This window comes from Hesperophylax consimilis, unplaced genomic scaffold (assembly GCF_061612785.1).
Source record: "Hesperophylax consimilis isolate HC1 unplaced genomic scaffold, BYU_Hcon_1.0 scaffold_33, whole genome shotgun sequence".
NCBI lineage: Eukaryota > Metazoa > Arthropoda > Insecta > Trichoptera > Limnephilidae > Hesperophylax > Hesperophylax consimilis.
In genome coordinates this window covers 202,554-346,732 of record NW_028301263.1, presented here as the reverse complement: position 1 = coordinate 346,732, position 144,179 = coordinate 202,554, and the positions used below count along the sequence as shown (strand labels likewise).

At 36.4% G+C, this 144,179-nt stretch overlaps 1 protein-coding gene and 2 long non-coding RNA genes across 3 annotated transcripts; all 3 read right to left on the bottom strand.

Moving 5' to 3' along the window:
- Nucleotides 1–50,231: 50,231 nt before the first annotated feature.
- On the bottom strand, nt 50,232–51,584 carry LOC149409199 (uncharacterized). The gene is made up of 3 exons (XR_016305242.1): nt 51,469–51,584; nt 50,610–50,750; nt 50,232–50,364 (listed from the first exon to the last, which is right to left on the bottom strand). It is a non-coding gene; the product is annotated as an uncharacterized LOC149409199 (long non-coding RNA).
- Nucleotides 51,585–70,855: 19,271 nt separating this feature from the next.
- Nucleotides 70,856–142,084, bottom strand: LOC149409197 (uncharacterized). Its single transcript, XM_089650035.1, has 4 exons — nt 140,653–142,084; nt 140,244–140,360; nt 92,068–92,070; nt 70,856–72,067 (listed from the first exon to the last, which is right to left on the bottom strand). Exons 1-4 carry the CDS (start codon nt 141,214–141,216, stop codon nt 70,856–70,858), a joined length of 1,896 nt encoding a protein of 631 aa, XP_089506161.1. The 5' UTR covers nt 141,217–142,084.
- LOC149409198 (uncharacterized) lies at nt 100,011–102,627 on the bottom strand. Its single transcript, XR_016305241.1, has 3 exons — nt 102,034–102,627; nt 100,677–100,762; nt 100,011–100,347 (listed from the first exon to the last, which is right to left on the bottom strand). It is a non-coding gene; the product is annotated as an uncharacterized LOC149409198 (long non-coding RNA).
- Nucleotides 142,085–144,179: the final 2,095 nt, after the last annotated feature.

The window sequence follows — 144,179 nt, the reverse complement described above, 5'->3', positions numbered from 1 at the left end:
TCTCGCACAGCGAAAGATAGATTTGTCCAACACCATCTCGATATCCTCTAGGATTCCGGAAGTCCCAAAACATACCCGAAATGGTATTGCAGCAAACCACCTTGAAAAAAAATTTTTTTTTTTTTTTTATAAACAAATTAACATACTTATATTACATCAGAATTACCAAGTACACAACATATATATCATGGCTTTAATAGTTTAAAAAATTGTTTCCTTTTTTTAATGGAAATAGAAAAGTTCAACATTTTTCGTGGACATAGGTACACTTTAAGACCTAATCAGTTCATGATATAAATCACTGCACCAGTCACTTCACTTATACTCAAATTGTAAATGTTCGGAGAATATTGCCCACATAAAGAATTCCTCCCTAATGCCCATTGAAGTAAATCTAATGCTGCAGCTAGAAATGTTATACATTAATGCTTCTGATGTTAAAGTAATAAGGAGTTTAATATTATACAGTCTTAATTCAATAATACTTCGTGATATTTAACAACTATAAGGAACAGAAAACTCGTTTAGGAGTTTAATAGTAAACGATAATGATATAAATTAACCTATATTTATTTAAGCAGTAATCTGCCCATCACTCGGAAATCAGAGTGTTGAATCAATATAGCACTAAAGCTAAGCAATTATCATTAAAATTATACAACTCTATTTTAATTTAGTAAAATTATCATATAAAATTATGCTACACATGTGAAAACGCTATATAAACATAAAAAAAACAATCGCGTAGACATAATTTATTTATGTATTTTTTTTTTTTTAAAGACACTTTTTCTCGATGCAATCACGGAGAATTGTTTATTTTAATTTTTTTTTATTTTATTATATATTTACCTTATATTTACCTTGTATTTAAGTTTACTTTATATTATTTCTTATACTAATTTGTAACTTGAGGCAGGAATTTACTTTTTACATAAAATTAAAGAAAAGACAATTCTCTTTACATCAATTTTGCGATGCACTGAAGCAAATGTCTTTGTTAACCTAACACATAGAAATATCCTAAAATTTATTAGTTTTAGCAATCCATCAATCCAATCATCCATGTTTTATTTATTGATATAAAAGAACCCACGACCAAAACAATAAATAAACCGAGAGTCATCTATACCCCACATATAGAGGATAGCTACTTCTCTACGTGCTAGGTTAGATGTCTTCCATTTAATTTGACTTAACTATGTCTTTTACATGGAAATCACCAACGATTTTCCCGTTCAAATCTGCTAGTTTATATACTAAATCAGAAATTTTCTTTACAACAACGTTACATACGAATCGAGGCGCGAGCTTCTGCACAAAATAATTAATCGCGCTAGACTGTACGAAATTTCGTCTCCAAACTATATCGCCCTCTGCATAAACTACAGACTTCCTACGCAGATTGTAGTGATTGGCACCTTTTTTATATGCTTTAAATAGAGAATCAGTAACTTGTTCATATATTGGGATTAGTTCTTCTAATTTTTTCCCATACGTTTGTCTTGTATCCTGCGCCGCAGTATTAGAAGACTCTATAAGTTTGTGTAAGTTTCCATCTATGATTTGTTCTCTACCATGCATGAGAAAATATGGCGTAAAGTTTGTAGAAAAATTTACGCAATTATTTAAAGCTGTTTGTACCCGTGGTAAAACTTTCGCCCATTTACGATGATCATCTTCTACCAGAATTGAGAGAGCGGTACCTATTGTCTGGTTGTAACGCTCCACGACATTATTTTGTGGCGTATACAAAGTGTTATAAAAAGGAGCTGGTACATTGTATTCAGCAAGTAAGTTTTTAAAGTTTTTGCTAACAAATACTTTTCCATTATCGCACACTAAAGAATGCGGAACTCCGTGCACCAAGAAAATGTTTTCTTCAATATTTTTAACAATACTAGGAGCGGTACCGTTCCTCAGTGGAAACAGCCAACAGTATTTAGAAAACACATCAACGCAACTCAAAATATAATTATGACCAGAATATGAACGAGGTAACGGACCTACCAAGTCAACCGATAGCATCTGCATTGGTTTTGTAACCACTTTATGATTAGTTGATAAACCTAATTGGGGAGACGTACTAATTTTATGTGCCTTGCAAACGGAGCAGTTATTCACGAAGGACTTAACGTTTTGATATAAATTTGGCCAATAATAACGCAGTTGTACTTTTTTGTACGTTCTAAATACACCAGGATGACAGGCTAAATCAGATTCATGTTGATTTACTAAAATTTCCTTACGTTTCTCCTCTGGAACAACAAGTTTCCACGCCGTGTCCTCACATAAGCTATAACGTGTTTTACTATGTCTGTACAACTCATTGTCACGTATTTGAAAATTTAAATAGCGCTGAGGGAATTTTTTACAACCGGACCATAAGTCTATGTACCATTTATCTTTACTAATGGGTACTAACGTATCATTAACTAAAGCCACCTCTACACGTGATAGAACATCGGGAACCGTATTTAAAGATCCCTTCTTATGGACAACGTCAAATGAATATTGGGATAACCGTGTCGACCATCTCGCAAGTCTCCCACTCGGATTACTCAGAGTAGTTAACCATTGTAGACATGAATGATCTGTGACTATTTTAAAATGTGAACCTTTTATATATGAACGAAAATGCGTAACTGAATCTAAAACCGCTAACAGTTCTCTTTCTGTGATTCCATAATTACGTTCATGTACATTAAGGCTACGTGAAAAATATGCTATAGGATGTTCCTCTTCGCCGAACACCTGCGTTAAAACACTTCCAATTGCCACCCCAGAGGCATCACAATGTATTGCAAATGGCAATTTAAAATCTGGACAAGATAAAACAGGAGCAGATATCAACGCATTTTTTAGCAAGTTAAACGCATTCTCTGCTTCCGGCGACCAAATAAATTTACTTATACCGTTCTTTGATCCAGAAAGTTTTGTAAGCGGAGCTGCTATAGTAGAAAAATCTTTTATAAATCTTCTGTAGTATCCACTCAGACCCAGAAAAGATTTGAGTTGTTTAGAATTTTTTGGCACCGGATAATTCTTAATACACTCGATTTTTGAAGGATCAGTTTTCAAGCCTTTCGAGTCCACAATATAACCTAAGTACTTAAGTTCATGCTTACAAAACTCGCATTTCTTTAGATTTACTGTTAAACCAGCTTCTTTTAATCTAAGAAATACCTTTTCTAACAGGTTAAAGTGAGAGTTTAAATCTTCAGAAATAAAGATTAGATCGTCTAGGTAACAGAACACATTCTCGTCAAATTCCGGACCGAATAAAATATCTGCCAGGCGCTGCATTTCACTAGCTGCGTTTTTTATGCCAAAAGGCATACGTACAAACTCAAATAGACCACGACCCGGGACTACGAAGGCCGTCTTTTCACAAGAATCCTTATCTAAAGGTATCTGCCAAAACGCGCGTGAGAGGTCAATTGAAGAGATGAACCTTGCTCCCCTTAATTTATCCAGAATGCGTGATATATAAGGTAAGGGATAAGCGAAAGGTAATGTATTCTTATTTAAAGCGCGACTGTCTAAACATAATCTCCCCGAACCATCCTTTTTAGTAACAATTACAACAGGGTTTGACCACGGCGACCGGGACGGTCTGACAACTCCTAATTTTAACATTTCATCCAACTCAGCTTCAAGCTGTCTTTGCCGTGCCGGTGAAAGAGGATAATATCTTTGTTTAATTGGATTACAATTGGTCTCAATCTTATGTTGGACCAGATGCGTTACGCCTAAACCTTTTTCTTCAAACGAAATACTACGAAATTTATCAATAATATGAATTAATCTAGAATTTTCTTTTGACGATAACTTAGAAGCAGGCGTTATAGAACGTACATCATCTATTTCACTATAAACTACTGTATTAGACAAAGTATCGGAATTAATTGATGTAAACAATTCTGGAGCAATTTTGAATTGTTTCCAGAAATTAATTCCCAGTATAAACTTTTGCGTAAACGCTGGAATTATATAAAATAAAACTAATTTTGATGTTCCCTGATACACAACGGGAAGCAACATGGTACCCAGGACCGTCTGACGCTTACCGTCAGCCGTCGTAACGAATGTTTTGGATTCTTTAAATTTAATACCTAACTTAACAAAGTTTTTATACATAGTATCACCTATACAACTTAAGGAAGCACCCGAGTCTAACAAACCGCAAAACTCCTTATTTAATACAGTAAAACTGGCATAAGGACGATTATCCTTTGGTTGTTCCAACTTTCGAGGCAGGCCATTACCTTCGAAGTCAGGAACAACTTCAGGAGAATTCACCAAGGGCAGCCAACCAGAACAGACATCATTCCGCTGATCAGACGGAAGACGCTGCGCAGATCGACTGCTTCTTAGTTTTTTGACTTGTTCGAGTTTATAAAAAAATTATTTTTATTATTGGAATTATTTTTATTACCTTCATTCGATGAAGCAGAAGAATTTCTTTCATTAAATTTACGTTTCCAGCATCTCTCAGAACTGTGCCCTGGTTTGTTACAAACAGAACAAGATACTGTGGTTGTGGTGTTTTGATTATTATTATTATTTGAATTAAAATTCTTGTTACATAAGTTTTTCTCATTACTACGCACAACTCTTTCCGGACAAAATTTATAATAATGACCAGGTTTGTTACAATTATTACATTTCGGTACAAATGTCGATTTACATATTGAACTTGAATCATTGATATCCCGTGATTTGATCGATTTATATGTATGTTACTTTCATCCTTGACTGACAGTCTCTCAAAGTCAGTACAAAAACGTTCCAGTTCATCAATATCACCCACATGAACTGTCACTAAAAGTTTAGCATATTCCGTTAAAATAGCTTCCTTTGCAATCTCTAACAATTCATCCTGCGGTATAGGATTATATAACTTCAAATTTGCTATTTTGAGATCTAAAAAGAAGTCGGAGACCAATTGATTATTTTTTTGCTTCACGGAGTAAATAAATTTACGCGTTTGTAACTGTGCATCGCGAGGTTGATATCTACTAATTAATGCACACTTCAATTTTGGCCACGAAAGAGTTTCCGTGGATTGCAACAATAACATTTGGCTGTCATCAGTTGTTTTGTTTTACTCTATCTAAAATTAATTTTTTACCATTCTTTTTTGTTTTCTGGCAAAAAAAAAGTGTAGTGTGTTCTGCCTTGAGGTTTCTTCTCCCTCCTGATCTTCCAGGAGTCACTTTTCGCTGCTGATTTCCAGATATTTATAAACTTTTTTACTTCTGTCATTTTTCATACTATTATTGTAGTTGTTTACTGTTGTGAATAATGGAGGAAGATTTCCCTCCTGGACCCCCTACAAAGCCCCCAGATCCCTCTCCAGACCCCCCAGACGGGGAAAATGTAGAAATTTCTGACAGTGATTCTGTCATCTTGACTTCTACCAAAAAAGGAAATTTACTCCTTCTTCCCCAATAAAACTTGACTCGCCTTCGACTTCACTGTCCCCATCAGCACTTTCTCAACTTCCTCCAACAAACTTTTATTCTCCTCATTCCCGTGGCCCATTCATAGCATACGCCCAAAAAACTGAGCAAGGAAAAACCATCCACCCTCTTGAATTTGGCAAATTCCTATCAAATAGCAAGAACCTTTCAATCAAGCCTGGAGGTGTAAAAGCCGAGGGTCGCTTCCGAATCTCCGTCGAATTCCTCTCAGGGCCAGCTGCCAACAGTTTCATCAAAAATATCTTCATAATAAAAACACATAAATTTGTTTTTGACCACGATAGTTTTATTTTCACTCTACCGGTTTCGGAAGATCCCTTCCTTCGTCAGGAGAATATTTAAAACTAATCTACTACACAAAATATTGACACATAAATACAAAAATGTTAAGTGTTTGAGAGAGATGTCGACAAAGTGGAAGGGGTAATTACGGGAATTCCAGGAAGAACAGAGCGGTTAACTGGAAATATGTCAAGAATAGGACTATAAGACAGATTAATTTGGTTATTTATTATACTGGAGTTATTATTGATGGCTTTTCTGATTTCAAGTGCTTCTAAATTATCTAATTTTTTGCCTTTATTACTACGGTGAAGAATTTTAACCCCTGTATCTTTACTAAAAGTATGATCGGTGGAAATGAGATGATTGGCAAACTCTGATAAATTATTGTTATTTAAACATCTTAAATGTTCGGTGATTCTAATATTTATATTTCTAGTTGTCTTACCTATGTAGAACGATTGACAATCATTGCAACATAGTTGTTAAATGCCTGAGTGGCTAAATTTGTGATCTTTATCTTTAGTATTTTTAAGTAATTTTCCCAAGTTGTTATCAGTATAGAACGCGGGTTTAATGTGGGTAGGCAAATTTTTTGTACTAAGTGAAGAAAAATTGGATATGTATAAGATTTTACGCCATTGAAAGGGATTTATGATTTTATTATTAGTTTCAGGTGTACCAAATAAAAATGTATTCGTCGAAATGAGTTTAAGTTTCTTATTCAGGATTTTATCAATTAAGTGTGTCGAGTAACCATTATTTAGAGCAATTTGTTTTATTTTTGACAGTTCAATTTCGAAATTAACAGCTGATAGTGGGATTTTTACTAAGCGGTGTACCATTGAATGATAGGCAGAATGTTTGTGTGATATCGGGTGGTTTGACGTGTTATGTATAGTTATATCCGTGAATGTCGGTTTACGATAGATGTTAAATTCAATTGTATTATTTATTGAAGTTAGTGTTAAATCTAGAAAATTAATCGATGCATTACTGCCTACCTCTACAGTGAATTGAATTTTTTTATGAAATGAATTTATAAGAAGAAGGAATTTAGTTAGTTGCCGCTCTGTTCCCGTCCAGATACAAAAAATATCGTCTACATATCGTTTCCAAGTGAGAACATTATTTAAGAGTGATGACTTACAATTAAAAATCTTATTTTCTAAGTTATTCATAAAAATATCTGCCAAAAGTGGGCTAGTAGGAGCTCCCATAGGTAGCCCTTGGCTCTGTTGGAAGACGCAGTTGTTATACTGGAAATAATTTTGATTAAGGCACATATTGAATAAACGAGACAAGTCATCAATCATATCTTTATCTAAATTAGAGGATTTTAACATATCTACAATTATTTGTTTGCAATCAGTAGTTGGAACATTTGGAAATAAGTTAATTACATCAAACGAAATTAGCTTAGCATTATTGGGAATGAACAAGTCCTTAACTGAATTTATTAAATCAAATGAGTTTTTAATGGTATATTTGGGTGAAAACACATTAAAATTGTTGAAGACATTAGTGATATGAGAAGCTATTATGAAATTCGGGGAAGCACAGCATGACACGACAGGACGAATAGGTTCATTGATTTTATGTATTTTTAAAAACCCGTACAACTTGGGAATTTTAGGATTAGACTGCAAGAATTTATTCTGGTTAGGATAATCATCTTTAAAGATTTGGGATTTGCATGCATTTATTGAATTTTTTATATCTATTTGAAATTTATTAGTCGGATCTTTTTTTATAATAACGAAGTCGTCACTTTTTACGAAGTCTTCCATTTTTTCGTGGTAGGCCATTTTGTTCATTATGATCACAGTGTTTACCTACCACGCCTAGACACCTACCACAGTGTTTACCTACTTCCCCTTCCACTTTGTCGACATCTCTCTCAAACACTTAACATTTTTGTATTTATGTGTCAATATTTTGTGTAGTAGATTAGTTTTAAATATTCTCCTGACGAAGAAAGGGATCTTCCGAAACCGGTAGAGTGAAAATAAAACTATCGTGGTCAAAAACAAATTTATGTGTTTTTATTATAAATTATGATGAGCCACAAAGTGAATGCTTTTTACAATTACGAAAAATATCTTCATTTCATCTAATTCAAAGTTCAAGGCATATATCCCTACTTTCAATGTCACTCGCATGGGCCTGGTCAGAGGTATCTCGACCGATCTGTCCATCGAAGAAATTCTGTCTTCACTTTCAACCCCCCAACACATTGGCAATCCCATAAAAGCCAGGAGGCTAAATTACAAGGACTCCTCTGAGGGTATAATTACCTGGAAGCCCTCCCAATCTGTTGTTATCACCTTTGAAGGTCAATCTCTTCCCTCCCATATATATTTATTCTTCAACTCATTACCAGTTGAAATGTATACATATCCCACCACTCAATGTTTCAATTGCTGCCGTTTTGGTCATACCAAAGCTGCATGCAGATCTCAACCCAGATGTTTTAAATGTGGAGAAAACCACGCAGCTGACCAATGTCCTTCCTCCTCCTCACCTAAATGTTTTAACTGCTCAGGCTCACATACAGCTATCAACACATCTTGCCCAGAACAATCTCACCAAAAAAATATTAAAATTTTTATGGCCTCTCAGAACTTGTCTTTTCTGCAGGCTTCTAAATTATTCCCGCCTGTCAAAAAATCATTTGCTGAGGCTTTATCCAGCAACTCCTCATCCAACCCTCTTCCCTCCACTACAACAACTTCTTCTCGTTCAACTAAATTCACATACAAAAACGCTATCTCTAAACCGGCTCCTGGATACGATCAGCAACAACACAACTCACTGCTCTTAAATCCCAATGGTTCACCTCTTTCAAATGCCACAAATGGGTGTGCAAATAATTATAATCCGTCCTCAATGAACTCTCTTAAACTTTCTGAAAAACTCTCCCAAGACAATTCTTCATTTATCCAAACTCTTATTATTCTTATAATTGACCTTATTTTTTCTCAAACTAATCTACCGTCCAACGCTGCTACTATTATTTCCACATTAAAATCATTTATTCAAAATGGCTCTTCAGGATGTCAGAATACTTCAGTGGAATAGCCGAAGTGCTATTTCTAACAAATCTGATCTCCTTAACCTATTAAATTCCAACTTTATTTCTTTGGCTGCTATCTCGGAGACTTGGTTTACTCCATCCACCCACTTTAATGTGGGAGGGTATTCCTGTCTCCGCGACGACCGCCCGGAAGGTTCGGGCGGCGGTGCTGCCCTTTTTATTAAAAAATCCATATCATTTTCCCCAATAAATAATATCAAACCCCCCAATGCTGACTTCCAAATGGTTGCAGCTAAAATAAAGGACACATCCTTTATTTCAGTCTATCTTCCCCCAACAGCCCACTTCAATAAACAAACTTGGTTGCAAATTGTAAGTCAACTAAGCCCTCCTTTCTTTATATTAGGCGATTTTAATGTCCATTCCCCCGTCTGGGGTTCTGCTTTCTCCGACCGAGATGGTCGAAGTGTGATGGATTTCCTAGATCAATCCAACCTTTTCCTTTTGAATGACGGATCTCCTACTAGGATCTCACGCCCCAGCACAAACCCCAGTGCAGTGGATCTCTCGATATGTTCTACTAGTCTGGCTTCTCTCTCCTCGTGGGTGGTGTCCCCCGACCCTTGCTCCAGTGATCATTTCCCGATCATCATTACTTATCAAACTTCTTTCCAATCGGACAAGTCTCATATTTCGACAAAGATTAAAACGAAACACACCAAATGGGATGAATTTAACTCTCATATGGACAAGTTCCTACTAAATTCACCCGCCACCGATATATTTTCCGTCAAAGATGATTATAATAACTTCAAATCAATGCTCATAACTGCAATAAATAAATCAAAACTTCCCCCTAAAACTAAATCTCTCAAAAAACTCCCTCCAACTCCCTGGTGGGATGAGGAATGTTCCAAAGTAGTAAGAATTCGGAAAGCTAAATCTCTTTCCTATCGTTACAATATGACTATGGAGAACTATCTTATATACAAAAACGCTGAATCCAATGCCAAAAGGGTATTGAGGTCAAAAGAAAGATCCGGGTGGTACAACTTTTGCAGTTCAGTATCTCCGAACACTCCAATTTCGGAAGTTTGGTCTATGATCCGAAGATTTCGATCCTCCTTCAGTTCACCATCTCCTCGAGCGTCCCATTCTAAATGGATAGATGAATTCTTGGACAAAATTGCCCCCCCTTCTGTTCCTAACTTAGATGAAATAACGCCCATCTATAATACTCCCATGTCTAATCATTGGCTAGACTCTCCATTCACCTTAATTGAGCTAAAAAATGGTTTATCAACAGTCAAGGACTCATCTCCAGGCAGAGATGGTATACCTTACAGCATAATCAAAAATAGTAATGATAATGTTCTAAACCACTTCTTGAGCATCTTAAATAAAATCTTCCAGACTGGTATAATGCCTGATGACTGGAGTTCTCAAATAATCATCCCTATTTTAAAAACAAACAAATCTCCAAATTTTGGATCCAACTACAGGCCAATCGCTCTTTCATCCACCCTCAGTAAACTTTATGAAAAATTAATTAAAAACCGATTAGAATTTTTTGTCGAGAGTAAACAGCTTCTCTCTCCATCTCAATTTGGATTTAGGAAAAAAAAATCCACTCAGGATAACCTTGCCATCATCAGCACTGATATTAATTTATCAATTTCTAAACAGGAAGTTTGTCTTGCCGTCTTTATAGATATAGAAGGCGCCTTTGACAATGTTTCCATCCCAATCCTGAAAAAAAAACTTCTAGGCCTTGGCCTTCCCCCCATGTTTGTCCAATCAATTATTAATCTATTTCTAGATAGAAAAATTTTCATTGAACTTCCAGATATTTCTCCTCAAAGTAGGTCTATTTGGAAGGGTTTACCACAAGGCGATGTATTGTCCCCCTTACTGTATAATATATACACATATGATATGCATGTCACTATTCCCCCACAAATAAAAATTATCGAGTTCGCAGATGACATAGCTTTCTTCTTATCATCCAAAATCATCCCTCTTGCCGTCAAATATCTTAACGAAGCCATGAATGCCCTTTGCACATGGCTCACGTTACATGGTCTTGAACTTTCAATCCAAAAGACTCAGTGTGTCACCTTCTCAAACCGCCATAAAAACCCCCCCGTTCAAATTTTATTTAAAAATTCTCCAATCTCCAACGCTTCTGAAGTAAAATTTTTGGGAGTAACATTTTATAGGAAACTTAAATGGTCTTCCCATATTAATAATTTAGTTACTAAATGCGAAAAAAATTTAAATATCATCAGATCATTATCTGGCGTTTGGTGGGGAGCTCACCCTACTTGCATTAAGTTGCTTTACAACGCACTTATTCGAAGCCATCTCGATTATGCCTGCCCACTTTTTAGTACTGCCTCAAAAAATGTACTTGATAAATTAGACAAAATTCAATCTAAATCTTTGCGAATTATAACTGGAGCGATGCAATCGTCACCCATCAATTCCCTTCAAGTAGAATGTTCTGATCCTCCTCTTTATTTAAGGCGTCAACTATTTGCTGACAAATTTGTTCTTAAATGTTTAAATTCTAAATGTCATCAGGTTATCCCCAGCGTCTCGTTGTTCATTGACTCAAACCATTCATCTACAATCAGAGCTTCAACTAAACCTATTCCTGACATCTGTAAAAATTTTAAGTCTCTCTCAGAGCTCCACATCATCCAAAATGATCTACTTCCCTTATACAAACTAAAATATAGTCACGTCACCCTATCCCCAACAATATTAGAAGGGATCGGAATCTTTAAAAGTCATTCCAATCTCCCGGCCCGAACTGTCAATAATATGTTCAATGACATTATTTTATCTAAATGGCCCAACTTTTCTCTTTTATTTACTGATGGATCCAAATCTCCCGACTCTCCTAACTGTGGTATAGGTATTAACGTTTACCACAATAATTCTAATGATAGAATATTTCATTCAATTTCAAATCAATTTTCAATATTTTCAGCTGAGTGCATTGCAATAATAGAATCTCTCAAATATATAATCAAAAATAATTTTGAACATTCCCTCGTTCTCTCTGACTCTCTCAGTTCCCTCCAAAAACTTAAATCCAGTCCTCTTCTTCATCCTGATGATCATTTTGTATGCCTTATTCGAGTGATGATAGCATCCATTCAAAGCTCTGGTAAATCTGTAACTCTGATTTGGATTCCTGGACATGTTGGTATCATGGGTAATGATATTGCGGATGCCTTGGCAAAACAAGGAGCGTCCAACCCTGTTGTTACCCTCGTAAACCACATTCCCTTATCTGACATTTTTTCCATCATCAAAGAAAGATCCCGCAATGTTTGGTCAGAGTATTGGCACATTGCTAGTCAATCCAAGGGAGCCTGCTATGCCTCAATACAAAGGACTATACCATCAAAACCGTGGTTTCAGCAATTCCCTCATTTTTCCAAAAAAGAAATTTCTTCACTCATTCGAATGAGGATCGGTCATTGTTCCGTTCCTTCCCATCTTTTTAAAATTCACGTCCTTGACTCCCCAGATTGTACATTCTGTGGTCTAGAAGTGGGAACTTTAGATCACATATTTTTTGGTTGTCCCTCTCTAAACAAATATCCTCTCTTCTATCAAGCCTTAACTAAAATTGCCTCCCCTCCATTCAACATTTCATCTCTTTTAAGTCTGAACTCGACTCCAATTTTCATTATAATTTTGAAATTTGCCTATTTAAATAAAATTAATATTTAAATTCACCTTTCAATACACCTTTCTCAATAATTTTAAATGATGGCCAAGAACACCCTTGAAGGGTGAAAGCCAGAAATAATGGAAAAAAAAAAAAAAACAATTAGTTGCTTTGCACAAACTTAGGCAAAGTGCAACAAAACTTTAGTTAAAATTTCCCGAACTTTGGTAGATCTTTATGTCGTCGCTAGCACGCAGGTGTTCATTTACGACGCAGTTATCAGATTGCCACAGTTCGCACCATACGTGAATTGACGTTCGTTGCGCGCGTTGCGAATTTATTTTTGAATTGAATTGAATTTATGTTAACCGCTGTTCCTAGTTCCTAGTGATAATGGCAGAAAAAACCGTGGAGGATTATTTAATTTCTTGGAATCTGGAGGCTTACATAGAAACATTTAAAGGTGAGTTTTCTTTTTTAATTTTTTTATTGATTTAGAATTTAGATCATGGAACTATGATATTATATATTGTGATGATATCCATTCTATTTGATTTAGAAACTGGCACCTTCATTATTCCATGACTCAAGTACCTACGCAATAGATTTAGAAGATTTGTATTTATTATGTACCTAGTTTGAAGAGTGCGTGTTGACGCTACAACCAAGATTGTGTCAGGAGTCATGACACAAGTTACAGAGAGTGGTATATATAAAAAAATAATAATTGGATCACTTGTATAGCGCCGTTTTTGTGCAAAATCACCTCAAGGGCGCCTTTATTTCTTTGTTTGTTTCCGCCAGTATTATTTTGTATTGAACGAATGTTGTTTGAAACTGTAGTATTTTCTGTTTGAAACTGTAGTAAATTATTAATTCGGACCTGCTAACCCGGCCTTTGGGAGTATCGGGTCTCGATACTCCCAAATTCCGACTCCTCCTTGGACTACAATTTACTTAGGGCGAACCGGTTTCGTCCTATATACAATCATATACTCACGGTTGGTGTGGACTTACGGGTCGTGAATCCTCATTCCACGTTTAAGAGAGAATGCGAGAGTGGTCTACCGACCTAAATGCAAGCTGTATGCAGGTCCGCATTCTCCAGTAAACAGTACATACGAATAAATATATGTATACATACAGTTTGGGAAAGGTTTATAACTCGCAATACGAGGCTATCTACCTCGCATTCCAAGCTCGGATCTCGCACGAAGAATTCTGCACAATTCTTAGCTTGGTAACCGAATATATACGTACTAATAAGGTGATACTAATAAATACTAGTAGAATAAGGTCATATTTGATAGTTTGTTTTGGAGAGCTATCGAACTCCAGGCTTTTGTTTGTTTGGTTTTGACGTTTTTATTTAAGAGAATCGTCATCTCTATTTGGTTTGGTTAATGGTCTTGTTGTAGGAGCGACCACTGCCTCCTGTTTGATGAACTGTATTTGTTTTAAATTTTACCTCCAGGTTTCAACATTACTTTTTGTTCATCCTATCCCGTGATTTTCCAATTGTTTCAAGTGGTTGATTGCCACATTAGAGAGTACTCGACCCTTAAATATCTCAGGCAACTGATGGGGTTTTGTATGAGCACCCAATCAATAATATTCAAATGTTTCGTATAATTTTCGATATAAATCTGGCTAACCCGTGATTTTTCAATTGTCGATTGTGAATGATAAGTATTTGTAAGCACGCAGCTTCCAGCTGTTTCAGGTAACTAATAAAAACTGTGCGATTATCTAATCAATGGTATTTAAATGTTTTATGTAATTTTTTGATATAAATCTGGCTAACCCGTGATTTTTCAATTGTCGTTTGTGATTGATAAGTATTTGAGAACACGCATCTTCCAGCTGTTTCGGGTAATTAATAAAATCCTTTGTGACTAACTAATTATGGCCAAGGTCGTTTTCAAACTATGCGGTTGACCCAATTCTCCAGTGATCCTTTGTTTTGTAAACAAATAATATAAACATCTCCTGACACACTAACCTAAATGTGAGATTTGTTTATTTTAAAATTCCTTAGAAGTCATTTGTGCCTCTTAACTTTTATTGTGCACTATTAATTAAAATATTTTTAAATCCTTTATTGAAGTTAAACTATTTATTTCATTTTCCGAATTTAGTAAATTTACTAGAAGTTAGGTGAAAATAATATAAATATATATATATGTACACATATCTCGATTGTCAAAATACGTTAAATAAGATTACATATATTAATAAATAAATATAAGGTATATGATTCTACATGGTCTTGAATATTAATAAATACATATTTTCTTTTTCAATAATATAGGTATGTCCTCGGGTAGGTATTAAAAATCACTACCATTTCGATGCTTCGATTAATAAGTAAAATACATATATATAATTACATTACTCATATATATATTCTTTATATACAATATTTTATTTTATATTTATAAATATATATACAAATATACAATATACATATATTAATGTGTAATTCTTTGTTTTGTTGTTTTAATTTAATATTCAATTGATATACTTCCACTTCACAGCCCTTCTGTGTCTCCTGGGACCTGAAAATTATTTATAAAAGGAAAACTCACCCACGTCAAGGTATTTCCGGTCGGGTAGTACACAACAACCTTGATGAAGAAAACCTACCTAATTAATTGTATTTTTCAACTAATTTCAAAATAAATCTTTTCGACTATTTATTCCTATTTAATATTTTATTCTCGCTTGAATCGTATAAATTAGCTGATATTTAATTTTTCTTCCGAACGAAATCCTAATTCAGAAAACCCGTTGATTTAATAACACCTTTCTAGTTTAGGCTTTTGAATGATAGCTGTTTCAAATTCTTTTCCGAAATGATAGACTGATGATTAAAATTCCGGTTAAAACGACAAACACTTTTAACACTGTCGCTATACGCACGATGGATTTTAATTGAACAATTTATTAATTCTAAATTTCTTTTTATATAAATTGATAAGAAAATTTATTTCAAATTGTGCAAACTTTTAATTTACTCGACTATTAATAAATTAAATTTTTCCTAACTGTTAATTTTAGAACAACGATTTAAACGTTTATTATTATCGAATCCTTTTTTTTTGTTTTTGTGTTTCTTTTAACCTAAGATGAAGTATTTATTACTATTATTATTATTTTTAACCAAATTGACGTTAAATTATAATCTATTTTTAAATATCAATACGCGATCACGTTCACTTTAGATTAACGATAACAAACTCTTAAATTTAATTTGAATGTTTTCACTTTGAATGAAATAATTATTTTTAAATTTTTAATTAATTCACAATTCACTTTTTGCACTTCACTTAACACTTTTAAGCACTGAGTTTAAATTATATTTATTTTCACTGTTTAACCAAATTAAACTGACTCAACAAAACTTCACTGATGGGATTTTCAAAGGAATTTAAACTGAATTTAAAATTTCTAACACTTAGATTATTTCACTAGAATTTTACCAATAGACGTAGTACTGCCACGTAACACTTTTCAAAACCTCGGCGCGACCGTCTCCTGACTGATGTGTTCCAACTTTTTATACCCCTCTCAGGTTCCAAAAGACGTATCTGAATTTCTCTTGATGCTTAATTCTATCTCCTATCAACTCGTAAATCCAAACACCCCTTCCATCAATATCGATTGTGCTTCCATAAGATGTTCTGCTTTCCGGCTCTGGGTGGCGGTCAATTTTTATCTCACGTCGCTAACTTAATAGGGTCCGAATCGGGTAAGTCTGTGTTAATCGCCCAAGCTTCCTTTGTCCTGTGTTCATACAAAATGTAGTTAAATTCTCATGATTTTGTGTTCCTTTTTTTGCTCAATTTGCGATAGGTCCGTCCTCAATAACATATATACAGATCTCAATTTTATGCATCTCGTGCGAAAATTGTTTAAATCCATGCTGAAATCTTTACTACGCATTTTTGAATTTCGATTCGTCTGAATTCTACTCAATTTTATTGTCCCTTATATGGGCTTTTCCATTTTCACCAGTACTTTCTCTCTTAATGCCGCAGATTTGAATTTTTCCTTATCTTCTTGGATTTTCTTTTATCCGCGACGTTTTCTTGCACAATTTCTTCTTGATTCTTATGTCATTTCTCATAACTCTTATAATTACTCATTTTCCAAGTCGTATTTATTAATTTCACGGATAAATTCGAATTGTATCGCTTTTCTCCACATGGATCATTTCCTATCTCCGTTCTTTACCCTTCCTTTTATCTTTTCTCCACTTTTCCCGATGTGTGTGGTCTCCAGGAAAATTTCATACTTCATCTATTATTAATTAATATATAATTTTCCACACTTCTATGGGAGATATACCTAATTAGACTCTGGGATATCTGTCATTTTTATTGCCTGATCCAATCTCCGCCCCATCCTCCATCCCTCACTTACAAGATTTCACATAAATTATATGTCTGGACACCTGTTTACGTTTAAAATTTTGGTACTAGACTCGTAAATTTAGTTTAATTTCAAACCTATTAATTTTAATCTCTTTTGACTAATCTAAATACTTCATAAGACCAACGTTAAAGTTAATCGCTTTTCCAATCGTTTATTACCTTAACGTAAATAAAAATCATGTTCGGATTTCGATTGTTTACCCTTCAAAATATACATGAGACCGCCAACCTTTTATCTTGGTTCGATCCCTCCGTAATATTGGGTAACTCTAATATATATCTAACCTAATAATTATGTATAATGTCTACTTTTCCTGAATCTAATCTATCGCTATATGTTTAGTGTTACTGTCTTCTTCTGATACTCGATTTTCACGTCCCTAGAACCTTCGTAGCAGCTAAAATCTCTGTATTATCCTTCCATTCGGTCGCCGCAATTTTCTAAAATGTCTATTTTTTTTTGCGAGATTTTCATTCAAAATTGATTTACCAATATGTCCGTTTCATCTTAAATTGCTAACGATTAATTTCCATTGTTTCCAACACTCACTCCTCTCTTTAGTACGATTTTTATCGAACATGACACCCTCCTTCTATCATAAATAATTGCACTACAGTTGAAATTCCGCCAGTAACTTTCCTTCGCTTTTCCCGTCCCTTTTTTATACTATCACGTTTATAAATTTTCCATTGCATTTTCGTGCGTGTGTTTTTCAATTTGTAAAATCTTCAAAGCACTCGATTTCAACGGTTCGCCATCACCTAAATGTCTCGGTTATTGTAAACATTTCCTAGAGTTTGTCGCCTTGAACGTCAGTGTTTATGCCATAGTGCGTTCACCTCTAATTTTTGTGGGAACGGAAATGCAATTAATTATCTTTTTTAATGTCGGGTCCAAGGTTCAATCCTTTGTCTTTCGTAGACACACCCCCCTTCGTTCACTGATTGGTTACTCAAAATTTTTATAGCTCTTTGTTTAGATCTATTGGTTGACAACCTTCATTGTTTATTTTTAGGCCTAGAAAAGGGGAAGCCCTGTCTAGTCCTAGACGATTTTACGACCTCTCTGCTTTCGTCTTAGAACCTCGATATAATTTCAACTATTACAGGAGTCTACTGCAAGCAAGCTGGATCAATTCTTTCTCCGCCAGATGTCGTTAGTATGTCCGTTTTTCATAAATAATTTGCATATTTTTTTTTTTTTGCAGCTATGGTTTATCTGTTTTTTCCTCACTGTGATTTAAAGCCTTTCATCACAACCCGATACTCATATTCTCCTGTGCGCAGGCTAAGATGGCTTTCATCTCAGCTTGAAACACAGTGCAGTGCATTCCTAGAGGTATACTGAGTTCCCTCTTAGATCCCTGTAGACAGACCCCGGCCCCTGTTCCTTCCTCCATCTTGGACCCGTCTGTGAACCAGATTAGTTCCTGTTTGGAGTTTGGACCTGGGACCGAGTCCCATTCCTCCCTTGTGGGGTACGTCACTTTAAACAGCTGTCCGAAGAAGTATTCGGCTTGCTTGCCGTCCTGCTTCATCCCAGCCGTCGGACTAATTGCCCTCAGTCTTATTCCTATTTCCGTGTGACTGTTTCTGGGCAACTCTCCTCTCCATTGGCCATTGCAATGTAACCTGTAAGCTGCCGCCATCGCCGCCCCCTCTATTTCTATGTTTAGTGGGGGTAGGTTCAGCAGCACTCCCATGGCTAGTATTGGAGTGGTTCTCATGGCTCCTGTGATGCTTCTGCATGCAAGTCCCTGTATGTGATTGAGTGTGACCATCACTGTTTTCAGTGTTGTTCTCCTCCACCAGACCAGGGCTGCGTGCATGATCCTTGGTTTTACAACGGCTGTGTAAAGCCATTGCATCATTTTAGGTTTGAGACCCCACGTTCTGCCGCAGATTCGCCTAGTTGCCCACATCAGAGCACAGGCCTTTCTGCCTACAGTTTCCACCTGGTTTTTCCAGCTCAGTTTGGCATCTATGATGACTCCGAGGTACTTAACCGTGTCAGAGGGTTCTAATTCCTTTCCATAGAAGGTTGGATTGCTCCATCCTTCTAGTTCCCTTTTACGCGTAAAGATTACTAGTTCTGTCTTGTCTGGGTTGACTGACAGTCCTGTTTCTTCACACCATTCTTCCACTGTTGCCAGTGTTGACTGTATAAGGCCTCGGGTTGTGTCTGCATCCCAACACCTTATTATGGTTGCAATGTCATCCGCATACCCTTGCGTATATAGGCCCCTGTTGTTGAGTTTCCGGATGAAGTTGTCCACCACCAGGCTCCACAGCAAGGGTGATAAGACCCCTCCCTGTGGACACCCTCGTGTCACCAGCACTTTGATGCTTACCTCACCCCTTGTCACCGTAAGTATCCGGCCTGAGAGCATGTTCCTCAGCCACCTTCTGGTGGTTTTGTCGAGTCCATGTCTTTCTGCCGCTTCATCAATGGATTTAATAGTGGTGCAGTTAAATGCTCCCTCTATATCCAGGAATAGCCCTACCGCCAGTTCCCCAGTCGCTTGTGCCTGCTCCAGTTTGTACACCGACCTGTGCAGTGCCTCGTCGACTGACTTACCTGCTTGGTAAGCAAACTGTAACTCGTGGAGGGGCTTCTCTTTCAGTGCCCCGTCCCTTATGTGCCTGTCCATTAGCCTCTCCATTGTCTTCAAAAGAAATGAGGTGAGGCTAATTGGGCGGAATGCACCTGGTTGGTCGTAGTCAGCTCTCCCCGGTTTGGGTATGAACACTACCCTTGTCTTCCGCCATGGTATGGGGATGTATCCGAGGGCACAGCATGCCCTCAGGATCTTCGTCACCGGAAGTAGTAGTCGCAAATACCAGTCGAGCTCGTGTCGTACATCAAGAAGGTGCCACCTAAAATTTCGTCGTCGTATCATATGTGTAAATACCGAAATAAATTCATTGGTTGTTCGTCTCGTTTGTGGAGGAAAATTCACCAGTGCAAAGTGCATCGAGAACCCGTATTTTGCCCGGATTCATGGGAGTTCAGGTAGGCTGTTTTCCTTCTTCCAATTATTCCCGTGCTATTTACAAACCAATTGAATGAGCTTTAGTTATCGTTTTTTTACAGTTCACTCAAAGTGTTATAGAACACGCTACATTGTTTGCCTTTTAAAAGGGTCAAACCCTCTGATTGCCCATTTGACTCTGGAGGGAGTAACTATTTTAGCCGCAGTGTCCCAGTCCTTACCTTCCCGTGTAACTCAGGCTGGTGGTGGACCGGTATCATCTGCTTCTAACTTTTTGTAGCCGGGAAAATGTTTCCCCAGCAGTACCTCCAACTCCTCCTCCCAACTGTTGGTATATCCTCCATCAGCTTTTTTGAATGGGCCTTTTGCTGCCCCTGGGTCTTTTTCAAGAATTTTTTGGATTCTTGCAGTTTGTGGGATGGTTTCCACCTCCCCACAGTATTTCTCCCAGGAGCATGTTTTGGCTTTCTGGATTGCCACCTTGTACTCTTTCTGGTATTGCTTGTGGGTGTTTTTAGTGGGTCTTTGATATTCTTCAATAAAAGTCATTCAGATTGAATAGATAATGCTTTATTCAATGTGATACCAGATTGACATTTTAGATGTTGCGTCGCCGGCTGTCGGTAAGAGAGAGATAGTTCTTCAGCCCGGAAACGCATACATAGATAGGACAATACCATAGACATTGCATAGACATAGGCATAGATAATACAATATTACAATAGACAATACAACACTACAATAGACAATGTAACATCTTCCCTTTTTTTTTTTTTTTTTTTTTTTTTTTTTTATATAAGACAAATAGTTCACGACATTTATTCTAACACTGTGAAAATAATACAACATACATAACTTATATACCTAAAAAGTTTAATCAAATTCAGAAAATGTAAACCTTTTTGGTTTATTTATTTGTCTTCCAGACTTTGTTTGGTGTCGGATGCCTGTATCACTTGTCGCAGACACCGGGACCAAATTTTGATCTGGAGCATTGGACGAAGTTGGTAGTTGTTCGGTGTCATTATCGCCATTTTGTGTAAGAATACTTTCATAGGGTTTTATATTACATCTTAAATTATCATTACTTAATCTAGATTTATCTAACATGAGATGTTTCCTATTTCTGCGGTATGTTACACCACCTAAAGTTTTAATTACATATGAACGCGGGCAGTTAGTTAATACTTCAACAACAGTTGCTGGCATCCAATGACTTTGAGGAGTCTTTTTGAATAAAATTGGATCACCAATTTTCAATGGTGTTAACTCCTTCGTATGTGAGTTGTACGATTTTTCCATTTTATTTTGATTTTTCCTCATCCCCTGTTGGTATTTTTGGAAACTAACTGTCCTAGGTTTTAAATGACTTGACTTTATTGGAATATTTACTCTAAGTTGTCTTGACATGAGAAGTTGTGACGGTGACGGTAAATTATCTTTTGGAGTATTTCGATAATGTAACAATGCAATATATATATCAGTTTTTGACTCGTGACATTTTTTTAAAATGTTCTTTACAATTTTAACTCCACTTTCAGCTTGACCGTTGCTCTGCGGAAAGTTAGGACTAGTTGTAATATGTTCTATGTCCCATTCATATAAGAAATTTTTAAATATAGCTGAAGTGAATGGAGGACCATTATCGCTGACAAGTTGTAATGGTATCCCATGACGAGCAAATATCGCTTTTAAATGCGTGACGACAAGGTTAGCTGTATAACCTGAATGTAGAGAGACTATTTCTATATATTTAGAATAATAATCCATGACGACTAAATAAATGGTATTATTAAATTGAAGCAAATCTACACCTACCCTTTCCCAAGGAAATGAAGCTATAGAATATGGAATTAGTGGTTCTTTTCTGTTATTTGGCTTAAATTTATTGCAAATATTACATTGATCCACTTTATTCTGAATATCCGAATTCATATTTGGCCAGTAAATAATATTTCTAGCCAAATATTTAGATTTTGAGATGCCTTGGTGACTCTCATGAATTTTGTTAAGCATGACAGGACGTAATATATTCGGAATGATTAGACTAGAACCTTTGAATACTAAGTCATTGACGACGTGTATTTCACCTTGCATGTTCCAGTAAGGTTTCGTTGATGGTTCGCATTTATTTTTTGTTGCGGGCCATCCATTTACATAATATTTCTTTAAAATTCCTAAAGTAAAATCTTGTTCTGTGGCTACTTTAATTTCCTGTAATTTATTATCGGAAACGGCTAGACTCGAAATCAGTAAATTAACATGTACCTGCAGTTCTTTTTCTACTGCCGTTATCTCAGTGTCTGGCAAGGGTGCACGAGATAACGCGTCTGCTACATACATATATTTGCCTGGTACATATGCGACATTGAGGTTATATTTTTGTAACGACATCATCATTCGTTGTAATCGTATCGGTACATCCGAAAGTGATTTTTTAAAGAGACTAACTAAAGGTTTATGATCCGTTTCAACCTGCACAAGATGTCCATACAAATATTGGTGAAATTTTTGGCAACCAAAAAGAATAGCATATAATTCTTTTTCAATCTGCGCGTAATTCTGCTGACATTGCGTTAGCGATTTAGAGCCAAAAGCTAATGGTTTATTTTCCTGCATAATTACTGCTCCGACCGCTGACTGACTAGCATCAACTGACAGAACTATCGACTTGTTCATGTCATAATGAGCTAAGACTGGCGCAGTACAAATAATATTTTGTAGACGTTTGAATGCTAGGTCATGGTTTTCATCCCATGTCCAAACAGAATCCTTTTTTAAAAGGTTCCTAAAAATTTCTGACTCTGTCGACAAATTTTTTATAAAAGAACCTAAGTAATTAACCATGCCTAAGAATCTTTGCAAATCTTTGACACATCTTGGTTTAGGCATTTCTTTAATGGCTTTAATTTTTGCATTATCTGGCTTGATTCCTTTATTATTAAAAATATGACCTAAAAATTTTATTTCAGACTGACTAAAATGACATTTATCCACATTAAATTTTAAATTGACTTCCCTAGCACGTTGAAAAACTTTTTCTAGACGCTGATTGTGAATTTCCTCATTTTCTCCGAAAACAAGAAAATCGTCGACAAATATTAGGACTCCTTCTATGTCTGAAAATATTTCTGTCATGACCCTAAAAAATATTTCTGGTGCTGAGTTTATACCATATGGCAAACGTAAAAATTGATATCTCCCAAATGGAGTTTGGAATGTACAAAGATCTATGCTTTCTTTATCCAATTTCAGCATCCAAAAACCTGAATTTGCATCTAAATTAGAAAAAACATTGGCTCCGTTCAGTTTGTATCTGAGTTCTTCTAATGTAGGAAATTGAAAATGTGAGCGCATAATAGCTTGATTTAAATTTCTAGGATCTAAACATATTCTTAAACTTTTATTAGGTTTTTCAACAATTACCATAGAGTTGACCCATGACGTTGGTTTAGTGACCTTTCGAACAACCATCAACTCCTCCATGCGGTCCAGTTCTTCCTTTAGACGTGTATGTAGTTTGAACGGGACGCGTCTGCTGGCGTTGATTTTAGGCATCGCGTTTTGGTCGACGGTGATGTGACATTCGTGAGGCAGGCATCCAAGGCCCTGAAAAACATCATTATACCCTTTTAGCATATTTTTTACATAATTATTATTGACATTGGCAGTGGTACATACTCTTTGTATTAGACATAGATCTTGACATGTTTGGAGACCTATGATTGTATGACAGTTCATGGTTGTTATTACAAAATCTATATTTGACATTTCATTTTCATTGTATTGACAAGATAAAATACAATGTCCTTTTACAGGAATATTATTACCAGAAAACGACTCTAATTTTTGACAGTAATTATTGATAGTGATATTGGGTATTTTTAAATTTCTAAAAGTATTATAAGACATGACATTTACCATTGCTCCTGTATCTAGAATACAATTGACATTTTTATTGTTAATTATTAAATTAAAATTCCATACTGACAGAAGAGAATTGACATTTTGTTTTCTATGGTTTTGTGACATTTTGACAGATTCTATATTATAAACTTCATTAGAATATTTATTTTTATTTGTTTGACTGACATGTGAGACTACTGATTTATTTTTAAAACAATAACGACTGAAGTGACCTATTTTATGACAAGTGTTACACTTAACTTTGGTCGCAGGACATGAATGACGGTGAATCTGACCACATCTTTGACATATTTGGTTGCTGGGGGACGTATTTCTCCTCTGCGAAGTTGACCTGACGTGTGGTTGACTGTGGTACTGCTCTCTGCTCCTTGACGACTGTCTGCTCGGCTGACGATGGAGAGATGGACTTGAAGGCCTCCCTCGCCTTTCGAAGTGACGACTGCTGGCTGCGACGGCATGTACTTCAGCACTCATTAGCACTGCATCCTTCTGCGAAATTACCATTGTCTTGGCAATATCGACGGCTTGATCCAGATTCATTTTATCCGATTGTAATAATTTTTCTTTAATGTGATTGTATCTTGAATGCATGTTCGAAATAAATATATTCAATACCAATGACGAGCGTAATTTTTCAAACTCACAGTTATGGCTTTTATTATTTAATTCCGCTATGAAGTCTTCCATGGACATGTGTTCTCCTTGTCTCGTATTGAAAAAATTATGTCTTTCCATTGTTAGGTTTTTCTTCGGCACGCAATGATTATTGAACAGATCCACAACTTCTTTATACGTGATTGACTTAATATCAACATTAAACGAATTGTATATTTGTAATCCAGTTTTTCCCATGTTATACAATAATTTTGCTATTTTTTTGTGTTCAGCCTCTTGATCTGCTCCTGTGGCCATTAAATAAATTTCAAAACCTTGAATCCAAGACGTCCATTCTGTCGGTACGAAGGTGTTTAGTATTTTTGTACCGGAGTTTTCACGTGTTTCTGACATTTTTTTTTTCCGTTTTACAATCACTGTTTTTTGACACTTTTCTTTAGTTTATTTCTACAAATAGTTATTTCACAGCACTTCTGACACCATGTTTTTAGTGGGTCTTTGATATTCTTCAATAAAAGTCATTCAGATTGAATAGATAATGCTTTATTCAATGTGATACCAGATTTACATTTTAGATGTTGCGTCGCCGGCTGTCGGTAAGAGAGAGATAGTTCTTCAGCCCGGAAACGCATACATAGATAGGACAATACCATAGACATTGCATAGACATAGGCATAGATAATACAATATTACAATAGACAATACAACACTACAATAGACAATGTAACAGTGGGCATCCCAGTTTCCTGACTTTTTGGCCTTGTTGAAAGCTTGCCTTACTATTTTCCGTAGCTCCTGCAGTCTTCTGCTCCACCACGGTGTTTTGTCCCTGGTACTTGTCTTCAGAGGGCAGCTATTTTCGTATGCCCTTATCATTGAGTCCCTTAGTACTTCTACTGCGTCCTCAATTTCTTCGGGGCAGCCGTATTTAGCTGGGAATCTTGTCATTCCTATATTTAGTTCCTCCGAGTATCTAGTCCAGTCAGTTGCTTTTGGGTTCCTGTATGAATCGGTCCCCGTTTTGCTTGTTTCTCCCTCTAGTTTAAATTCTATGTGTCGGTGGTCCGACAGGGATGGTTCGTCCGATACTCTCCATCCTGAGACTCTTAATGTTCCTAGGGTCAGGTCTATCACCTCCTGTCTGTTACTTATAACGAAGGTGGGTTCCCTACCTCTATTAAGAATCTCAAGGTTCACTGTCATCAGGTATTCCAGGAGGTCCTGTCCTCGTTTGTTGATGTCCGTACTCCCCCACACAGTGTGGTGCGAGTTAGCATCTGCTCAGAGTATCAGTTCCCTACCCTTCTCCCTGCAGTCTTGGACGAGTCTCGTTATTTCCCTTGAGGGTGGTGGTTCCACAGAGTCATAGGGCATGTATGCTGATGCCACAACTACTTCCCTGCTTCTTTGGTCCAGCGTGACCTGTAGCTTCACAGCCACTAAGTCCCTACTGCAGTGTTCGGGTAGCAGTGTGCCAGGTATCCCTCTGATGAGAATACAGGCCCTGGGTCTGTCCCCTGACTCGTTATAATAGAGTAGACCTTGGTTCATGTTTAGTCCTCTGACCTTCCCCCTATAAGTCCAGGGTTCTTGGATCAGCGCGACGTCCACACTGTCCCGGGTGACTCTACTGCTAAGCACTGCAGTTGCTGCCGGACTGCGGTGCAAGTTTATTTGAATGAACTGTAAGTTTTTAGCCATTACTGCCTAATCCTTAAGTCATTCTTCCTCCTATTTACGCTCCTCGGTGTTAGGAGAGCGCACCGTGAAAGTGGCCTTCCTTATCCCGACATGCGCCGTCATCCCCATCTCCCTCAGCACCTTCACACTTTCCTCGTCCACACTCATGATCAGGCGATACATGTTCTTATCCCTGATCGAGTCGTGGACGATCCATTTTTTTGTGTGTAGCCGGGGAGTCTGGTTCTCCAGCAGTTGTAGCAACCTCTCGGTGCTTACTGCTCCATTTTCGGGGATTACTGCCCTAACCTTTACGTACTTTGGCAGTTCCTGCAACCCCACCACCTCCAGGTCGCAGCCCTGCCATTTCCGTATGGTCGGCACCATCTCCCTTAGCCATGTCTCTGACTCCTTGTCGGAGCAGGTCATTTTCAGGACGCCCCTCTGAGTGAAGCATTCGTCGAATCTGGGTTTGAACTGCCCCTTTGGGATGCTCAAAATCAGATCCGCGGCCGCCTCACTCACGAGGGCCTCCTGCTCTTTTGTAAATTCTTCCTCTCTGTTTCTATGGACGACAGCCACCCGAATTTTATTTCCAGCGGCTTCCGCATAGGTAGCAGAGGTGAGAATTCCTCGGGGCTTTTTCCTGGTATTTCCCGGTGAAAGCCCCAAGGGTTTAGGTTCCGGTGAGGTTCTTCTCCTCTTCCCGGCCTTCTTTTCCCCGGACGTTCCAGGTTGCTCCCGGTTACCTTGTGCGGTCCCCGTTAGCTTCCGGTCTGTCCCTGGTTTGCTGGTTCCGACCTTCGAGGTCCCTGGTTGTCCCCAGCGGACTTTTACAGTCCCTGGTTGTTCCTGGTTTCCTTCCTGCCGCCCCTGCTTCTCTCTTTTGAGTTTTCTCCTCGCAGCCCCACTGAGTTTCTTATTGATGTGAATTTTTTTCACACCGTCTGACAGGGACTTTACCTTGTCTTCCTCAGCGGTGGTTGTTGGAGTAAGTCCCTTCTTTAAGTCCCCCCCTCTCCGCTGGTTCCCCGAGGGCCCCAGTTGGAGTCGGGGGTTCTTAAAGAGGTTATTTTCCAGGTCCCCTGATGGTCCCTGCATTTCCACGTCTGGATCCCCTGGGGGATCCCGCCGTGTTGCATCCGTCGGAGGTCCTTCTTTATGGTTCGCAGAGGGCCCCTCAAGGGAAGAGTCCACCAGGGTGGTCCCATCTCTCCTTTCCACTTCCTCTTGGTTCCTCAAAGGCCCCAAGAGGGATGAGTCCACCGAGGCGGCCTCAACTCCTCTTTCCACTCCCCCTAGGTTCCTTAAAGGTCCCTCGTCAGTGTTGTTTTGGTTTTTGTTTTTACAGTCCATATTTGGTCCCACGAGTATCTAGGGAAATAAAAGGTCCACCCCAGCAGAGCCCCGAATGCCGGGGTAAGGTCTGTATACTCCGAGATGCGACCTTGTGTCTCGGAGGAACCGTTCGTGACACTGTTCCCCAGTGTCATTCAGCCCTGGGCACGGTATCTCACACCTTAGCTTGGGATGGCTATTGCAGGTCGTGTTTCCACTCCCTGAGCGATGGGTTCGCCACACTCCCTACGCTACGGGCAAGAAGTTAATACGTTACTCGGGCATTTCAAGTCTTGAAATTATTGCGAACTGCGCCTTCCAGGTACGATGTCATCTTGTCAAAATAATTATACCGCTCGGGCGAGCGATGGCTTCAAATGGATTCTCCTTGTGAATCCATTTTATCGGTAAGCAGGTAGCAATTATGAATATTATCTGAGGTTCCAGAATTAGCGGAGGGTAGGCAAATTTACATCTTACTTGAGGATTTGAAGTGTGGCTTTGTATTGCCAATCCATTGGTCTTATTAGAGTTATCCTCGCCGGGATATTTAGATTGCCATTTTAATCCATCTGCCTTTTGTAAGTTGAAAATGGCGATCAGGCTGTGATCCGTCGTTTTTATGATTCCACGGTGCTCCAAGCCGTTGAACCAAAAGATAAAGAATGACCGCTTCCTACCTTCCGATTCCAATCTTGCCACCTTGAAGAAAAGTGTTGCCAGGCGCATCCCACACAGTTCCTTTTATGTGGGGAAGGAGAAGTTCTTACTTTGTTACGATTATATACGTAACACGGGCGATGACTGTTCTTGAAGCTGCCTTAACTGTTCCCGATGTAGTGATAAAGAGTTCTGTTAAATTCTGCTTTGTTTCCCTCCGTTCTTTGGAGGTTTCAATCAGTTTCTTAATCCAGTATGCTGGGTCTATATTTGGCTGATTTCCGTTTCTCAACCTCCAACCTGACTGTTGGTATGTAGCAGAGTCTGTTTTGGATCCGAAAACTGGCCATAACGAGACCCCTTCCTCATTTATGGATAGTTTGTCTGGCGAACACTGTAACAAGGTCAGGTCATGCACTCTTCGTCCCGAAGCTAACAAAAGTAAAGTCGCTGCCCTTCTCGAGACTTCAAAGAGACTCAACTTTTTGGGTGGGTTAGCTTCTAACCAGGTCAACACCATTCTGGGATCCCAGATAGGAGGCTTAGATAGTTTAGGATGTCTTAATGCTGCGGCTTTGAGAACTTGTCTGACTAGAGGGTGTGAGCTTAGGTTTCCCTCTTAAGGGCTACTGAAAGTTGTTACTACTGATTTATGGAGTCGAATTGTGCTGGGAGAGAAATTGTCTTCTAAACTAAAATCTGTTAAAAATCTTGCCAGGTTACTTCCTGTAGGAACATTTGGGTTTACCCCGTGATTTAATGCCCACTTTTGCCACCTAAGCCATGCCGGTTTATATGTTTTAAGTGTGGATTCTCTCCAACCTGACTTTAAAAATTCTTTCTGTTTGTCCGACCAATCTGTTAATGACTGACTCCACCCCGGCACTTCCACACTTCCAAAATAAAATCCTCTACTTGTGGAGGAGGTTTCAAGGTTCTGGTGTACTATCAGCACTTCTGTCAGGTTCATTATGGTGAAAGGAGGGCTCGTCGCTCGACTTTTCAAGTCTGGTCTCCAGAATACTTTCTTCCATCTCGGGGCTACAATCAGGTATAGGCCCTTGGCCCGGTTGAGGTGTGCGAGAACTCTCGGCATGAGGCATGGAGGGGGGAACACCCAAGCTAGAGGGAAATCCCACTCTCGAGTCCAAGCGTTGACAAAACTTGCCTCTTTGTCGAATACATTTAGGGACACATAATCTTCTACAACGTGAGCTGTCTCCGATGCAAACAGGTCTATAGTTGGTCTCCCCCATTTTGCAAAAATCAATTTTGTTGCTGCTGGTAAAAGATGCCACTCCGGAGGTTCGCGTTTTCTGGAGAGTTGATCTGCCACCTCGTTGAACCTTCCTGGTAGGTAGTGGGCAGACAGTGAAATGCGATACGTGTCTGTCATCTGAAGGACTTGACGAGTCGCTTCGAGCAATGTCTTGGATCGTGTGCCGCCTTCGTTGCGAAGGTACGCTGTAGCAGTGCGTACTTCTGGACGGGCAGTTCCTACCCGATTAGAATAAACATTGGTCAACATTCTACGATTGGCAAGACTGTGGCGAGCTCTCTATGCGGAGCGCACTTCGTCGAGCTCAGTTGCTGGCTGGACTCAAGGGATTACGGTGGTTCGTGCGACACTGGAACATGAGGGTCTACTTTGCAAATCACGAAAGGTCTTTTTCACTTTTAACTTCTTAACAATGTACTTATCATTCTAATAGGGATTACTTATTTTAACTTCTTGCGTAGTTATTTTATAACTCGCTGGCGCCCGCTCTTACATTCCTTACAAGATTTAAGTGTTTTAAATTTATTAATGTTACATGTTCGTTAGTCAAAATTTTATCAAGATGGCGTTAAATTCAAGTACATTCTTGACACGCCCGGAGATAAGTTGTTTGATAGAGTCTCATGTTTATTATATTTGATCAAGTATTTTAATAATTGTTTTTAATAAATTAGCGTCTGTTCATATTTAAAACATTCTGTTATTTAATCTTCCTTATCAGTTCTCATCACTACCTACCTACATTGCGTTAGTGCGTGTGCGTAGATGACTAGATTATTGTATTTGGTAATTACCATTTAATGTCACAATCGATAGATCCATCATTAATTTATACAATTAATCTTTTCATCACCCATCCATTAGCAACAATGTTACAAATGGCAGCCCTTGTGGGTGAACCTAATTTTGACTAAATAATAATGCAGTATTTTTTTTTCTCTTTCCTTGTTTTAATCTTGTATTGGGATGTCTGATTTTTTTGTTTTTTTTTAATGAATTTCTTGTATAATCCCTGAAAAAGACCTTTCGTTTTGCATGGTAGATGTTCGGGTGTTGTTCGAAATACATCGTGTCACTGAGATTTTATTAATTCTTCATTTTACGCAGCTTTTTATCCGGCACAACTCATGACGTTTTCGTCTTATTATCGTGTTCGTTAGTACGCTGACGTCACACTTATTTTATATTATTTTTTTGTGTTTTGCGGCGATTGTGGTTGTAGTATTGTTGCTTGCATGTTCTAATGATTTTTTTCTACCTACCCTGTTAGTTAGGAATGACGGATTCGACCATTTTAACAAGAAGTCGTGCTTTAATCATGTCTAAACCAGAAGATGGCACTACTTCGGCAAATTCGGCGGTCGCGTCTAACACAGTTCCGGTTCACAAATGGAACTTAACCTTCGACGGTACTGGGAACGTGCATAATTTCATTGAACGGGTCAACGATTTGTCTATATCTCGGAACGTAAGTACAGCTTCTCTTTTTTCATCTGCGGTGGAACTTTTTACAGGTCATGCTTTAGACTGGTTTAGAGTCAACCGTTCTTCTTTTAAGTCATGGACGGATATTGTAATTGCTCTAAAGGAAGAATTTGAGCTACTGGACCATGAAAGACGTTTAGTTGCTCAGATCAGAGCCACGTACCAGCAACAAAAAGAGAACCTGGGTTCATTCATAACGCGGGTCTTGACTTTAAACTATCAATTGTCGTCAAAATTACCAGATGACGAAATTCTGGAAATATTGCAATGTAATATGTTACCGAGATACATTAAAAAATTATCGCTCTCTGTCATCTCGGACATTAATTGTCTGAAAAAATTGGGAAAAATGATTGAACTAGCAGACAGTCGGTCTGATTCCAGACCTTCCCCGCCAAATGCAAATACTGTTAATTATAATAATGTTTCTCATTCCTCCTCAAATAATGCATTTAGCAGAGGGAATAACAGAATGTCTCAAAATAATCCCAATTTCAGGAATCATCGTCAATCTTTTGAGTTCAGTAAACGTAGCCCGTCAAATATGAGTTCTAGGGAGGTGAGATGTTTCCGCTGTGGCCGTCCTGGGGTGAAGGCGCCTTCATGCAACTGCCGGCAGGCAAAAAACTAGATGTCCTGGGGGTCCTGTCTGCGAGCGGCAAGTCGACACCGTTCGCTGACATCACCGCCAGGCATCGGCTTGCTGTGCTGTCGGAAACCAGAACTTTCTTCAAGAACCTTTGGACTTCGAAGGTGGTGAGTGCGGCTAAAAGGGATGGCCGTCCACACATCATTTTCCAGGTTCTGGGTTCCAACTTTTCTGGCCTTCTTGACTCTGGTTCGCATATCTCAATTATTGGTAATAATTTTCATCGTCAATTTTTAAATCTAGGGTTAAATCTTTCTGTTCTTAAGAAAAAATTTTCACTCACTTCTGCTACGGGTCATACTGTGGAGTGCGTTCACAAAATTGCGGTTCCGGTAGTTCTTGGTAACGTTAAGAAAATTTTTCATTTTGTAGTTATGCCAGATATAAAATCTAACATCATCCTCGGTTGCGACTTTTGGAAAGTTTTTAACATTTGTCCCAAGTTAACTAAATTAATGACTAGGATCCGGAATCGCGGTGGCTTTACCAGTGCTGTACTCAAGGGAAAAATAATTACCTACTTATGAAACACTTATTTATAGACCGCTTTCCAGTTTTAGTATGCGAGGAGTCAAGTATGTTGTCAACATTGAAAAGTTTTCTCGGAGAAGCCTATTAGAAATAACTTTCACACCTCTTATTAATAATATCTTTATTTAATGCTTACCTGTTGTCAGAGGCGGATTAACTGTTGAGAGCGCCCTAGGCAAGCACCTCATCGGCGCCCCTCTAGCGACCACATATTATAAATTTTAACAAGTACCTAAAGTAGCCGAATTTGTAGTTAGGTGGGTTTTACGTGAAAATAAAAATTTCGTGGGAGGGGGGGGGGTGGCTAGAGAATTTCAAGAAAATAAAATTTGTCCCGAAAAAAAAATTCATGGGGGGGGGGGGTGGCTAGAGAATTGTTTAAAATTTATGTTTTTACGTGAAAATTATGTTTTTAACTTGACTCTGAAGTAGCCCGACCAGTCGCCTTTTAGATTTTTTCAGCGCCGATTCTCGTTCTGAGTAGCCTAAATGGCGATATATCGCCCTCGTTGGCAACACTGCCAGCTATCTTTTTTTTACATACCAAGTTTCATCACAATCGGTTCAGTAGTTTTTTTGCATGAAGAAGTAACATATACCTATACAAACACACACATATACACTTTCGCAGTTATAATATTAATAGGGATAATTAATAAAACATAAAAAAATTAAATGATCAATTATTTATGTAAAGGAATAAGTACTCACTAATAAGTACCTACCTAGAAATGCCTAGGATCCCTTTGTGTTTAAATTACGAATTTTATTTTATGCACTTTTCAAATGTCACTTATGTGTTGTCTTGGTTACACTTAAACAGCATTTATTTATGAACAGCATTGTGTACTCGCTATGTGGCTGACTGAGTGACTAATAAAAATAATGTAATTTTTTAATATAAAAAGGGACGACAAATAAACTTTAAATGTCGTTTCTTTGTACTTCAGAGCAACGCATTGTTTTATTTGTCTTATAAAACGATATTTTTAGTGAAGAAAAATGGAAAAGTTACGATTCACATTTACAGTGTTAGCAGCATTGGGTGGAAAAACCGGTGTGAACTGCATAACTTCAATCGAGTCACCCGATTAACATTTATTTGATATTCCTGATGATTTGAAACTTGCAAGAAAACACACCGCCATAACAACTACGGACGTTTTTACTAAAATTCAGAATTCTCTAAAGAAAAAACATCAAACACGTAAAATATTTATTAACCGGTATTTCAATGGAAGATGCTCCAAGGAACTAGCATCATTGATCCCCTCGGCACCGGTGCATAGTCGGGAAACACACCAAACGCGCGCCCAACATATGTACACGGTTGACATTTGTCATGTGACAAATGTCAAACGGGTTGCTTCTACGACTCGTTATTGTGTTCAACAGCTCGGCTGTGGAACGATTTGCCGGGCTCTGTGTTTCCTCCTTCCTACAACATGGGTCTCTTCAAGACCCACGTTCACTCCTTCCTCTCCTCAAAAAGACCCTCCACACAGCATCTTCGAAAATGACAGGGGCCCTGAGGGAAATTATTTTCCTCAGAGCCTCTTGTATTGGGTTAATGTAAAAAAAATATAGGAATTACCTTAACTTTTGAGTTTTAACTTTAAGTTTTAATTTTAACTAAATTTGAGGAAAATTTACTTAGATGAAGGTGGGAATTTACAATTTGGTGAACAATACCTGGACGAAATTAAACATGATACGAGACTTTCTGAAAATAATAATAGTAAGGGTAGTGAAAATAAAAATCTAGGAAAAACAGCAGAAAGATCTTTACTCGAAAAGTTTTCAGGAAAAACATCAAGTGTTAACCAATTTTTTTTTATTTTTTTTTTATTATTTTAATATACATCATATGGGTTACATTAATACATACATATTTTGCAAAATATAATATTAAGGTTCATATATGGTCATGTATACCTTATCAGAAAAGAGGAGCTCTTGTGCCTGATAAGGGAGCCACGATTCTTACTTAGATTCATAATTCATAATGAGATATAATAATAATAATATAATAATATATATTATAATAATAATATATATATATATATATATATATATATATATATATATATATATATATATTTTTATTTTTGTTTAACATAAGTTTTTTTGGAAAAAAAGTTTGATTTTATTTATTTGTTCTTGTTGGTTCGTAATACAGCGCAATTCGGAAGGGAGATTATTGTAGTTTTTTATGGCTTGGTAAATACAATGGTTTTGCATTTGAGTTGTTTTAAAGATTGGCGTAATAAATTGATTTCCATTTCTCATGAGTTTATAAAATTCTTGATATTCTGTGTTATTTTTTTCTTTACACATTTTTATAATGGAAGTTTGCTTAAATATATCATCAATATTTGGTACTGGAAACAATTTAAAAAGCAATTTTGTTGGGAAAGTAGAGTTTTTTTTAAGTATTACTTTTATAATAATTTTTTGCGAGACTTTTACAGAGTTTAGGTTGTTTTTATAAGATCCTCCCCAACCTATGATTCCGTAAATAAGCAGGGAGTGGACAAGAGCATAATATACATTTTTTAGTATTTTCACATTTAAAATATTTCTTAACCTAACAAATATATATATACATTTCCTTATTCTCTTTACTAACTCCCTAATATGGCTTTTCCATTTCAGATTTTCATCGATGATCATACCAAGATATTTGATTTCAGAAGAAGAGTTGATTACAGTACACATAGGATTAAGTAGTTGACAGTTGATATTGTCACAATTTTCATCATGGATTATGATATTTACTTCGTGTTTAGGTATTTTTTGTAGTGAAAATAATACATATGTTGTTTTTTTAGCATTAAGTGTGAGTAGGTTATTATCAAACCATGATTTTAAGATATTAATACATTCATTTGCAAGTTTGTTAACTAGTTCCCATGTTTGACCTTTTATTAATAAAACAGTATCATCAGCATAAGAGATTAATTCACCTTTGATTTTCTGTTGGAAAATGTCATTTACATACATTAAAAATAGTAATGGTCCGAGGACCGTGCCTTGAGGAATGCCAAATGTACTTGTTAGTGGTGTACTAAAAGTTTGGTTTAATTTTACAATTTGAGGTCTCTCTGTTAAGTAGCTTTCTATCCATTTAAGGGCTAAGTGGTCAATGCCATTTTGTTTTAATTTTAATATAAGTTTTTCATGGGAAATGCTGTCAAATGCTTTCTTTAAGTCAATAAAAATTCCTATACATTTATTTGATTTGTCCAGGGTACTCTGAATACTAGATGAAATTTTTGCAATGGCATCTTGGGTACTTTTTCCCTCTGTGAAACCGAATTGATTTTCATTTATAATTTTGTTTTTATTTAAGAATGCAGTTAGTCTTTTTTTAGCAATTTTTTCAAAAATTTTCGATATATTAGATAAGAGTGAAATGGGTCTATAATTAGAAATGTCCTCCGGGCTACCGGACTTAAATATTGGAGAGATTATGGTTTTCTTATACATGCTCGGGAAAACTCCTGTCTTAAAGCTATTGTTTATAATATGAGAGATTGGTGTAGAAACATAATTTTTAATGATTTTTAGTGTTTTTACGGTGAGACCGTCAAATCCCGGAGCAGAACCACCTCGCATTTTTGATATAATTTGTACAATTTCAGACGGATTGGTTGGTTCGAAGAGTTCAAGTTTAGTTTCTATATTCGGAATATTTTCAATATACATATTATTTATTTTTTTCACGGTAATTTTTTCTGCTAGACTCTTTCCTATATTTGCAAAGAAATCATTAAAAGCGTTTGCTCCTTTTTTAGGTTCTTCAATACAGTTAATTATGTTATTGTTTTTTATTACACTCTTAATAGTATTACTTTTGGTTTTTTGTTTATTTTCCATGATTTCATTGATTATATTCCAAACTTTCTTACTGTCATTTTCAGAATCATCAAGTTTGTTTTTATAATAAATTTCTTTCGTGTTTTTTATGAGCGTGGTTAATTTATTTTTGTATTCTCTAAAATGAACATTTAATTTAATGTCTAGTGGTTTTTTTTTTGTTTCTTTATAAAGCCATTCTTTGTGTCTTATGGACACAACAAGCCCATGTGTTATCCACGGTTTGATTTTACGAAATTTTGCTGTATTTCCTTTTGGAATAATTTGTTTTGAATCATTTATAAAGTTTGTTAATCTATTTTCAAATATTTTACAGCACTCGTTGACGTTTTCACTTCGGAGAATATCTAACCATAATTCCGATGACAATTTATTTTTCAAAGATTCAATATTAACAATAGATATTTCTTTCTTATTATTAGCAGTTTGTCCGCAATGTTGGTTTATCGCCTGAGGTATTATTGAATTGTAATGTAGCAAAGTCATGTAATGGTCGGTAATTGAGGTTTTTATAATTCCCGAGTTTAAATTATTTATATCCTTGATCCATTGATCAATGGATCAATGATTTATTTATTTATTGTTTGAAACACTTACAGAGTGTTGACTTATTAAATTATTACATTAATAATTACATTGCTTTCTGTGGTGGTAGTAGGAGATTTTCAAACATTGTTGGGTTATTCGTAACTCGGGAATGTTTGTCTTTCTTTTTTAAAAAAAAATAAATAAATAAAAAATAAAAAAAATATTATTGCGTGGGAATGTGCACAGATATTAACACTCCAATTAAAAATGTTCACAGCATGCGTAAACAAGGTTCAGTTGTTACTAGGCGAAGATGCTAGTAGTGAGAAAAAACAGAAATAATAATAATCAAAAAGAAATATAAAACATGAATATAAAACACGAATATAAAACATGAAATATAAAATATAGTGAGTGTACAGAGAAAGATGAGGAAGAAAAAAAGGAGAATAATAAAGCTAATAACTGTTATTAAGAGGAACGGCTGCGGTGCCTGTTTCATACAAAATTTTAATTTGGATTTACGGCTAAAATACTAGAGTAAACTGTTTTTATTTTTTTTAAGTTAAAAGACATGGTATATATAAAGTACGCATATGGATCAGATTTTCGATTTTTGCCTTAAATTATAGAATATAGGCCCCAGAAGATGACGATTTTACATGATTTTACGAGGCATCTTTGGCAATTTTTTGTGACCAAATGGAAGATATTTTTTGAAAAAATCTCACATATCCCGTCTCAGGCATATAATGAACTATACAATAAAATTTGAATCTTCACTGAAAAAAGTTTTATTTGCTTCAAAAGCCGAATTTGGTGGCCACAAATTCAACGTATATTTAACTAGCTTTTTTGTTATTGTCTCATTCGCACTTTCTTGAGTCGGGCTGGCTAGAGTAGGTGAAGCACGGGCCGGGGGGCAGGGGCCCCGGAGAGATCGCCTGCCTAACAAATACATGCATAAATACCTACGTCAATCGTCCTTCATTTTTTTATTATTATTGCTAGTGTATGTATATGTGACATTCGCAGTCAGCCCGCGCGGACATATAATTGACGAATTTGTTACTTTGTTTACGAATAATATTATTTTTAAACTCCACAGTTTGTAACCGAAGCATCCCCAAATAATTTATTTCATTCAACATGGGTAAGTAATCATTATTTGAGCATTTTTAACAATGATAATTAGATTATGAATTAGGGTACTTACGTTATTGATTTTTATAAAATGTTATTTGTGTTTTAGGTCGAAAGTGGATACGTGGTAAGCCACCCAGTATGCACCGGAAAAAGAGGAAGTGCAATGTCAAAAAGACAGAAAGAACTCGGAACAGGTGAAAATTAAATGCAATATTTATTATAAGTATTTATTTTTTACGGTAAAAATGTAATGTTTTTTTGTTGTATTCAGTTCCGTAAATGATGTTAAAGATTGTCAGGCTAAATTTGCCAACAAGGATTTTTTCGATGCTAAAACATCGATGTGAATTGTGGGATTTTGAGCAAACGGTAAGCAAATAATTTTATTTTCACAAGAACAAACTCTCGAGAATGTACACAATAACATCAAGATACCATCTTTTGGTTAGTAGTGAGAGTTTCATTTTATTGCCGTTCAGCTTTTAGTTTTGATGACAGTGTTTTTACACATTGGTACAATTCAATATTACACCGACGATCTTTAATTAAAAGTGATTAAATTTAAGAATAAAAACCGTCCTCCATTTTTGCCTATAATTGCTTGTACTATTTTGTCGAATTTGTAAGTATAATCACTACACATATTGATCATACCTTGACAGTATAATATGCGGTCTTTTGTTTTCACGGTTTGATGCCTGTTTTTTTTTCTTTTAGTACCGATGTGATTGAACCCGAAATATCGTCGCAGAAAATGTCAGACGTATCACCCGACATTATATAACATATAAGTAATGCCTTTAGTTAGAAAATTGAAATTGGAAAATTTTGTGGTTGACTGACAAATTTTATGAAATTAAATTTTTAATTAAATTTTATTTATGTAATTATTTATTTGCTTATTTATATTGGAGTCTGTTCTTACTATACAACTACTACCTGTCCGACTTTTTTTTATTTTTCACCTTGTGCACATGTATTGTGTAGATTATAAAATAGGATTTTTTTCAGTATAAAAAATCTGGGAATAACTACCATAAATGTATTCCTCACTGCCTAGAATGGACGGAAATAATTATACCGATTCATTGAACATTTTTTAATAAAATATGCTTGTTGCTATTATTCTTGCTGTTATTGTGCTGCTATTTTTATGGTTATTTTTATTTATAGTTGTATTACTTAATTTTGTTGTTGACATAATATTCTTCTTACACAACACTTAAAAATAATCTCGACCAAAATCCCAGTGATAAAGTCAGTGCGTGTTCGGAATTATATACACAGCGACACGACTTTATAACTTTCTTCCAGATAAAAAAAAAATGTGATTCACAAAAATTTCAAAGGTAATGTAAAAATTAAAAAAATAAAAGATTATGTCAAAGGTAAGGCCTTTACCGGTGCACTTACACAAATTTTAAGTAAGTGTATATTTCTATTCTCTACAATTATATTACTTACTGTTCATATATTATTTACTGCTGTTAATTCTATGTACTTATCTAATTTATAAACTTATACACCTATTATTACTATTATTATAATTTCGTCTGTGGCCACATGTACGATGCACGTGTACAATTTCCGTATCTCCTACAATAATACACGTATCTGCTAATTTAAATGAACTAAACAAAAGGGTGATTCCCCGTTTAGATGCAAATATATTCACGCACAAAAGAAAAAAAGCATTTCTCTTTTACTGGCCTTTTATGCGTGATATTGTCAGTGCCTAACGTGTACATGCGCATATACCAATACTATTAAATAATAGGTCGGAAGCCCTTGTATGTCTGTGCTGCTAATGGAATGAACTAAACGAAAGGGACATTTCACCGACTTCGTGCAAATATTCAAGCATTGAACTTAATTTCTTTTTTATTTAATCTCATATTATCTAACTTTTTTTGATCGCTTGCAACGTCAGCCGTACTAAAAGCCAGGTACTCCCTCTCCGTTCCCCGCTGCACGCTCCGTTAGAGAGGGACACAGGACAATAATTATTTTTGCGGGAGTCGAAATTTCGTCCGCGAAAACAACGCTCTTAACAAATTATAACTGTTCTCCATGACATATTATGGTAGAAGATTGTTAATTTGTTTTTCAAAATGTGCGAGACTGTTTGCGAATATATTTATAAGGTCGCATTCAACTGTGTTGTACAGACGACACATTCGAGACAGTGGATTGAAGTATGCAATATTGTTATTAATTATTTCAATATGGAATATATTTTGACTCCTTAAATTAGGTATGTCTATTAGGAACTTTAATATGTATTTATTTTTCTTACCTTACTTGACATTTCTTTGTACATATAATGTATAATAGAAAATAGTATATAATAACATAATATAAAATAACAAATTGTATGTAATAACATAATAAGAAAACGAGAAGTGAAAACCCACTAAGGCACTGCCTGAGTGTGGGTAATATTAAAACAAAATATTATATTTCCAAGTACCCAAAGTATAAAATAGACTTAAAAAAACATAGTATAAAAAGTTAGTATTACAAAGGTAGAATAAGTGAAAAGGGGATTTTTCAGCTATTATAAAAATATGACAGACAGAAAACAGACAGATTTTGAGTTTTTTTTTTTTTTTTAGTTATTATAAAAAATAAATAAACAGAAAACATATTGTACTACAGTATAGAAAGTTACAGAAAGTGAAAAAAATTTATCTTCATATATTTTCTTACTCAATGAAAAATCTGCATTTTGATTTTGATTAAATCCATTAATTGCAATGTATTCTTGTGTTTCGTTATTGATATCCCACTTGACTGGGTCATATCCCACGATAAACAGTCTATTTTGCGACTGCCTCACAACTTCTACGGCTGACGGAGTAGGCAGCATGGACAAATCGTGTTGTTTAGAACTAGTAGGAATTTCACATTGAATAGACTCGGTAGAAGACGCACTGTGAATTGCGTTAGAAAATTCCGAATCATCACTTTTTAATTTAGAAAAAAATGTCTCAATATGTTTCGTATGCTTTATAATATTTTGATTTTTTTCTTCTTTTTCCTTAGCCTTCCTTTTATAAGCTGCACCACTAGGTTTCTTCTTCAATTCACTCATTATTTGGGTAATGAACTAAAACGCAATGTACTAATTAATTCACACAAATACCGCTGCGAGTACGTAATCAATAGAAGCGCGCGTAACCGGCGACATCCAAGTTGAAAGTGATGAGTGTGACTGTCACCCCGTCATCCGTTCGGAAGTCCGGTGCCGGCCGCTTAGCCCCTGCCCCCGCTGCGCCCTTTGCCCTGCAATCTAGCAACGCCCGCGAACGAATCCACGAGCGAGCGGTCTTCTATTAAAAAATCATGCGATGGAGGCATGGAGGAATAATCAAGAAGGCGAGTATGCTTTGGAAGCTCTGCATCTCTACAGAAGTAAATAATCTTTTATATTGTGTAAGCAGGTGCATACTTACTTACAAAATTAAGTTTATACATATATATATTTTTTAATTCTAGGGGCGCCCGCCGGCGCACCTTTGTAACTGGCGCCCCTAGGCACGTGCCTACTTTGCCTTAGGGTTAATCCGCCACTGCCTGTTGTGAATTCAAACAGAATGTACATTGTACATGATGCAGGATCAATTCATTTTGATGTCAACATTATTTTTATAATACAGTATAAGAATCCGTTCCATATTTTCTGGTGATAAATTATACCTATTTTCAAAAATCCACTTATATATGGAAAATGATCGTTCAACATCGACTTCAAACATATGCGGGTTTCAATATGACACGAAATGTTCGCGGGTAAGATGCAACGATAACAACTGATAACAATACTCCTTGTCTCTGGGCCCGGATCAAGGAAAGGGGACAAGGGGCAAAGGGGGGTGAAGGGTACACATTTAAGGCTATTCAATTTTAAACCTCACGCGCAACTATCCCCCCCGCCTTGAAAGGGTGCGAAATCACCCCTTTTAAAACCGCATTGTCATGGCATTTATCATATAAACAAATTAACATAACCTACAGTTATCCTAAATTTCCTAACCTACATTGACTAAACCTAATGCTACTAGACTACTATTGAGTTGGCAAAGGGTATAGCCGTATTACTGGGCGAATATAAGATCCCAGCACTGTTCTGACACGAGCAACACGAATTACTCCATCTTTTGCGGGGAAAACTTCATCAATAATAGCTAATGGCCAATGTAATGGTGGGGCGTTTTCAGTTCCCACTATTACTACTAAACCGACCTTTACTGGATTAGTAGGAGTATTCCATTTTGGACGTACTTGCAAAGTATGCAAGTAATCTAATCTCCATCGCTTCCAGAATGATTGAATTAATTTATCGAGTAAATCATGACGCGATAGAAGGTTCAAATTATCCTTCTCGATTTCCATGACGGGCAGGTGTTTTAAGGGAGTTGTCGTCAAGAAGTGAGCTGGCGTTAACGCAAGGGGCTCGGAGGGGTCTGAAGAGAGCGTTCTACACAATGGCCTCGTATTCAGAATGGTTTCTACTTGTGCAAGTACTGTAGTTGCCTCTTCAAACGATAGAATCTGATCTCCTATTACCCGAAAAAGATGAGTCTTCATACTTTTAATATTGGATTCCCAATTTTCTCCAAAGTGGGGTGCTATTGGCGCATTCAAATGCCAGCTTATTCTATTATTGGCCAAAATACTTGCGAATTCTTCACCAAAATGTGAAGATGACGAAAATGCGTGCAATTCATTCAATTTTCTCTTGGCTCCTACAAAGTTAGTTCCGTTGTCTGAGTATAAATTTGACACAGGACCACGCCTAGAAAGAAATCGTTTGAATGCGTTCAGAAAACATTCGGTGCTCAAACTTGATGCCAATTCAAGGTGTATAGCTCTTGTTGTCAAACACACAAATAAACAAATATACGCCTTTTGAGAACGAATTCCACGTCCACGTGATACGGTTACCCTTAAAGGCCCGGCAAAGTCTAAACCCACATGCGTAAATGGTTTTATAGACTGAATGACACGACAATCTCTATGATCCGCCATTAAAGGTGCAATTGTTTTAGGGCGTAGCCGAAAACACGAATTGCATTTATGTACTCGATTTCGAATTAAACTACGGGCTGACAGTATCCAATAATTTTGCCTCAAAATAGACATTAATAATGCGGGACCCGAGTGACAATGAATTTTATGATAATGATCAACCAACAAATTTAAAACGTGATCCTTTCGCGGGAGAACTATGGGGTGCTTTTGATCATAATTTAAATCCGAATTAACTAAACGACCTCCCAACCTTATGATTCCATCATTCAAGAACGGTCTCAAACGTTGAAATACGGGTTTACACGTCTTTCCTTGTTGTAGATTTATCAATTCCCCGGGAAAGTACGCTCGTTGTATTTCGCGCAATATTTTAAGCTCAACGAACTCTAAATCTGACCCACTTATATATTTTCGATATGGCAACACCTTAAGAAAACGAAATACGTAAACCAAACATCGTAATAATTTATTCCACGAGGAAAAGCGCCTTGACAGGGTTAGAATATCATATTCTTCTAACCCAGAAGTCATTACTAACGAAATAGACTTCTGTTCGGGTGGTTCTGTGACCATGTTGACATCAAATGTGGTAATGGGCCACCGTTCAGGCCTAAATTTCATCCACGGTGGGCCATGAAACCATAGCGGGTGATATAAAATCTGATTGGGGGTAAGCCCTCGTGACAGACAATCAGCGGGATTATCTGTGCCTGCTATATGATTAAAACAGGTAGCCGATAATTCAGATTGAATTTTAGCAACTCTATTAGCCACGAATGTCCCCCAACGGTGCGGAGAAGACTGAATCCAACAAAGTGCTACAGTGGAATCAGTAAATGCGTATATATTTTCAATTTTCAAGCGTTTTTCTAAGGTTTCTACTACGTTATGCATTAATTTTGCAAGTATTAATGCAGCGCAAAGTTCTAATCGTGCGAGAGAAACAATTTTCACAGGAGAAACCTTCGATTTTGCACAAGCAACATGTACTGAAATTGCTTCATGATTTTGGACATGGAAATACACCATACCTCCATATGCCTTTTCGCTGGCATCTGCGAAACCAACAATGGTTACGATGCTACTGGACGTGATGCCAGTATGGCGCGGAATTTGTATTCTATTTAGTGAGGAAAGTTCCTCACAGAATTGCGTCCATATCCTTACAATATCGTCGGGAGGCTCATCATCCCAATCGCATTTGTGTAGCCACAATTGTTTAATTAAAAGCTTGGCATATAAAACGACAGGCGCGATGAAGCCCATAATATCCCATATTTTTGCGACACAAGACAATATATTTCGTTTTGTACAACCTGTTTTAGGTGTAGAAGTGACGAACGAGAATAAATCGGAATTTGGTGACCAGTATAAGCCCAATATTTTATGCATGCTTACTTCATCAAATTCCTTTATCGCTGATAAGCGATGCGAATCTGGAATAGATTCCAGAACATTTTGCGAATTGCTGGTCCACTTGACAAGGTCAAATTGGCCAGTCTTCAATAATGCGATTAACTGAGAGGACGTTTCCTTTGCACCCTCTTCAGTTTCCATACTATATACAAAATCATCCATATATAAAAATTCTTCAATAATTTTCTTAGCCTCAGGAAAAGCTTCTCCTTCATCGGAGGCCAATTGCCTGATAGTGCGTAAAGCTTGAAATGGGCTGGATGTAAGACCAAAACAAACGCGGTTAAACTCATAAGTTTTAATATCTTCGCTGGGCGAGAAGCGATACAAGATTCGTTGATATCTCCGATCACTATCTTTCACTCCTATACACAAAAACATTTTGCGTATATCAGCTGAAAGAGCTATTGGGAATACACGAAAATTCATAATTATATTAAATAAATTTCCCTGTAAATTTTCCCCACTATATAAAATATTATTCAATGACACGGAAGTGCTTGTTTTTGCGCTAGCGTCCAGGACTATTCTCAAACTGGTCGTGATTTTATCCTCTCGTACAACTCCATGGTGCGGAATTATGTATGAAGGCATCTCATTTCCTTCATTTGAAGTGCTGAGAGTCAAATAATCCTTCTCTAAATATTCATTGATAATATTATTATAAGCTTCTCTTAATTTTGGAGAGGCTTCCAATTTACGTTCAAGGCATAAAAAACGTTTCTTTGCCATTGCAAATGAATCCCCAAGGGTTGAAACATCCCCTTTAAATGGCAAAGTTACTATATATCTTCCATTTTCAGGGTCTCTTGTGGTTGTTCTTTGATATATTTCCTCACATTCACGATCTTCAGGACTTTTAATAGACGGTACGTTTACCTCTTCTAATTCCCAAAATCTTTTGAGACAAATATCATCTGGTTCTTCTAGCATGGCACAACAAGATACGCTAACATTATCCTCAACCCGAGTTGGTGCTGATCCCAAAATAACGTATCCTAGAACTGTTTCTAAAGCATGCAGGTTATGCCTCTGAAAAGGGTCTTGAACCCTTTTTGACAACAGGAGATGCGGGAAGAGCTGGGCTCCTAGCAACATGTCAATTTCTCCTGGTTCTCCATATGACTCATCCGCCAACGGTAAGTCATTCAAATATGACAATGAAGGTACATCAACTTTGGCGGTAGGTAAGCGCTCTGTAACTTTATTCACAATCAATGAAGTAATGTTATAATTTATTGCTCGATTGAAACGAGAGTAAATTTCGGTCTGTATGGAGCCTGTAATGGGCTTAGACGATCCTCCAATACCCTTAACGGTGGAACAAGACGGGCGTTGATATTCAAAAAATCCTAATTTTCTACAACAATCCCGAGTAATAAAATTGCTCTGAGATGCGCTGTCCAATAAACACCTAACGAGATGTTCATTTCCCTGTGCGTCTATTATTCCCACTCGTGCGGTAGCCAGCAATACAGTACAATGAGTCTTTAGATTATGAGATCGAACAGTTGAAAAAGTACACAAAGCTACATCAGAATTGGAGCAGCCCGGTTTTGGATCATTAAATTGATCAGCTTTCTGGTTTTCAATTCTTTGGGCATTTCGAGAGTCTGACTGCCCCTTGTGTGATGCACCCTGTTCTTCAAAATGTAACATTGTATGATGAAACTTGTCATTACACTTATGACAATTTTGATTTGAATTGCAAGTCCTAGCCTTATGTCTATCACTAAGGCACCTAAAACAGAATCCCTTGCTTTTGATAAAATTGAACCGTTCCCTTACAGTCAATTTTTTAAATTCTGAACATTTAAACAAATTTCCATGCAATAGATTATTGCAAAGTAAACATTTAATAGGCTGACGATTTTCCTCACTGCCAGCACTCATATAGGCTTGCGTCGATCTTTGTGACCGTTTTAACGTTTCACTTTTATTTTCCACCGATTTCCTTGAAGAACCGGTTCTTTGCAAGATCTTAACTTGTTCACGCACAAATTTCACCAAGTCTTCAAACGAGGGGAATTCATTTTCCCGATTGTATGTTTCGAATCCTCTCACCGAGTCCATATCAAGTTTTTTCAATGCAATGTGTAAGAAAATAAAGTCACACAAATTATCTAAATTTACATTTTTAACGGCTGCCACAGCTGACGCAAAATGATCAATAAAGGATTCCAGATTATTAATATTTGCAACAGCAAAGGATTTAAAATCCAAAATTTGATCGATGTATGCAGAAGATATTACTCTTTTGTCGTTATATTTATCGATCAACGAGTTAAAAATAATTTCGTAATTTTCCGGCGATAAAATGATCCCGGCGAACGTTGATTTAACACGGTTACTGATTTTTCCCAACAAATAATATAACTTTTCTGAATTCGAAAGTGTATCGTTATTGTGTACGGTGTTAATAAAACTTGAATAAAATATGGGCCAATTTTTTATTTCCCCATCGAAATATGCCAATTCAATCGGTGGGAGTTTTACACTACATTTTTTCTGTTTACTAACCACCCGCGAAGTGTTTTCCCGATTTAATGATATTTTTCTTTTGATATGTCCGTACATATCGTCGAACTTGAACCATCTTTCAAAATCAGGTTCAAAGTTTGAATCGATTTCCAAATTTAATATATTTATTTGTTGAGATATGTCCTCATACTTACTTCTAGTCAAGTCTAGAGTTTCAACTAACGAAAGAAACTCCTCTAGAATACTCAAGTCGGAAATTTTATTTGATAGTTCAAATAACTTAGTAAGACGTGCATCTAACGCATCTCGCTGAGCCGTCAGTAGTTTCAACTTTTTTTCTTTAGTAGCCATTATGTATTTAGCAATAAATAATTAACCCAAATAATTAATTATAATTTAAATAACGCTATAATTTAATTAACGCTAGCGTAATTGATCAAAGTAAACAATTCTTCTGATATGTGTTTCCAAATTAAACTCAATAACAACTGAATATTATTATTCTGTTTACTATCTATTGTTAGCGGTCGTTAATACATACCTACGTACTTAACGCTAGCGAAGTATGTACTCGTATTATTAGAATTCAGTATTGAATACAAGTACCTACTTACACAATACGATTCCTTGCGTTAAACCAGGTACCTACATACACGATTAAATTATTGTCAACCTATAATTTGCCACGAGGAATTAAATGTAATTCGTTTTTAATATAACTATTTGACGGACTAAATTTTAACCCATTTATAATGCAAATGCCATGATTTTGGTACAAATAATGATTATAGATTGCAATTGCGAACGAAAGTAATACAATATAACCCGGTTCGAAATTGGACCAATTTGATGGTTGTGCGGAACTCTTTCGTACGCAATTGTGCGGGGGGTTGCGGTATTGCGGATGCGATATAGACTAAGACAAATAAAAACGAATTGAATTGCCTTAGTGTTTGCAAGAGGAAAATGAGTGGGAAAGGCCAAAAGACTTACCCTGGTCTCGTTCTCCTTAAGCCGCTGTTTCTGTTCTCTTATCAGTTTGCATACAATTAACATTAACACTTAACACAAAACAAAAACACAGTGAAATTCACTGCGGCGGGTAAAATGTTTCACTGGACGATTGTGCTCCAAAATAATCACAGCCGACTTCAAACATATGCGGGTTTCAATATGACACGAAATGTTCGCGGGTAAGATGCAACGATAACAACTGATAACAATACTCCTTGTCTCTGGGCCCGGATCAAGGAAAGGGGACAAGGGGCAAAGGGGGGTGAAGGGTACACATTTAAGGCTATTCAATTTTAAACCTCACGCGCAACTAATTTAACTGTTCAAATCTTTTATTAACTGAAATTAATGTAGTGTCCAAGAGAGAGTTGAAAAATTCAACCTCAAATTTTTTTCTGGAGAAGTTATAGGCTCGTCGTGGGCAGTTTCACCAGCTTGACGCTTTTAACAAATCGAATTCTTGTTGTGGCTCTAAACACAGGTTCAATTTCTAGTTCTTCAGCCAATCCCTTCGCAGTTAAAATGGCGCTTTTAAAGCCAGTATTTCTATATTCTTCCAAGAAAGTGCAGCATTTTTTCAACATTTCTGTACATTTACTGATATCCATATCTGTTGATTGTAGAGATTTACTAACGACATTAATTTGAAAAAGTATGTCATACCAAACAACCAACGAAACTATAAAGCTGAAATCTTTTAACTGTTCGGCTAGAGTAGTAGCCTCATTAGAGACTTGAACATCAGTTTTCTGAGTTTCAATGGCCAAAGTAATTAAAGCGTCATGGATGGCACTAATTTGATAACGGACTGCTTTAACACTGTTTATTCTTGTGTTTGTGTTGTTTGATGTTTTTTATTGTTTTTCTCTATGGTTGCCAATTGGTTGGGGATTCCCGGTAAAATGAACTGCATGCGGTGCAATCGAAGGTTCACTGAAAGAAATGTGTAGGTACGATTTACCAAATTTTCAGTAATTATCTACTAAACAGTTTAGTTGCTGTGGTGACTGCCGAAATTTTAGCTACTGTTTGCTAAACAGCAGTTTATTTATGACAGCTTAACGATTCAGATATTCTAGCTAAACTAATCGGTTGAGACAGCTTTGTGTTTAGTTGTGTTACCTAAACTGTATTTATGACAGCTTAACGATTCAGATATTCTAGCTAAACTAATCGGTTGAGACAGCTTTGTGTTTAGTTGTGTTACCTAAACTGTATTTATGACAGCTTAACGATTCAGATATTCTAGCTAAACTAATCGGTTGAGACAGCTTTGTGTTTAGTTGTGTTACCTAAACTGTATTTATGACAGCTTAACGATTCAGATATTCTAGCTAAACTAATCGGTTGAGACAGCTTTGTGTTTAGTTGTGTTACCTAAACTGTATTTATGACAGCTTAACGATTCAGATATTCTAGCTAAACTAATCGGTTGAGACAGCTTTGTGTTTAGTTGTGTTACCTAAACTGTATTTATGACAGCTTAACGATTCAGGTATTCTAGCTAAACTAATCGGTTGAGACAGCTTTGTGTTTAGTTGTGTTACCTAAACTAAAAATTATATACCTAAACCATTTTGTAGTGTTCGGTTAGAAAAACTTAACTGTTTAGATGTAGTAACCTTATTATTTAGTTAATATTACAAAATGGTTAGGTTGATTAACTAAACTTCGGTTGGAATAGCCCTACCGATATAGGTGTTTTAGCTCTCTACTGCTAGCTAGCTTTAGGTACTGTAGCTTAGCTTTTTGGTTAGATTATCTAAATTAAATAGGAAGTGCTGCTTTGTAGTTTAGCTGAAAACAATACAGGGTGTTAATGTAACCACCATCAACTCGAAGGATTATACCCATAATTCAGAATCATGGGTTAAATACTTTGAGTTGCAGGTAGTTTATTACAACCCTTTTGAGAGATGAAACCTAAATAAATAAATATTATGTTTTGTAAGACTAGAAAGTACTTATTAAAAACCTCATTCATATAAAAGTTATTTTGTTAAGAATCGTCTCTCAAAATATTGTTTCAAGCTACCAGCAAAGCCTCAAAAAAGAAAACACGTTTGATCATACACACATTTATATTATCAATTTTTATTATAATTTTTTTTAAATATAGTAAAAGATGTTTGTGTCCTGATTTGGCAAATTCTTTTCGGCGCTGCCTGTATGTGTCTAGTAATTTACCTTTAGCAGCAATTTTTTGGGTAGGCCCAAAACACACATATGGGGTGAAATATACAGCTGCGCTTTCTTTATTAAAGACTTTGGTGATTTGAAAAGCAAATTCATAAAATCTCTTGCTTGTAATGGATCTATCTGGATTACCCTGCAATTCCTTACTTATAATAGTACTGCACAGTCTGGCAGAATTGTCCAACAGACCCTTTGACTCAAACTGCATTAAAAGTGCTTGCCCTTCATTGATTGATAGGAGATGATTGCGTAAGTCCTGGAAAACAAAATTAAATTGCATATTGATTACATAACTAATAACCACTTCTATAATCATCATAATATCAGTCACAGGATGGCTATTCTACGCTGCCACTACTAAAATACATATATCGGAATGTATAAAACAATTAACCTAAGTTACTTAGGTATCTGAAACTTACTAAAATTATTTAACTTACATTCGAACTTTGCTCTTCAAAAGCTTCTTGCGTTATTCTTTGTGATTTGTTTTCATTTTCCAACAAGGAAATGTCATTTACAAGGAAGTCATCGTGTTGATAATATATGGGCGTTGTTTGTTTGGAAGTTGAAGGTATATCTTCAATCTGAAACAAAAAGCGGGTATGTACACAAAGGGGAAAGAAAGGGTGAAGGGGTCAAGCTTTGTTTTTATCCCTTTGGAATTGCTTGACCCCCCCGGCAGTCGATTTATTCATTAATTACAGGAATTATTATTTTAAATACTATTATTTTTGTATCAAAATCGCGTCCGGTACAACTATTTCCAAATGGTTAGCCAAAAAAGGCCTAGGTATACAATATGTCATCATTACTGCTTTTAAAAACTTACACTTATGACAGGTGGATTAATAACATCCTTGAGCGCATTAATGTGTGCTGTAGGCAGTGCCCGGTGCCCTACAGTCGGAATCAATTCTTTAATATCATCTTGAGATATTATCAGGAGTGTTTTCGAGTCTATGGCTTGAGTCTGAAATAAAGAAAAAAAACGACGAAATAATACAAAAAATTTCAAAACAAGAAAATAAAAATTTATTTTTCAAAGGAATGAAAATTATTCATTAAAAAAAATGTATATTTATACAACAGCAGATACCGAACACCCTGTATCATGAATCAAGCGGAGATAAAATAGTTTTAATAATGAAATTATTTCATTTATATGAAAATTTCAAATGTAAACATTAACAATGGGTGGTCACCCTGTATTTAAAAAAAAATATCCCTCCCAAAAAAAAAACAACAGAATTCAATGTTCAAAATGTTATGTCCGAATTAATAATTTACTACAGTTTCAAACAGAAAATACTACAGTTTCAAACAACATTCGTTCAATACAAAATAATACTGGCGGAAACAAACAAAGAAATAAAGGCGCCCTTGAGGTGATTTTGCACAAAAACGGCGCTATACAAGTGATCCAATTATTATTTTTTTATATATACCACTCTCTGTAACTTGTGTCATGACTCCTGACACAATCTTGGTTGTAGCGTCAACACGCACTCTTCAAACTAGGTACATAATAAATACAAATCTTCTAAATCTATTGCGTAGGTACTTGAGTCATGGAATAATGAAGGTGCCAGTTTCTAAATCAAATAGAATGGATATCATCACAATATATAATATCATAGTTCCATGATCTAAATTCTAAATCAATAAAAAAATTAAAAAAGAAAACTCACCTTTAAATGTTTCTATGTAAGCCTCCAGATTCCAAGAAATTAAATAATCCTCCACGGTTTTTTCTGCCATTATCACTAGGAACTAGGAACAGCGGTTAACATAAATTCAATTCAATTTAAAAATAAATTCGCAACGCGCGCAACGAACGTCAATTCACGTATGGTGCGAACTGTGGCAATCTGATAACTGCGTCGTAAATGAACACCTGCGTGCTAGCGACGACATAAAGATCTACCAAAGTTCGGGAATGCCTAAGTTTGTGCAAAGCAACTAATTGTTATAATAATTAAAATAAAATAACTTTGTTTAAATACCACTTTATTGTATATATTTATAACCAACCGGTTTCAGTTCAGCCCGAACCTTCATCAGGGTTAATAAAAACATATTAAATTAATTACAGAGGTGTATGGGTACTTATAGTTAAGCTGGAAGAGGGAGAGAGAACATCAACTTTGGTGGGGGTGGAAGACTTAGGTAGGAGAGAGGGGGTAACCATAGGTGCAGGAAATGGAAATATATTTAAAATGGGGCTGTTTGTTAAATCTAATTGTTTATTTAGTAAATTGATTTTATTGACTTTAAGTGATTTTTTTATCTCGAGTGCTTCTAAATTGTTGAGGCGTAGACCTATCCCGTTTCTATGTAATACTTCTACACCTGAAGGCTTATCAAATGAGTGATCTTTATCTATTAAATGTGTTGCAAATTCCGAAAAACCTATGTTGTTTAAGCATCTCAAGTGCTCAACTACCCGCGTTTGAACATTTCTTGCAGTTTTACCAATGTAAAATGCTTCGCAGTCGTTACATTTAAGTTTATAGATGCCAGAATGACTTAAATTATTTTCTTTATCTTTTGAGTTAATTAAAAGTTTACCTAGGTTATTATTGGTATAAAAAGCGGCTTTAATTTCTGTTGGAAATTTTAAAACACATGAGGACGAGAAATTATTAATGTATAAAATTCTACGCCAACCATGGTTTTTATTTACTACGATGTTGGGGATACTATTGTACAGGAATTTATTACAAAATATGAGTCGTTGTTTTTTTGCAAGGATTTTATCAATTAAGGTATGGGTATATCCGTTATTTATGGCGATAGATTTGTAGTAAACAACATCTAAATAAATAAAAACCATGGTTGGCGTAGAATTTTATACATTAATAATTTCTCGTCCTCATGTGTTTTAAAATTTCCAACAGAAATTAAAGCCGCTTTTTATACCAATAATAACCTAGGTAAACTTTTAATTAACTCAAAAGATAAAGAAAATAATTTAAGTCATTCTGGCATCTATAAACTTAAATGTAACGACTGCGAAGCATTTTACATTGGTAAAACTGCAAGAAATGTTCAAACGCGGGTAGTTGAGCACTTGAGATGCTTAAACAACATAGGTTTTTCGGAATTTGCAACACATTTAATAGATAAAGATCACTCATTTGATAAGCCTTCAGGTGTAGAAGTATTACATAGAAACGGGATAGGTCTACGCCTCAACAATTTAGAAGCACTCGAGATAAAAAAATCCCTTAAAGTCAATAAAATCAATTTACTAAATAAACAATTAGATTTAACAAACAGCCCCATTTTAAATATATTTCCATTTCCTGCACCTATGGTTACCCCCTCTCTCCTACCTAAGTCTTCCACCCCCACCAAAGTTGATGTTCTCTCTCCCTCTTCCAGCTTAACTATAAGTACCCATACACCTCTGTAATTAATTTAATATGTTTTTATTAACCCTGATGAAGGTTCGGGCTGAACTGAAACCGGTTGGTTATAAATATATACAATAAAGTGGTATTTAAACAAAGTTATTTTATTTTAATTATTATAATTATGTATACCCACAAAGTGTTTGCTACAAGTGAAAAACTAATTGTTATGTAAAAATACCAAATTTAGATATTCCAACCTCAGTTTTGCTATATGAACAAAACATTTAACCAAACTAGATGTTTAGTTAAATTTAGCTAAATACTTTGGGAAGTAACACATAAACTTAAGTTACTTAAGTGAAATAGGTTTAGTAAATTACTTTAGCTTGATTAACCAAACCGATTATTTTGTTTAGGTAAGTATGCTTTTAGTGTGCTATTATTAAAGTTTAGTTGTAATAGCTCAAGCACATTTTACTTAACAACGACGGTATCTGCACATAAAGTATTTTAGGTAAAGTAGCTGAACTTTAGGCGATGGTTACACAACTTCAATTAGCTTAACACTTTAGCTAACTCATTTTTTTCAGTGTTCCATTCTAGATTCTAGCGTTGCAACCATAACAATTTTTTCCTTATATTTAGGGAATTTACGAGTAAGTACTTAAGTAGGCCTCGTTCAAAGAACGAGGGATATAAAGGGGCGCGCCGGGCGCCTGTGGCGCCCCTTTAAATCCGGCGCCCTGGGCGGTCGCCCAACCGCGCCCTACCCTAACGCCGCTACTGACATTAATGATTTAATTAAAACCATAAAACATTGCAAAATTAGATTATTTGCAGACGATACATTAATCTATATTTCATGTGAAGAGTACATAGATGCAATCAATAAATTAAATGAAGACCTACAAAATATAGCGAAATGGCTGAAATTAAACAAATTTAAACTGAATGTCAACAAAACAAAATATATGGAAATGGGCAACAAAACGCATAACACAGAGTTAAAATTGACAATTAATGACGAAAAAATTGAAAAATTAAATGAAATTAAGTACCTGGGTGTGATACTAGATTCAAAACTAACTTTCGCAGCAAATTTTGAATATGTGCTAAAGAAGGTATGTATCTAAAAAAGTCAATTTTCTTAGAAGATTAAGAAATAAACTAAATGGAAACACTACAGAGCTGATTTATAAAACTATAGTTGCTCCACATTTAGATTATTGCTCTACTATGTTGTATTTGGCCAATGAAGGAAACTTGAACAAGCTAGATGTTATACAGAATAGAGTGTTAGATAATGCGTTTCCACGGAATCGAACCGCGTGTTAGATAAAGAGTTTCTACGGAATCGAACCGCGTATAGAAATGTATTATATCTTCAAGAATACCTGGCTAGCTCGAGCAGGTACCGTGTTTTCAGTTCGTTGGTATTAAGAGAGAACTTACGCCTTCTAGAAGTGGGTAGAACAAAGGGTATCTTGGAAATAAAACACTATTATTGTGGTGCCTTTAAATGCCTTCAAAAAGACTATATAATTACAGCACAGGAATCTACGCGTAGGAAAAGCTTAAATCTCTTTGTGGACGGTTAAAAGAATGAAAAAATGAAGTTAAATTAGTGGGAAGAAAACAGAAACAGAAATTAATAAATAAAAGGCATGGAACGATACCGCGGTTTTCGTAGTTTTGTAGACGTCCAGGGGGCAGGCAGTAGAAAAAATGAATTGAAATATACTAGTAATCAATTGACAAACACTGTAGAAAGAATGAATCGAAATATATAAGTAATTAATTAACAAACACTGGGTAGCAAAGCAAGTCTCGAATTCAAGGCGGAGCACGTAACACCCTCACGCCACGAGAGTTAAAATCCAAGAGAGCCGGTCTCCCTTCGTTCGGAGCTCAGAACCCCCGTGCCCCGCCTCTTCCGATAATAGTTACACCCACTTTCAACGCAACCACGGGGTGGCCATATGAAAGAATTTAAAAATACAAAGTACTTGATTTTAAGAAAATATTACGGGGTTGAATGTTTTAATTTTAAGAAAGTTCGTTTCATAACACTTCCCCGAAAACACAACGAAAAAACTGCCGTGGGAATGAAAGTTTTTGACTCTAAATCGCTTAAAATCCCTTTGACAAAAGCTACAAAGGAGTCATCCACATAGAGATTCAGCATTAAAAACCTACGCCCAAAATTTACATATTATTATTTCAAATTATTATTTATATATATACATTTTTTTTTGGTAATACAGTGCACATAATCGTAAGAGCAACAGCAGCAAGTGATGGCATCGGCTCTCAAGTGATGGCATCGGCTCTCTCTGCAAAGGGCCGCAAGCAGTAGCGTAAACTCGTTCGTCATGGCGTAGATGTCTCGATCCCCGGCGGGAACGATTCAAGGAGAAGCGTTAACATGAAAGCGAAAGACAAGAAAATATTAAAAAATGCAAATAAGCAGTGGGCAATGAACAAAAAAAATCGAGTTCACATAAGGAGTGAGAAACTAATATTTAATAGTAAATATATTTGCACAGGGGAGCAGTATATAGGCCGAACTTCCCATTGTATATCGTGACGCACACACATATGTTTATATTTTATACATAAGGCGAAAAACATACTAAAATCATTAATTAGCACTAAATAATCAATATATGCTGAAAACCACACACGAGAATCAATATCCACCTTTTAATGGTACGGATTTGTTTCGGTGCAATCGGCGTCTACCTTTTAGTGTTTTTTTTTTTTTTTTTCATCAGCATATCTACCTTTTAATGGTCCAGATAGCTGTTTGAAGATTAGCTGAAAAGAAAATAACACAAAACAAACAATATAAGTCGAAAAACACACACGAAAATCAATATCCACCTTTTAATGGTACGGATTTGTTTCGGTGCAATCGGCTTCAACGTTTTAGTTTTTTTTTTTTTTAATCAGCATATCTACCTTTTAATGGTCCAGATAGCTGTTTGAAGATTAGCTGAAAAGAAATAACACAAAACAAACAATATAAGTTGAAAAACACACACGAAAATCAATATCCACCTTTTAATGGTACGGATTTGTTTCGGTGCAATCGGCTTCAACGTTTTAGTTTTTTTTTTTTTAATCAGCATATCTACCTTTTAATGGTCCAGATAGCTGTTTGAAGATTAGCTGAAAAGAAATAACACAAAACAAACAATATAAGTTGAAAAACACACACGAAAATCAATATCCACCTTTTAATGGTACGGATTTGTTTCGGTGCAATCGGCTTCAACGTTTTAGTTTTTTTTTTTTTAATCAGCATATCTACCTTTTAATGGTCCAGATAGCTGTTTGAAGAGTAGCTGAAAAGAAATAACACAAAACAAATAATATAAGTTGAAAAACACACACGAAAATCAATATCCACCTTTTAATGGTACGGATTTGTTTCGGTGCAATCGGCTTCAACGTTTTAGTTTTTTTTTTTTTTTTAATCAGCATATCTACCTTTTAATGGTCCAGATAGCTGTTTGAAGAGTAGCTGAACACACGAGTAAAATCAAAATCGTCCTCCTTTAGTGACCTACATATCGCCAGAAATCTTGTAAGAATTGCTGACATAGGTATAATACGAGACGTATCTTTCAAATACTTAGTGCTGTGGACCTTATTTATTTGTGTGGAAAATCATTGCATCCATACAAAAAACCTCCCAAAATGAACAACACAAGAACAAGAAAACAAATTAAAAATATTTTGTCGCAAGTCATTGCACTTTGAAGTTTTCGTATACAATGGATTATAATGGGTTAGAATTTATTACATAATAATATATATATACCGATATGGGCGCCATCTTGTTTATGGCTAACAAGCAACCATAGGATCGAAGTCACAAATAATTATTTTATAATTTTTTCAGTTTTTTAATAAAGTTGGTGAAGTTTGCACCAAATTAATAGCAAGTAGGAACTGGGTACGAATCAGACACAATGTGAATGTCGTACTGCGTGTAGGAATGTTCAAAGATAGTGTCGTGTATTTAGCCGCCTCCGGTTAATTACTCCGGAGTGACTGTAATGTTGGAGTCTGTATACACTGCCTTCGAAGGGGCCCCTTCGAAGACAGTGCCGTGTATTGTGTAGATGTGCATGTTCAATGAGTACTTGTACCTTATTTATCTTTCCTTGCGAATTTTAAAATAGAATATTTTTCCTTTAAAATAGAATATTTTCCCATCCGGGCAGTCAACAAAACTGGCTTTCCAATATTCATCGCATTAACCAGATTTCAAACAGATTTTTCCAAGAATCCAATTGGGGTAGGTTGCCAATTGTTGTTTTTAAATTCCTAAGGGGTCACAGTAAGGGTATAGGAGAATCGGTCTGGTTCTCCGCGGAGCTACCTAATTTAACCATATCTTTTACATGGTATCTACCCAATATTTTTCCTGACTCATCTGCCAACACATATATGACGTCGGAAACCTTTTTAATCACCTTAGTTTTCACAAAGCGCGGGGCGAGTTTGGTAGAAAAGTAAGCAGCGGAATTTGACTGAGCGAAATTTTCCTCCAAACCGTATCACCGACGGAATACGTCACGCGTTTTTTCTAAGATTGTATCTTTCGGAGCTCTATTATTTGTCAACTATCAGTATACTGTCATTAAAATTTCGAAATTTACTGAAAAATATCGATTTTTATTAAATTAGTACTTAATACTAATTTTTCTATGTAAAATTTGATAAATTATTGAGGCGTAGTATTTTTTGCTAAAAAAAATATGTATGGCGTCAAATCAAGTTCATCAAAAAATTCTCACTTTTGTTCTTGTATTGATCCCTTGTTCTTATTATTATTGTTATTGCTATTTTTTTTAACTTTTGATTCGTAGTGGAATCCCATTTTAAGATGTTTTTTGTGGAATAAATATGTTTTATATTAAAGTTCAATTTATTATTTGTGTAAAAATAAACCAATAAAATATATCTTTCTGCTGTTTAAGCAGGACGAATAGTTTCCGGGGCGGCAGTACCCAACTAAAAGCAGGCCGTTATAAATAAAATACCTAGTATCTCTAAATAGTATTAAACAAAGTCGCTATATTTTTTGATACGCCAGGAACAAGGCGTCTACCTTATTCTCGTCTATTTCCGGAGGTGATATGAAAAACTCTATTCGCCGTCGGAGTGATGATCTTCGGGGCCACGTTGAAAGATCTCCAAAAATCGGTACCAAGGATAAATTTAGGTGATAATGACGGTATGACTAAAAAATCTATAGTAGCGGTGTATCCACTGCAGGTGACGGGCAGAGATAACACACCCAACACGGTTTGGTGACTTGCATCAGCCGTGATCACCGGAGACCTATACGGTTTCATTGGTACTCCCATACTAATGAATGACGCGTACGAATTTCCTCCTAGGCAACTAACATTTGCCCCCGAGTCTAATAATCCCGTAAAGGGCACATTATTTATAGTAAACTGCGCGTAAGGGCGACCGTCTACGGCTTCAATGCATTCAATTTCCATAAGATGTGCCGTTTCTTCTAAGAATTTTTGGTCATCTAGCCACTCAATACGTCCACGGCCAGCGTCACCTTGTCGTGGAAGGGGGCTATTTGAGTGGCTGGAAATTAGTTTTTTGAATTCGGTATTCTGGGCGGTGGTCGGGTTAAATCTATTCCCGCGGGGAGAAAACTTGACTGAGGTGACGGATGGTCGGATATGTTATTACGCTTATTTTCGTAACGGCGGCCACCGCCCGCCCTCATATGTTTATATTGTTCGCGAGTATTGCGAAAACCGCTGTCTGAGCTATTTTTCCCGGGGTCTGCCGGTAGAGCTGCAGGGCTTGATGAAGCCACGCTATTGAGGTAACTATTTCCTCCCGATCTCGCCTCACGGGGCGGGCGCGATGCTTGTTTCTGGTAGCTCTCGAATATCGTGCACGCGGTTTCTAAATCTTCGATAGAGCTACTGCTATGCATGGTCAACATACTAGCGTATTGGGGGAGGAGGCCACGTTTGAGAGTTTCCACCAGCTCCTCTTCCGACATGGGCGATTCTAACATGTGGTTTTTATGACGCGTTTCGATAAAAAAATCTCTAGCCGTCTTCCCGTGCGCTTGTTTGGATACGTAAACTTCGAGTTTACGTTCCCATTTAGAATTAGGCGGTTCAAATTTGCTGAGAAGGAGCTTTTTAAGTTCGGACCAGGATAAACTCTCTCTCGGTAAGGAGAGAAACCATAGCAGCGCCATTCCCGTTAAAAGTTCGTTGAAACATTTAGCAACTTCCTCAGAATTAACACCCCGGGATATGGTTAATAACTCCACACGGCTTACGAATTCTCTGACATCGGTCGTTCCGTTAAATTTAAGGTTCCATGAAGCGAAATTCGTCACCTTTGTTTCCTTCAGAATATATCTAATCTCTACTGGCCGCTCCCGGACTTCCGTATCAGCGCACGGCATAGGATCAACCTTGTCGTTTGCGGGTTTTATTCGCCGAACGAAAGCCTTGTTAAACTGGCGGGCTTGTTTTTGTAAAGCTGGCAAATCTTTACTCCCGACAATACCACGTTTTCTCAATGCCCTCTTTAGTTGCGGAACGCTTGAAGAATCAACGTGGACGATAATGCCTTCCTTAAAGCGAATTAAGGCGTCCATTTTATTAATTTTATTTAAATTAGCCGACTTGATTTCTTAAAATTACTTGTGTACTATTGAGACAAAACTAAGTAGTGAATAGATTCCAGGTACGCCCTTTCCCTTTATTATTGTCCGCGGTTTTTCTAGTTATCATAAAAGGCTACCGGCTCAAGACGTATTTCTGGGAAGTAATTATTTTTACCAAAACCCAATTTTGCAATATTAAAATGAACACGACCTATAAAATCTGTTACTAACGTATTTTAGGTTTTTCCCAGGTATCACAAAAGGCTACCGGCCCACCTTGGACGTATTTCTGGGAAGTGATTATACTTCCAAAACCCAATTTAGCAATATTGAAATGAGAAAGAAACCTTTAAAATCTTTTGTCTTTAAATATTACACGAATATAACCGCACAAGTAGGTATCTGTATTATTACGCTTTGAGTTTATTCTATAACCTAACTTTATATTACTCGAATGAATCCGCGACAAAATATACACAGAAGTGTAGGAAGGAAATTATAAATTGTTAGGAAAACACGCGAAATTTATTTTATTTTTTTTGAACGCACACTGTCGCAAGATTTAAGTATTTGTCGAAACTCTTCTTATTTTTTTTAAAGGACACTATGATTCTATGGCGATGCGTGCCGAACACGTGTGGGCTAAACAAAACGGCGCAAGCGTTTACAAAATGGTGACTGCCAACCACATGTGGGCTTTAAACACTGACGCTATGAGTAAAAAAAATGGCGAAGAATGCAAAACACGCGTTGAATTTAAACACCAGTTCACGAACGTTTATATTAAATGGCGGTTATTACGGAAAACACGTGGCTTTTAAACACACTGACGCTATGAGTAAAAAAAATGGCGAATAATGCAAAACACGCGTTGAATTTAAACACAGGGGTACCTAGATGTAGGAAAAACAATTATTTACACACATATATGAACATCACGACAACAATAAAAAGTTACAACAGGAAAGCGATTCTCTCAAATAAAGCCCCACGTTTCTGGGTCCAGTGTTAGATAATGCGTTTCCACGGAATCGAACCGCGTGTTAGATAAAGAGTTTCTACGGAATCGAACCGCGTATAGAAATGTATTATATCTTCAAGAATACCTGGCTAGCTCGAGCAGGTACCGTGTTTTCAGTTCGTTGGTATTAAGAGAGAACTTACGCCTTCTAGAAGTGGGTAGAACAAAGGGTATCTTGGAAATAAAACACTATTATTGTGGTGCCTTTAAATGCCTTCAAAAAGACTATATAATTACAGCACAGGAATCTACGCGTAGGAAAAGCTTAAATCTCTTTGTGGACGGTTAAAAGAATGAAAAAATGAAGTTAAATTAGTGGGAAGAAAACAGAAACAGAAATTAATAAATAAAAGGCATGGAACGATACCGCGGTTTTCGTAGTTTTGTAGACGTCCAGGGGGCAGGCAGTAGAAAAAATGAATTGAAATATACTAGTAATCAATTGACAAACACTGTAGAAAGAATGAATCGAAATATATAAGTAATTAATTAACAAACACTGGGTAGCAAAGCAAGTCTCGAATTCAAGGCGGAGCACGTAACACCCTCACGCCACGAGAGTTAAAATCCAAGAGAGCCGGTCTCCCTTCGTTCGGAGCTCAGAACCCCCGTGCCCCGCCTCTTCCGATAATAGTTACACCCACTTTCAACGCAACCACGGGGTGGCCATATGAAAGAATTTAAAAATACAAAGTACTTGATTTTAAGAAAATATTACGGGGTTGAATGTTTTAATTTTAAGAAAGTTCGTTTCATAACACTAGCTATGAGATGTATACTAGGAAAAGGAAAATACGCAAGCATAGATCAAATGAGAGAACAGCTAAATTGGATTTCTATAAAAAAGAGACTATTATTTAATGTGTTAATTTTGGTACATAAAATCATGAACAACCAAATGCCAAAATATTTTAAGGATGAAATTGTTTTTTATAGAGATGTTCATAATTACGAAACCAGAAATGTAAATAGGATTAGATTGCCACATATGAAAAAAACAAAATCACAGAACTGCCTAATGTACAAAGGAATAAAAATGTATTATTGTAATGTGTTATTGTATTGTAGCGCCCTTCGTGGCAGCAGGACGCGTCCTAACGCTTCCTCCAACCGCTTTGTGTTTTTTTAGTATTTTCAAGGGAAATGAGGCAACATCCCTTTGAAATTATTTTTAAAATCAATCCATCAACATTTGAACTTAAATAAAAATAAACTTAATAATTATTAGAACTTTATAATATGTGATTTGAGTGCAGTGTTTTAAAGTGAATATTCTGAAATTTGCTCAAAAATATCGGATTTTCGAAACGAACGGCGACCGGTAAATGCACTCCAGATGTTTTCAACAAAATTCTCGGAAACTGGGTAAGCTTGGACACTGGCAAGTTTTTTACTAAGCCCAGGGCAATTTATTACCCAACCGTCGCTTTTTACTGCGGACAGAATGCACCACTTCAACAATTACCAGGAACAGGATTACATGGAGATAAATGATGGACTTGCCAAACTTCACAGCGGTGCTGCCAGGGTCTCTTATCTATGTGAGGTGTCAGCGCTTTATTAGCAGCAGATACATACCTGGACGCTGTTGTTGGACGCGGTGGACTCTCTTACTGCAGCAGCTGGTCCAGTTCCTTCACCACTTAGGATTCTTGCTGCAGAGTCTCCATCTTCTATCTTCGTAGAACGTCACAGCGGTGCTGCCAAGGTCTGGTATCTGTGAGAGGATAGTGTGTCAGCGCTTTATTAGCAGCAGACACATACCTGGATGGATGACGAACCTCGTGCTGGCACTGTTGGTGGACGCGGTGGACTCTTTTGCTGCAGCAGCTGGACCAGTTTCTTCACCACCTGGGATTCTTGCTGCAGAGTCTCCATCTTCTATCTTCGTGTCACCTGTTCCTTTACTTCATTTTACTTAACTTAACTTCATTCTATTTTTGTAATATTTATATTTTCTGTAATACCTGCATCAACTGTAAAGCGCCCCTGAGGTGATATCTCACAAAAGCGGCGCTATACAAATTATCCAATAATAAATAAATAAATAAATAAATAAAAATATGATGAAATGCCTGAAAGTCTGAAGAATGAAGGAAGAATGAATGTATTTTTTTTTTTTGTATTAGGCAATTCACCCTAAAAAGAGTGCTATGTGCCGTTAAAGTTAGGGGAGATGGTTATAATTTTATGGGAAATCTATACGGGAATAGGAAATCTCAAATATTGAAGTCATTCAAGTCTATGAACTTGTATAGAACTGAGAAAATGCGAGAATTGTTGAGAGAAAGTAAATAAGGGAATACTAAGGGGAGATTGGTGGGTGATTTTTATAAGTAAACGATAAATGCCTTTGAAAGATGAATGATTTTTACAATTAAAGAAAACATGATCAAGAGTCTCATTTTCCATGCCGCACTGGCAGAGTGGACTATCTAGGACCCGGATTTTAAACAAATGGGATGCAATGGAGCAATGACCAATTCTCATTCTCGAGATACAGGAAATAAATCTTTTGGATTTTTTCTTGCCGTGGAACCAAGGTTTACTTGGTATATGATTTTGTATTCCAGCATAAAAAGCACCAGTTCGGGTTTTCGTACTAGACCAATTTTCTTCCCAGGAGCGAATCATATTGGATTTAAGAATTGGGATGACGTCAGAGATAGGAATTCTAAAATCTAAAGGATTAGAGCCAGAAATTGTTCCAAGTTTAGCTAGAGAATCGGTTTTCTCGTTACCCTCAATTCCCAAATGGCCAGGGACCCAAACCAATATTGTCTCGAAATTTAATTCATTTAAAGATTTAAGGGTGTTTCTGATATTATAAATAATATAGTCTTCTGGTTTATGGATATTTTCAACACTGCGCTTAGTGAGTCAGTGCACAGTAAGGCTCGTCGAATATTGAAAAGCTGGATTTGGCTCAAAGCTTGTTCAATTGCGAAGCATTCTGCAGTAAATATAGAAATTTCTTTAGGCAATTTATAAGACAAATCTAAATCGAATTCGGGAATGTGTACCGCAGCTCCACAATCTTTGTTATCAGACTTAGAACCATCTGTGTAAATGAGTGAAAATTCTGGAAACTTAGAAGATGTATAATATAATAATAAATTAATTGTACAGCGCCCTTGAGGTGATTTTTCACAAAAACGGCGCTCTACAAATTATCCAATTATTATTATTATTATTATTATTATTATGTAATGTTTTTAAATTTTTCCTCAACATTTTGATTAGATGAGGTTAAAATATCAGTTCGGAAGTCTGAAGTTATAACATTGGGGATATAATTGATAGAATCAAATGGGATAATGAAAATAGGAAGGATAGGATCTTTTTGTAGATTTTGGAGGGAAGAGGACAGAGATTTGAATGAAAGAAAACTTTTTAGAAGGAGAAGAAGTCGATTTTTATCTGTCGATCTTTTTTCGTTATTTAAGTTATTGAACAAATAATCAAGGCTTTGTTCTAAAGGGTGACGCGATACAGAAAAAGATTTAATAATAATAATAATAATAATAATTGGATAATTTGTATAGCGCCGTTTTTGTGAAAAATCACCTCAAGGGCGCTGAAAAATATATTTATCAGCCAGGAATTGTCTCCTCAGAATTAAGGGAGGATCAACACATTCTACCTGGAGAGAATTAATTGGAGAAGATTTCATCGCTCCAATAATTATTCTGAGCGCTTTCGACTGAATTCTTTCAAGTTTTTTGTCCAAATATTTAGGAAGAGGATCGAAAAGAAATGTTCCATAATCCAAATGGCTTCGCACTAGAGCACCATACATCAATTTAAGAGTAGTAGGATGAGATCCCCACCACACTCTGGAAACAGCTCGCATAATATTTAGCCCCTTTTCACACTTAGCCGAAATGTTCTGAATATGCGGGAGCCAGGAAAGTTTATGATCCAAAAGTAGTCCAAGAAATTTAATTTGCTTAACGATTTGAAGAGGGACATTATCAAAGCAGACAAAAAAGGGGGGTATTTTTCTTTTGCGCGTAAAAGCCACTACTTTGGTTTTAGACGTAGCTAAATTCATCCCATTTGTCAACAACCAAACTTTAATATTATGTAAAGCCAAATTCAATTCCTTCGCAGCGCGCGATAGATTTTTGTGTGATAAATATATAAGGAAATCATCAGCAAAATAAAGTCGCTTGATAGATGAAGGAATTACATTGTCTAAATCACTTATATATATATTAAATAATAATGGACTGATTACGGACCCCTGAGGTAACCCCTTCCATAGTTTGCGATTTATTGTTTTTGAGGAAAAGTGGATAATAATGGATCTGTCTGTTAGTAAATTAATAATAAATTGAACTAGTTTTAAGGGAATTTTTATTTTAATTAATTTTTCTTTCAAAATGTTAATTAATACATCGTCGTAAGCTGACGAAAGATCAAGAAATGTGGCCAGAGTGCAAGAATTAAGGGACTGAGATATACGGATGTCTGTTGTTAATACACTTAAATTATCTATGGTTGATTTCTTTTTCCGGAAGCCATATTGATTAGGAGAGATAATTCTGTTATTTTCAACAAACCATTCCAATCTGTTCTTTATCAAGTGTTCTGCTACTTTCATTAAACACGATGAAAGAGCAATAGGACGATAGGATGAGATTTCAGATGGATTTTTGCCAGGTTTTAAAATCGGAAGAATTTTTTGAACTTTCCAGACTTCAGGAATAAATCCCGTTTCGAACATGTAATTAATTAGGGATAAAAAATATTCAACCGACATGTCTGAGAATGCTTTAATGAAACTATATAAGATTCCATCAGGGCCAGGAGAAGAGTCTGGAAGGGAATTGATTACTCGATTTAATTCACTTACTGAGAAAGGAGAGTCCAGCCAGCTAGAGTGAGATGGATAAGAAATAAAGGAAGGCATTTCCTCACATCTGGCAACTGACGGAGGAGCTATCTTGTCAGCAAAACCTATAATAATTTCTTCTGGAATATGTTTGGAACGCTGGGGAGTATATGACGAACCGAATTTTTTTAAATTGGACCATACGGATGACTGGGGAGATTCAGGAGACAAGCGTTCACAGAATTTTCGCCATCCAGACCGCTTTTTGTTTTTCAAAACGCGTTTCGCTTCTGCCTGGGCGCGTTTCACAGAAAGGTAATTTTCGAAAGACATACATTTACGGAAAATGGAAATTGCTTCTCTTCTGGATTTGACGACACTAGTGCATTCTTCATCCCACCATGGGGTGGAATGTTTTATCTTAATGTTTACATTACGCTTTTTAAGTGTTTTTTCTGCAGCTTTTATTATCATGTTAGGAAATAATTCACATTGTAAACTAGTGTTGACAAGGGAAGACTTAGATGCTTGAACAATGGAGTCTAATTCTGAAGAAAAATTTCTCCAATTCGCGTCTTTCGTTTTAAATTTTTTTTTTTTTTTTTAATGTATATTTTATTTAGTTATAAGAGTTTACATCTTATACCTAATATATTATTTTCTATGACTACTACAATATTATTTACTTCTTACATACTAAAATTTAGATTTAACAACATTGAGACATAATCCACGAAAAACTGCAAGACTTTTAGCTTCCTTAACAATTACCGGGAGTTCATTGAACATTTTAAAACCTTTATAATAAATATTGTTTTGTGTTTCTGATAAGTGTGTTTTAGGAAGCCTAAAATCGTTGCAGTTTCTCGTAGGATATAAATGAACTGCACTATTAATTCTAACATTCTTTGAGATATAGTCAGGTAACATTTTATTTTTTAGCTTATAAATAAACACTAAGGTATTATAAACTAATCGTTGCCACACACTTAAAATATTGAGTTGACGTTGCATGGTTTTTATTCTGGTGTACCTGCTACAACACAGTATTGACCTCATGCCTCTGTTCTGGATTACTTCCATTCTCTTAATTTGGGTTTTGTTACTTAGAAATATTACACTTGTACAATAATTTAGATGGGATGCTACAGTGGTATTGTAGACCAATATCCTTGTTTTAATGTCCAATTTTCCTTTTATCCTACTTAAGAAATTAACCTTTTTCGCCATTTTTTTATTTAAAATTTCAAAGTTAGTGTTAAATTTTAACTTGTTATCTATTATGATTCCCAGGTATTTAATTTCTTTTACTTCTTCCATATTTTGATTGTCTATATTTAGGACAGTATTTACGTTTAGTTTTTTCCCTAATACCATAAATTTACTTTTAGTTACATTTAATTTCAATTTATTTATGTTTAACCACTTAGATAATTCATTAAGTTCATTTTGTATTTTTGACAACGCATCTTCAATATTATTTGCTATAATATATAAAAGTGTGTCATCTGCAAAAAGTTTGATGGAACAGTACTTTAAGCACTTCACTATATCATTAATATATAAAATAAATAGGAGCGGTCCCAAAACAGATCCTTGAGGAACTCCAATGTTGATTTCTTGTTCTTCAGAGATAGTATCTCCAATTTTGGTTTTTTGTTTTCTATTTTTTAAGTAATCAATAAACCACTGCAATTCATTAGCACGGATTCCTATGTCCTTCAATTTCATTATTAGTCTTTCTCTGTCTATCGTTTCAAAAGCACGTCTAAAATCCAAGAACACTGCTATTGTGATTTTCTTCTGATCCATAGCTGTTTTCCATTCATTTATCACATAATTTATTGCTGTTTCACAGGAATATTTATTTCTAAACCCAGATTGTTCTTTTACTAGGATGTTATTTTTTTCTATAAATTTACTCATCTGTTCTTTCACAATGCATTCTAGTAATTGTTCATATTTAGGCAATCCATTTATTGGTCTGAAGTCTTCGAAATTTTTAGCATTTATTTTTTTGGGCACTGATGCCCAAAATAATAAATTTAAAATTTTAAATTTAAAACTATTGTTTATCGAAAAGGAATGCGTGGAAGATAGATGGTGGAAGGTAATTATTATAGGAAAATGGTCACTGGAAAGTGGATCTTTAAGAATGTTCCAAGAACATATGGGAATCACCGAAGATGAGCAAAGAGATAAATCGACTGCACTTTTCCGATGTTGAGGGGCAGTGAAACGAGTTGGAGATCCATCATTTAGAATACATAAATTATAGGTATCCATAAATTCTAATAGATTATGGCCAGAACGGTTTGTTAACTCACTGCCTCAAGAAGGAGAATGAGCATTGAAGTCCCCAAGTATCATATACGGGGGACGAATCTGGGATATAAATGTTGACCATTCGTTTTCAACAAAAATTGTAGAGGGAGGGATATATATTGATAGTAATGTAATATCAGATACAACAGCTGCTACTATCTGAAAATTATTGGGGAGAGTGTTGAAAATAATTTGTTTAAAAGGGATAGAATTATGTATAATAAGAGCAGTGCCACCTTTGCCATCCAGTCTATCATGTCTTAGACAATGATATCCAGGAATCTTAAATTGGTATGAGGGTTTTAACCACGTTTCGGAGATGGTAGCAACTGAAATATTATGTTCATCAAGTAACTGTACAAGATCAATTTTGTTGGCGAATAGACTTCTACTATTCCATTGAAGTATTTTGCTCAGTTGCGGATACATCGGGAAGGCTAGAGAGTAAAGATTTCATATAATCGGCAGCGTTGGACGGTACTTTATTGTTATTTGAAAGGATCGTAATTAATAGGGTAATTAAAGTTTGAATAAAAGAAGAATTTTCAATCATGACTTTAGGTAAGATATCGGAAGTGGAACAGTTTTTTAAGGCAGTCCCATTGGGAGCCTGGGATTTATTATTCCCATTCGGGTTAAGTAAAAGATCATTATGTAGTTTTTTATCGAAAGAAGGAATAAATTTTGGATTAGATTTTATCGGTTTGAAAATTGTTTCTTTGTGGGAAGATGAAAGAGGGGATTTAGGGGAAGAAAAATGAAAGATAGAAGCGTTAGGGCCCGTTCCCACTTCCGTTTTCAAATCGGAGGAGTGTCCCGTTTTAAAAACGGATGGCCAATGGCCCTGTTCACACTACCGTTTTATAAACGGACCATACTCTACGAAAAAAAATAATTGTCGATTCAACAAAAACATGTTATTTGCTCATTCTTCAGTAATGGTGCGCAATGAACGACGATGAAGCTCTTGTTGTCATGTTGTACTTATTAAAAAGAAGGAAAAAAGTGAAAAGAAAATTTTGGGTACACCCAATCATAGCCGAATGATTTTCTGTAGGAATTTTCCAAGTGTTAATTGGTGAGATGAGAAGTGATGAACTAAAGTTCTTTAATTATTTTAGAATAATAATGATTGGATTATTTATATAGCGCCGTTTTCACCATGAAAAATCACCTCAAGGGCGCTTAATGGCTTAAGAGAATGTCTATCACTTCCTTTAACCATCTACTGGAATGAGTTTCAGAGAACTTAACATATCAAAATACAAAATTGAGAAAGTGCATTTGTCCTGAAGAAAGGCTATCGATATTTTAAAGTAAGAAAACAATAACAACTCAAATATTTTTTATTATGTGTTTATTAAAATAATAAGCTCTTCCGTGCATCTCATTAAAGCTTTAAAATTTAAAAAAAGTAAACTTAAAAAAATAAAAATAAAAATTTTGATGTACAAAAGTTGTGTACACCAAGTGTTTTGTTTTTATTTGGTTAAAGATAAAATATTACCATACTCTTTCTTCGACCAGTGGTATTAAATTTTCGGGATTTATTTCCTTATCCATTATTGTAGTTTTGATAACCAAATACAAGCACGCAGCGTGCCTGCTTCCTTGCGACAGGGAGCGGGCGGGAAAGGGTCGGGGTTTGGCGGGGACTCTGCCGGAACGACTGGACGACAAGTGTGAACAGCTCCATACAACACTATGAGGAATTTGGGGGTATCGGGACTCGAGGGGAAACTTGAAGGCAGTGCATGATGACGTGGAAGGCTTTTTGGGACGCGATAACTTAGGTATCAATCAAAGAGCCGTGTCAAAGGATTGTGCGAATTTCTCGTTGACTCACGATCATCTCGTTTACTTGCAGGAGGATTTGGAGCCAAATTATGCCAGCAAATGGGCTATTCCGAGTTCGTCAAATATGCAATTAACTAATTACATTAACCTACTAAATCAATCTTTACATGTACCTTATAGCAGCAGAATCATAAAGGAGTGGTGCCAAACAGACACAAGAGTTTACCAAAATCAAATTTACTAACAATTAACCATTTGAGTTATATTTAATCACCTGTTCAAATAAACATGTATAATATCTTTTATCAGCGTTTAACTACGACTTTGTTAGGGTGCAGGGAATCAGAATAATTACAATAGGAAAGTTAGCTCATTCAGAGAATTCATTTAAGTCTAGGTTTTACAATGGAAAGACTAATTAAATTTTGAAACTCGACGCCTCGATCAGAACCAAGGGGGTTACCACAAAAATGAAGGTAATTAAAATCCTATATCATAAATCAAAAAATTACACAACGTTTGATGGAATTTAATTACAATATAAATACGGAAATATTTGCGTTCAAGTTCGTAAATAACGTATTAATTAGTTAAGTACATATGTCTATAAAGGTACGTAGTACAAGAGAGCTTTTAGTAGTTTTCTGTAGATATCAAAGAAATTAAGGGTCCAATTTTCATGGAGGCTTATGTGTTGTAGGGGAGGAATTTCCCATCCCTGCGAACACATATGCAAAGCCTTAAAAGAAAAAAAATTAAATATCGGCCATAGCCAAGAGAGAAGAAAATTTTATATTGTTTTAAACAAATAAAAGAATGGCGAAAAGATTGAAAATATCACAACCCTTACTGCGTGTTGCCGTTAAATGCACGGCGAATTTGGAGAGTATGTCCAACTTTTGGTAAAATTAATTTTAGTTCTCAATAATATCAACAGATGTAGCTAACGCAAGAAGTGAAATATATAAAATTGCTATCTTAGCGACAATCAAAACCCTATGCGCAGTTGTGAAAACTAAAAAAGGAGGGTGTTACCCAAATCGCAATTCCAAACAGCGTATGCTGAGGCTTAATTTGGCAGGTCTGTTTCGTCTTCAATATCAGTATCGATCAGTGTATCTTTGCCAGTATTGCTGGATGGTAGGTTGAAATATTCTGAATGAAATATTCTTGGGATAGCACCAGTGTCACATAGCTTTTTCAGGTCATTATATTTTGCTTTTGTGATAGGAAGCTTTGATTTATATTTTGCATAGAGTTGTTTCAGTTTTGCATAAATTTCTATGTACTCTTCTTTTACATCATCTTGCATGCTATATTTGACGACCATCACGTTTGGCGTAGACTTCTTGAATGTTGCTACACGAATCTTGCTTATTTTACCGACAAGGTTTCCCTTGAAATATTTTTCGGACAATTCCTCATAATTCTTGAAGTCTTCATGTGTAAGGCCTTCCACCTGATAGGGTCCTGGATCCTTTCTAGCTAGCTGACAAATTGTCAGCCACTGTGAAGGCGCCCATACCGTTGTGTGTCGAACAGAATTTTCTATTGTAGCGTGAATACTGTCTACTGTCATCTCTGTGTGTCCCGGCAGCAGATAATTCATCTGTATAGTTTCTAAATTTTTTGACATCAACAAAGCGTTGTGGATGGCTGCCAATACGATCTTGTTTTTATTTTGCCCAGGGCATGAATCCGAGTACAAAATTAAACTTTTAACGGTTTCACGTTCATCAACGTTGTCTATGTACTTTTGCAAAATAGTGAAAATCTCATTACCACCTCTTTTGCCTTCCGTTTCTCCCCAAACATAGCAGAAACCACTGCGGGTTACACTTTCGTAAAAACACAAGTTAAAAACTGTGTATTTTCTTGAATAAAATAGTGTCATGCCGCTTCCATATGGGGTATTCAATACCTTTTGAAGGTCAAACGAGGTACAAATAATGGAACTATTCTTTTTTGGAAGTTCTCTATGACATTCTAACCTTTTCTTTGAGGCATCTTTCTCTTCCAAATGCTCCTTCATTTCTTCATTCTCAGTTATATCTTTGCCTTCAAAACGTAAACATTTAAGACATTTGTCTTTTTTCGGAACGTGGAATCCAATATTGAACTCATCAGTAAAAATTTCACGGAAGATCCTCTCACTTACATAATCAACCCCTTTGCTGGCTTGATTTTCTTTATAAATGCGGTAGAGATTTTTTATGTTTTTAAATTCTACTGGCAGGTATAATCTCGTGCTATCCTTCTTACAGTAATGTGAAGGAAGTGCCTGTAATTATTATTTTTTTTTTTTATTAACATTCAAACCTGCTAAACTACTTATGTAGTTTGTCAGCAGGTACATAATGACAACATTTTTGCAATAACATGGTACAATGGTAAAACAGTATGTAGGTATGTATAATGTTGATGATAAATTAACAATAAATGACAAGTTGGTTAAATTACAGAATTGTATAAATATAAATATGTAAGAAGCAGTATAAGCCTCATATAACAAAAACAAGCACAAATGAAATTAATATGAACAAATGAATATATCAAGTGAAATAATCAACAAGTACTAGGTAATACAAATTTATAACGATTTTTCATTTCCCTAGAATGTGAATTCCAATTTGGAAAACAAGGTCTTCAGTAGTGCATCAATATAAATCCTCAGTATCTAATAGCCATTTCCTTAGATTATATTTGACTTTGGCTGTAAAAACTTTTATATTTTTAATTGTCATTGGTAGTTTATTAAATATTCTGGGTACAATAAAGTTTAGGGTTCTTTCACCGTATTTATTGGTACATTTCGGGACCACCAATCCTTCATTTTGGGTGAATCTGTAGCAGTCATTTCCTGCCCGCTACAGAGCATTAGCATTATTCACTGCCCATCTCTATTTACAACTCCGCATCTATGGCAACTCTGGACAACAAGGAAGGGGCTCGCGATCAAGACACGCACCTCAACAATTTAGTATTTATCTGGCCGCGATTCCGGGACCTCGTGAAACTAGGGGAAGACAAGAACCACTCCATGAGCGAACACGATTACGAACAAGGATGACGACACCGTTTTGTGGTTTTACCTTTGGTCATCCTTGTCCCTTCATTTAAATAACAGCTGTGCATAACCGCATCGCTTGGCGCCCGTTATTACATTCTTCAGGTTAGTTTATTATAAGTGCCACCCAATTGTCGCTTTCAATGCAATATTTAAAATTAGCAATCGTGCTTTCATCCTTCGGATGTAGCACACGCCTGAGATAAATGTCACTAAATAAAGAGTTCTCATGTTATTTAAAGGTTAATGAAGTGTTGTAGAAATAAATGTTGTGTCATTTTTTTTTTTTTTTTATATATTTACTCCACACAGGAGGCCCTGAAGAAAATAATTTCCCTCAGGGCCTATGTCATCTTTGGGGATGCTGTGTGGAGGGTCTTTTTGTGGAGAGGAAGGAGTGAACATGGGTCTTGAAGAGTCCCATGTTGTAGGAGGGAGGAAACACAGAGGCCGGCAGTTCGTTCCACAGCCGAGCTGTTGAACTTAAGAACGAATCGTAGAAGCGACCCGTTCTCATGTGACAAGTGTCAACTGTGTACAAATGTTGGGCGCGCGTTTGGCGTGTATCCCGACTACGCACCGGTGCCGAAGGGATCAATGACGCTAGTTCCTCAGAGCATCTTCCATTGTAATACCGATAGAACAAGGACAGCATACCTACCTGACGCCTGTGCTCTAAAGATTGCAGTCCGTTTGTTAAGATTGGGGAATCTATCAAACGGACCGCCCGTTTCTGCACAGAGTCAAGGGTTTTTTTCAGGTATTTTGGGGCTCCAGACCAGAGATAGCTGCCAAATTCGACAGTAGGGCGCACTTGCGATTTGTACAGGGTGAGCAGTTGTGTACTATTAAAGTATCTGCGGGCCCTGTACAGTACGCCCAGCTTCTGAGAGGCCAACTTTACTCTAGCTTCGATGGAGCCCCCGTACCTGAGCTGGTCACTTATAGTTACACCAAGCATATCAATGGAAGGCCTGTTCGGAAGATTGCTTCCGTTGAAGGAGACTAGATTATCATTTGGATCCCTTTTAGACGTAATCAGACAGGATTGGGTCTTTGAAACATTAAATTCGACGAGATTATTTTTACCCCAGGAGGAAATACTCTGTCATGGAATTCATTTCCCTTATCTTTTATTTAATACACTGTTGTTACATACATTCCTGAGGCACTCATGCCCTACACCTTTTATAATTTTGTTTCAACACCGCCCAATGTGGCAATAAGACTCTTACAAATCTTGTATTATGTTTATGGAAAACTCTTTCCCTATACAAGGAATCAGACGATATAAGATGTTGACTAACAATATTATAAAACAATAATCCTCTGACAGGTAAAACATTCAGAGACTTGTATATTAATTTAGTGTCGTTTCTGTGTGCATTGGTATATTTATGGATTAACAATTTTGTAAGGGAGTTTTGTAATGTTTGGATATAACTTATATTAGTTTTACAAGAATGTCCCCAAGAAGTGATTCCATAAGGGATTGTGGATTCAGCCAGAGAGAGATAGATTAATTTTAAAGTATGTACTTACAGGCACAAAATATTTTATTTTATAAATTCTACCCACAATAGACCGTAGACGTTTACAAACATTAGTAATGTGTACATCCCATTTCATGTGGCAGTCAATAGAAACACCCAAATATACATAATTTTTGACAAAATCGATGGTTTCACATGATGAAAATATATATTTTAACAATTATATAAATATATATTATAATTAAAATATATTAAAATATTATTATTATTAAATTATATGATATTATACCATATTTTTAAAAATAAAATATTAATAATATGATAATATTTTGTAATCCTGACTTTTACATTTATATATATAAATTTTTTGATAGATCTAATACGCCTAAATTTTTTATAAGAGAGCTAGGTATAATGCCAGTAGCCGAAATTACAAATGGTAATATTTTTATAGTCTGAGAATGTCAAATTCTTTTGAACTCATTTCCTAAATCTGTGTTTTTTATTATTTTTTCAAAAACAGATTTTTCGATATTACAGGAATTTGTTTTTTTTATATCAAAGTACTAAATAAGTACAAAAAGAAAAAGAGAAAAAAATCTAACCTATTAGGTGTGTGAGTTTGTGTTACTACTAACTAACTAACCATCACGCCGTTTCCCCGCAGGGGTAGGCAGAGAGGACGGACCGCCAAACAACTCGGTCTTGGCACACACTCCTTGCCTCATTCACATTCATACATCGTCTCATACATACTCTTCTATTATTCTGACTCTTGACATGGCCCGACTTGAGTATCGAGTTTGTGTTAGCATGAGTTATGCTATTCTGTACATTATACTGTAAAACTCTCGACTCGAAGTTTGCGGGATCGAATCCCGAAGTGGGCAAGTAAATTTTATTTGGTTAATTTGTGTTATTCACAATTAATGAATTAATATACGTATGGTATATTCGCGGTACGTTCCATAGTGAAAGATACTCTCAGTATCGCCTGGTGTAAGACCACCATTCAGAATTGAAACGTTGCTTGAAATGGCTTTAGCCGTGTTTGGTGACCAAATCTGAATAGCCAGGTAGATTCACTTATTCAATAAATAATACCCGTTCTACGGTCTAAATTTAAATAATGATTTTTGGTCTTTCATCAGGGCGATACTGACAGTATTTAATGCTCTGAAAAATGCCGCAAATATAATACTTATGTGCATGTTCGTTTCAAGAGACAGAAGGTCAGCGGTCCTATATCGATTTATTATTGTTTTTGTAAATTATTCTCAAAAAACATGAATGAAAAGACCAAACACAAATAACCTGACTGCCATATGTTGTGGTTAGAGTATTTTGAAGCGAGCAAGCGTAATTACTAGTGCCACGTAATTATGGTGCACGTGTGAGTCAACGCTCATAAAGGCAACTGAAATGCAATTGAAACGAAAGGAACGAAGCAACCGCAAGCAGCGTTATGCGTTGTTTGCGGTTCCTTCATTCCTTTCTCAAAGACAAATACATAGCACTATCTTTTTTTATGTCAAAACAAATATGGGATGCTAGGAAGAGGAATAATAATAATAATAATAATAATAATTGGATAATTTGTAGAGCGCCGTTTTTGTGAAAAATCACCTCAAGGGCGCTAATATGGGAAAATACCTGGCTATACAGATTCGGTCACCTAATACGGCTAAAGCCGTTTCAGGCCACATTCCGATTCTTTTTTTAAAATATATTACTTTGAAAAAGTTTATTTGTATTTATTTTTGTTCCATTTCCATAGTCCTCAATAAGTTTTATACCTGTTCTGAGGTCTACATACTACAAACTGAAACATTCGGTCGGAGCCGCAATGTTTTTTTTATTTCTGTGGGCCTTAGAAAACAATAATGTTATTTATTTATAACGGTTTTGTTGACCGAGGTAGAACGAACACAGGTTCTCTGTTTTTTGACCAGATGTAGGTATATTTTTTACAATGCCGGCCGGCGTAGTCCGGGTGGTAAGGCTTTGGACTCCCATTCCGAAGGTCGCGGGTTCGAACCCCGTGTACGCAAATAAATTTTATTTGATTGATTTGTGTTATTTCACAATTAATTAATTAAAATAATAAATACTATATATGCGGCACGTTCCAGAGTAGAAGATACTCCCAGTATCGCCTTGGTGTAAGACCACCATTCAGAATTGAAACGTTTCTCCAAATGGCTTTAGCCGTGTTTAGTGACTAGATCTAAATGGCCAGGTACTTCCCCACCTTCCTCTTCCCCATCTCCTTCCCTTACCCACTTACCTTCAGCCAAACAACATACCCCAATCGGGGATGCCATAGTCTCACTGGCTCCAGACCGGAGCAGTTGGGACTCTTGTGAGCTATTCACTATAAAAATACTATGTAAAACCAAATGCCAAAATGTTTTTAATAGAGATATACATAATTAAGAAATTGGCACATACATCATCATACATGTCATAATATGGAAAATCAGGACTAAAGATATATGAAGAAATAATAATAATATAAAATGAAATGTCAGGCTTTCTGTAAAAATATTAAAAAACATACAATTAAATTAAATGTTACCTTGTATATATTCGTTTAAATTCTAACGTAGTATAAACTAATTAAATAAATAATACAAAAAAAATAGTGCCATCTGGTAACTGAAATTCATAACTTTTATAACGAAGATTTACATTACCGCCATCTTACTGTTTTCAGGCAAACGTTTTTAAAATAAATTCTAGTTAGAAAAAATATTGTTTTGGAAATGAACAACAGAGTTCGTGTGTGTCGAAAATAGTTGATTTTGTCATGTCTACAATCGGTCTTAAGCCCACTTCTAGCGGAGATATTTATGGATCATATTGAAAATGTTTATACTATTCATAAACGATGTCACTTCCATATTCACTGATGTTAACATATTATTATTTGCCGATGACATGAAAATATATAAAATCATAAAAAATATATACGACTGCTTGTCCCTCCAATCCAATTTTATAAAATTCGTAGAATGGTGTACCATTAACAAACTTACACTTAATATAAAAAAATGTCAAATCATGAGTTTCTTTAGAATTAAAAACCCTATCAAATATAGTTACTCTTTTAACAATCACAGTTTATTGTCAGTACCTGTAATAAGGGACCTTGGAATAACCTTCGACTCTAAACTACTATTTACCAATCACATTGATATAATAACGGGTAAAGCAATGAAAATTCTGGGCTTCATTGTAAGAATTTGTAAAGATTTTAAAAATATCCAAACATTTAAAATACTATATACAACTCTGGTTAGGAGTCATTTAGAATACAATTCCCCCATATGGAACCCTTTCTACAAAAGCCATGAAAACTCCATTGAAAGAATCCAACGCAAATTTCTCAGATCAATTAATTTCAAATTAGGTATTCCTGCGGTTGACATAAACTATGAATCTTTATTACAAAAAATGAGACTCTTATCGTTAAAAGATAGAAGAATACTCAATGATCTTATTTTCTTATTTAAAATAAACAATAACTGGTTTGACTCCCCTGAATTGGTCTCATTAATAAATTACCATGTACCTAGTAGACCGACTCGACTCAAAACACCTTTTCACTGTGACAATACTATGACGAACGCAGAACAAAACTCAACCATCAATCGCTTGCATATTTTAGGCAATGAATATGCTAATATTGATCACGCTGCCGGTAATCTGTCTTCATACAAAAGATGCGTTAAACTAAATTTGTTTGCTAGTACCACGTAAATACATCATGTAAACATAATATGCCTACCAGTACTTCTAAAACTATTAATGCACTTGAAATCATAAGTACTTGTAAAATTTATCATATCGGTTAACATAATCCAGGATTTATTACTTTTATATTTAAATCATTGTCGGTACCTTGAGTACGGTATCTTATTGGTACATTTTATTGTTTTATTTCAATCTTTAAATTTTTATTTTTATTTATACTTTTTCCTAATAAATTATGGTTTGTACTTTAATACTTTATATTTTAAACTATTCACTTTACAATTTACTTTTATACATTATAGTTTTTATACACTACTTATTACCTTACTTTTTACCTATTTTCTTAAATTTTACTAACATTATACTGTTATTCTTCATGTTGTTGTACTATTATAAGTATGTCAATTATGTTAATGGCACGTGTTGTGCCGTATATGTGTAAATAAATAAATAAATAAAATATAATTCTTAAGTCTCCCTTAGCTAAATATATAATATACTATGTCAGATACTAATATAAATGACACTAAACTGCGCTATATAAATTCCATGTTATTATTATTATTATTATTGGAAGTAAAAAAAATAATTTAACCACCACTTTAGCCCTATTCAGACTGGGAAGAAAGAACAGCCGAAATCCTTTTCGAGGCCAATAACAGCCCCTGTAACCGTGACTTATTGCAGTGTTGACCGTGGCATCAATGGCACGCTTGGAGTGGTTGGAATAGGCACAAAAAGACTTCCCGGTGCTTTTTCACTTCACGTCTGAATTTTACTTCAATGTTAGTTACGCTTCTTCCATTGAGTGTTTTCATTTTGTTCTCCATTTTTTATCAACATCCTTATAGAGCTCACTTCTTTTGTAGTGAACTTTTATTCGAGTTTTATTAACATAATTAAGTTAAATCTAACCCTTGTGTACTCTGATACAACGTAAGAAGTGTTTTACGCTGGCCAAGTATTCCCATAAGGGCTTTTACCAAAGATATTACCAAGGATTACCAAGGATTCAGATTTATTTTGTGTGGTTGGTATTTCCAGCAATTGTCATATTACTTTGTAGTTGCTTTGAAATCTCGCGAACAAATGTAATATGGCGTTATGATTTTGGTTGACGACCGGTGTATTATCGTATAAATGTGAAATAATTAAAACGAAATAAAAATTTGAAGTGTATATTTTTTTAGGTTTTCCTTAACATTAAGAGTCACTTTTAGTAATAATATAACTAAATTCAAGTATCAATTCAAATAAACATTCCATATTTACCGTGAAGCGGAATTCCAAATTTACCAAATTTTACCAAATCAAATCAAATTTACCAAAGTGTGTATGTTTTGTTATGAATTAAATTATTAATAAAAATGTATTTTAATTATCGTTGAATGTGCCAACCCTTATCATAAAGCAACATTTTTTTATGGTTTTTACCCGGTTTCAGGGCAAATATCAATTCGTTTCAGAATTGTGTTATTAATTATTAACTTATTAACTGCCAACTTTATTTTCGATTTTAATAGAAGTATTGTCATGTTTTTTTTCTTTTCAATGTAACTATGTAAAAAAAGTTTTTTGAAAAGTGTAATCAATTTATTAATAAAATTGATGAGTTCAGATTCTTTTTCGAATAAAAATGGAATTTACAAAAAGTCCATATTGGATTTATTAATCCATAAGGAATTGTGGCTTTAAAAGCTCGAATCGAAAGCAGATATACGAAGCGTTATTATTTATTTATTTATTTATTGGATGATTTTTATAGCGCCGCTTTTGCGAAATATCACCTCAGGGGCGCTGTACAGTTAATGCAGATATTACAAAAAAATATATAAATATTACAAATTGAAATTAAGTTAAATAAAATGAATTACAGAAACAGGTGACACGGAGATGGAGAATCTGCTGTCAGAATCCTATGTGGTGAGGAAACTGGACCAGCTGCTGCAGCGAGAGAGTCCACCGCGTCCACCAACAGTGCCAGCACGAGGTTCGTCATCCTTCCAGGTATGTGTCTGCTGCTAATAGAGCGCTGACACAATGTCCTCTCATGGATTCCAGACCTTGGCAGCACCGCTGTGACATTCGACGAAGGTAGAGGATGGAGACTCTGCAGCAAGAATCCTAGGTGGTGAGGAAACTGGACCAGCTGCTGCAGCGAGAGAGTCCACCGCGTCCACCAACAGTGCCAGCACGAGGTTCGTCATCCTTCCAGGTATGTGTCTGCTGCTAATAGAGCGCTGACACAATGTCCTCTCATGGATTCCAGACCTTGGCAGCACCGCTGTGACATTCGACGAAGGTAGAGGATGGAGACTCTGCAGCAAGAATCCTAGGTGGTGAGGAAACTGGACCAGCTGCTGCAGCGAGAGAGTCCACCGCGTCCACCAACAGTGCCAGCACGAGGTTCGTCATCCTTCCAGGTATGTGTCTGCTGCTAATAGAGCGCTGACACAATGTCCTCTCATGGATTCCAGACCTTGGCATCACCACTGTGACATTCGGAAAGTCCATCTCCTTGTACACTTGTTTCTGGTGATTATGTTAGTGGTGCATTATTCCGAAATAAAAGGCGGCGGACGGGACAATAAATCAGCTTGGGCACTTGTTAGGGCTTACAGAGTTTCCAAGAATAACATTGAAAACATCTGGCGTACCTACAGTTACCGATTCTCGTCCCAAGTTCAACTTCATTGAATTTAGATTATTTTTAGCACAATTTTCGATTATTCATTTTTGAAACACTGCACTCTAGTCACATTACTATTAAGTTCTGATTACTAATTGGTAAGTTAATTTAAAATGATGATTCACTGATTTTTAAAATAACTTCAAAGGGATGTTGCCTCGTTTCCCTTGAAAATACTAAAAAAACACAAAGCGGTTGGAAGACGGCATGACGCGTCCAGCTGCCACAAAGGGCGCTATAAACCATGCAATTTGCCCTTTGTTAATTTTACACAGACTCTAGAAGCGGCCGTCAAACGCGTAGCGTAGTCCCGAATGGAACTAGCCCTACCCCTCCCCTTACCGCGGGCAGCGGTCAGCTATATCCCGCGCCGAACGGCTCGCTATCCCCCCGTGCGACTAGCCCCACCCCTCCCCTTACCCCGCGGGCTCCCGTTCATCCAAAAATCACGCGAAATGAGCGTGCGTTCGAAATTAATTTTAAAAAATAGGTTGCCGTTCAAAATTTTGTTGGATCTTTGCAGAAATCGTTTTTACATAGCTATCCCAACAACTTGGCGTAAAAAAATTGGACGGATGATTTTTCCGGAGCGACATTTTTGACTGATATCAAAAAAGCATGTTCCAAAAGAAAAAAATGTTGGATCTCTTGATTAAATAAAGCAAACACCAATATAAAGACACTCCGTGATCAAAAATTGGAGGGAGTAATTTTCCCGGTAACAATAGAATTAAAAAACAAATCTCTTTTAAAAAAAACACTTTCCCTACAAAAATATTGTTGGATTTCTATTTAATCAGGTGGATATTAATTAATACTAACAAATAATAATAATAATAATAATTGGATAATTTGTAGAGCGCCGTTTTTGTGAAAAATCACCTCAAGGGCGCTGTACAATTTATTTCCTAGGATCTACATTTGTTATTTAGAAATGATACCAAAACATACTTACCTGGCAAGTCACTTCCAACAAACACACTTATATTAAAAAGTTTATGCTTATAAAAGATAGAACTGCACGCAGAGGACACTATATCAAAAAACACTGATCGTCGCATGATCTTAAGTCTGCTATAGTTTTTTTTATTTTAATTTAAATGTATTTTAACTGTCTTAAAAGCCTACAAATTGTTATCATTTTTATTTATTTATTTTTAATTATTATTTTTATTTATTTTATTTTATTTTTAGTATTTTTTACATTTTGTTAATTTAAATTTAAATTGCCGTCAACTGTGAAAGTTTAGGTTTCTGAAATTATGGATACGACTGTCTGAAAAGGTGCGTTTTAAGTTTAGACCTAAATTCTGTCGAGTCTGCGATCATTCTCAAATCATGTGGCAGTCCATTCCAGGCTTTAGGTCCTGACACGGCAAAAGCACGCTCACCGAACTTAGTATCTGGTGTGCGCTTTGGTTCCTTCAACCTTCCGATAGCTGATGACGTTGCTGACCTAAGGGTTGACTGTCGGGAGTTGGAATCTTCTGGAATACACAATTCTGATAAATAAGCCGGAGCCATTCCGTTAAGTGACTTAAATACCATCCAGCATACCTTGAACTGGATTCTTTCAGGACATTTGAGCCAGTGCAGATTTTTGAGATGCTCTGAAATGTGGGAGTATTTAGATACTCCGGTGATAAGCCTTGCCGCGGCGTTGAAAACGGATTGTAATTTGTTGATTTGACATTTAGGGAGACTTGCATATATTCCGTTGCAATAATCTAGACGTGAAACAACATAGGAATTGACTAGCAATTTAGTCGCCTCTGTTGGCAGGTTTCTCCGCACTGCTTTAATTTGCCTTAATTGAAAGAACCCCGTGCTTACAGTTCTGTTCACCTGAGTTTTAAGGGAAAAATTAGCATCCAGATTGACACCCAATAATTTGATGCACGTTTTTGGAGTGATGTCACTTCCGGAAATGGTTATTGGGGAGTTTTCAATGTTATGCTGACGTCTGCTTGTAGCAGTCCACAGAAACTCAGTCTTTGTGGGATTCAGTTTCAATCTATTTGAGGTCATCCAGCGAGTAATTGCTTCTATACACTCAGTTATACGAATTTTTAGACTGTTTATTTCTTCTGGTAAGCAGTAAAAATAAACTTGCTGGTCATCAGCGTAGCAGTGAGATAGAAGGCCGAATGATTCTATTATTTTAGCGACATCATTTGTGAAGAGGATGAAGAGTAGTGGGCCCAGAACGGACCCTTGGGGTACTCCAGATGAAAGGGTTGCATAATTTGATTGGTTTTTTCCTACTTTTACGGCTTGTAAACGGTTGGCCAGGTACGATGTCAGCCAGGTCTTAACATCACAGTTTAAACCAAATGATTCATCTAATCGTTTAATAAGAAAGTCATGGTCAATCGTGTCAAATGCAGCACTCATGTCCAAGACTGAAAGAAGTGCCAGTTTACCCGACTCAATGGCAGTAGTTATGTCCGACAAAACACGTAGTAACCCGGTTTCTGTGGAGTGGAACCGTCTGTATGCAGATTGGTATTTAGCTAATAATTCATTTGAATTTAAGTGACATATGACCTGTGAGGCAGCGATTTTTTCTAATATTTTTGATATAAAAGGCAGATTTGAAACGGGTCGGTAATTTGAAAGATCTTCAGCGTCCAGTTGTGGTTTTTTTAATAATGGAGTTACGATAGCTGATTTAAGGGATTTTGGAAAGTCACCCGTGCTAAGTGACTTATTGAAAAGATGAACTAAAAAGGGAGCAATTTCATTGCAACACTTTTTCAGTAGCCACGTTGGAATAGGGTCGAGCGAACACTGCTTGTTCGGTGAAGTAAGAATTAATTTCCTTACTTCTTCTAGGGATGTAGGTTTGAAGGCAGAAAGGTTTTCTCTATTGCATTTAGTAAAATACGGTGGTGGAGCGTAGGTTGTTAGGGCTCGTATTGACTCAATTTTGTCAAGGAAAAACTTGGAGAAGATTTCCGGAGCTATGTCGATTGTATTTGGTGCATGGACATCAGCAATGACTGTCTTAACCGAGTTCCAAAGACTACGTGGATTTTGACGCTCTGAAGTGATCCTATTTGTCCAATATTCAGACCTTTTTGAACGGATTAAGATCGTGTACTCTTTTTGAGCCTGTATCCAATCGTTCCGTGATGTAACCCCCGAGTGTCTGTAGGACCTCTCCAATTTACGCATCAATCTCTTCTGGCTCCGACATTCTTCGTCAAACCAGGCATCAGATTTTCGTAGACGCCGAGTTTTTGTAGAAATTGGAGCATATGTATTTAAAAGGGTTGAAAGGATGGTGTTATAATCTGCTGCTAGTTTGGTTGGCGACTCTGTTTCCCATGCGCTATGTGTACAGAGCGGAGAAGCTTTTAGTTCTGACAGGAAGTCGTCAAAGTTAAAACCGCGCCATGCTCTTGATGTGATAGTAACGTAAGGAATTTTCGGTGGGTTAAAATCGATTTCTGCGCGAATAAGTCGATGGTCTGATAGTCCTACATCCACACTATCCGCTACCAGAAACGGACCGCTTGACTTTGAGATAAAATGTCCAAAGTTCCGCCAGCATCGTGAGTTGGGGAATTAACCCATTGACGGCATCCGAAGCAGTCTAATAAATCAGTGAATTTAAGAGTATTAGGTGATTCTAGACGCTCTAAGTGAATGTTAATGTCACCTGTTATGAAAATATTATCGGAAAGTCCCACAACCCGCTCGAGAAAACACGAAAATTCATTAAAAAAGTCCAAAGTGATTTGTTTTGAACCAGGCCGGTATAGGGTAAATAAAATGAATGATGCTCCTGCAGACGAAACTCGGCATCCCAAGTGCTCAAAGGTTCGGTATGCACCAATTGACACCCTTGTTAAACGCAAGCCCTGGCGACCTAAAATCACGATACCCCCGTGATTTACGCTAGCGATGTTGTCATCCCGAGAAATTGTTGCTTTAGGTCGGGCTTCTTCTAGCACGACATAACCTAAAGCTCGGAGTCTCTTTATTGAAAAAGAGTCACTATTTTCGTGCCAAGTCTCAGTTATGGCCAGGACATGAAGATTCTGTTCGTTGAAAACCTCCCCTACCTCCTCTATCTTGTTATTGAGAGATCTAACATTCCAGGATCCTATACCTAGTTGACGGCTCTTAAAGTTTGCATGCCGTTGTATACAAGCATTAACTGTGTTATATTCTCTCTCCGGAATCGGGAGAATTTGAGTTGCTACTTTTCCCTGTTCTTTTGTTAGCGGTGACGTAACTATTTCGATGCTGTGTTCCAGATGTTTTTTCCTACTGCGTCCAGCTCTGCAACCACGAAACCTAATTTTACGGGTAGTTGTTTTAGTAATAACGCGTCCAAGGTTATACAGCGATATCTTTGCAGCTATTGCAGGGTCCAAATAGACACTTTCACTATTAAGTCTGAGTAGTGTGGCCCGGTCATATACGACATTGTTTACAACCATCATAGCCCAAAGGATACCCTCATAAATCACTTACACGCACTTGAAACTGTTCACTAGTCTATCACCGTGCACATGTGGTAAGCATTTAAAACCGACGACCGATGTTTTGCCTTTCACTGTGCACTTTTTGGATAACGTGGCAGATTTGAACTAAAAATATGTAAATATGTAAATATGTGAAGAGTTCTCGAAAGAAATACTTTTCCAGCGAGAGTTATAATTTTTATTCAGTTTTTGCTAAAAATAACTAACTTCCCGTTAAATATTTTGTTGGATCTCTTGTCATTCGTCATCCCTAAATGATACTCCACGTGACTGCAAAAATTTCATCGACGGGGGAATTTTTGCATACCTCAAACTCTTTATTGATTGGCCTACTTGGACAAAAGCGTATGAGAAAGAAAAGGCAACGATACAAACGATCGCGGTTAATAATGGATATAACATAAATAACATTGAAAAAATTATAAAAAATAAGAAATATAAAAATAAAATTAATTTAATATATCCGGCAAATAATAAAAATATAGAAAAATTTGCATGTCTCGAATTTATCGGTCCAATATCCATAAAAATAGCAAAAGAAATAAAAAATGCGGTCTAAATATAGCTTTCAAAACCAATAATAACATAGGAACAAACCTTAAAAACTCTAAAAGTAGAAATCCTAAACTTAATAATAGTGGCATATATGAATTAAAATGTGACCACGCCGATTGCAACGCTACTTATATCGGACAGACGGGAAGGGCTTTTTCAACTAGATACAAAGAACATATAAGATGTTATAATAATAAGAGCACATTTTCAAAATTCGCAGAACATCTCTTAGTAAACAATCACGTCCCGCTTGACAACAACGAACTTAAACCCTTGCACATCGAAAGAAAGGGCCTTAGATTAAATTTACTTGAACAATTAGAAATCAATAAAAGAACCAATGACCCTAATATAACATTAATTAATAAAGTAAGGAAAATTATTTATTCCCCGCTTCTAAAGTTCTAAGTATGTTCACAAAACCTAAACAATATAACACATTTAAATAAATTAATAACTACTACATCATTATTAAACAATTAAGATAACATTAATGTGGGGAAAACAGACTTCAAAATACCCCCACAGAATATGAAATCTATTGTCACAATTATTTTTATCAATAAATTGGTTTAACCGGTAATAAATCATTTTAACTTGGGAGGGGGTAAAATAGAATCATATTTAAGTCGTCAAAAACGTGGCTTAACCACCGTTTGAAAATGGCCTTGAAAGCCGAAACAGCTGTAACAATAACAAAAACCAAAAAATACTTGCAGAACTTAATAATTATATTATTAAATTTGATTTTAATTAAATTTAAAAAAAATTGAATTGTTTAGTTTGCTAACAATGATATTAATTTCTTCGCAGGTAGCTCTTGGTAGCTTGGTAGTTGGTAGGTACATACTATGTTGAACTTCTGTCGGTCTGACGGTCGAAGCTATATAATCACATTTATGTATTGTACCGGACGTACCTCCACTGACTTATTAATTTGCATAAATCTGAATTTACGCAGAGGCAGTTCCTTTAAAAACTCACCTCTGCGCATATTCGAATTTATGCAACAAATTCTCTCTATAAAAATCTGTAATCTTATCTGCACTTGTGTAAAACTGTAAATCTTATCGGTTGATTAATAAATAAAACCACGGGGTCAAGCAGTCATCATTATAGACAACAAACAAAGGCTTGACCCCCCAACACCCTCTTATAAATTAAATACCTATCATATTAAATTTGTACAAACATGGAAGATTTGCATGAAATTTGAAATTGCGCAGACGCAGTTTCCTTTACAAAACTTGCCGTTTGCACAAAATTGAATATTGTGCAAATCTTCCCCTTTAGATACCAACTCCCATTAATTAAATTTGCATGAAAATTTGAAATTGTGCAGACGCAGTTTCCTTTACAAAACTTGCCGTTTGCACAAAATTGAATATTGTGCAAAGCTTCCCTTTTAAATATATATTTTCTCTCTTTAATATGTAAATTTGCACAAATTGAATATTGTGCAAAGCTGCCTTTTAAATATATTTTCTCTCTGTAATATGTGCAAACTCACAAAATGTATTTGAATAAAAATGACCCGGGCAAAGTGGATTGAAGAACAGTCAGGGACCTAGTCAAAATCGTCCCCTTCCAAGTTTCGCAACAACGGCGCTCTTCCCTGTGAAAATTCCGGGAACCCAAAATAAATTCTCGGAATTTCTCGCTAACAAAGGGAGAGCTAAGCCCGTTGGTCCTTTAAAAGGCAGAAAACTTGTGCAATTCGGCAGAGAGCCAGCAACCGTCGAACGATCAACATCTCTCCTGGACTGCCCTGACTGCCTTCTTCAAGCCTCTTCTGCCCTGGACCTTCACTTCAACCTGGCCTTCTTCTTTCTCCCGGCTCCCTGGTGTTCATCAAGAAGAAACTTTCACAATAGTCGAAGCGTCCCTTGTCAGGGCGCAGGTTCCCCCCTACCTTCCTCCCCCCTGCCTTATACCTTTCTCCCACATTTTCCCCATTTATCCCTTTCCTCATTTTTCCCCATTTTCCCCCATATTTCAACATTCTCCCTACTTTTTCCCGACCTTCTCTTCCAAGGCGTCGAAGCGGCCAGCCGGCCACTCCCGCTATATCGTCTGTGCGGCCGGCGACTACAGTGCCGTCCCGTACATGTATCATAGAGCTAACACTGCTCGTAAAATATTCAACAAAATTATTTGCTACGGTTTCTTCAATATGCGTGTTTAACATATATTTTGAGATTATTTCGTCACAACTACTTTTAGACTTGCGTCCTAATATTTTATTTACTTCATCCCAAGTTTTTTTGGTATTTCCGAAATAATTTTTAAATTTATTGTTAAAAAAGATAGACTTACATTTAATGATTTCTTTTGTAACCTTATTTCTGTAAGTTTTATATTCTAATTCAAAGAATTTATTGGTAGGAGTATTTTTCCACCTTCTGTACAGTAAATTTTTTTTTTTAATGTTTTCTAAAATATCAGAAGTTATCCAAGATTTTATTGCGAGGGGTCTTTTTTGGGTTTATAATACATAACGATTTTACTTTGTTCATACAAATCCTGAAAATTATTTTTAATTTTAGTGTATAACATATTGCAATCTTGTTCCTCAAGCAAGGTATGCCACTTAAAATTATAAATATTTTTGTCAATTTTGTTTTGGGATAAGATCGATATTTTTTCCCCGTGTTCTACGACTTTTGGCCTTTCAATATATTTAATATTGACTGCAGTTAAAAAATGATCCGCTATGTTAATATTATTACATACACATGAAGAAAGAGTATTGCTTTGTTGACATCCGCTATTAAAACGTACAAATATGTGGTCTAAACAGGAACGAGTAATTTTTCCTGCTAGAACCGCTTCCCTTCGAAAGGCAACAATAACATTTGGCTGTCATCAGTTGTTTTGTTTTGCTCTATCTAAAAATAATTTTTTACCATTCTTTTTTGTTTTCTGGCAAAAAAAAAGTGTAGTGTGTTGTGCCTTGAGGTTTCTTCTCCCTCCTGATCTTCCAGAAGTCACTTTTCGCTGCTGATTTCCAGATATTTATAAACTTTTTTTACTTCTGTCATTTTCCATACTATTATTGTAGTTGTTTACTGTTGTGAATAATGGAGGAAGATTTCCCTCCTGGACCCCCTACAAAGCCCCCAGATCCCTCTCCAGACCCCCCAGATGGGGAAAATGGAGAAACTTCTGACAGTGATTCTGTCATTTTGACTTCTACCAAAAAAGGAAATTTACTCCTTCTTCCCCAATAAAACTTGACTCTCCTTCGACTTCACAGTCCCCACCAGCACTTTCTCAACTTCCCCCAACAAACTTTTATTCTCATCATTCCCGTGGCCCATTCATAGCATACGCCCAAAAAACTGAGCAAGGAAAAACCATCCACCCTCTTGAATTTGGCAAATTCCTCTCAAATAGCAAGAATCTTTCAATCAAACCTGGAGGTGTAAAAGCCGAGGGTCGCTTCCGAATCTCCGTCGAATTCCTCTCAGGGCCAGCTGCCAACAGTTTCATCAAAAATATCTTCATTTCATCTAATTCAAAGTTCAAGGCATATATCCCTACTTTCAATGTCACTCGCATCTTCCCCAACGTAAGGGAAGGAAACGAGGGTGTAGAGCCGGAAGGAAGGTAAAATTAGTGAAAAATCTGCGGTTAGCTCAAACCAGAAATTTTCGTCCACCTAAGTCTCTGAATGTTGCGGCTTGGAATGCGAGATCCATTGCTAATAAACACGAAGATATTGTGGATCTGATAAGCCCAGGGCAATTTATTACCCAACCGTCGCTTTTTTTATTGCGGACAGAATGCACCACTTCAACAATTACCAGGAACAGGATTACATGGAGATAAATGATGGACTTGCCAAACTTCACAGCGGTGCTGCCAGGGTCTCTTATCTATGTGAGGTGTCAGCGCTTTATTAGCAGCAGATACATACCTGGACGCTGTTGTTGGACGCGGTGGACTCTCTTACTGCAGCAGCTGGTCCAGTTCCTTCACCACTTAGGATTCTTGCTGCAGAGTCTCCATCTTCTATCTTCGTAGAACGTCACAGCGGTGCTGCCAAGGTCTGGTATCTGTGAGAGGATAGTGTGTCAGCGCTTTATTAGCAGCAGACACATACCTGGACGGATGACGAACCTCGTGCTGGCACTGTTGGTGGACGCGGTGGACTCTTTCGCTGCAGCAGCTGGACCAGTTTCTTCACCACCTGGGATTCTTGCTGCAGAGTCTCCATCTTCTATCTTCGTGTCACCTGTTCCTTTACTTCATTTTACTTAACTTAACTTCACTCTATTTTTGTAATATTTATATTTTCTGTAATACCTGCATCAACTGTAAAGCGCCCCTGAGGTGATATCTCACAAAAGCGGCGCTATACAAATTATCCAATAATAAATAAATAAATAAGGGGCAAAGATATTCATATTTTGGCGCTATCGGAGACTTGGCATGAGAATGCAGACTCATACTCCATCAAAACACTTCGGTCAAGCGGTTTCTCGGTGTATGAAGCTGCAAGACCGATCAAAACGGACACAAGCAACGTTAATTTTACAAATCACGGGGGGGTTGCAATTGTAGCGCAAAATGGTATTCGCTTAGACAGTATAGGAATACGTCAGGTGTATACCACTTTTGAGTTTGTCGGCTGCAAGGCTTCAGCTAATGGTGCATCCCTCGTGATAATTTCCATCTATCGTCCCGGGTCATGCACACCGACTGCAATTTTTTTCAATGAATTTAGATCTCTCCTGGAGTGTACCTCCAATTACAATTGCGACGTTATTATTCTGGGAGATATAAATATTCACTTGGAAAAGAAAGCCAATCCCATGACTAAAAAATTTAATAAAATTCTGCGTGACTTCGGCTGCGACCAGTGGGTTAACTCACCTACTCATGATGCAGGAGGCACACTTGACGCAATAATTTCCCGGGTCGGTTTTCCTCCGAAAATCGTAGATGTTACGGACATTGGACTATCGGATCATCGTCTCGTCACATCCGTGTTCGCCTTCGATCCTCCAAAACTGGAGTTTAAATCTATTATCTCCAGAAATTGGAGAGAATTCGACTTCGAGACATTTTGCATCGAATTAAAAACCTCGCCTCTCTGTGATAAGGAAAAGTATTGCGAAATGCAGGTAGAAGAGTTAGTTACTCTCTATAATTCTACGCTACTGGCATTAATTGATAAAAATGCTCCTTTCACAGAAAAGATCTGCCGCATTAGAAATTGCAGTAAATGGTTCGATGCAGAATGTCTTCAAAGGAAAAGGGAAATGCGTAAATTGGAGAGGGCTTACAGACGGAACCCAACTCTCAGCAATCGGCAGCTTTGGATTGCAAAGCAAAGAGTGTATAAGGAAGAAGTGACGAAGAAAAAATCAAACTTTTGGTGTGACCAAATTGAGTCAGAAAAGGACCCTCGAAAGCTCTGGCAAAACATAAAGACTTTGTCTGGAGAGAGCAACATCAAGGTTGATTCCTCCCTTGAAGCAAACAGCCTCGCAACACACTTCAGAAATAAGGTTGAAAACATTCGGGCCCTCAGTGTAGTAGGATCGCCTCCTGTCGCAGCACCAAGTCCGCTCTCTGGTGACTTCACTACTTTCGCAGCTGTAACGGAAGAAGATGTCACGCGTGCTGTGATGTCTTGTCCTAATAAACAATGCACACAAGACCCCATACCTACCTGGCTCTTAAAGAAATGTCTTCCGGATATAACGCCTATAATTACCGCAATTATCCAGAAGTCACTAGTAAATTCACTTGTACCGGGAACACTCAAAAAATCAATTATAACTAATCTTGATACAGACAATACGGATAATTACAGGCCAATATCTAACCTACCATTTCTGTCAAAACTGCTTGAGAAAATCGTTGCCAAACAATTGGTGGGGTACTTGAACTCGGCCGGTCTATTTGCCAAAAATCAATCTGCTTATCGACAGTTTCATTCAACGGAAACTGTCCTTTAGCGGGTAATTTCAGATTTGATCATCGGGATGGAAGCAGGTAAGTTGGGTTTGGTATCTGTTCTTGATATGAGTGCGGCATTTGACACTGTAGATCATAGTATTTTATTAAATGTGCTTGAAACCGAATTTGGCGTTCGAGGTGATGTACTCCAATGGATGTCATCGTACCTGTCTGGACGAGTAGCTTCAGTAACTTTCAATAAATATACATCATCTGAAACTCCCATCGAATTTGGAGTTCCCCAGGGTTCTGTACTGGGTCCCATTCTCTTCATTCTATATACTAATCGTCTCGAACGACTCATTCACTCAGCTGGCTTTGAATCACAAGGCTACGCGGATGATCGTTTGATTTTCAAGTTTTGCTCCCCGGATGAAAAAGACGTCCTTAAAAACGAGGTGGTTAGTTTCATTGACACGGTTTCAAGTTGGATGTCTGTTAATAAACTCAAACTTAATCCGACAAAGACGGAATTTATTTGGATAGCTTCTCCTGGAAGACAAGCCCTCATCGACTCCAGTCCAATCCGTATTCAGAATACAAATATAATCCCTTCTACGGAAATAAAATTTCTAGGTTTCACTTTAGACAATTGTCTTTCTCTTGAATCGCAAATTTCAAAAACTGTAATTGCTGGCTTTTTCCATCTAAGGCAGATAAAATCAATTAGGAGATGCCTTCCCTTTGATGGAGCAAAATCACTCATTAATTCGTTCGTTGTCTCACGTATGGACTATTGTAATAGTGCATATGCTGGCCTACCTAAAAAACAATTCAACAGAATCCAGTCCGTTTTCAATGCTGCGGCGAGAATGATTTTTGGTGAATCTAAGCATTGTCGTATAACCCCGCTTCTAAGGGATCGTCTTCATTGGCTTCGATGCCCTGAAAGAATAGAGTTCAAGATCTGCCTAATGACCTTCAAAGCATTGCAGGAAATGGCGCCAGCCTATATATCGGAATTATGTGTCCGACAAAACCTAAGCGATAGACAGCTTACTCTGAGGTCAGCAGATCTAGATGTTACCAATCGTTTAATCGAACTTTCTCGGTCAAATCGAGCTGTTTACTATGATCGCTCTTTTCGTGTAGCTGGCCCACTCATTTGGAATAAACTTCCCCCAGCCCTTACCAATATACAAAATTTGGCTGAATTTAAACGGGTTTTAAAAACAAAATTATTCAAAAAATCATATTTAATAATTTAAAATCATTTATATTCTCATGAATCTAAGCTTCTTTTTTAATATACTATAAAAAGCCAGGTTTTGAAGTTTTCCGGTAATTGTTTGGTTTCGGTTTCCTCCTTATTGTACTTTTATGTTTAATGTCCACCTATTATATAATATTTTAATGTTTTCCTGTTTTATATAATATTTTAATTTTAAAGTTCTTATTTTTCGTGCACTGTCACTGTCTTTTATTGTTATCCTCTACTAAAATAGCACTGTTATTGTTAAATTTTATTCTCTGCTTTTGTGTAAACCGTTTATTCTTTATTTCATATTTATGTAATTAATTTTTTTTAAAAGGAACACAATGGGAAATTTTATTTTAAGTTTATTATAGTTAAGCGCACTTGTAGTGAAACAACACAAAACTGCGCTATATAAATGTTATGTTATTATTATTATTATTATGGGCCTGGTCAGAGGTATCTCGACCGATCTGTCCATCGAAGAAATTCTGTCTTCACTTTCAACCCCCCAACACATTGGCAATCCCATAAAAGCCAGGAGGCTAAATTACAAGGACTCCTCTGAGGGTATAATTTCCTGGAAGCCCTCCCAATCTGTAGTTATCACCTTTGAAGGTCAATCTCTTCCCTCCCATATATATTTATTCTTCAACTCATTACCAGTTGAAATGTATACTTATCCCACCACTCAGTGTTTCAATAAGGAAGTTGAGTCCATTTTTTTATTTTTTTTTATCAATGTTCGCATTCAAACTTAAATACTGGTATTTTTTTTTTTTTTAAGTTTGTTTTCATAATTAAATTAATTCTCAAAGTTTAAATTTTATCAAGCCCGCCAAAACGAGCGGAATCCGAGCGGTAAGAGGCGGGGTGTGGTGTGACGTCATTAGAACTGTGAAAACCACGTCGCATAAGCATTTTGTATCGAAAAATTTGTAATTCTTCAACAAGGAATTCCAGTAATTTTTTTACCAATGTTAACCGTCTATTAGAATTGATGTCATAAAAAAAAAAGAAAAATGATTAAGATTTCATAGTTAAATTAATATTTTAAGTTAGAATATTTGCTTTTCTCGCCCGGTACGGTACTTGTACCGTATTGCCGTCGCTACTTGTTGACGTTCCCCGCGCGAATTCAGGACCACCGCGCAGAAAAGTAAAGACCAATAGTAAAATAACGGTTTACAGCCCAGTTCACTGTTTGACTTTTCTGGGCGGCCGGCGGCCTGAAGTGTATCACATGCTATGTGACATGTATAATAATAAAAACTTCTAAGTTATGCAATAAACAACATATTATTATAAAGCACTATACGAATATGTATCTTTAGAAATCCATTTCATATAATAATAACAACAAATACGTACATATATTTGACAAACCCAAATAAACCTTTGGCCTATACACCTCTCTCATCTAAACCGACCATCTCTCATGTAATAGAAAGAGATGCACCATAGGTGATCTGTTGTACGCAGTGGCGGCCGGTGGTCAAAATATATGGGGGTTCACCGGATTACAACATTAAGTCATAAAATAAATTAAATAAAGGTACATACCTATTTATAAAGAAGTTCTATTCTCTGTTCATTTTGTTTAGCGAAGACCTCTATCAATGCAACACTGATAGTGCGTTCAGTCTGTCCTGGCTCAACGTGTTTAAAAAAGATTTTATTCTTTTTAACGTTGAGAAACATCTTTAGCTTTCAACTGAGGTCATTCCAAAGGTCATGAATGGTGCACAAAAGTTTTAGTAATTTCACAGTCTCGGGAAAGTCTTCTAATAAACAAGTACTATAAAAAATTTGTAAAATTGATAAAGGGCCGTTAGCTTTTGAAAAATCGTCGCGGGCGTAAATTCTACAGAGTTCACTTTTACTGAACTTTATTTAGGAAGTCATACGTTTTAAACGTAACATTGAAATCATGTTCTGGGAAATTTGACCTGTATCGATTTTTATTAAATAGCTCATTATGGTGTTTAACTTAGGCACGGTAGCCAGAATCCAATTGCATTCTGATGTCAACTTTTCCTAAAACCTTTAAGACGAAATAAGATCCTAAAAAAATATCAGTTATGGGCGTGAACGCGATTTAAGTGGGCGGAGCAAATTAGTTTCACACGCGCTCCGCTCGAATTAAATATTATAATATTTCGGGGTTCAGAGGAATGAAGTACGTTGCAATGGGGAACACCCGACACCACGAACTGTTCGAAGTCAGAGCAGCGATGAAATCCACTAGATGGTACCCATGAGTAAGGTTTGAACATGAAATGCTTAATAATGGGCGTCTTTCAAACTATGTGAATAGTAATATTAAGTTGAATGTGCATGTTTTAGGCAAATTTCGATAGAAACGTTACCTATTGCAGAAGGAGCTCATGATTTTATGATTCTTATCAGATTTCTGTAACCATACTGCTAGACGGTAGGCAGTAACTTATGACTCGTAACCGACGTGTTCTTCATTGACAGATGTCAAAGCAATACGGTATTCAATCACGAATCATTTTCATAATATCTGATCATAATTATATCTGAATATATTGACAAGATAAATAAAATATCAGTCATTTTCAATATTTATTATTATCGTTTACAAAAAGTTACATAAAACAAATAATTATGTAATGTAAAAAGCATAAGATGCAACTTTTTTTGTATAAAGGCCATCATTTATTATAATATAAGTTAGAAATAGTAAAAATAATTTTATATAAAAAACTAAAATAATTATTCAATAAATAGCATTTCGTCGAAATCTAAACGACGATTTCCAAATTGACGTTCTTTACATACAATATCTAAGATATGTGGAGGATCACGAACATTCATAGACCTTGTGACTCCAGGATCGATAAGCTCGACAAGAATGCAATCCATTTAAAAATTAGTTAATTTAATAAGCATTTTTTCTTCCCAGAACTTGTCATCTCGAAGTATACGCTCAACTATCTCTAAGTTAGATAATTACAATCATAAAAAGAGTCGTGCTGCGAAATTCTATTTAATACAGTTAAAGAAAAAATATGTCTTCTATTTTCCTTCCTTCCAGAATAACGGGTTTCTTCTCTTCCTGTGTAAACAAAACTTTTACTTTATTTACGTCAATTTTTTTTTTTTTTTTTAATTTTTTTTATTAAAAGTATACAATACAGAATATAGTATATTATATAAAGCATTGTACTCCCAGGAGTTAATAAACTCATTGCGGGAATGATACGCATTACATGAAACATATAGCTGTATGTATTAAATGGACATATGATGGGACATACACAACATTATTATTTCAGATAGTCATTAATAAGATGAAGTTTGAGCATGTTAGTTTGGGTCTTTTTACATTGACTTGCACATTTGATCTCGTTGGGTAGTTGATTATATTTTGTGTGAGCTATGTATTCCAGGGATCTTAGTCCATATTTTGTTGATTTGATTTTTGGTATATGTAGTTTGTTGTGATTTCTTGTGTTGTGTTGGTGTACGTCGTAATTGTAATAGAGTGTAGTGTTGGAATGTGCCGAGTGTTGAATTACTTTTAATATAGTTTTCGTTATTTCAAAAGTGGGAATGGTATTAAAATGAAGTATTTGGGTGTTTCTGTAGATGTCTTTGACATGTGTGTCCCAAGGTAAACTGAAAATATTTCGCAGGGCTCTATTTTGGACGACTTGGACTTCTGAAATCATTTTTTTTTGTAGCAAATCCCCAGATTCCGGCGAGATATATTAGATGTGAGTGAATCATAGCATGGTAAATCGATTTTAATAGAGAGGGAGGAATTAACCCGCGAAGTCTATATAAAACACCAGTTATATGAGTAATTTTGGATAGAACATGTTTAAATTGGTGATTCCATGTGAGTTGTGAATCAATGAAAAGGCCAAGATATTTTGTAACATCAGCCCTTTCAAGGCGGTTATTATCAAGACTTATATTAAGACATACATTTTTTTATTTGCAAACAGTATGTAATGTGTTTTTTTTATCTTTAGGCTAAGTTTGTTTAATCGCAGCCAGTTTGCCAGGCAAGCTACATCACTTTCCATTTCCTTTTCAAGTTCGTTTAAATCATTATTGTGATAAAGAATCACTGTATCATCTGCATAGAGTTGTATTGTACCCTTAAGTCCCCATTTAGCAATATCATTTATATATATATTAAAAATAGTAATGGTCCAAGTACGGAGCCCTGAGGCACGCCACATTTTATCGTTCCCATGCTGCTTGTCCCCTTTCCAACAAAGGTCTGACAGTGTCGGTTAGAGAGGTAGCTACACAGTAATTTCAGGGGAGTGCCTACTATGCCTAGGTGTTCTAGCTTCTTTAGTAGTATCCCATGGTCAACCGTATCGAAAGCCTTTTTTAAATCTATAAATAAGCCTGCAGCATGCTTACCCTGGTCTATATGCTTTTGGAGGGCGTGTACAAAATCGAAGGCAGCACATTTTGTGTTAGATTGGTTTCTGAATCCATACTGTTGGGATGCGAGTAAATTGTTTGATAGGAGATATTTAGTGAGCCTAAGCTTAATAACCTTTTCAAAAACTTTAGAGACGACAAAGAGGATGGATATAGGACGGTAATTAGAAGGATTTTTTTTGCAATCATCTTTGTAAATCGGAATTATTTTTGCTATCTTTAGTTGATCTGGGAAGATTCCACTATTCAGGGATTGATTAATAAGAAAAACAAGGTGGTCAGCTAATATATCTTTGCAAAAGTTCAGGTACACTGGTGTAATTCCATCTAAACCTGGAGATGCATTAGACTTTAGTTGAGAGATGATACTGAGAACTTCTGTTTTATTTGTTTTGGCTATGTATAAGGACTGGATTGCTTTTTGATCCGTGTTTATAGTGATAGAATCATCTGGATATGATGCAATTGTAGCTGCTAAGTTTTCCCCAACTGATATAAAGAAGTTGTTAAAAGTTGAAGCTATCTGTGTTGGGCATGTTATTTCTTCATTCTTAATGAGAAGACATTCAATTTCATCTTTCTGGGGTGTCGAGCTATTTGTTAGAATTGCATTTATTATTTTCCATGTCTGTCGCGGATTACGCAGGTTTTCTTTAAATATAGTCGTGTAGTATTTGGTTTTAGCATATCTTCTATAGTTGGTAACTTGATTTCTTGTTTTATTTCTCAGTGCTGTGAATATATCACTTTACTGATTTTTTTTCCAGATTTTAAACGCATTGTTGCGCTGTTTGATAAGTGCATTTAATTTTGCATCAAACCATGGAGTATTACCCCTCCGTTGGTCTCCTATGCGTAACTCAGATTTATGTTGGGATGATTTTATTGCTGTTTTGATGTATTCATTAAAATTATTACAGATTTCATTGGCATTACTGGTGGTTTCGTGTGGAAAGTTGTGGGATTCTACATATGTTTTTAACATGTTTTTATCGGTTTTGGTGTTGTTTGAAAAAGAATGTATTCTATTATTAGTGTGATGTTTCAAGCTGTTTTGGTAATCTAATATCAAAATGTTATGATCACTTAGGTAGGCATCTATATTTGCAGTAGTTGAGGAAATATTTTGTCTGTTTGAGATGATATGGTCTATTAGAGAAGTAGAGGTATCTGTTACTCGTGTAGGATAGGATGTGTTACATATGAAACAGTTGTATGAGTCTAGCGTGTTGATGTATTTAAGAGATGTATTATTTTTTTGAAGAATGTCAATGTTGAAATCACCAAAGATAAGGGTATCATCTGTACAGTTATTTAAAATAGATTCATGATACATTAAGAATTCGTTAATGTTTGAGGTAGGCTTTCTGTTTATAACATAAATATTTAACGGTTTAAAATTTCTATTACGGATATATAATTGAAAACAATATGTATGGGAAATATGTATTTGAAAATTTTTTACGACTTCAATACGTTCATAATAAAATTATATGTTTAAATCAGTTATTACTTGCTCAGAATTTTTCTCCGGTGAAATCGGTCCTTTCGGCATCGGATTATTGATATATTAAGTATTTTCGTGATTAAATAAAAACAATATTAGAAACATTATGTTAATTCACTTTTCAATCAAATTTTGGAATTATACACCCGAGCGTATAAGTACGTATAGACGGGAATATACAAGTGTATAAATTACCTGCTGTAATATAGATAGAGGTGGTATATTGCTGAGTCTAGAAGCAAGCATTAATTGCACATTTTTTCTGTGTTCTTTATTCTGCCTTTGATTTTTTTCACCCTGCTTACTAGCGGATACCTGTTCTTTTTTTCTTTGTTGCCATATGCCTTTGCCTTTGTTGTTATATGATATTGGTCGGTTTTTGTATTGATTTGTTGATGATAAACGTACCTACATGTTATCTGGGTTATAAATGTGAGAATGTTGTCGATATATTTGGGGATTCCGTATTATAGGCCAGTACACATAGCGCCAAAAAGGGGGTTGCGATCGTAATTATTCCGGTAGTCCCAATTTTTTTATATGTTTTATAAACTGATCCCATGATGTATAATCTGAATTTCCGACCATGGCGCACCTGTGCTCGCGCCACCATTTAAAAAAAACCGGCTGTAATCGCGCCAAAATCTAGTTTTTCCAAAATATCTCATTCTCAATGCAAATTTTGGCTAAATTAGCTAGATAATTAAAGTAAAACATAAAATTACCTACAACTTTTGTGAAAACAATTTTCTTCAATCTCTAATAGGTACCGAGGTAGAAAGTCGTAAAGGTGCGTATATTTTTGAAAAAAACAAGTTTTTTGCGCGACTAGCTTTGATTTTTTGTAAATATCTCGTTTCCAGTACAATTTTGTGTAAAAATTATTGATACTAATTTTGTAGAAAATAAAATTTTATAAAATAAATAGGTATATAATTTATGTGTTTTAATTCTAATACGTATCCAAGCTCTAATCCACCAAAACCAGGCCAAAAATTGAAACAGAGGTAAACTGTTTTAAATTTCATTCCTTAATTTTATTTTTCTTCAACAATTATTGTTGTGAGAACATATCAGTTGACAACAATCGTCATGCCTGCGTCAGACCTAGCTATAAGGGGCTGGAAACGGCATGCACGTTAGTGTCATAAGAACTAGAGCCAGCAAATAGTGAAAACTTTTCAGGTTCATTCATCTCTGGTCCGTACTGAAAAATAATGTCAGTTTTTGTTAATTTTTTTAGAGCGCTTATTTAATCATATAAAATTAATATTATTTACTTTATATTTACAGAAATTGTGAAAAAATTACCATGTTGAGTGTCGGTATAGTGTTTAACACAATACTCGTATTTTCTTTATTATTTGCAATATTATCTGGATGAAGTCTTGCGGAATTTTTCCTAAAATGAGAAATATTGTTAATTATTTATACTGTCTCTATTCCCTAATTATATAGAGATGTATTAAGACATGCCCGACAAACTTTCACTAACAATTCCTGAGCTTATTTGGTGTAAAAAATGCATTTCGGTAAAAATAAAAATATGTCACCGGAAATCAAAATTAATTTACTTCTTATATTCCAAATTCAATATGCTCAGAAGTTTATCGACTGCGTATATATGTATATATCTACATATATAAAATTATTTAAGCTGACATTGTACAATTATGTTCTGTAAAAAACGTATCCCAAAGATCTATTTTTATGTGTGTATTTAAGTAGTACCTTCTCCATTCCGTTAAACATTTTCCTTGGTGCCGTAATTTTGTTCGGGATAAAACTTCTTTTGTCTTCTGTTTTCCCATATTTAACTGAAACGTAAGTATATATTAGCCAAGAGATTTATTATAAATTGGTTCAATTTTACCTTAACTTTGAAAATCATTTCAACGTAAGTAAGTGCAGTAACTTGGGGAGATAATTGCACAATTCTATCTACAACAAATGATCTAACAATCTAAACTTAAAAGATTAATGACTCTTTTTAATATTCGAATGACTTTAGGTACTTTATAGGTGACATATGTCTAATTGTCTGTATGGAGAAAAACTTTCGATGTAGAGTTTTTGTTTTATGGAAAAAAAAACTTTCGAATTTCAAAAATTTGTTGTTGTGTAATTTAACTGGTTTTGGTGGATAAGAGCTTGGATACATATTAGAGTTAAAACACATAAATTAAATACCTATTTATTTTATGAAATTTTATTTTCTACAAAATTAGTATCAATAATTTTTTCACAAAATTGTACTGGAAACGAGATATTTACAAAAAACAAAAGCTAGTCGCGCAAAAAACTTGTTTTTTTCAAAAATATACGCACCTTTACGACTTTCTACCTCGGTACCTATTAGAGATTGAAGAAAATTGTTGACACAAAAGTAGTAAGTAATTTTATGTTCTACTTTAATTGTTTACCTAATTTAGCCGAAATTTGCATTGGGAATGAGATATTTTGGAAAAACTAGATTTTGGAGCGATTTCGGCCGGTTTTTTTCAAAATGGCGGCGCGAGCACAGGTGTGCCAAGGTCGGAAACTCAGATTTTACATCAGGGGACCAGTTTATAAAACATAAAAAAAAAATTGGGACTACCGGAATAATTACGATCGCGAATCGGTAATTGCCCTGGAGTATTAGTAATGAAACGAACTCTTCACAAACACTTTATTGAAATATAAGAGAATACCACTCCTTAGTAAAAAAACTCCTTTTATTTTACCATAATTTATTAGATATTCCATTGTTACAACTAACATGAATGTATAATTAGAAATTAATGTAAAAGCCCAGTAGGGCGTAAATAAATAAAACTAGGAAAACGATTCTAGTGAAGGGGCACTCTATAACATTCTGTGCCGCTGGTTGTGACAACCGGACAGACAGCCGCGTCGCGTGAAAAAAAAGATTAATAGTAAAAAAGTCTACTTGGGCTAGAAATGATACATAATAACATAACGTCAATACTTTAGTGTCATCTTTTTTCTCAAGTGCCTACACATTTACGCATTTAACAATGTATTCTTTTGTATTGGTTATTATTTATATTTATATTTATTATTTATATAAAAAACCTTTACTCACTTGAGGAAGAAGTTAAATTATAAAAAACAGAAAATTTCACTAATAGATTGCAAAGTAATTGTTTGATTAAATAAAAAAATACGTAAAAGAAATGACCGGAGCGACCGGCCGGGTGACACGACCTTACAGGCCGGAACTTTCGCGGCGTCTGAATCAATACGTAGTAACTCCTTGTCAACCCGCACACAAATATACTACGCACAATAGAGAGTTTTGAAGTACTGGCGGTCGTTTTTCGTGTATCTGGCCAGAAATTGGATTTTCGCGAGTGTTTTTATTTTAATTAATTCTTATGAATACATTAATAAAATCTCTAATCTTTTGTGAGGGAGTCGTCGGGAAGTTACTAATTCATCGTCTAGAAAAATAAAATCTGGTACTTGCCGCTTATCTTACAACATTTTACATTTAATAAAATGTACTTATCGTTTTACATAATATATTTAATTGTAAGGTCCTGTTTTTATTAATCTTAAATATAAATAACTTGCATCCCTTCGAATCCCTCTAGAAACATTTAAGAATTTAGTAATAAGCTCATCAGAAATAATTAAAATGTGAGCGTCGGGGCAAATCCCCGTTATCAGGGTATTGTGTCGCCTTAAGCTCAAAACTTTTAGTAAATGTAAATGACAAGAATTATGTTTTTTGATTTTTTAAGAAAGGTGAGTTACATCAGTAACACCGCTGATTGTCCAAACTGAATCAACATCGTAAATTTAACACGTAAAACAAAATAAACTCTTCAATTGATCACATGCACAGAGCTACGAAGCTTTGTTATACATTGTTTTGTTAAATGATTGAGTAAACTTCTTCGATCCAGATTTTCACTCTTGTTTTATTATCAGTTCAGATTTTAGGTGGACAGGCATTTTTTATTATCACTTTGTTTTCAAAACTCGACCTATTGTTCTTAATGTATTCCACATTCAAACTCATTCTTAATTTATACTTTGAACAAACACAAAAGTAATCATAAATTAGTAACCTGCAATTGATAACCCTATTAATAATTGATATACAAGATCGATATAACCTGCAATTAAACTTAAAAACTTTCGCAGAGTAAGAACATTTTTTAATTCAACAGACCGTGCCCGGCAACGGCGAGTACTGACTAAACTGATAATAAGTAATCTGACCATCACTCATCTCTTAATGACATGTTTTATCTTAAATGCTTGTATCCAAGAAGCGAAACATTCGCTGAAAATAGCAGATGGTAAATTGAAACCACGATATCGACAATAACATTAAACATACGCGTTTTAGTTTAACTTTCTACTGAATAAACCGTTCCTTCTGATGTGGTGGTAAAACCCCGAACGCCGTCCATGATATGGTATTATTTGCAAAGAATAGTATGAACTGGTATGTACCCACGCTTTCGACTGTTCCACAGAATATGCGACAAAGCAGTTAAATTTTGGATCGCAATCGAAAACGAACTGCTACGAACATAGGCACAAGTCAAAGTCGGTCTGCAAGTTAAGCGCGCTTAATAAGTAGGTACCTTTTGAATGAGATATTATAACCGAACCGAGTTTCGTATTGTGATTAGTCATGTCGGAAATCTTGTTGGTTGTTCGGCGCTCGGGAGCACATATTAGCTGGCCGCCACTGGTTGTACGTACAATCACGACACATGTGACGTCAGAATTCTTTCGACCAATCGTGGAGCGTATACACTCTATTGCTATTGAATGCTTTTTCAAGAACGTTTAACTAATTCTAAGAATAATAATATAGAAATATATTTATATATTTAGAATCGATATTTTTTGATCTACATGAACATATTTTTTATAAGTCAAAATATTTTTTACTCAACTTCCTTATTGCTGCCGTTTTGGTCATACCAAAGCTGCATGCAGATCTCAACCCAGATGTTTTAAATGTGGAGAAAACCACGCAGCTGACCAATGTCCTTCTTCCTCCTCACCCAAATGTTTTAACTGCTCGGGCTCACATACAGCTATCAACACTTCTTGCCCAGAACAATCTCGCCAAAAAAATATTAAAATTTCTATGGCCTCTCAGAACTTGTCTTTTCTGCAGGCTTCTAAACTATTCCCGCCTGTCAAAAAATCATTTGCTGAGGCTTTATCCAGCAACTCCTCATCCAACCCTCTTCCCTCTTCTACAACAACTTCTTCTCGTTCAACTAAATTCACATACAAAAACGCTATCTCTAAACCGGCTCCTGGATACGATCAGCAACAACACAACTCACTGCTCTTAAATCCCAATGGTTCACCTCTTTCAAATGCCACAAATGGGTGTGCAAATAATTATAATCCGTCCTCAATGAACTCTCTTTTTCTTCTTTTTTTTTATTTTTTTTAAATGGCTTTTCACCCCAGTGGAGTGTTCTGGCCAGTGTCAAGTAGAGAGTGTGTGGAGTATTTGTATTTGTGTATGTGTAGGTTAATATTTATTTACCAAAGAATTACAAATACACAACATAAATATATAATATACAGTTCACTAAACACACTAAATATAAATAAATAATATATATATATATATATATATTTATCCCCTCTCGTACTATGTTGATCTTGCGCGACGGTACGCCAGGTATATGTTGATCCGTCTGCATTTGTTGATCCACCTCGGATATGTTGATCCATTACCCAAGCTGGCATACATATGTAAATCCCTATAGATCAACTTGTGTCATCGAGATTTAGCTGTAAGCCACGCCCATTTTTCGGTCGCATATACATTTTACACGATTTATTTTGTTGATCTATATATTTCTGACAAACTTGACGGCTTGCATGCGTTGTAAATTGAAAACCGCAGATTTCGCGCGCGTTGTGGTACTTTTTAGATTGTGTTAGAACATCCATATTCTATGAAAATGACTTTGTACTTAAAGAGGATAGACTGCCTCACGAGTATTTATATTGAAAAACTTTCGCAAACATCAAATCCATGCTAAAAAAATCTTTTGAACTTGATTAAACAAAAATTGTAAATTTAATACATCATTTACTACGTTTCGTGACTTAGCAGGGGTGCCCGGGTTCATGGGGTGAGGTTTGTCTGGGTTATTTTATAAGAGAAATTTTGAACTTTGATTGAATAAAATTTTATTTTAATGTATCTTTTACCATCTCTCCCGACTTAAGTTTCTTGTAATGATTAAGTTGAAACAAAGCGTAATATCCATAATATGTGCCTATTAAAATTGCGGCGATTAGATTGGTGAGAATTTAATAATTTCAAATTTTAAATTAAAATTGCTATAAATTTATTTAAATTTGTTGTTTATTAAACATGGCTAAAGTCATTTCAAGCACCGATTCCAACCAACGATGTTTTAGTATATGTTCGTCAATCAACAGGAGCCATAATGTCTGTACATCAGAGCCCTCGAGAACTATTACAATTATGTGTACCGCCGCCCCGGGAACCATTTATTAGATAACCAACACCCCTACCATAGGTCACGGCCAACCTTTAGCGAGATTGTTGTTTATTTCTTATATTTTTTACATCATTTCCACACAGGAGGCCCTGAGGAAAATCGTAACCCTCAGGGCCTATGTCATCTTTGTGAATGCTGTGTTGGGGGAATTTTGAAGGAAAGGAAGGAGAGTGAGTTCTGGGAAGTAAATAGGTTTGATGGGTGGGTAGTAATCTGGGGTTCAGTGTGTTTGAGTGATATACATAAGAATCTAACTCTCCTACTGCGTTGCAAGGCGATGCGTTGAAAGAGGACTAATCGATCCGGCCCACCACGCAGTTATTAGGCAGGCGCATCCGCCGCCAAGCCCCTCACATACCTCATCCCATAAAATCGGGCACTCCTGATAAGTCACCAAACATATCAAACAACTTGGGGAGACCTATGGCAGAAGTGTGGGTTATCCAATAAATGGTTCCCGGGGCCGTGGTACACATACCCTCCTCCCAAATTGTGATAAACGTCTACTTTCAAATGTAAAACATAATTTAAAACGTACCTAAATGACGGCCTCTGTTATCGAGGGGTAAGGCTATCGACTAGCAATCCGAAGGTCGCGGGCTGAAATAAATTTTACTAAAATTAATTTGTACTATTTTACAATTAGTGTTTGGCAACCAGATCTGAATAGCCAGGTACTATCCCAACTTCCTCCTCGTCATCTCCTTCGAGGTTCACAATATCTTCAGTCTCACGACAACCCCGATTTGGGATGCCATAGTCTCACTGGCTCCAGGGACTCAGGGGACAGGGACTGGTGTGATATTCATTTTTTTTTTTTTAAATGAAAACAGAAATAGTGTCAGTGAATAACATTCATTTAACATGACCACCCAACGAGAGGCTGATTTGTTTCACAGTTTATGGATGACACGTGCAGTGCTATACTAATACCAGCTAGAGGAGAGCGTAAAACACTTCAATATTTTTTTATTTAAATTTTGATAATTCCTCGATGATTCATATTAATGTTTCATAAAAAAATACAAATGAAATCACACCACATCCAGACAAAGAAGCCGATATGTTTTTATACACTAAAAACGTTTTTTTGGATATTCTCTGTATGAAAACTAATTTTGTTAATAAAATAATACTGTATTGTGAATTTGATCAGACCTACTCTTCGTTGTTAAGATAATGCACCTGCGGACTCAGGCCTTAAAGTAATAATACTCTAAGTCTCTAGCCGCCGGCCGGGATATAACGACACCCTGATTAGAATACATTTAATTGTTTTGTCTTTGATATCATAAATATTTTTAATAAATTAAAAACGGCTATGGAATTCCACGTTTTGCCACCACGATACTATTGATTACTTAACACGGCTAAATATTTCATAACGACTTATTAACGATTCCAGAATGTATTTTATTTATTACTGTTTTAAAAATTTTTCTGTTTCTTTAGACGATTTTTTTTTTAAATGGGTATAAACTACATTTTATTATTTATCCACTGGAGCGATTTCTGCCATATTTTAGACCGGTCGGTGGCCGAGTTGACATCGCGTTTGGGTCCCACCCAGGCATAGTGTGTTCAATTCCTGGGCTGGCTAAGTCCCCCATCACAACATAAGCAACATTTTCAGCTGACTGTGGTGGTAGTAGGAGATTTTCAAATATTGCCAGGTTATTCTTAACCCGGGAATGTTTGTCTTTCTTTTCAAAAATTAGTTTATATTGTTTATGTTTTTATGTTTTCGGGGGATACCAGTACAATTGACCCAGTACTACAACTAAACGTCAGTTTTTTTTTTTAAGTTTCTGTGAATACAGCTCCCAAGTCTTGCTCAAGTGCATGTCCGTCCGTAACACTTAGTCAATGTACTTATTTGTTCGTTGTCCTCTCGTTCCTAATGTGAAGTTGCTATTTTAATTTTAATTCATAAATGAGATCCCTGAGGCGTATGTGTGGTTAAACCATGTTTGATCGTGTGAGGAATGTGGAGATCCGCAAAGAGTGCAAGGCTGATGTAAGCGTAATGAGTAAGATTAAGAAAGGGACGCTTAGATGGTTTGGGCATGTAGAGCGAATGAGCGAAGATAGGAGTGTGTAAAGAGGATATATGATGCAAATGTGAATGGTAGCAGAAGTCGGGGAAGCCCGAGGAAGACATGGCACGATCAAGTGAATCAGATACTCGAGTCGGGTCATGTCAAGAGTCAGAATAATAGAAGAGTATTATGAGACGATGTATGAATGTGAATGAGGCAAGAAGTGTGTGCCAAGACCGAGTTGTTTGGCGGTCCGTCCTCTCTGTCTACCCCTGCGGGGAAACGGCGTGATCGTTAATTAGTTAGTTAGTTAAATATACACGTTGTTTGGGGGAAAGTTTTATCTCATTCATAAAAAAAAAACTTTTTTCCTTCTTTTTTATTGAGATTAAAGCAAACTATGATATAAACATAATTTTATTTTTTATTTTATTACACTAAATAGTTACAGTTCGTGACTAGACTGATTTTCTTGATGCCAGATAGTGTATTACGTTAAACATAATTGAAATTTTGAAAAATTATTATTCAACTAATTAAAAAACTTCTTTTCCTCGTCGAAGTTATTAAAATTGGACAACTTTGGTTGAATTGGTTCAATTGGCCACATATAGAATTCATTTGGCCCACTGTAACAAAAACTTCATATAAAATATAATCGAACAAATTGATTAAATATAATTGCATTTGTAACCACCTTGTAGCTGTTTTTTAGTTTATGATTTATTTATTTCAAAGAAAGATGCCGACTTCCGGTCATATTGTTGTATAATATTAAATATGAGATGTTTCTTTTAAGAGCATTTCATTTTATTTAGAGAACTTTAAAATATAAACATTTCCGGTAAGGGTTCCATGATAACTCAACACAGTGACAATTCAACACACCTTTAAAAAGTGATGTAAAGTCATTAGAAACGATGAATAAAAAATTTAAACCTAACCTAACCTAACCTACTTAACCCAGTTAATAATGTTTTTGTTTCATCACTTTCCATGACTTTACATAACTTTTTAAAGATGTGATGAATTATCATTTTGATGATTTATCTGGTCATCTCCGGTAAGATGTAACAATCGTTTATACAGAATATTAATATTTGAAGTTGAGTTGAGTTCTGCGATTATTAAGCTTACGAGTTTTTTTAAATTCTAAAATAATGTGATAATCGATAAAAGATGGGTGGATTCATTGCTTATAATATAGATCATTTTGTATGTCTCTATATTCAAATTCGGAGGTATGACTTTTTTATGTGACACCTCTCACAAGAGTGCCCTTGTCTTTATACGTTAAATACATAGAAACTATGTCTCCACCCAGTTGGGCAGCGTTATGGGGCGGATTAAGATAGGGTCTGTAGGAATGAATTTATTAATGCGGGTCTTAAAGAGGCCCGGATTATATTGAGGAAGAAAAACAGATGCCGATAGCTCGTTCCACATACGAGCCGACTTACGATAAAACGAGTCGGAGAAACGACCCGTTCATATATGTATCGATAACATCAATCCGCTCGTGTCCGTCGAGTTGTCGAGTATCAAGCAGTTGTCGAGTATCAAGCACGTGCACGGTGCACTGGGGATCAATGCTGCTAGCTCCTTTTAACAGGCTCTAATAAAATATCTGTAGAATAGACACAGCATACGCACATTTCGTCATACATGATTTTACCGTACATATGCCTCAGGGATCTCATTTCTACAGTATTCAGTCTACTTTCAGCCTTCTTCTGCCAGTTCCATGCCTCACTTCCATATATTAGGGTAGGTACCAGCACTCCATTGTGGACTGCTAGCTTCGCTTCTTTGGACAGTTTTTTCTTAGCTCCAACCTCGTCCAATCATCCATTAATTACCCATTATAACCAAGAACCCGGCCACCCCTACTAAGTCACGAAGCGTAATCAGGAGAGATGGTAATAGATGCAAGTTCAATATTTCCCATATAACATTATGCCTTTTGCCGCCATTTTGGATTTTGATGGTCAAAAGGTATCCCTCAACCAGTCTCTTTCGATCCGGCCCGCCACGCAGTAGGTATTTTTTTAATGGATTTGATTTTTGCGAAAGTTTCGTTTCAATCTAAATACGCATACATTTCTTATAAACAATTCAAGCAACAAACAGTCGAATGAACACGTCATTTTGATTTGAAACGGTACCATCTCACAGTCATTTCATGCGATATCCGACTCTAGAGACTAATACTTTGAGTTCAATATCACAAAAGATTACGGAATCAGATAAAACCTTGTGATGAACAGTCCACCGATTGCTCTTGATTGGTTCATTTAGTAAAACCATATATAGGGACACAGATCAACTTTGTCCAATAACTTCTTACCTGGATCAACATACTACGGGAATAGATCAATATATATGAGATCAACATAAGTATGCCAATTTAGGTAGATCAACATAAATTATGCATCCGATTTCCATACAAATTTAGAAAATTTTATGAACAGTATATCAAATGGTTTTTCTGGCAAACTGGCAACATTGATAATTATTGTACCACTGTTGTCAATTCATTCAGATGTATTCCACAATAGCCAAGTTATATGGTGTTAAAGGTGGATCAACATAGTCTAACAACTTCTTACTGGATCAACATACTACGGGAAGAGGTCAATATATAAATATATATATATATATATATATATATATATATATATATATATATATATATATATATATATATATATATATATATATATATATATATTTATCCCCTCTCGTACTATGTTGATCTCGCGCGACGGTACGCCAGGTATATGTTGATCCGTTTGCATTTGTTGATCCACCCCGGATATGTTGATCCACTACCCAAGCTGGCATACATATGTAAATCCCTACAGATCAACTTGTGTCATCGAGATTTTGCTGTAAGCCACGCCCATTTTTCGGTCGCATATACATTTTACACGATTTATTTTGTTGATCTATATATTTCTGACAAACTTGACCGCTTGCATGTGTTGTAACTTGTAACCGCCAATTTCGCGCGCGTTGTGGTACTTTTTAGATTCCGTTAGAACATCCATATTCTATGAAAATGACTTAGTACTTAAAGAGGATAGACTGCCTCACGCGTATTTATATTGAAATGGAACTTTCAAAAACGACAAATCCATGCTTAAAAAATCTTTTGAACTTGATTAAACAAAAATGTAATTTTAATGCATCATTTACTACGTTTCGTGACTTAGCAGGGGTGCCCGGGTTCATGGGGTGAGATTTGTCTAAGTCATTTTATAAGAGAAATTTTGAACATTGATTGAATAAAATTTTATTTTAATGTATCTTTTACCATCTCTCGCGACGTAAGTTTCTTGTAATGATTAAGTTGAAACAAAGCGTAATATCCATAATATGTGCCTATTAAAATTGCGGTGATTAGATTGGTGAGAATTTAATTTTTCAAATTTTAAATTGAAATTGCTGAAAAATTTATTCCAATTTGTTTTTTACTAAACATGGCTAAAGTCATTTCAAGCACCGATTCCAACCAACGATGTTTTAGTATATGTTCGTCAATCAACAGGAGCCATAATGTCTGTACATCAGAGCCCTCGAGAATTATTACAATTATGTGTACCGCCGCCCCGGGAGCCATTTATTAGATAACCAATACACCTACCATTAGTCACCGCCAACGATTTAGCGAGATAGTTGTTTATTTTTTGTATTTTTTTACATCGTCTCCACACAGGAGGCCCTAAGGAAAATCGTAACCCTCAAGGCCTATGTCATCTTTGTGAATGCTGTGTTGGGGGTATTTTGAAAGAAAGGAAGGTCAGTGAGTTCTGGGAAGGAAATAGGTATGGATGGGTGGGTAGTATTCTGGGGGTCAGTGTGTTCGAGTGATAAACATAAGATTCCAACTCTCCTACTGCGTTGCAAGGCGATGCGTTGAAAGAGGATTAATCGATCCGGCCCACCACGCATTTGGTAGGCAAGCGCATCCGCCGCCAAGAACCGAACAAACCTCACCCCATAAACCCGGGCACTCCTGCTAAGTCACCAAACATATCAAACTACTTGAGGTGGCTCTCGACTAGCAATCCGTAGGTCGCGGGTTCAAATAAATTTTATTAAAATTAATTTGCACTATTTTACAATTTAGTGTTTGGTTATATCTGAATAGCCAGGTACTCTCCCACCTTCCTCCTCGTCATCTCCTTTGAGGTCTCCTTTGAGGATGCCATAGTCTCACTGGCTCCAGACGGAAGTTTTTGTAAGCCTCCATATTCAAATTCGGCGGTATGATTTTTTTATGTGACACCTCTCACTAGAGCGCCCCTGTCTTTACACGTTAAATACATAGAAACTATGTCGCCAACCGGTTGGGCAGCGTTATGAGGCGGGTTAAGGTAGGGGCTGTAGGATAGGAATTTATTAATGCGGGTCTTAAAGAGGCCCGGATTATATTGATAGCTCCGTTCCACATGCGAGCCGACTTACGATAAAACGAGTCGGAGAAACGACCCGTTCATATATGTATAGATAACATCAACTTAACTGTGAACGTGTATTCCGCTCGGTCCGTCGAGTATCAAGCACGTGCACGGTGCACCGGGGATCAATGCTGCTAGCTCCTTTTAACAGGCTCTAATAAAATATCTGTAGAATAGACACAGCATACGCACATTTTGTCATACATGATTTTACCGTACATATGCCTCAGGGATCTCATTTCTACAGTATTCAGTCTACTTTCAGCCTTCTTCTGCCAGTTCCATGCCTCATTTCCATATATTAGGGTAGGTACCAGCACTACATTGTGGACTGCTAGCTTCGCTTCTTTGGACAGTTTTTAGTTACCTCCAACCGCGTCCAATCATCCATTAATTACCCATTATAACCAAGAACCCGGCCTCCCCTACTAAGTCACGAAGCGTAATCAGGAGAGATGGTAAAAGATACAAGTTCAAAATTTTCTACATAACATTATTCCTTTTGCCGCCATTTTGGATTTTTATGGTCGAAAGGTATCCCTCAACCAGTTTCTTTCGATCCGGCCCGCCACGCAGTAGATGGGCAAACGCATCCGCCGCCAGGACCTAGACAAACCTCACCCTATGAACCCGTGTACCCCTGCTAAGTTATGATTTTTTTATGGATTTGTTTTTGCGAAATTTTCGTTTCAATCTAAATACGCATACATTTCTTATAAACAATTCAAGAAACACACGTCATTTTGATTTGAAACGGTACCATCTCACAGTCATTTCATGCGATATTCGACTCTAGAGACTAATACTTTGAGTTCAATATCACAAAAGATTACGGAATCACATAAAACCTTGTGATGAACAGTCCACCGATTGCCCCCTTGATTGGTTCATTTAGTAAAACCATATATAGGGACACAGATCAACTTTGTCTAATAACTTCTTACCTGGATCAACATACTACGGGAATAGATCAATATATATGAGATCAACAAAATCTTTTGAACTTGATTAAACAAAAATGTAACTTTAATGCATCATTTACTACGTTTCGTGACTTAGCAGGGGTGCCCGGGTTCATGGGGTGAGATTTGTCTAAGTCATTTTATAAGAGAAATTTTGAACATTGATTGAATAAAATTTTATTTTAATGTATCTTTTACCATCTCTCCCGACGTAAGTTTCTTGTAATGATTAAGTTGAAACAAAGCGTAATATCCATAATATGTGCCTATTAAAATTGCGGTGATTTGATTGGTGAGAATTTAATTTTTCAAATTTTAAATTGAAATTGCTGAAAAATTTATTCCAATTTGTTTTTTACTAAACATGGCTAAAGTCATTTCAAGCACCGATTCCAACCAACGATGTTTTAGTATATGTTCGTCAATCAACAGGAGCCATAATGTCTGTACATCAGAGCCCTCGAGAATTATTACAATTATGTGTACCGCCGCCCCGGGAGCCAATATATTAGATAACCAATACACCTACCATTAGTCACCGCCAACGTTTTAGCGAGATAGTTGTTTATTTTTTGTATTTATTACATCGTCTCCACACAGGAGGCCCTAAGGAAAATCGTAACCCTCAAGGCCTATGTCATCTTTGTGAATGCTGTGTTGGGGGTATTTTGAAAGAAAGGAAGGTCAGTGAGTTCTGGGAAGGAAATAGGTATGGATGGGTGGGTAGTATTCTGGGGGTCAGTGTGTTCGAGTGATAAACATAAGATTCCAACTCTCCTACTGCGTTGCAAGGCGATGCGTTGAAAGAGGATTAATCGATCCGGCCCACCACGCATTTGGTAGGCAAGCGCATCCGCCGCCAAGAACCGAAAAAACCTCACCCCATAAACCCGGGCACTCCTGCTAAGTCACCAAACATATCAAACTACTTGAGGTGGCTCTCGACTAGCAATCCGTAGGTCGCGGGTTCAAATAAATTTTATTAAAATTAATTTGCACTATTTTACAATTAGTGTTTGGTTATATCTGAATAGCCAGGTACTCTCCCACCTTCCTCCTCGTCATCTCCTTTGAGGTCTCCTTTGAGGATGCCATAGTCTCACTGGCTCCAGACGGAAGTTTTTGTAAGTCTCCATATTCAAATTCGGCGGTATGATTTATTTATGTGACACCTCTCACTAGAGCGCCCCTGTCTTTACACGTTAAATACATAGAAACTATGTCGCCAACCGGTTGGGCAGCGTTATGAGGCGGGTTAAGGTAGGGGCTGTAGGAATGAATTTATTAATGCGGGTCTTAAAGAGGCCCGGATTATATTGATAGCTCGTTCCACATGCGAGCCGACTTACGATAAAACGAGTCGGAGAAACGACCCGTTCATATATGTATAGATAACATCAACTTAACTGTGAACGTGTATTCTGCTCGGTCCGTCGAGTATCAAGCACGTGCACGGTGCACCGGGGATCAATGCTGCTAGCTCCTTTTAACAGGCTCTAATAAAATATCTGTAGAATAGACACAGCATACGCACATTTTGTCATACATGATTTTACCGTACATATGCCTCAGGGATCTCATTTCTACAGTATTCAGTCTACTTTCAGCCTTCTTCTGCCAGTTCCATGCCTCACTTCCGTATATTAGGGTAGGTACCAGCACTCCATTGTGGACTGCTAGCTTCGCTTCTTTGGACAGTTTTTTGTTAGCTCCAACCTCGTCCAATCATCCCTACTAAGTCACGAAGCGTAATCAGGAGAGATGGTAATAGATGCAAGTTCAAAATTTCCCATATAACATTATGCCTTTTGCTGCCATTTTGGATTTTGATGGTCAAAAGGTATCCCTCAACCAGTCTCTTTCGATCCGGCCCGCCACGCAGTAGGTATTTTTTATGGATTTGATTTTTGCGAAAGTTTCGTTTCAATCTAAATACGCATACATTTCTTATAAACAATTCAAGCAACATATATTAGGGTAGGTACCAGCACTCCATTGTGGACTGCTAGCTTCGCTTCTTTGGACAGTTTTTAGTTAGCTCCAACCGCGTCCAATCATCCATTAATTACCCATTATAACCAAGAACCCGGCCTCCCCTACTAAGTCACGAAGCGTAATCAGGAGAGATGGTAAAAGATACAGGTTCAAAATTTCCTACATAACATTATTCCTTTTTCCGCCATTTTGGATTTTTATGGTCGAAAGGTATCCCTCAACCAGTTTATTTCGATCCGGTCCGCCACGCAGTAGATGGGAAAACGCATCCGCCGCCAGGACCTAGACAAACCTCACCCTATGAACCCGTGTACCCCTGCTAAGTTATGATTTTTTTATGGATTTGTTTTTGCGAAATTTTCGTTTAGATCTAAATACGCATACATTTCTTATAAACAATTCAAGCAACACACGTCATTTTGATTTGAAACGGTACCATTTCACAGTCATTTCATGCGATATTCGACTCTAGAGACTAATACTTTGAGTTCAATATCACAAAAGATTACGGAATCACATAAAACCTTGTGATGAACAGTCCACCGATTGCCCCTTGATTGGTTCATTTAGTAAAACCATATATAGGGACACAGATCAACTTTGTCTAATAACTTCTTACCTGGATCAACATACTACGGGAATAGATCAATATATATGAGATCAACATACATAAGTATGCCAATTTGGGTAGATCAACATACTACGGGAATAGATCAATATATATGAGATCAACATAAGTATGCCAATTTGGGTAGATCAACATAAATTATGCATCCGATTTCCATACAAATTTTGAAAATTTTACTAACAGTATATCAAATGGTTTTTCTGGCAAACTGGCAACATTGATAATTATTGTACCACTGTTGTCAATTCATTCAGATGTATTCCATAATAGCCAAGTTATATGGTGTTAAAGGTGGATCAACTTAGTCTAACAACTTCTTACTGGATCAACATAATACGGGAAGAGGACAATATATATATATAAAAAACCAACACCGTGGGTGAGTTCCATAGTTGTCGTAGAAAAAAAAAATTCACAGTTACGCATTTGTCTAGATCCACGAAATTTAAATAGGGCTATTTGCAGAACGCATTATCCAACACCTTCAATGGACGAAATTAGGTTTAAAATTAAAGGAGCGAAGTTTTTTTCAAATCTAGACGCATTTTCAGGTTTTTGGATGATACGCTTAGATAGTGAAAGTTCAGATTTATGCACTTTCCAAACACCTTTCGGCAGGTATCAATTTTTAAGACTTCCGTATGGAATTAATTCAGCTCCCGAATTCTTCTCTAGAATAATGACGGAAATATTTGCTGATCTAGAAGGGGTGATAGTTTTCGTTGACGATATTTTAGTATGGGGAGAGAATCTTGAATCTCATGAAAGGAGATTAGAAAATGTTTTTAAAAGAGCCAGAGAAGTAAATTTAAAATTCAATCTAAATAAATGTCACTTTGGCTTACAGGAAGTTACTTTTCTAGGTCATATCTTTAGCAGTCAAGGGATCAGGCCAGATGAGTCAAAGATTAGAGCTATTCGAGAATTACCTACTCCCACTTGTAAGAAAGACTTACAACGGTTTTTAGGTATGATTAATTACTTGGGATCTTTTATCAAAGATTTGTCAAAAGAAACAGAACTTTTAAGGACTTTGCTAAAGAAAGACGTCAGCTGGCAATGGGATGCCAATCACGATCAGTCCTTTGTCAATTTAAAGAAAATTATAAGTTCATCTCCAGTACTTATTAATTTTGACATTAAAAAACCGTTAAAATTATCAGTAGATTCTTCGCAGAGCGCAGTGGGCGCAGTTATTTTGCAGGAAAGTAGACCGATTGCTTATGCGTCAAAAACACTAACGTCCAGTCAGCAAAATTATGCACAGATAGAGAAGGAATTATATGCAATTTTATTTGGTTGTCAAAAATTCCATCAGTATATTTATGGCCACGTAGTAAATGTTGAAACAGATCATAAACCACTAGTCACACTTTTTAAGAAATCACTTTCTGAAGTTCCCGCAAGGTTACAACGAATGATGATGTCTCTACAATGCTACCATTTAGACGTCAGATATGTACCTGGTAAATTTATGTATATTGCCGATACATTATCTAGAGCGCCGTTACCTGATACAGAAATAACAGATGCGGAAAAAGAAATTGACATACATATCAATTTACTGATGTCAAGTCTGGCAGTTTCAGAAGAAAAACTGAAATTAATCACTGAGGCGACGAAACAAGATCAGTCTTTATTAACTTTAATGAAATATTATAAAACCGGTTGGCCGTCAAATAAAAATGTAATTGAACCCTGCGTTAAACCATACTGGAATTTTCAAGCAGAAATTCATGTTGTCAATGATCTGGTATTTAAGGGACCTAGTTTAATTATACCGTCAATTTTACGTCCTGAAATTTTAAAAGATGTACATAAAGGTCACTTAGGTATGTCAAAAGCAAAAAGTCTAGTCAGAAATATGATTTTTTGGCCGAATATTAACTCTGATATTAAAAACATTGTCGATCAATGTCAGATTTGTACTAAATTTAAACCTAATAACCCGTCACAGCCTCTTTTGCCCCATGGTATCACTAATTTTCCCTGGGAAAAGGTAGGTGTAGATTTAATGCATTTCAACAACTCAAATTATCTCATTGTTACTGATTATTATTCAAAATACATCGAAAATTCAATGTTACACAATTATAACGCGGAAACTGTAGTCACACACTTAAAATCTATATTTTCACGTCATGGGATACCGTTAACGCTTGTTAGTGATAATGGACCACCATTTCAATCAGCCATTTTTAAAAACTTTTTATATGAGTGGGATATTGAACATATCACCACTAGTCCAAACTATCCTCAGTCAAATGGTCAAGCTGAGAGTTCAGTAAAAATAGTAAAGAATATTTTAAGAAAATGCCTTGAATCCAAAACTGATCCGTATCTTGCTATGTTACATTACAGAAATAGTCCAAAAAATAATTTTATATAATTTATATATATATATATATTGTCCTCTTCCCGTATTATGTTGATCCAGTAAGAAGTTGTTAGACTAAGTTGATCCACCTTAAACACCATATAACTTGGCTATTATGGAATACATCTGAATGAATTGACAACAGTGGTACAATAATTATCAATGTTGCCAGTTTGCCAGAAAAACCATTTGATATACTGTTAGTAAAATTTTCAAAATTTGTATGGAAATCGGATGCATAATTTATGTTGATCTACCCAAATTGGCATACTTATGTTGATCTCATATATATTGATCTATTCCCGTAGTATGTTGATCTACCCAAATTGGCATACTTATGTTGATCTCATATATATTGATCTATTCCCGTAGTATGTTGATCCAGGTAAGAAGTTATTAGACAAAGTTGATCTGTGTCCCTATATATGGTTTTACTAAATGAACCAATCAAGGGGCAATCGGTGGACTGTTCATCACAAGGTTTTATGTGATTCCGTAATCTTTTGTGATATTGAACTCAAAGTATTAGTCTCTAGAGTCGAATATCGCATGAAATGACTGTGAAATGGTACCGTTTCAAATCAAAATGACGTGTGTTGCTTGAATTGTTTATAAGAAATGTATGCGTATTTAGATCGAAACGAAAATTTCGCAAAAACAAATCCATAAAAAAATCATAACTTAGCAGGGGTACACGGGTTCATAGGGTGAGGTTTGTCTAGGTCCTGGCGGCGGATGCGTTTTCCCATCTACTGCGTGGCGGGCCGGATCGAAAGAAACTGGTTGAGGGATACCTTTCGACCATAAAAATCCAAAATGGCGGCAAAAGGAATAATGTTATGTAGGAAATTTTGAACCTGTATCTTTTACCATCTCTCCTGATTACGCTTCGTGACTTAGTAGGGGAGGCCGGGTTCTTGGTTATAATGGGTAATTAATGGATGATTGGACGCGGTTGGAGCTAACTAAAAACTGTCCAAAGAAGCGAAGCTAGCAGTCCACAATGGAGTGCTGGTACCTACCCTAATATATGTTGCTTGAATTGTTTATAAGAAATGTATGCGTATTTAGATTGAAACGAAACTTTCGCAAAAATCAAATCCATAAAAAATACCTACTGCGTGGCGGGCCGGATCGAAAGAGACTGGTTGAGGGATACCTTTTGACCATCAAAATCCAAAATGGCGGCAAAAGGCATAATGTTATATGGGAGATTTTGAACTTGCATCTATTACCATCTCTCCTGAGCTTCGTGACTTAGTAGGGGTGGCCGGGTTCTTGGTTATAATGGGTAATTAATGGATGATTGGACGAGGTTGGAGCTAACAAAAACTGTCCAAAGAAGCGAAGCTAGCAGTCCACGATGGAGTGCTGGTACCTACCCTAATATACGGAAGTGAGGCATGGAACTGGCAGAAGAAGGCTGAAAGTAGACTGAATACTGTAGAAATGAGATCCCTGAGGCATATGTACGGTAAAATCATGTATGACGAAATGTGCGTATGCTGTGTCTATTCTACAGATATTTTATTAGAGCCTGTTAAAAGGAGCTAGCAGCATTGATCCCCGGTGCACCGTGCACGTGCTTGATACTCGACGGACAATGACGGACGGATAAACTGTGAAACAAATCAGCCTCTCGATGGGTGGTCATGTTAAATGAATGTTATTCACTGATGTATTAATCATTATCTGATTATAATACTGAACCAATATTTCTATTTTCATTATAAAAAAAAAATGAATATCGCACCAGAGTCCCAACTGCTACCGTCTGGAGCCAGTGAGACTATGGCATCCCCAATTGGGGTTGTTGTGAGACTGAAGATATTGTGAACCTCGAAGGAGATGACGGGGAGAAAGTTGGGAGACTATTCAGATCTGGTTGCCAAACACTAATTGTAAAATAGTACAAATTTATTTTAGTAAAATTTATTTGAGCCCGCGACCTTCGGATTGCTAGTCGATAGCCTTACCCCTCGATAACGGAGGCCGTCATTTAGGTACGTTTTAAATTATGTTTTACATTTGAAAGTAGAAGTTTATCACAATTTGGGAGGAGGGTATGTGTACCGCCGCCCCGGGAACCATTTATTTGATAACCCACACTTCTGCCATAGGTCTCCCCAAGTTGTTTGATATGTTTGGTGACTTATCAGGAGTGCCCGAGTTTATGAGGTGAGGTATGTGAGGGGCTTGGCGGCGGATGCGCCTGCCTAATAACTGCGTGGTGGGCCGGATCGATTAGTCCTCTTTCAACGCATCGCCTTGCAACGCAGTAGGAGAGTTAGATTCTTATGTATATCACTCGAACACACTGAACCCCAGATTACTACCCACCCATCAAACCTATTTACTTCCCAGAACTCACTCTCCTTCCTTTCCTTCAAAATTCCCTCAGCACAGCATTCACAAAGATGACATAGGCCCTGAGGGTTACGATTTTCCTCAGGGCCTCCTGTGTGGATATGATGTAAAAAATATAAGAAATAAACAACAATCTCGCTAAACGTTGGCGGTGACCTATGGTAGGGGTGTTGGTTATCTAATAAATGGTTCCCGGGGCGGCGGTACACATAATTGTAATAGTTCTTGAGGGCTCTGATGTACAGAAATTATGGCTCCTGTTGATTGACGAACATATACTAAAACATCGTTGGTTAGAATCGTAGCTTGAAATGACTTTAGCCATGTTTAGTAATAAACAAATTAGAATAAATTTTTTAGCAATCATAATTTAAAATTTGAAAAATTTAATTCTCACCAATCTAATCGCCGCAATTTTAATAGGCACATATTATGGATATTACGCTTTGTTTCAACTTAATCATTACAAGAAACTTACGTCGGGAGAAATGGTAAAAAATACATTAAAATAAAATTTTATTCAATCAATGTTCAAAATTTCTCTTATAAAATGACTTAGACAAATCTCACCCCATGAACCCGGGTACCCCTGCTAAGTCACGAAACGTAGTAAATGATGCATTAAAGTTACATTTTTGTTTAATCAAGTTCAAAAGATTTTGTTGATCTCATATATATTGATCTATTCCCGTAGTATGTTGATCCAGGTAAGAAGTTATAAGACAAAGTTGATCTGTTTCCCTATATATGGTTTTACTAAATGAACCAATCAAGGGGGCAATCGGGGGACTGTTCATCACAAGGTTTTATGTGATTCCGTAATCTTTTGTGATATTGAACTCAAAGTATTAGTCTCTAGAGTCGAATATCGCATGAAATTACTGTGAGATGGTACCGTTTCAAATCAAAATGACGTGTGTTTCTTGAATTGTTTATAAGAAATGTATGCGTATTTAGATTGAAACGAAAATTTCGCAAAAACAAATCCATAAAAAAATCATAACTTAGCAGGGGTACACGGGTTCATAGGGTGAGGTTTGTCTAAGTCCTGGCGGCGGATGCGTTTGCCCGTCTACTGCGTGGCGGGCCGGATCGAAAGAAACTGGTTGAGGGATACCTTTCGACCATAAAAATCCAAAATGGCGGCAAAAGGAATAATGTTATGTAGGAAATTTTGAACCTGTATCTTTTACCATCTCTCCTGATTACGCTTCGTGACTTAGTAGGGGAGGCCGGGTTCTTGGTTATAATGGGTAATTAATGGATGATTGGACGCGGTTGGAGCTAACTAAAAACTGTCCAAAGAAGCGAAGCTAGCAGTCCACAATGTAGTGCTGGTACCTACCCTAATATATGGAAATGAGGCATGGAATTGGCAGAAGAAGGCTGAAAGTAGACAGAATACTGTAGAAATGAAATCCCTGAGGCATATGTGCAGTAAAATCATGTATGACGAAATGTGCGTATGCTGTGTCTATTCTACAGGTATTTTATAAGAGCCTGTTAAAAGAAGCTAGCAGCATTGATCCCCGGTGCACCGTGCACGTGCGTGATACTCGACGGACCGAGCGGAACACAGGTTCACAGTAAAGTTGATGTTATCTATGTATGAACGGGTCGTTTCTCCGACTCGTTTTACCGTAAGTCGGCTCGCATGTGGAACGAGCTATCAGCATCTGTTTTTCCTCCTCCATATAATTCGCGCCTCTTTAAGACCAGCATTAATAAATTCATTCCTACAGCCCCTACCTTAACCTGCCTCATAACGCTGCCCAACCGGTTGGCGACATAGTTTCTATGTATTTAACGTGTAAAGACAGGGGCGCTCTAGTGAGAGGTGTCACATAAAAAAATCATACCGCCGAATTTGAATATGGAGACTTACAAAAACTTCCGTCTGGAGCCAGTGAGACTATGGCATCCTCAAAGGAGACCTCAAAGGAGATGACGAGGAGGAAGGTGGGAGAGTACCTGGCTATTCAGATATAACCAAACACTAATTGTAAAATAGTGCAAATTAATTTTAATAAAATTTATTTGAACCCGCGACCTTCGGATTGCTAGTCGAGAGCCACCTCAAGTAGTTTGATATGTTTGGTGACTTAGCAGGAGTGCCCGGGTTTATGGGGTGAGGTTTTTTCGGTTCTTGGCGGCGGATGCGCTTGCCTACCAAATGCGTGGTGGGCCGGATCGATTAATCCTCTTTCAACGCATCGCCTTGCAACGCAGTAGGAGAGTTGGAATCTTATGTTTATCACTCGAACACACTGACCCCCAGAATACTACCCACCCATCCATACATATTTCCTTCCCAGAACTCACTGACCTTCCTTTCTTTCAAAATATCCCCAACACAGCATTCACAAAGATGACATAGGCCTTGAGGGTTACGATTTTCCTTAGGGCCTCCTGTGTGGAGACGATGTAAAAAAATACAAAAAATAAACAACTATCTCGCTAAATCGTTGGCGGTGACTAATGGTAGGTGTATTGGTTATCTAATAAATGGCTCCCGGGGCGGCGGTACACATAATTGTAATAATTCTCGAGGGCTCTGATGTACAGACATTATGGCTCCTGTTGATTGACGAACATATACTAAAACATCGTTGGTTGGAATCGGTGCTTGAAATGACTTTAGCCATGTTTAGTAAAAAACAAATTGGAATAAATTTTTCAGCAATTGCAATTTAAAATTTGAAAAATTAAATTCTCACCAATCTAATCACCGCAATTTTAATAGGCACATATTATGGATATTACGCTTTGTTTCAACTTAATCATTACAAGAAACTTACGTCGGGAGAGATGGTAAAAGATACATTAAAATAAAATTTTATTCAATCAATGTTCAAAATTTCTCTTATAAAATGACTGAGACAAATCTCACCCCATGAACCCGGGCACCCCTGCTAAGTCACGAAACGTAGTAAATGATGCATTAAAGTTACATTTTTGTTTAATCAAGTTCAAAAGATTTTTTAAGCATGGATTTGACGTTTTTGAAAGTTCCATTTCAATATAAATACGCGTGAGGCAGTCTATCCTCTTTAAGTACAGAGTCATTTTCATAGAATATGGATGTTCTAACGGAATCTAAAAAGTACCACAACGCGCGCGAAATTGGCGGTTACAAGTTACAACACATGCAAGCGGTCAAGTTTGTCGGAAATATATAGATCAACAAAATAAATCGTGTAAAATGTATATGCGACCGAAAAATGGGCGTGGCTTACAGCAAAATCTCGATGACACAAGTTGATCTGTAGGGATTTACATATGTATGCCAGCTTGGGTAGTGGATCAACATATCCGGGGTGGATCAACAAATGCAAACGGATCAACATATACCTGGCGTACCGTCGCGCGAGATCAACATAGTACGAGAGGGGATAAATATATATATATATATATATATTATATATACACACATATATTCATACAAATATACGCACATACATACACACATACATACATATATATATATATATACACGTATGAATAATTCGGTAAGTAAATTTACAAGTTGATGCCATTAACTTTAATAAAATAAGAAATGATTTTATATACTCGTTTGTCAATGGAAGATAACAAAAATGCAATGTCGTAGGTGGGCAATATACCTGTATTGATCAGATCAGGTATGAAATTTTTATAATTATTATTTAAAGGGCAACTGAAAAAAATATGGTTGAGGTCCTCCTCTTCAAGACGACACTCACACATGGCAGAATTCTTAACCTGAATTCTTGTCAGGTGAACATTGTGGCAGCAATGTCCTATTCGCATACGGCAAATGGAAGAAGTTGAAAATTTGTTCAAAGAGAGCCCAGAAAACCACGGTTTTGAAGGAATCGTAGGCTGTAATTTGTAAAAATGATTACCCTTTGTTTTACTCGACTCATTCCAATGATTCTGCCATGTGGAGATCATGTTTCTTTCAGTTTGACTAGAAGGTCGTCGGGGTTTAAGAAATTGTACAAAAACTCTCCGGTGTCGATGGCATCTTTCGCCAATAAATCTGCCTTTTCATTACCAGGGATACCGCAGTGGCTAGGAATCCAAGCCAACGCGATCTCTCTGCCAGAGATAGCTAACGTATGTAATAAGGAGCGGATTCCAATACACAAATCATCTTCCGGGTAGTGGAAAGGGGAGGAGTTTAGTTTTTGAAGAGCACTCAGGGAATCGGAGAGAATTAAAAATTTTTCAATTTGAATACTTTCAATGTATTTTAAGGATTCTAAAATTGCTATGCATTCAGCTGTGAAAATTGAGGCTTCTTTATGAAGTTTTATTTTTTTACTAATTTGGTCTCTTGGGCAGTGGAACGCTGCTCCCACATGGTTAGATAAGGAAGATTTAGAACCATCTGTATAAATAGTTTTCCAGCCGGTCCATTTCGAGTTTAAAATATGGATAAATTTACTTGGGGCTTCGTGGTTGCCAGGAAAGCCAAGTGAAAAAATAATATTAGGTTTGCGCGAATGAATTTGAAAGGAATTTAAATATAATGGAAGTCTGTCATGGGGATTTAAAATAGGTTTATAAGCATTGTAAGTATGGAGGCTTTTGACGAGAAGTGGGATTGTTTTGTTCCTCCAATATGAAAGTGATCTAACTTGAGCAGAGAGAGCAGCAATTTTGTCCATCAGTGGGTGATTAGACAGTCTGAAACATTTGAATAAGAATTTGTCTGCCAAGAACTGTCTTCTGAAATGGAGAGGAGGGTCAACAGCCTCCACCTGCAAAGCGTTAATTGGGGAAGATCGCATGGCTCCGATAATTAATCTTAGGCTTTGAGATTGGATACGGTCTAACCTTGAAAGGTTTTTTTTAGAAGTGGGCTCAATAAGGAATGATGCGTAATCCAAATGGCTTCTAACATAAGCATTATAAAACAATTTTTGCGAGCATGGATGGCTTCCCCACCAGACCCTTGACACGGCGCGCAGGACGTTAAGGCCAGCTTGACTTTTGTTAATAATGAGATTTACGTAAAGCTCGGTCCAGACATGTTCTTTTGTCCGTACCGTACCTCCGTTTCGTACCAGCGTCGCGATCAAGAACGCTAGTTTGGACGCCCGTTCGGTACGGTACGGTGGTACGGCATCTCGATACGGATAGAGGTACGCTCCGATCCATCGCGAGTCGGTTTTTCGGCCCGTTCAAAGGCGATACGGTACGGGTCTGCGCCAGTCTGGACGTGTTCGCGGCGTCTTACATCTTTCTCTGTTTTTGAACAATTCTAACTCCCACCAACGTCGCCTTTTTTGTTTTTTTTTCGTTATATTATTGTGAATAACAATGAAGGACGCGCAAGCAATCGTCAAATTCTCAAACACTTCCGCAGTCGACGACATGGTGGGAGGAAATGGACACGCGATGATCGCAGCGACGTTACGGAGATACGGGCTCTTGATCGCGACGCGGATACGAAACGGAGGTACGGTACGGACAAAAGATGATGCGTCCAGAGTTTTTGGATCGCGACGCTGGTACGAAACGGAGGTACGGTACGGACAAAAGAACATGTCTGGACCCAGCTTAAGAGTTCCACGTTAGCTTAGAGTCTAGTATGACCCCCAGAAATTTTATCTGAACCTGGACGGGGAGGATTATGTTATCGATTCGGATTGAAATACACGGGGCAACACGTTTCCTAGAGAAAACGATGACATTGCTTTTGGTTGGAGAAATTTCCAGGCCGTGATTTCTTAGAAAAATGCAAAGATTTTTCATGCTAAGGTTGATCATTTCCTCCAGAAAAGCAATAATTCGTCCCGATATATAGATAAAAAAATCATCTGCATACTGAAGAATTTTACATGATGGGAGTATACTCTGATCCAGGTCAGAGGTGTAAATATTAAAAAGGATAGGACTAAGGACGGAACCCTGAGGCAAACCCTTGTTTACCGTTCTCAACAGAGAAGGGGAGTTCAGAACCTGGATTTGAATTTTTCTGGTAAGAAGAAGGTTGATTATGAAACTGGCAAGCTTACGGGGGATGCCGATTTGTAATAATTTTCTCTGTAGAACGTTTAATAAAACATTGTCAAAAGCTCCGGTAATATCTACGCAGACACCGACAAGAATATTTTTTTCAGCTAGGACCATCTGTATATCAGAAGTGAGAATTGAAATGCTTTCAGTTGTACTTTTTGATTTTCGAAATCCAAACTGTGAGCTGGGAAGAATTTTCTCACTTTCAACATACCAGTCTAGTCGTCTTTTTATCAAATGTTCTGCAATTTTAACTAAAGAAGAAGAAAGAGCAATGGGTCTGTACGAAAGACCAGAACTGGGGTCCTTTTGGGGTTTCAGAATAGGGATAATTAATTGGGTTTTCCAGGAGGTTGGAATTTTACCTGTGTCAAACATCAAATTTAAAAGTGTAAGAAAATAATTATGTATGGCAACATCACAGTTTTTAATGAGGCTATACGGAATACCGTCTTCGCCGGGAGCTGAGTCTCTAAGGTCGTTTAAAACCTCTCTTAGTTCAAATATATTGAAGTGTGAGTCTATCCACCCTTGCGTACGAAACGAGTATGTGAATTCCGTTTCGTTCCAGTTACTCGCAGTGGGAGGAGCTAATTTATCGGCAAATTCCTTCACCCATTCTGAAGAGAGTGGATGAGGAACGGGTGGGACGTAAGAACCTCTGAATCGGCGGATTTAATTCCAAACAGCTGAGAGTGGGGTATCGGGAGATAAGGAAGAACAAAAGTTTTTCCATCCTTGCCTTTTTTTATTTTTGAGCAATCGCTTGGTCTTAGCTTCAATCTTTTTGAAGTTCAGGAAATTATCAAGGGTCATGTTCAAAGAATATATTTTAGCATACCTCTTCCTGGAATCTATTGCGTCTGCACATTCATTATCCCACCACGGGGCTGGGGGAGGTTTTCCTTTATTGCCAGGTAATTTGATAGGAATGCATGTCTCTGCAGCCGCGATGATTGATGAAACCAGCAACTCGTAACATTCCGTGACATTATCTTTAGTCGGAGAGGGCAGACTAAGCATGGAGAGCTTTATGAGCTTTGAAAAATCAGTCCAGTTGGCCTTCGAGGTTACAAATCTCGGTTTACGATTACGAAACGTGAAAGCCTTGTTGGTATGGAGCATGTTGGAGGATTCTATGAGGATTGGATAGTGATCACTCCCGTGCGGGTCCTCCAGAACTTTCCAGAACAAGGATCCGGCTATGTTTGAGTTGCAAATGGTAAGGTCGACCACGCTGGGTCGTTGACCTGGTACCTGAACACGGGTAGGGGAACCGTCATTCATAATGCAAAGATCAAGATCGTCAAGAAGGTCAACAATGTCTCTGCCCAATCTGTCGCAAGACACAGAGCCCCATAATCCGTGGTGAGCATTAAAGTCACCCAGAACAAGGAAAGGTGGTTCTATCTTAGAAAGCATTGCTTGAAGAATTGATTTAGAGGGTTTATTAGAAGGGGATATATACAGGGAAAGGATTGTAGTGCCAAAAACCTAGCGGCCGTCACCTGAAAAGGGCAACCGGCTGGCTTAACATCTACTGGGGAAAAGGGTAAGGATGTTTTAATGAGAAGAGCGGAGCCACCCTTCCCATCTTGGCGGTCGTCACGAAGACAGTGGAATCCTCGAACTCTGAAATGAGAGTCCGGTTCAAGCCACGTCTCAGAGACGGCAGCTACTGCAATGGAGAGTGAGTTTAATGTGTGTAAGATGTCTACTGATTTGTTTCGGAGACTATGGCAATTCCACTGAAGAATCCTCGTCAGAGGGGCCATTTCTAGAGGTATTTATAATCTGTACAATCTGTTTGGCAACGTGGGACGGTATTTGTATATTGTTTTTATTTAAAGTCTGAAGGATGTGTAAAAATGACGTGATAAGTGTAGAATTAAGATCGTTAATGTTATGAGGGTCTGCGTTGACAGGTGACTTGGGTATTGTTCTATCAGAGTTGGGAGGGAGTTGTCCATTGGGGAACCATAACAAGGATTCGTGACTAGTGGCATTCTTTTTTGGGAGAACTCGGGGTTTACTGAACTTTAAAACTGTTTTCTTCGTTGATGAAGAAGAAGATTGATGAGGGGAGGAAATATTTTTGGATGCAGTTTCAGCATAAGAAATGACAGCCTTATTGAACATTTTGGATGCTTCCGCATACGAAATGTTCTTTACAGCCATTGTATGTTTGATGTTGCGTTGCCTTGACATTTCAGGGCAAATTTTGCTGGTCGACAAGTGGTTTCCTGAGCAGTTTAAGCACTTATAATTTTCCTCCGTTGAATTACAGCTATCGCCACTATGAGACAAAGTGCACTTATAGCATCGAGGTTCTGATCTGCAGAGGGACTTCGTGTGTCCAAACCTACAGCACTTGTAGCACTGCACAGTAGGGTGGAGTGACGTTGTATGGGACTTTTTTTTAAGATGCCAGTACTGTAATAGCAAAAAAAAGTTGCCTTTATATAACACCTCATTCGTCTAAAAAAATCAACTCGATCGAAACATTCCTTTATTCAACAACCAGCACATTTATATTTAGAAAAAAATTGTATGAAAAAAGTCGCTGAAAACTCTGCCAAGCATTATAAACAAGCGATATTCATAGCAAAAATACAATTTTATTAGGGGTTTTATAGCTAATAAGGTGCATAACACATCTGAAAATAAAAATAAAATTACCATAGTTTCAAGGCGGGGTCTATTTTTGGTTTTTTGAAGAGGATTATTGATTTTTATTGTTTTTTTCGTGTTTTTGAGAAACATGTTTTTTTATTAAATAAAATACTTTAACAAAGAGAATTTTTTTAAACATTATCGAAGTTTTATAATATTTATCGTGTTTTGAAATGAGATTTGGTGTGAAATTCGGGCATTATATGCCTAGATTTTATTGTCGCCCGAATGAATCCATCTCTTGCTTCAGGCCCAACTGTAGACAACGATGCCTGGGTAACTAATTTGATGCACCTCTCGACTGCTTGTGTGGCAGGGAAATCTGGGAAATTCAATACTGTCCTTTTCTTCACCGAAATTATTTATCATTTTGACTAGGCCATCATTACTGATTTCGGATAGTATCGGTGGCGGTGTAACTTCGCATTCCTGCCAGTTGATAATATCGTAATATTTACTTGCTGAAAAGTTTATTGTTGGAATAATAAAGTCTCTAACAACAGATGGACTCGGACATCTATCTCGCGCCTTTAATATTCGTCTCAAACCCAATAAAGTTCTCTTACAATAAGGTTGTCATCCATTATCATGGATAGTAGCAGATTTTCCGGGTGGGAAAAATAGGCGTTTCTTTGAATTACTGGATTAATTATATCTCGTAGATCGGTGCTCAAATATCGGGTGAGTTTTATTATAGTCATGTAATGCCCCATCTTTACACGACGGGTGCCTCTTTATCTCAAACCATGTCGGAGCATATGCTTTAACAACATATTCAGCAAGAATTTTTAGGTTCACTGAAGGGTTAGTTGTTCCTATATATAATCGAAGTATTGAGTTTGCTGTCGTCAACCAGCGTGAGTGACAAATACTACCTGGATGACGGTTTGCTAAATTTGGTGGGCAGTGACCTGTTGTAACTGCAAAACATATTTCGTACAAGTATTTTTGGTCCGTGCTCAAATTTTTCAATTCCTCTGCGTTGAGTTTGTGCATCTCAAAGTGTATTGGTGAATAATTTATAACGGTGTTTTCAGAGCTGCTTGAAATAAGTTTTCCAATAGGTCCTGAAAACCCTTTAGGTCCTGTTGTAGCACCATCTAAGTGTTGAAACAAGTGGCGAAGGGGAAGTTCGTTTGCATGCAGCTGACAGATAAACCATTGTAACAGATGACCTAATTCCAATTCCATGAATCTAATAGTTCCATTTCTTTTGCCTGTATTGACAGCAGTCCCATCACATCCAATCGCTGATAAATCATTCAAATTAAAACCGTTCACTTTTAAATGGTGTAACATGCTCTTTGCGATGTTTTTGCCAGTTCCTGATGTTGGTGTAACATGTCCAACATATTGAGACCCCGGCTCAGATAAAATGGAATAATGTTCTTCTGAAATCGTTCTCCGATGATATCTATCCCCTATTTTTTCCTGAGACAGTGTTTTATCCTTCCTTCCATCGAAATATAGACCTCGAATTTTCGTTGACTCCGACGACATCTGCCATGTTTTTATTAAAAAAGTGCGACACGTTTGTCTAGCTCGTCTGAGTTTGCTCCTATCAATCACCATTTTAGAGTCGTCTTCGGTTACTATGCCAAAATCTTGTAATGTAGCACTTGCAACAGCTGATGCCGACCTGTCTGACAAACCATACTGATCGCAGATTCTGGCCAAAGTGGGGAGTTTTAACATCATACGGGAATTTTCTGGAGGTTGCGAAGAATGTGAAGAAAATTATTGGTTTTCATCAAAAAAGGGTTGACGTGGTTTTGTCGCTGATGCTGTAGATGAGCTGACCTTCGAAACAAGTTCAGATAAACGAGCTTGCATCCTCATTTTCCGATGTAATTTTTTTGTTGTGTCGGTGTCTATTGCTCCCAGCATCATTTTTCTCGAAGATCTTTGGTCTTCAAGGAATGCTTGTTCTTTGGTGGGTACCTTGCGCGTCTTTTCGCAGGAACACATATTCAGATTGTTACATTTGCATGAAGCAATATCGAAAAGTTTATTCATTTTGATTTTATAAGAATTTAACTTAACATAATAATGCACACTTTTTTTGGCCAATTTTTAAGTTTTAAGTATTCGTTATAATGATCTTGGATCAGTTTCATCACTCGATTGTGTGAAACAATGGGAATATAAGCGCGCTTCCAAATTCCTTCAACAATTGCAGATATAACACTTTTTATTTCGAATACTGACGGTTTTTTTGTAGAGTTAAGATTACGCTCATATCGTAAGAACAAATAATGTTTAATCACTTCTTAGACAGAAGGTAACACTTGAGAGTTCATTTCAGTTGGTGCCCCGAATATTGGACATAAAATTTTGCTTCTCGTGTAATTTGCATTCATTTTCACAACAATTATATGTGTTAAAATTTAATCGGACAAGGATTCTAACACGTCTACGGTCAGCGGTAGCCGAAACGAAACTAGATGCAAGTCGCATCTAGTTTCTGCGACGAAACAATAGGAGCGAAATTATCCCCCCCACCTCCACAGCGCTCACAAACTCACTAGTTTAAGAGCAATTTATGCAGTGTTTTTTTTTTTTATATAAAACATGTAATGTTCAATAAGGTAAATGCAATTGAAAGTAATGGATATTATTTTATATTTTTGAGACTGTACTCAGATTTTGGGAAAAAATGGCTAAATTTACGTTTTTTACGTTACGAAATCGCTAGGTTGTTGAATGAAGACATAAGTTTAGATTTTTTTAAGTATTTTTACGAGAATATGAATGACATGAAGCATCTTTTGGCAGCTATTACAATACCGAGATTTGATTTTTGCAATGTCACTCCACCCTACTGCACAGTTGGAAACACGTAGAGATCCACTGGTAGGGATACGTGGAACATGGTGACATTTTGAGGGAGATCTTTGGAGTCGAATGTGAGGACAACAGACTGAGAGGGTCTCCATTCTATGGCGTTTCCAGTGTTAAAACGATAATTTAGTCTGCGAGCTTTAATGACCTTTCCGTAACCCTGGGGAACCTTAATGTTCTCCAAGATGTCCTCTGTCGTCCAGTGTGGAGGAATCCCCTTAGTGACTCCAAGTTTAGTAACCTGGTAAGAAGGAATGAATACGTTATAGGAGTTTTCCTTGGCAACCGCTGATTTAACAAAATTATTGGCTTCAGCCGCTGTCTTAAACTCGACGGAAAGACGGTTACGACCAACCGACTTAACTCCATTCCAGACAGGACTGATTTTATTTTTGTGGAGAAAGTGACCAAAGTCAATGTCATACAATGTTGTTGGACCTCCTTCCTTTGAAATTTTAGTGACATGTGTGATGTATGGAGGCCTGTCTAAATTGTTGTTCGTGAGGGTGTAGGGGCTGGTGTCGGTATGGGGACAGGAGTAGTTGGACTAGCAATTGGCGTTGTGATCGACGAGTTGAGTGGCTGGATAGATGGGGTCTGCTGATTGGACGGAAGAATACCATTGTCTACAAAGCTTCTATTTTTATCAAGGGTAGGAATTTTGTGGGGTACTTTTTCGGAATCTGTACTGGAATTTCGCACAAGCTTTAAATTTTTCCTTTTTTTAGTCGTTACTGTGATGAAGTCTGAGGGTTCTGGAATATCGGTGGCGACCGTTTCCATTGAGCCCACCGAGGAGTCTGAAAAAGAGCCATCGTTGATTTCGTCCGGGGGATCAGGAGGTTTAGCCCGTTCCATCTCTATACTAATATTTTTAACCTACCTACATCAAGTATTTAACAAGACTTACCGACAAACAGATAAAAACAACACAATATTTAACAATTAACACAAATATAGTTACACAAACTAAATTACAAAAGAATAAATTACTAAATGGGTTAAAATAACTAATATGTTTGATTTATGTGGTGATGAGACACTCCGACCTAGCTGTCACTTCTTGTCGTTCTCCAATGAACTCTCTAAAACTTTCTGAAAAACTCTCCCAAGACAATTCTTCATTTATCCAAACTCTCAGTATGCTTCTAATTGACCTTATTTCTTCTCAAACTAATCTACCGTCCAACGCTGCTACTATTATTTCCACATTAAAATCATTTATTCAAAATGACTGTTCAAGATTTCAAAATACTTCAGTGGAATAGCCGAAGTGCTATTTCTAACAAATCTGATCTCCTTAACCTATTAAATTCCAACTTTATTTCTTTGGCTGCTATCTCGGAGACTTGGTTTACTCCATCCACCCACTTTAATGTGGGAGGGTATTCCTGTCTCCGCGACGACCGCCCAGGAGGTACGGGCGGCGGTGCTGCCCTTTTTATTAAGAAATCCATATCATTTTCCCCAATAAATAATATCAAACCCCCCAATGCTGACTTCCAAATGGTTGCAGCTAAAATAAAGGACACATCCTTTATTTCAGTCTATCTTCCCCCAACAGCCCACTTCAATAAACAAATTTGGTTGCAAATTGTAAGTCAACTAAGCCCTCCTTTCTTTATATTAGGCGATTTTAATGCCCATTCCCCCGTCTGGGGTTCTGCTTTCTCAGACCGAGATGGTCGAAGTGTGATGGATTTCCTAGATCAATCCAACCTTTTCCTTTTGAATGACGGATCTCCTACTAGGATCTCACGCCCCAGCACAAACCCCAGTGCAGTGGATCTCTCGATATGTTCTACTAGTCTGGCTTCTCTCTCCTCGTGGGTGGTGTCCCCCGACCCTTGCTCCAGTGATCATTTCCCGATCACCATTACTTATCAAACTTCTTTCCAATCGGACAAGTCTCATATTTCGACAAAGATTAAAACGAAACACACCAAATGGGATGAATTTAACTCTCATATGGACAAGTTCCTACTAAATTTACCCGACACCAATATATTTTCCGTCAAAGATGACTATAATAACTTCAAATCAATGCTCATAACTGCAATAAATAAATCAAATCCTCCCCCTAAAACTAAATCTCTTTTAAAAAAACTCCCTCCAACTCCCTGGTGGGATGAGGAATGTTCCAAAGTAGTAAGAATTCGGAGAGCTAAATAAATCTCTTTCCTATCGTTACAATATGACTATGGAGAACTATCTTATATACAAAAACGCTGAATCCAATGCCAAAAGGGTATTGAGGTCAAAAAAAAGATCTGGGTGGTACAACTTCTGCAGTTCAGTATCTCCGAACACTCCAATTTCGGAAGTTTGGTCTATGATCCGAAGATTTCGATCCTCCTTCAGTTCATTATCTCCTCGAGCGTCTCATTCTAAATGGATCGATGAATTCTTGGACAAAATTGCCCCCCCTTCTGTACCTAACCGCTTCTGTGCCAAGAGCGAGTTAACTCGCATTCTTTGCCGTGCCCAGCAGGCCAGCCATAGAAAAATAGCGAGTTTACTCGCTCTTCTTTGAGCCTCTGTATCATACATATGTCCCGTTTTTTTTTTTTTTTTTTTTTTTTTTTTCTTGAAAATTGAATAAATTTGGTAAGTCATTTAAATATCATTTCAAGGTGTAATGTTGTTAATTTATAAAAATAAGATTTAAAAATGATTTATTTTGATTAAAAATTCACGGCCTGCTGTGCACATCTACACTTCTACCTACTGGCATTCAAAAGGCTAACTTAGATGAAATAATGCCTATCTATAATACTCCTATGTCTAATCATTGGCTAGACTCTCCATTCACCTTAATTGAGCTAAAAAATTGTTTATCAATAGTCAAGGACTCATCTCCAGGCAGAGATGGTATACCTTACAGCAGTGATGGGCAAAGTACGGCCCGCGGGCCAAGTCCGGCCCGCCAGGCTAGTCAATCCGGCCCGCGACATTGTTTTGAATAACCCTACCACAATTTACCAATTGAACAAAATGTATTTTCTACGTAGATAGAATAGAATACTTAACGGTTTCTTTCTCATTGTGTTTTAAGTACGGTATTATTGCATCTAATATTAGTTTTGCACACAACCTTGCGCTTTGCAGATCGGTAGCATGGCGATGTGAAGTGCAATGCGTGTGTTGCTCGGCTAAGCTTGGGACGAATCGGGCGCTACCATTTTCGTTTCCTCTGTTGTCAAGGTCAGTGATCAATCGTTCAATGTTCATCAGTGTAGTTCGGACAGTCACGACGCGACGTCACGTGCGTAGTCAGTGTCAAGTCACCTCTGCGGCTGTATGCCTGGCTTGTGTTTCTATGGTTGTGCTTTTTTGGTAGTGTCATTGACATTTTTGATCGTTACAATGGCAAGTAAAAAACGTAAAGTTGATTCAGAATGTCGTATTTTTAAAGATGAGTGGACTTGGAAATACTTTTTTACATATATTAAGGATAAACCTGTGTGCCTAATATGCAATGAAGCTGTAGCGGTATTTAAGGAATTCAACCTCTCACGACACTTCATGACAAAACATAACAACGCCACTTATGAAACTATGACCGAAGAGGAACGGAAGCAAAAAGCAGAAACTCTACGTAAGAAACTGTCAGGTCAGATAAATATTTTAAAAAAAAAAGCTCTTCTCAAAAGCTAGCTACACATGCCAGTTACGTTGTAGCATACAATATTGCAAAAAGTAACAAAGCATTTTCTGATGGTGAATTTCTAAAAACTTGTATGATCCAAGTATGTGACATTTTGTGTCCTGACAAAACGAAGGATTTTGAGACAGTAAGTTTGTCTCGAAAAACAATTTCTTCTGGAATTGAAGTAATTGATAAGCAGTTTGCCTCACAACTAGAGTCAAAGATAAGCGAGTTTAAATTCTGTTCTTTTGCGTTGGATGAAAGTACGGACATAATTGACACAGCTCAGTTACTGATGTTTATAAGAGGTGTTGATGACAACTTTTGTGTTAGTGAAGAATTAGCTTGCATGCGTTCATTAAAGGGAACGACCAAAGAATCAGACATTTTTCAAGAATTTCAAGAAACTATCACGTCTTTGAAAGTACCTTTGACCAAAATTTGTAACATCACTACTGATGGAGCACCGAATATGACAGGGACAAAATCTGGTCTCGTAGGCATGTTTAAGGAATCATTTCCTGGGAACGAAGCTGTGTTTCTTCATTGTATCATACATCAAGAAGCTCTGTGTAAATCTGCTCTAGACATGAAACATGTGCTTGATGTTGTTATTAAGCTTGTTAATAGCATTCGTTCACGAGCACTCAATCATAGACAATTTCGAGAGTTTTTTGACTCATTGCAGTCTGAGTATTCTGATGTACTTTACTACACTAAAGTAAGGTGGCTCAGTGCAGGACGAGTTTTCGAACGAGTTTGGGATTTAAAAGACGAAATAATCTCTTTCGTGGAAGAAAAAGGAATGGACGAATGTGAACATATGAAAGATATTGTATGGCTTTCAGACTTTGGATTTTTTACAGATCTTCTCAGTCACATCAATAAATTGAACCTTAAACTCCAGGGAAGAAATCAATTAATCAATAATATTTGGGGTCATATCAGGAGTTTCAAAATGCAATTGAATCTATTTTCTAAACAACTAGTCAAGAAAGACTTTACCCATTTTCCAAGACTAAAAACTATTGCAGTTAGGGAGGACCAACTTAAGAACTATGAGAAAAGCGTGAAATATCTTTATGAAGAATTTGAACGAAGATTCCAAGACTTCAAAGTTATAGAACAGGACCTGGACATTTTTAGTATGCCATTTAATATGGATTGTGAATCAGTCAAACCAGAATTGCAGCTCGAATTGATTGAGTTGCAATGTAACACTGAAGCAACTGTTTCTCAACGTTTCCAAAATTGAGTTCTACAAGGCCCTGTCAAAATCAAGTTTCCCAAACCTGAAATCTCACGCTCAGAAGATAATTGCGATGTTTGCATCTTCCTGCATCTGTGAACATGTGTTTTCTACTATGAAGCTTCGCAAAAACAGTGTTAGAAACCGATTGACTGACCACCATTTAGCTTCACTACTGCGAATCAGCTCATCCCAGTTTTTACCAGATTATGATAAACTTTTAGAAGCTCAGCCACAGTTTCATCAGTCACATACGCCTTCATACTCTTCTAAAGAATAATCAATTTTTGTTACTTTTTTACCATTTTAGCATATAATGTACTCAATATTATACATGATGTAAAAATTAATAAATAAAGTACTTAAATCACTTATAAAAAAATATTTTATTAAATTTTTTTTCCGGCCCGCCTAGATAATTTTTTATTTTATCTGGCCCTTTCCTTAAAAAGTTTGCCCATCTCTGCCTTACAGCATAATCAAAAATAGTAATGATAATGTTCTAAACCACTTCTTAAGCATCTTAAACAATATCTTCCAGACTGGTATAATGCCTGATGACTGGAGTTCTCAAATAATCATCCCTATTTTAAAAACAAACAAATCACCAAATTCTGGATCCAACTACAGGCCAATCGCTCTTTCATCCACCCTCAGTAAACTTTATGAAAAATTAATTAAAAACCGATTAGAATTTTTTGTCGAGAGTAAACAGCTTCTCTCTCCATCTCAATTTGGATTTAGGAAAAAAAAATCCACTCAAGATAACCTTGCCATCATCAGCACTGATATTAATTTATCAATTTCTAAACAGGAAGTTTGTCTTGCCGTCTTTATAGATATAGAAGGCGCCTTTGACAATGTTTCCATCCCAATCCTGAAAAAAAAACTTCTAGGCCTTGGCCTTCCCCCCATGTTTGTCCAATCTATTATTAATCTATTTCTAGATAGAAAAATTTTCATTGAACTTCCAGATATTTCTCCTCAAAGTAGGTCTGTTTGGAAGGGTTTACCACAAGGCGATGTATTGTCCCCCTTACTGTATAATATATACACATATGATATGCATGTCACTATTCCCCCACAAGTAAAAGTTATTGAGTTCGCAGATGACATAGCTTTCTTCTTATCATCCAAAATCATCCCTCTCGCCGTCAAATATCTTAACGAAGCCATGAATGCCCTTTGCACATGGCTCACCTTAAATGGTTTTGAACTTTCAATCCAAAAGACTCAGTGTGTCACCTTCTCAAACCGCCATAAAAACCCCCCCGTTCAAATTTTATTTAAAAATTCTCCAATCCCCAACGCTTCTGAAGTAAAATTTTTGGGAGTAACATTTGATAGGAAACTTAAATGGTCTTCCCATATTAATAATTTAGTTACTAAATGCGAAAAAAATTTAAATATCATCAGATCATTATCTGGCGTTTGGTGGGGAGCTCACCCTACTTGCATTAAGTTGCTTTACAACGCACTTATTCGAAGCCATCTCGATTATGCCTGCCCACTTTTTAGTACTGCCTCAAAAAATGTACTTGATAAATTAGACAAAATTCAATCTAAATCTTTGCGAATTATAACTGGAGCGATGCAATCGTCACCCATCAATTCCCTTCAAGTAGAATGTTCTGATCCTCCTCTTTATTTAAGGCGTCAACTATTTGCTGACAAATTTGTTCTTAAATGTTTAAATTCTAAATGTCATCAGGTTATCCCCAGCGTCTCGTTGTTCATTGACTCAACTCATTCATCTACAATCAGAGCTTCAACTAAACCTCTTCCTGACATCTGTAAAAATTTTAAGTCTCTCTCAGAGCTTCACATCATCCAAAATGATCTACTTCCCTTATACAAATTAAAATCGGGTCACGTCACCCTATCCCCAACAATATTTGAAGGGATCGGAATCCTTAAAAGTCATTCCAATCTCCCGGCCCGAACTGTCAATAATATGTTCAATGACATTATTTCATCTAAATGGCCCAACTTTTCTCTTTTATTTACTGATGGATCCAAATCTCCCGACTCTCCTAACTGTGGTATAGGTATTAACGTTTACCACAATAATTCTAATGACAGAATATTTTATTCAATTTCAAATCAATTTTCAATATTTTCAGCCGAGTGCATTGCAATAATAGAATCTCTCAAATATATAATCAAAAATAATTTCGAACATTCCCTCGTTCTCTCTGACTCTCTCAGTTCCCTCCAAAAACTTAAATCCAGTCCTCTTCTTCATCCTGATGATCACTTTGTATGCCTTATTCGAGAGATGATAGCCTCCATTCAAAGCTCTGGTAAAACTGTAACTCTGATTTGGATTCCTGGACATGTTGGTATCATGGGTAATGATATTGCGGATGCCTTGGCAAAACAAGGAGCGTCCAACCCTGTTGTTACCCTCGTAAACCACATTCCCCTATCTGACATTTTTTCCATCATCAAAGATAGATCCCGCAATGTTTGGGCAGAGTATTGGCACATTGCTAGTCAATCCAAGGGAGCCTGCTATGCCTCAATACAAAGGACTATTCTATCAAAACCGTGGTTTCAGCAATTCCCTCATTTTTCCAAAAAAGAAATTTCTTCACTCATTCGAATGAGGATCGGACATTGTTCCGTTCCTTCCCATCTTTTTAAAATTCACGTCGTTGACTCCTCAGATTGTACATTCTGTGGTCTAGAAGTGGGAACTTTAGATCACATATTTTTTGGTTGTCCCTCTCTAAACAAATATCCTCTCTTCTATCAAGCCTTATCTAAAATTGCCTCCCCTCCATTCAACATCTCATCTCTTCTTCATTATAATTTTGAAATTTGCCCATTTAAATAAAATTAATATTTAAATTCACTTTTCATTTCTCAATAATTTTAAATGATGGCCAAGAACACCCTTGAAGGGTGAAAGCCAGAAATAATGTTAAAAAAAAAAAAAAACGCTTCCCTAGTTACGTTACAAATGCATTTGGTTAAATAATTGTCAGACATTATATTTTCATAGGACATAATAAGTGGGTTTTGATAATTTAAAAGGTCTAGGTTAACATCTCCTATAAGTACAATATTTTCTCTGGGTCTTATATTAGACAGAATGGAAGATATTTCATTGAGAAATTGAACTTTGTTGGAGTTGGGGGGGCGGTATATTGCTATGATGTTTAAAATATTCTTGTTTGGAAGTGTCATAGAGCCAAGCACACATTCAAAATGATTCGTTTCTATTGACTTCTGTTGAAATGTGAGTTCATCTCGAACGTACAACAATATACCTCCACCCGATTTTTTACTTCGGCAATAATTGTAACATTTTAATCCAGGAATATTATACAGACAGACTAGCTCTGATGTTATAGCCGTTTCACATAACATTAACGCATGAATATGTTTCCAACAAGAATTTAAGTAGACATTCAGAGTATTCCAGTATTTATAAATCGATCTAATATTCAACTGAACAATATTAATATTTTCCATACTATAGTTACTATGAACATTTAGCCAATCCTGGAAATCAATCAATTGTTTTATAAAATTGACAGCTGAGGCCTTGACTGTGTCAGATGTCTTATTTTTTGGAATAACTCTTCCTCTTGATTCAGTTTTTGCTGATCCCATAGATGCATTTGAGAGAGTGTAGTAAACGTTTTTATTTATTGTTATTAAGTTTAATTTGTAGAACTCCATTTTATTTTTTTATTTTTTTTATATATACAATAATATTATTATTGGGTTTATAAAAACAGTTTATTTTTAAACAAGTTCTGCTGTGTAATTATTACTACGCGTGACAGCTGTTTCGCCCTCTAAACAGTTTGATAATGCCTTTAGAGGGCGAAACAGCTGTCACGCGTAGTAATAATTACACAGCAGAACTTGTTTAAAAATAAACTGTTTTTATAAACCCAATAATAATATTATTGTATATGTAGTAAACGTATCGCTGAGTAATATCCAGAGTTTTTAGCCAAAATTGTTGACATACAGGGCGTCGACCCTCTCCATCGTTAATAAAATATTTAAAAGTATTGTCTCTTGAATTACTCTCTTTTGTTCTTTTTCTTTTAATTTCTACCTTTGATGACATTCCTACTAACCAATCTTTTTTTCTTTCAGCGGACAAGGCCCAAAAATGATCAAATAATCCTTTCCTTCTTTCTTCACTAATCTCGGCACAATTATTCCCACATTTTTTTCCAACGCAAGGGTTTTCATGTAGTCTCTTTTCTTGAACGATTGATCCATCTTTTGTATATTGCTGGCCAGATTTTTTCAATTGGTTATAAAGTTTTTTTTTGTTCTGTCTCTTTTTTCTTATACCATCTTCACCAACTGTTGTCTCTTGTGATCTTTTCTTATTTTTCTTCTGTCTTTTCGTTGGATTATCAAGTTCACTTTCGCTAGAAGATTCGTCACCAGTCTCTTTCCACGACGAGGAATCCCATACGAAATCTTCCTGATCAGATAAAAAATCCACATAACTTTTCTTCATCGCAGCCTGTTTACTTTTCTTTTTTTTGGGTTGTGGTTCTTCATTGTCAGGAAAACTTGGTAAGTCTTGTGATATGATGCACTTTTACTGAGATAATACAGGCGGAGACCTCTAGCGGCAGAGTCGAAAAATAAGTAATTACGATCAAATGGATGGGTGGATGAAGCTTTACAGGATCGAAGGCAGATGTCTCTGTGAGGTAGAGAGATGGACCAATCGTAGGCCTCGATTTAATCTCCCACCAATCAAGAGGATCTAGAGGATGCGGGGCGGCAAGTGGGAGTGGTTTACCGAAGCAGACAAAGGAATGGACTTTGAACCGGGAGGGGCTATCTCGATTTATTACAGGAAAAAAACGGAACCTTGGTAGAGGGTAGTGCGATGACGTCATGGGTTTGGAATGCAAGGGTGTGGCGGAAACGGGATCGTAAACCATCGACGAACGAGGGGGACGTGTTTCAAGAAGGGTAAGGGACATAACGCGAAACGAACTGGGGACTGAGAGAAATTGGTAGAATCCTACGTTAAGACATACCGGGAGTGGAAATCATTGGGGGAGAGGGCAGTTACACGCGTCAATTAAGGCGATGTGATATTCCAGATGTCCTTCGAATTCGGAAGGGGCGCGGCCTATTGGCATGGGTAATAGAAAACTTAAGAACCAATAAGAGAAAGCCGAACCCCAGACTTATATTTGCCCCTTATTTGCCCAATTACGCCCATAAACGCACACTGGTAAAATTTGTCAAAAATTCGGTATAATATAATATCGGCGTAATGCATATAACTCTTCCATTTATCAAATTTTACAGGAGGCACAAAAAACTGTTTTTTAAACTCTTCGTTTTTTTATGCGACATCTCACAAAAGCGCCTCTGTCTGTACAGATATATTTATATGTGTTGTATGGTATATATGTTGTATAGTATATATATATTTATATCGCCACTGGTTGGGCAGGGTTGCGGGGCGGATTAAGGAAGAGGTTCAAGGAAGGGTTTTATTAATGCGGGTCTTGAAGAAAGAAATGTACTTAAAATTTGTACAGTTTTTTGTAATAAAATTTTGCAACAATTTTTAAATATTTTTTTATTAAGTAAATTTTTAGGTGGGTCCTAATATATAAGGTAGGTTATCTATACCAACATAATAGAAATAACATTCCAATAACATCACAGTAATGTTTTACAATACAGAATTAGAATCATTCGCTTTGGTTGGAAGAGAAGTGTTCATTAATGCAAACATTTTGTTAACAGTTAAATAATGGACGGAATGTAGCGAAGCCGTGTTTTAAGGAGATGCACTACGTCGTGTAATATTTTAAATTGAGCCGCTATCAATAACAACCCTTACTTAGATGGCGATAAGGTTAAAATTCCCGCTTAACACCACCCGCCGGTTTTGATTTATGCAAGAAAAAAACATGGCCAAAAAATGCCCTTTATTTTATTTTGTGGATGTTAAGGCATAAATATTAAAAATTTTTTTGATCATTTTATAAATAACTTAATTTACCACATTATACAATAAAATCATGTACGAAAATGAGTTCGTAAGTAGGAGATTTTGATCTCTAAAGCAGTTTTCATAGGCCTCATACATTATTTTTTTCTGGGCTTATTATTATTATTTATTTATTAACGCCCTATCGGGCTTTTACATAGTAAGTTGACAGTTTATGTATTTAAGTGTAACATGTACATGGATAAAATAGCTAAATATAATTTACTCATAAGGTATTTAGAAAATAATATGGTTTAGTAAATCAAAGTATGAAAACAAGATCTTTTTTAAAGCTAATAAATATTACAAGTTAATAACTAGCAAAAAGGTCTAAAATTAGTTGCCTTTTGAAACTCTCAAAGTTATTAACACCAAATATGTCGATAAGTTTACAATATTTGTTTGCAAGGTGATGAATTCTTGGAATAGATTGATCTAAAAAATTCTCGATTATTTCAAAGGTCAAGATGTATTCTACTCGCAGTATTTGCCTGGAAATTTGTTGGATGAAATACTTACCCAAATTTAATTTGAAATAAACCAAATGCTACGCAAAGACAAATTATAAACATAAAAATGAAATAAAAGCCGAGGTGAAGTAAATCACAATAATAAATGCCAATTGTCTCAAAATTTTTTTTGGAAAGGAATCAACTATGGTATCAATCTATCGATCAAAAGTTTGTCTTATTGGAGATTTACATCATTATTCTGGATAATTGTGATCCCTAAAAAGTATCTTAGGACTCTCATGGTCTTTTTTTAAGCCTTTTAAAAGAACTCACTCGAAAAATGAACAATTCCAAAACCTGCATTGACCATTTAGAATAAAACATAAAACACAAGCAATCTGTAATGCGTGTAATGAAAGCTATTTTGTATATATAATTTACAATCTCGAACCCAAGTGACGGTTTTATTTCGTTTTATATGCAACTTTAAAATTGAATTTTAAAATAAAATTATATGTAACCGATAAAAAAGTGAAATGAAAGTTTAATTTTAAAAATTCTTAAGTAAAGGAATGTGTTTTCAAAATGTTTAGTTTCATAATTTTTTAAAGTTTTTCTACACAAAACACACGGGTTAGTTTTTTAAGCCAATATTAATACCAAAATTTAATTATTTATGAACAAAAATTTTGATTCCTAATACACATCTAAAAGATTATTGGACCTAGTTTTTAGAACAGTTTTTTTTGGCAAAAAATTATAAAATAACTATTTTATCGGAATGATTGTAAAATTCGGAACAATATAAAAAAATACATTCCAAATGAAAGCTTCTGGAATGGTCCATGTTAAGAAATTTCTAATTTCAGACGGGTTAAAATAGGCCGTCGATAATAGAAAAATCTGAAACAAACCGTAATGCCGTCAACCCCTCGATCTAATAAAGTATACTGATAAACTTCAAAATATTGATAATACGAGTGCATATAAATGATACATGGAATA

What these genes read in the sequence shown, in the direction of transcription:
- LOC149409197 (XM_089650035.1), bottom strand. Translation starts at nt 141,216, where the DNA reads ATGAAGAAAAGTTATGTGGATTTTTTATCTGATCAGGAAGATTTCGTA. An exon ending in CTCAGCGATACGTTTACTAC is followed by an intron (nt 140,361 to 140,652) that starts ATATACAATAAT and finishes AACGTTTACTAC; the next exon opens with ACTCTCTCAAATGCATCTAT.